The sequence below is a fragment of the Cyprinodon tularosa genome, unplaced genomic scaffold (assembly GCF_016077235.1).
Source record: "Cyprinodon tularosa strain WSP-4 unplaced genomic scaffold, ASM1607723v1 ctg30, whole genome shotgun sequence".
NCBI classification, from domain to species: domain Eukaryota; kingdom Metazoa; phylum Chordata; class Actinopteri; order Cyprinodontiformes; family Cyprinodontidae; genus Cyprinodon; species Cyprinodon tularosa.
The window spans coordinates 7469330-7613508 of record NW_024039008.1 but is presented as its reverse complement, the minus strand read 5'-3'; the positions used below and the strand labels follow the sequence as shown (position 1 = coordinate 7613508).

The following is a 144179-nucleotide window of genomic DNA, read 5'->3' as shown; positions in this document are numbered from 1 at the left end:
ATGATGTAAATGCTTCTGTCAGACTGCACAAAAAGGATCTAAATGGTTCCTATTAACACATAAAGAAACACCTGGGAGAGCCGCATATATTTGCCTCTGGGTAAAATTTTAATTTTTTGTTTGTTTTTGAAGGCTTATCATTGAGCGCCTGGTTACTGGGCTCCAGCTCCCAGGACTGTCAGACACAGGATGAAACGGCATCAGAGTGCCACCCGCCAGCGGGGGCCGACCACCTGTGCTAGAGCTAGTTTAAAGGAAAGGGAGGGGCTCTAGACAAGTTGATTCCAACCATTTTACCTAAGCATTTGGTTGTTGAAATCTCAGTTATAGTTAAGAAATGCACCTCTGTGTCTAAGTTTGATAGACAGACCTAGCTGGCTTCCACTCAATGTACATAAGAACTCAAATACAGCCAGAAAATACCACAAAATGGAAATGAAACATAAAAAAATCAAAAAGAAAACTTTTGGTTTCTTGCACCAAAAAGTGCAAAACTCTGACACATGTTAACTTAGTATTGTATCCGGATACATGGTTCGAATGTCGATACTTTTAGATTAGTAGTGTTTACAAGACAAATACAAACACATACAAAACCAGTCATAAGCACTATTTAAACACACAAAGCTCTCTATTTCAGATGAAGTTAGACATTAACACAATATTATGACAGTTATTAATCAGGAGGTTCTTTGTGTTTAAATTTTTCATTTTCTTGATTAATTTGTAGGAAAACAAAAACATTGATTTTCATCCCTGAGGAGATTAATTCAATCAGGTATTTCAAAATTCTCTTCTGGAGCCTAGGCGTAAGTTCAAGTGAAGAAACGATTACTATTCACCTCCGTCACGGGCCAATCAGCATCCATAGTTCATCATGAAAGGGACTCAACCCACATCTCATAGAAGCCGGCTAAAGTGCAGGCAGCTGTCTCGTTATGTCGGACTTCTATTCAGATGATTCTGTTTCAACCCACCTCCAGCCCCTCCTCCACCATCGTAGCTAAAGCTTCATCAGTGTCATTCCTCCCGGACTCTTACTGCATTCCCTGTCTCATCTCAACCGGTCCAGCAGAAGACTGCCATGTTGAGCCTGGTTCTGCCAGAGGTTTTTTCCCCAAAGGGGAGTTTTTCCTCTCCACTGTCGCATCATGCTTGCTAATCATGGACAGGTTAATGCAACCTGTGTTTTCCAAGCTGGACTTCCATTTTCCTGATCCCAGAGGAATTCTCCAGTATCAGCTCACACAGCCTGTCGGATTTCTTCCTACAGCTCAAGCACTACGTCTCGCCAGCCAGCAGTCATGGCCTGACCAACTTCATCCTCTCCACTCCGCCACCCGTTTCAGGCCTGGGGAGGGAAACATCCCTATTATTTACTCCTGTTTATGCATAACAAATTAAATTCTGCGCTGTTTCCTGCTGAGATCTGAGCGCCAAAGACTTAAGCAATCGTATCAATCAAACTCTTCTAATTGTCTTTTCTTTCCATGTGAGTTTTTCAGATTGAAATGATATCATTGTAGACAAAAATAGGGAAGAATAATTGTGACAAATCTTTTTTCAGACAGTAAAACAATTAATCAACCAGATTCATTATTAAGACAATGTAAATCCCTAGTTCAGTTTCTGACGGTGGACATAATCTTTTTCTTGTCTAGACAGATATTAAACAAAAATTATTGATAATAATACTGGCTCCAGTTTGCGCTGCTGGCTCTGTTTGCGCTGTCATCTCAAAACAAACCTACAGTATAAAGGATAACCGAAGAAATTTTAGCACTGTTAGTGTGTGTAAGATAAAACAGAATCTATGGAGCTAGATTGGGTGTCAATTTTCACAAATACAAATATGTGATTCATACATGCATAGTGCAAGATCACACATGCACAAAACAAGATTCACCAAAATAATTGTGGTCCATAAAAACTATAAATTAAATTACAAAATACCACTAGTCTTAATTTAATATGACCTAATTAAATCTCACCATCAGCATCAATCACACACGTTTCTGCCCAAACATTATTTTCTTTGTGTTGTGGGTCTTTGTAATTGGTTTGTTCTTTACCTCTAAAATCTCTCGGTATAAAATAAATATTTTGATGGAGATGAGAAATCAGCTTCCTGGTATGTCTATGTACCAATAATATGCATCCAATAATTTAAATAAAAATTGTTAGTTTTGGGGAATATATAAGAATTATGCTCTAATTTGTAGTTACCAATCTGTTGGTACCATATTTTAATTTGACAAACCGGATCTTCTCGTTCTTTTTCCTGTTTTGTGTGATCGCCTAACCTGACTCCGCCAGATGGATTTGCTCTGCATATCCATCTGGAAACCTTCCATTGAATTAATTTTAGGAAGGGGCGAAAATACTGGTTAGCTGTTTGGCCTATGTTGGTGATAGACGGACCAAATAAACCAATCAGATCAACAAAGCATATGACGTACTAACAGCCAGGCTACTCTTGTCGAAACCAGCCGGGAGAAGAGCAAAAACATCTTTTCCTCTGAGAAAAGCCTCCAGAGCAGTGTTTTGCTCTTCTTTCAGTGAAGAAATACTCTGTAATTCCGATAAAACTTGCTCGATAGCCACGCTAACGCTAGTTTCATCGGCTGAAGCCGCCATGTTCTTTAGCCTGAACTGTTGCGCTTGTCATTGCGTCACACCTCAACCCGCCTCAAAGCCAACGCTGATTGGACGTTCGTTTGGTGAACGGCTCCAAATTTTCTTTAACGGAGAGTCTCCAGACTGATTAGCGAGTTAAATCTTTGAAGCTCTGGTCTCACGAGGCTAGCGATCGCCCTCGCCGTGGAGCTAAAAAGAACTTGGCTCCTTATTTTGATGATGAAGGATGGAGAAGACATACGTAAATGGTGACGTTCAAAGGAGAATGTGGAACGCCTCTCACTGAATAAAATGAGTGCGCAAGTGTTCCGCACAATGTACCTGAATGGGGTGGAGCGGAGCGGGGCAGAGACACACAGGATGTGGCATCTGGGGGTCATCCCACGTGGATTACTTTTGTGTGATTGACTTATACAAGGGAGCTTTGTGATAGGTGGAAAACCATCCCCTGTTTAAAAAATGCATTTGTGTATCGAGACACGTCAGGAGCCTCAAAAATCCACACACAAATGCAGTGAAGTTTAAATACTTCTGGTACTTTTTAATATAATTTATAATAGTTTATGGACCAGAAATACTTTGGTGAATCTTGTCCTGTGCACGTATGAATCACATTTGTGTATTTGTGAAAATTGAAACCGATCTAGCTCCATAAGAGACAGCTGATCAGACGCCTGAACCATGTTCTTCTTCAGTCCATTTTATTGTCATCAAATTATAACATGAAAGTCAGACTTCTTCTATTTGGTGCTAGATATCAAAATGTCTTAAAAAAATAATGTTACTTTTTTTAGAGTACGTTTAATCATATGAAATAATTAATTTAACAAAACTAATTTTGCACAGTTCATTTCAAATAAAATCCTAGGTGAACATGTCAGTGGCTGAGCTCAGCAGCTTTCAAAAGCAGTCAGTGTGTGCGCTCCATGGGAATGGAGAAAAAAGATTGACAGAAAGACTGCCATACATTCTTTACATTCAGCATGTTGAAAGGACATTTGCTGAAAGGCTTTTGTCGTTGCCATCAGGGTTCCAACCTCGGTGGAAAGCTTTACAGAAAATAAAATGAAAATCTGCGCTATCTGTGGTTTTGAAATATTTAAGGCAATGGATTTAAACTTTCCAGAGGGTGAAAGAAAGAATGAAAGGTTTTTGTATTTTGAAGCTCCACTTACTGCGTACTTACATCCAGCAGGGTACCCAGCAGTGTTGAATAGGAGGGATTTAAATGGACCTTTACTGCTGAAGATTTTCAGATTATAACACTATTCTATCTGACATATATCTATCTCCCCATCTATATTCAGACTCAATTTCTAACACGAAAATCTTTCATGTATAAGAAAAAAAAGTATTTTGTACTTAAAAAAAAAAAAAAAAAGCTAAAACATCTTCTTCTGAATAAACAGTTGTTTGTTTATTAATCCCCGACTTTATATATATATATATATATATATATATATATATATATATATATATATATATATATATATATATATATATATATATATATATATATATGTGTATATATATATGTATGTGTTTATATATATATGTATATATATGTGTATATATATATATATATATATACATATATATATATATATATATATATATATATATATATATATATATATATATATATATATATATATATATATATATATATATATATATATATATACATATATGTATATATATATAGCAAATTTCCAAGAAGTCTAGCAGCACAATGTGCTTTTATGAGCAAACTAAACAACAAATGGAACAGGAAAAAAGACAGGATGTATAAGAAAAGAATAAACTAAAGCATCTATGCAAGGCTAGTTTCTTTAAACAGTATAACACAATTCATAAAAAAGAGAATTTAAAGAACTTTATATAAAATAAAAAAAGACAAGAAAAGCTGAATTAAAGCAAGTGAAGATTAAAACAAGATAAATGCAGGTAGTAGAGCAAGTTGAACAGTTATCTTTGTTAAAAAACACTGGTCGATTTAGGAGAATCTTTGGGCTATATATATTTTAGGTTTAAATCAGTCTAAATTTTCACAGATATAAGTATGTGATTCATGCATGCACAGGACACACTGCAAAAAATTGAAATCTAAAAGAGTCATTTTTGCTTAAATTAAGTGCATTTTCTCTTGATTTGAGGAGGTAATTGAGATAATTTGCCAATGGAACAAGACAATTTACATTTAAAATAAGAAAAAAACAATTGCTTTGTCTTATTTCTAGTGCATATTATCTAATTATCTTGTTTTACGAGTAGAAATACTCATTCCATTTGCAAATCATCTTATTTATCTCATTTTAATTTATCATGGAAATACTTTTAATTCTACTTACACTGTTTATTGTTAAATTAGAATTAAATTAGAAATTCGTTCTTTCAAATTAGTTAGTTTGCTTTGATTAATTTTTAGGACAAAACTAAATGTTTTGAAGTTTTATGTTTTATCTTTCATGTTGAAATCAGGCTCAGGTTTTTTTTATTTCCTTTTTTTCTTTTTAGATGTGTTGGTGAGTCAACAAGGAGCTGGAACGAGCCACAGCAGCGCCCCCTCTGGTCCCCAAGGCCTCAGGAAACACTTTGTGAGAGGCAAGCTAGACTGTGACAACCAGCAACCAGACCCAGACCGCCTTTTTCAGCGCTGCTTCATGGCCACCGTTACATCCATCAATGTGGAGAACCCTGCATAGGGAAAACATGATTATTGTTCAGCTCTTTATTTTGTATCTGCACCAATGTTTGGTTTCAAGAAACAAAAAATATATAATATGATTAGATCAGTTAGCAGGTGGAGAAACTTTTTCATGGCTCTATTTAATTGGGAAGTTGAAACTTAGATTTTGACAGGTAACCTTTAGCATCTCTAAGCTTTAAGAAAATCCTTATAAATTGTTCCGAAATATATGTTTTGATATAAAAAAGTTCATTTATCCAATGCAAACAATAAAAATCAGGAATTATACTTCTTAGTCTTTCAAAGCTATGTATGATGGAGAGAAAGCTAAGACTCCTAAGAGCAGAGAAGTGAGTTTTTTTTTTTCTGAGTACTAAAAATCACCTAATGCTTAGAAACCAAGGTGTTAATACTAATCCGATCTTCTTATTTATCTATTTATCTAAAGCAAAAGAACGTGAGCAAGGCAGCTGTTAATTCTGCTCTGTCCTGTAATAAGAAATCAATGTTCACTTTATAAAATATCTAGAAGCTGCCACCCTCCTTTGAGATCCGGATAGATGTAATGTCAGTCTATTAGCACATTCTGCTCATCGTTTTTCAACCCTCGTCATCGGTGGAGAGCAGAATTTGCTTCTTAGCACCCAGATTGATACGCCATTGATGTGATCTGCATATTTTAAGCTCAGTTTTACAAATGCATGAATAGTAATTTTTTTTTTTGTAAAGCCCTGCAGTCAAAGCAAACAAAAATTTGGAAACTGGAAAATGTTGAAATTAGTTTTATGCTCATCTAGGGATACATTTCATATTCATTTATACCCATTCAGAATTGCTAAAATCGAGCTTCTGGGATTGAGAACTAATGTTTTGGTCTTTGAACTGCCTAATTTAAATAAAAAATAAAAGCTACCGGGTAAGCTCATAAATAGCATGGTGAGATGCTAGAGTATGAAACAATATATGTTTCAAAGACAAAAAAATTGGATAGAAATGTATTCAGGTGGCAATCTCCCCTCTGTATACATGTTATAAATGTCAGGTCTTTGCCAGCAAATCTCCAATTTTTTACAGTGTTGGCCTGCAGCTCTTGTTACCAGGAGTCAGATTAAACCAACAGTGGCCTAAAGTCAGTCTATCCGTTTCCATAACATGAATCAAATGTCGGTATAACTGTTTGTCTCTACAATAGTAGGAAGATTGAGCCTCCATCACCGAATATCATCTGCCTAAATGTCTCACTTCCTGTCCTGGTCCAACAGCAGTCTTAATGACTGCATAGGCATTGGATATTAAATCCTGTTGCTTCAGATTCAGCTTTCTTGCAGTTCTTCAAAGCTGCACCCTTTCCACAGTTTGGGCAGAAACCTTCAAGTTCCAAGTTAATGAATTAATTAATAAACACGAAGGTTCTATATTTGAACTATGAAAACATGCAAGACCTTAAAACCTTTGCCCCAACGCCACCTTTGGTGGGAACAAGTGAGGAATGTCTCAATCAGCAAACTGATATGACAAGTCAGACTGATATCACTAAAATAAATCTTCATTTAGTCTGCTCCATCCTTTAGTCCGCTCCATCCTTTAGTCGGCTCCATCCTTTAGTCCGCTCCATCCTTTAGTCCGCTCCATCATTTAGTCTGCTCCGTCCTTTAGTCCGCTCCATCATTTAGTCTGCTCCATCCTTTAGTCCGCTCCATCATTTAGTCTGCTCCATCCTTTAGTCGGCTCCATCCTTTAGTCTGCTCCATCCTTTAGTCCGCTCCATCATTTAGTCCGCTCCATCCTTTAGTCTGCTCCATCATTTAGTCTACTCCATCCTTTAGTCTGCTCCATCCTTTAGTCCGCTCCATCATTTAGTCCGCTCCATCCTTTAGTCTGCTCCATCCTTTAGTCCGCTCCATCATTTAGTCCGCTCCATCCTTTAGTCCGCTCCATCCTTTAGTCCGCTCCATCCTTTAGTCCGCTACATCCTTTAGTCCGCTCCATCCTTTAGTCCGCTCCATCATTTAGTCCGCTCCATCCTTTAGTCTGCTCCATCCTTTAGTCGGCTCCATCCTTTAGTCCGCTCCATCATTTAGTCCGCTCCATCCTTTAGTCTGCTCCATCCTTTAGTCCGCTCCATCATTTAGTCCGCTCCATCCTTTAGTCCGCTCCATCCTTTAGTCCGCTCCATCCTTTAGTCCGCTCCATCATTTAGTCCGCTCCATCCTTTAGTCTGCTCCATCCTTTAGTCCGCTCCATCCTTTAGTCGGCTCCATCCTTTAGTCCGTTCCATCATTTAGTCCGCTCCATCCTTTAGTCCGCTCCATCCTTTAGTCGGCTCCATCCTTTAGTCCGCTCCATCATTTAGTCCGCTCCATCATTTAGTCTGCTCCATCCTTTAGTCCGCTCCATCCTTTAGTCCGCTCCATCCTTTAGTCTGCTCCATCATTTAGTCCACTCCATCATTTAGTCTGCTCCGTTATTTAGTCTGTACCGTCACATAGCCTGCTCCATCATTTAGTCCGCTCCATTATTTTAATCTGCTCCGTTATTTAGTCTGCTCTATCACATAGCTTGCTCCATCATTAAATCTGCTCATTATTTAGTCTGCTCTGTCGTCTGCCCAATCCTATAGTCCGCTCCACCACTTAGTCTGCTCCGTCATCCTTAAAAACATATTAAAACTACTTTATTCCTACTCATCACAGCATATATAGCAGCCATTGTTACAGGCAAAGAAAGTATAGGGTAGCTCTGCCCAACGTGCATCAGACCCACTTTTTTTGTACAAGCATAAAAAATGAAGCAGCACGCATGCTTTAGGTGTGAACGTAGCAGTAGCCTAATAAACTAGCCCCACCTGCCAGCGGCCAAAATCATTTTAGCCTGTGAGTGGTGTAGCCTCGATCAATGCCCCAGGCCCTAGAACTTGTTGGTCGATCACAACGCAGAGATGTGCTTTGAATTTCTTGATGCCAAGCGGGCAGGGATTTGAGGGCGTGACTACCGAGGTACATGACGCTGGAGAAAGCACAACAAGGAAGATGGTAACAACTATTAAACAGCTCTTGTTTGACTCGACTTTGGAATCAGTTTTGGGAGGATTAGACTTTGGGGTTTTCGTTGAAACGTGAGCAGGAAGAGGCTCTACGCTCATTTGTTTTTAAGAAGGACGTATTTGCCGTTATACCGATAGGCTGTTAGTTTACACTCCTCAAACCAGCTTTCTGTCGCGCTTCCTACGTCACAGTCAGTTGCGCTCATTGGTCAGAGCGTTGGCCAATGGGCACAGACATGGTTTGAAAAACAACGGGTTGTTCTCATCAACAATCTTCTGTTGTCTCATTCATCAGGGCCAGACTAAATTACACATTTTGATTCACATTTAGTCTGGTTTATCAGGCAATGACTCTATAGGTCCTTCAGAAAAAATTGCATGCAACTAGAGTCTGCTACTGCCTTTAAAACTGCAAATAAATGACTATTTACCCTTAGGTCTCCATGTTTATTTACTACCAAAAGTCATGTCCCATAGAATGATAAAAAAAAAAATTGTGAAAGAGTATCACAGAAACCCAATTTAATCAGGGACCTTTAAAGCTAAGCACACTGAGGATACCTGGAGCTGTACCCGCTGGCTGTATTCAGACCAGTTAACTACATGACTATAAATGGGGTGTTCTTTAAAGAAAGCCCTGCAGCAACTCTCTGATGTTGGTGAGAGAAAATACAAGGTTATTATAGCTGCCAAATATTAATCAGTTTGGTGTTGTGTAGTTTAAACTTTCTCTTGTTGCCGTTCTTTAAATAACATAACATTTTTATTGTTGTCTTTGTAGTTACATTTATGTTTGCTTCATTGTTTTTAGGCTGTTGAATGAATTATTATAAAATGTTTTCCAATAGAAGAGTATGGTTGAGTGAAATGGCTCAGTTCACTCTAAAGGGCTGGTTATTCTCCCACAGCAGTGTGTCGCAGTGAACTTGTTGCAGATATTTTTTATTTATGCCCAATTTTGAAGCGCGGTCTGCGCTATGTTGTCCAACGCCACGACGCAAGAGGGAAAAGCTGCGGGTCTAGATACGGCCGAGGCGGAGAGGAAGTGGAAAAACTCAAGGGGCAAGTTTGTGCGACAACAGAGTGGCGAAAAAGAGCGGGGATCCAGGTGGGAAAAGGGTCCCAGCGTTCTTGTGCACCTCGCTCTTCTAGCTGGTCCATCTTCACCAGTCGTTTTCCAAAATGGCGGTCATACAAACAAAACAAGCCAGTAAGGTACCAAACAGGAAATACTCAGTGTAGAGCGGATGTAGATTTGACCAATCAGAGGCCTCCTGTCTGCAGTCACCTGCAATTTTGGAGAGGTGTAGCAGAGTGTCTGTGGAGGGGGGGGCACATTTTCATTCACTATGACACACACACAGATGGCCTTGTTTCTGAGTACAAATCAGCCTTAAATCTGCTCGTAGTGGGAAAAGCTGAACATCTCTGCTGAAAACTTGGCCTTGGTTCTCTGTCCTTGGCTTTTGATCAAAGAATCTCTGGAGTCTGCTCCAGATCTCAGAAACTCTTCAGAAATTTTAAAGAAGCAGAAAGTATGTATTATCAAATGTGGGTAAATTGGGTGGTAAAACTGTTTTTAGCTGCTTATTGTATGAAAGGAAATAGCTTTCTGTGGCGTCATGTAGCTAAAAAATGCAGCATAGGCAACATGTGAAAACATGACCTGATAGCGAGGGGATTTTGTGGCATTAATACGTAAATAAATAAAACTCAAGGATGGACTTTGCTTAGTGAGCTTTTAATTTATTTATTTTTTTACTTTTCTGCTCTGACTGAAGACACTCTGTTGTTGCTTAACAGTCTTCTGAAGAGGATGCTCACTGTTTTCCATTATTTTCTTCATTTTATAAAGAACTAATCTTTGTGAAATCATCTCCAGAGGTTCTAGAAGAGTTCTTACAACAGAGCAGGCCTTCTTTATTACCTTGTTGAGGTTTTTAGGTCAATTCATCTGATGCTGTACCCCAGCAAATGATGGAAGAAGAGAATGGACTCTCCACAACACACTGATAAAAAATACTTAGCATCATATTTCAAACACTGAAGGACCTAAGCTTCGTTAGGAAGTAAAATCTGCTCTGTCCCTTCTTGTAGACCGTGGGCGTAGGTTTGCATAGGGACCATAGGGACATGTCCCTACCAAAATTTTGGACGGACCTATTTGTCCCTACCAATAATTGGATGTGAACATGTTTATAATTTACTATACAGCAGCCGCTTCTTTTCCTCTCGCAGCTTCTCTGCCTGATAGCTGCCTGCTCTTTCCTGTCCCTTTAACATAGCAGCGCATCTTATTTCAGAAGGAAAGTGGCTAGAGTGCTGATTAATAGGTATTTAGCTGTGCTTTTATTCTGTATGTTATACCTACTGGGTGCCTCTAAACACCAAAACTGCAACAGCTTTGAATTAAAGCCATTATTGAATACATAATTCATAAGAACTAACTCATAACCACCTTTCACACAATCATGGAACACAGAAGAGGAGCCACTGAGCTACAGATCCTTTCAAAGGCAGACGCAAAGTCATCAGTGTTACCTGCTACACAATGCACTAATCATTGAAATGATGGCAGTGAACTGTACATTTTTTTTCATTGCTGATCTGAGAGCTAAATTAGGACTTAAATATTTGCCTTTCTGAAAGAAAAAAAAACAAGAATTTTATACAGTTACTTTTTCCTCTTTTCTTTGTCAAGAAAAAAACATGTATGCTGTTCTCTGTCATGTTTATTGTATGTTTGTGTGCCTCTGAGTTTCCCTTCCACTAAAGGTTCCTAGAGGTTTGCCCTGTTTTCTTTATATTAAGTAAAAAAAAACAACAACAAAAAACAGAATTTGTGGTAAATGCCGTAAAAGACAAAAATGTTTTTTTTTTTTGTCTTGTTTCGTTTTTCTTGCTTGTTATGTTATATTATAAAGGTTTGAGTGTCAACCACTTTAGTCAGGGGGTCAAATATAAACTGTTCTGGAATGGTGGCTGGGTCCGCACCTCAGAGCCTTGGTCTAAGAAAGATGCCCGAAGAAATGTATAAAATAAAATCAGCGACTAGTGTAAAATAATACTTCGACACTGAATAGATCAAAACAAAAACTGCTAGGATTATTAAAAAAAGATTTTGCTGCTCCCAGAGGAAGTTTAAATGTCGCAGCTCTGAACAGACGAGCTCTACTATCAAACCGCCTCTTTCAGAAGTTATAGTTTTTTTTTTCTTGCTAAGCAGCTTTGACCTTTTTCGTCCCACTGTGTTGTATAGTCAGAATGTAACAGACCATGTGGCACATGAATATATCTGTTCCCCACTCTGATACCTGGTGGCTGTGGAGAAGGATGACGGTGAACCTCAGCCGTCTGGAACGCCACAGAAGTGGATTTTGAGATCTTTAATGAATGTGTTTATCTTTCAATACATGGAGTAAATGATTTTCCGTTATAACACATTTATGATCGAAATTTTAAAAACATATATTCCAGAAAATAATCTTTTGAAAAACATTTTTTGGCAACAACAATTAAAAACAAATTGATTTTTATTTTAAACTTTGTTTTTCTTTTTCTTTTTTTTACATTTTTGTTTTACAGATGTTATTTTCTGCAAATTTCTGTTTTGCCTTTCAAATTCACTTCTTGGGGCGGGCCTTCCTCTAGAGTGAGGAGTGAAGGCGCATTTCTATTGGTCCGTATAGTTAGCAACAACATTTTAATTGGTCCAGAGCTCAATAGTGATTATTGGTTTTGAAGTAAAGATGATGTTATATGTAAAAAGTAATTTGAAAAGAATGCAATTCATAAAACGTAATTTTAAAAGGGTGAACTTGGACAATAAACTTGAGAAAATAGGGTAAAAATAAAGTTTAATAAAAAAGTGAAAACACATTGAGAAAACGGCAAAGTTACTCTCAAAACCTTTTTTTTTTTTTTAAGATGTTTTTATGGTTTGCAAAAATAAACATTTGAAAAAAAATAATATGAAAAAAGATTTGATTTTATAAAGAGAATCTGAAATATAAGAAAAACCCTTTTCTTAATTAAAGTTTTTAAAAGTAAAATTTTTTTGATTTTATTAATTTATTTCTATATAATAAGAATTTACACAAATAAGGGAACAAAATTCAATCCATATCATGAAGCCCATGATGTTATTTATACAGGTGTTAATGTTTGATGTTATATTGTTTTATTCTTCGCTATCGTGCCTTTTGCTGTTATGTGTCTATTTTCCAATGTTATAAATGATCTGAGAACATTTCTGTGTGTCATTTCATGAAATCTTACGGTTCATGATCATTTTTACCTACTGAACAGCTTATTTACTGCATTGGAAAGAAGTAACAGCTTATTTTTTTGGCAAACCATAAAAGGAAGTTGAAAATGACAGACATTTACACACTTACGGCTATGTTATTCAAAGGTTTTATGAGTGTGATTTTTGCAGATTAAACAGTTTCTGGGTCTTTCTATCAGCTCCCTGTGTCTCTGCTGAGTTAGAACAGCATCTGTGGATGATGCAATTAGAGACAAACATGAAGCAAAGCAACATGAAGCAAAGCAAGTCATATTATCTTTTGTCTCAGAGCCTTCATAGCAGTAGTGCATGGAAGAAACACTGCTATAAAACATATGTGAGAGATACGTCAGAAAGCTGTTTAAATGGCACATATGAACCAAAAACCTCATTTTATCAGCAGTACCTGCCTTCATCCAGTATTGGTGCTGATTATAAATATGTCAAAAATAATTGTCCCACAGGTAATTATTTAACAAATTATTTAACTTTGGTTTAAACAAGCTCAGTTTCAGTCCATTTTAAAGGGCCTCTATCACGCATAATCAACATTTTGTGTTTTTAACCTTGTTGTAATGCTATTAACCTAAAGCAGGAACAAAACAGTTATCAAAAAAGTTCACACAGTAATCCACTGGACTTTGTTTCCAAGTTTGAAGACATTTCGATTCCCATTCAGGAAGCTTTTTCAGTTCAAACTCTCTGAATTACAGTTGAGTTCAAGGCTTTATAGAGTCGACCATAAAACTTGTTTTGGCTCAGAAAACATGCAAATTGAAACAGAAGAACGGATCCGCCCCTGAGGAAAGGGGAGTTGTTTGGGTTCTTTGTTAGCCTGTAATACCCGATATTGGTCTATGCATTTGAAAGGGGGGGTGTTAGGGGCAATTGTTGGCCTGGCTGACCAGGTGAGATGTTTTGGTCCATTGGATGGGGATGAGAGTTGAGATGAAGGAATCAGCTCTTTCTCTGGGTTGTAGGTTTTTGAAAGCTGAGTCCATCACCTCTATTTAAGGTTGGTTTTTCTCTCTTAACATAATACCTTCCTTCACACCCCTCTCAAACCACCTGTCCTCTTTGTCCATAATGTGAACATTCTGGTCCTCAAAAGAATGTCGTTTGTACATTTGGTGTAGATGTACATCCAGGTCTTGTCTGGAGGAGGAACTCTTCTTTGTTGGGCCATACATCTCTAGGTTTGGTTTCTCCAATACAAAGATCAGAGCATTTCTCACTGCATTGAACTGCATACACCACTCCAGGTACAAAACAGTATTTTATTTGATTCCTGCATCTGATTAATCTTCATGAGATCTGCTGTCTGAGCACTAACCCCTCCCTGACCTGTGAAAATGAACGGAGATTATCTTCTCACTCCTGGAAGCAGCTTCCTTAACCGCTGTGTCTGCTCTGCACAGGTGAGTAGTTATATTTAATCAGTTACATTTACTTAAGCAAATTGTTAATATGTACATCAGGAAAGGTTTTATCACAAGGACCAACCCCTGCTCTACTCAGTAGCTCAGCATTGTGCTGTGTAATACGGCAGCCCAGAGGTAAAAACGTGCAATAAACAACAAAGCGATCTGCCAAAAACATGGCTGCCGCAAACACTTAAACACACAATCACAAAAAAATGCAACAGAAAAAACCTGCAAACAAGAACCATTGCCCACCCCTTTTAATAAATTGCCGGTGATTCTTCTGAGAAGTTGCAAACTAACCACTTGGTTTTCTGTCCACCACAACAAAGGAAATTGTGGAGGGAGCAAGTCAGCACTGTTGGATTATTTATCCCTCTCAAGATCTCACGTGGTCTGCCTGCATCACTTCTGTTGTGAAGAAAAAAGTAAAAACACAACTGCTAATGCATTTTTCATGTCACTGAGGACGTTGATGTGTCCTTGAGGCTGCTGCTGGCATCATATAGATGTTTTTAGTTTATAAGATCATCATTCATAGTATTTTATAAACTGCACCTCATTGACAGAAATGCTTCTCTTAAGGGAGCGCAGAAGGTGCTACACTTCCTGCGCTGTCTGACCTTCATAACATCATCATGTCTATCTGACTGTGTTTTATCACAAAGTCACTTTATCCTCCAGATTTATATAATCTTCCTCTTCCAAAAAGAGTCATATAGCACGGCTTTTATCCAGAATATGATCTATTTGGAGGACAGCACTTCCATATTTTACAAAGCCTTTATAATATACCTGCAATCAGACATGGACTTTATGTAGCACCTTATGCTTCATTTTTGTTTTGTCTCAAGCATCTTATTTAGATTTTCTTTTACATGTTTTTATAGAGCTACAGTATAAGGTAACAACACAGGCATTGATTTGAAAAAAATTTCCAAATGGTAAAAATGTTAAATGGGTTGTACTTATCTATGTTCTTGTATCAAATATGCAAATAACATGTTTTCAATCATAAAAATGTATTTTATTATAACAAGACTGGGTCCAGTTGAACCCCAATGCTTATCTTGGCTTTCTGCAGAATCATCATCGGAGGAGAAATTTAATTGCATTACATTTACTACATTGTACAAAATGATGCAGAACGTTCTCCTTCTGTGTCTAACATTAAATCTTACTAAATGTTCACATTTTAGGTCATTTAGGTTGCCTAAATGATTTTTACACTGGAAAAACAACCTAGAAATAAGTAAAAAAGGTTCTTAAATTAAGTGTATTTACTCTTAATTTGAGTAGGTAAATAAGATAGTTTGCCAATGGAATGAGTATTTTTACTCTTGAAATAAGATTATTAAATAAAATGCACTTGAAATAAGACAATGCAACTGTGTTTTCTTATTTTAAGTGTAAATTGTCTTGTTCCATTGGCAAAATGTCTCTTTTACCTCCTCAATCCAAGAACAAATGCACCTGTTTTAAGAAAAATTGACTTACCGGTATCTAGATTTTGATTTTTTCCATTGTATTCCCTGTTTCCCAAATAGAGAGTTTTGATAGTAACAGTTTGCCAGAATTTTGCCTCATTCCACCTGACAAAGTAAAGTAATTTAAGTCAGGTCACTAGCCCTCCTTATAAACTCCCAATGACCTCAAGATTAAGGCTTAAAGATGGCCAGTCTATTTTTCTTAAAGTATACAGCTACTAATTTAACTCCTCCAGGCCAGTAGATGGCAGACTCGCCTGGTTCTTCTTCTTTGCCAGCTCGTTGATTCAACCCGCCAACCTGTAAAAGTTCATAATTCCAGGCTCCACAGTCTACGACTTTGAGGCTCCCTTAACTTTTGAAATCGGCAAATGCAGACTTTGCATATAAACTGCACACCCCTGACACTCAAAAGACACAATAAATAACTCACAAGAGGACCCAACAACCCTGCAGCAACACGGCTGTACCGTGCTGGGGACCGACTGACATTTTGGATGTACTAGCAAACAAAAAGCCACAACCCCATGACTTCTGAGCCCCTTTGCTTCCTTAAAGTTCAAATAGAAAAGAGTGCGTCTAGAGCAGTCATGTCTGATGGTAGATTATCCTTTTTTTTCTCTATGTGGCTGGGCTAAATCGTGCTAAATATGGTCCAAGTAATAAAAATCGAGAGAATTTTACAGTATGCTGGGCGCCTCCAGCAATCATTGAGTCCGATGAGAGCACAGCTGTGACATCAGTGTAGTCAAACGTCCTCAGGTAGGTGTTTAGAACCACTACTTCACGTATTGCTAAGTACTCTGAAAGGATCGTTAAAACGTCATGACAATGGTCTCTTGTACTGCTGCCAATTGTAGGAATGGCTTTGGATCGGGAAAAGAAATGTTTAATTATCAGAAGGACCTAGTTTAGCATCAAATTTCGATCAGGAAAGTAAATACATAAATACAGTCTACATTTGGCGATTTCAAAGGTTAAGGGTGCCTCAAAGTCATGAAGTTTTGAAACAAAAGGTAGATGGCTACCAGCTGGTCAGATGTCCACCACCTGTTTTGACTGACTTCCACTGTTTAAAGCATAAAAAGAAGCCCCTCACATAACTGGGATACTATAGCAGTAGTCTACATTTTCCCATGAGGTTATTGTTTTGTTTGATGCTGTGTTGTCCAGTTGAACAACGGCTGTCTCTGTGTGTGAAGCCACGTTATTTTAGTCCCCTGGCTGTACAGTTGTGCTATTGTTCTCAGGCTTTTAAGCCTCCCTCCTTTTTCCTCTAAATGTACTGATGGTTATTACAACCAACCGTTCAATTATAGTTTCATCATAAAATAAGACATGGCTCCACAGTTGGATTGTTTGACTGACTGTCACTTGGCTTTTTGTGTTAGTTGGGAAGTGATAGTCCCTTTCTCTTTGAGGTGGTCTTTCACACACATTGTATTTTTCGGCGGATAATGACACTCTAACCAACTTCAGCTAACATCTTCTCGGGTGTTTTTGCTACAGTTCTGGCGTTGACATGAATGTTTCACTCCAGAACATGATCATCTCTGGGTTTGATGGCTTGACAGTCCTGTTCTCATTATTCTGACATATAGTTATAAAAACAAGTGAAGCGGACAAAGACATGATGTAATCCGATGTGCTTTCACAGGTTACTAAAAAAAGTAAAAACATTAAGAAATAAAAACCATTATTAAATGTATTGGAAAAGGTTTTATAAAAGTAGCAATGAGCAAAATTACCAATTTAGAAAACTGCTGTTAAATAAATGATATAATCAAAATTTCATGATCTTGGCACCTTTAGGCTGGGTTGTTTATCTCATCTGCTTTGTTCCACCCTGCACTCATTGTCTCTTATCATATCCATCCGGGTCCCAGACTTTGTTGGCAGATTATTATAACTTCTAGCAAGACTAATTCTAGTGTTCCATGTGTTCAGTTCTGCCTGTTCCTGACCTGTTTCTGCACATGGACTTCTGAGTGTTGGTCGCCCCTGTTTTGTTGGAGAGGTGGAGTATATATGCAAAACTAGAAGGGAGCTAGGAGAAAGGATGCTGGCACAAGGGGGGAACAGGTAGTAACTCAGAAAACAGTAGTGCTTAAATATAAACAGAAAAAAATTTGGATGACAGTAAATGGGGAAAAAAAATCAATGACCTATAAAACACAGAATTACATAAATCAAAGTAACTTAAAGGAATAGTACACCCAAAACATGATTAGCCTTCATTTTCTACTCACACCCATGCTGAACAACACTCTGGAGTACTTTTTTGATATCTCAAATGCATCTGGAGATCTGGGAGGCTTCTTGCTGTCTGCTGACATTCAAATAATGGAGGTCTATGGCGCCCGAGGCAGAAAGGTCCATAAAAGTCCACAAAAAACGTGTCAATATTCCTCCATACTGCTCGTCCAATGTATTCCAAGTGTCCTGAGTGGGTAGCATCCATAATTTACTCGAAACGAAGTCATTTAGAATGTTTTTAGAGCATAAACAGTAGTGTATAGGATTTCCTAAAAGCGCGTTCACGAGTCTACGGAAACCGCGGCAGACCAAACCAGACGAAAGTGCGCATTCAGCGTCTGCTCTGCCGATAATGCAAGCGTAGAAGAAGAAATGTGCTGTTTACCTGTGCAAAGAAAGAAACAACGAAAGAAAAATGTCTAAGGACTTCAGTGTTGAGGAAGAGCATGAGTTCTTTGCCGAGCTGAATGCGCACTTTCATCTGGTTTGGTCTGCTGCGGTTTCCGTAGAGTCGTGAACGCGCTTTTAGGAAATCCTATACACTACTGTTTATGCTCTAAAAACATTCTAAATGACTTCCCACTGAGCCTGAACTAATAGTCTGTCTTCCTTCCAGTAACCTTCCAGTTCAGGCTGAGTAGAATTAAGAGCAACACTGCACCGTCCTTAATCTCTTCAATAAAACCTGTTAAACCTTTCCCCTGGTCTTTCTGAATTGGTTTCTTTGAATGTGGGTCCGAGCTTAAAATCATGACAAAAAAAGGTTTTCAGCACAGATGTTTCTTACTCTGTAGAAGATGCAGACCAGATAGTGAGTAATTTACAAAAGCACAAAGTGCCATACATACCTATGGACGCCAATGGAAAACCCTGTGTTTACTATAAATGAGAACATCACAGTTTTGCTTTGTGTAGGAAGCTCACATTTAGGTCACATAGAGAAAGGATTTACCTTTTGAGGTGCAGAGGTTTGTCCAAGCAAACACTGAATTGCTCATCAGAGCGAATGTTCCCAAAGCTATGGAACCACTTCAGGTCATTAAAAGCGTTGATAATGGACCCTATGCTGTGAGGACACTCTCAGGCTGGATAATAAATGGACCATTGTGAGGGGGTGGAGGGACCAAACCAACTGATTTATAGACTAAAGTGACTGTAAACAGGATTCCAGTTAGATGAGTTGCAACTTCAGTTTAAGCAAGATTTTTCTGATGCTGGTCAAACTTAGGAGTTTGAGATGTCCAAAGATGATCAACAGTTAATTCGTATGATGTGTGAATCTATGGAGCTGAAGAATGGACATTACAGCCTTTGTCTTCCAGTAAAAAGGCAGAGCTACACATGTCAAATAATAGATCAGTTGCTGAGCAATGTGCCCTGAATTTGAAGAAAGGTTTCTCCAAAGATGGCAGCGAATATAACAAATTGTTGGCATTCATGGACAACATGTTGGAGAAAGGCTATGCAGTGCAGGTCACCATTTAAATATCAAATAATTGTAAATCGAGGAGTCAGACATCCCATAAAGCAAAAACTACACATACTGTAATCTTTGGATGCAGAGCTAGTTTTGGAGGAACAGCTCAGACACAGTAGCTTCTCTGAAAACACCACTGTTCCGAGGTTGGAGCTCACAGCGGCTACAGTGGCAGTTAAGTTCTGATAAAAAATTAAAAGCCTATCTTGGCTTCTCTTCATTGGCTTCCTGTTAAATCCAGAATAGAATTTAAAATCCTCCTTCTCCCATATATGCCTTAAATGGCCAAGCTCCATCTGATATCAGAGATCTGATTGTACCTTATGTCCTTAACAGAGCACTTCAATCTCAATCTGCAGGTTTACTAGTGGTTCCTAGAATTTCTAAAAGTAGAATGGGAGGCAGATCTTTTAGTTATCAGGCTCCTCTCCTGTGGAACCAACTACCAGTTTTAGTCCGTGAGGCAGACACCCTGTCTACTTTTAAGGCTAGGCTTAAAACTTTCCTTTTTCATAAAGTTTATAGTTATGCTGCTATAGGCTTAGACTGCTGGAGGATACAGGGACCACTTTTAATCATTCTGCTTTATTCTATCTCTATTCTTTCATTCTGCAGTATTTGTTCAATCTCTAACGTTCTGCTCTCTCTTTTTCTCATCATAATAGCATCTTCTGGTCTGTTCCTGTTTGACTGTGACTCCATCCTGGTAGGAAATATCAGCTAAGCTGCTGCCATCAGCACCTCTAGATTATAGTTTGGTCCTGTTTCTCTCCTAGACATAGCTATGGGCTCAGCTTTTACTGGGATTAACTATGTTTTCTTCTCTTCATCCCTTTGACATGAAAACTGGCTCAGGGCTCCTCTGCTTAACTGTTTTTTTCCTAGACAGAGTCACCCATGGAGCCAGTTCACCGTTACCTTTTCTAAGCCAGAAAGTATAATTTAATTGTCTTTATTCTCATGAAACTCATAATTCTGGTGTTGCTTATGAGCCTGAGGATTTATGTGGGGGCAGCTATTGTGAGTCAGCAGCTCTGTAGGATGCAAACAGTTGGATACTTCAGAGTGACTCATGGGAGACTAGCTGACAGATAAATAAGGGTTGCTGCTGTATAAACGTTGTTTATTTAGTTCTCACAGGCTGAGCCACACAATAACTGCCCAACCCTTTTTAATGTTTTGTTACATTTTTAAGTAATATTTAGAAACCCTGCTAAATTTCTCGCTGTAAATAATAATAAATAATTGGACATGTTTGGCATGACTTTCACAGTAGGGATTACAGCAATATGCTGTGAAAGATACTCGCAGCATTTTCATGTAATTTCCTTTCTCTGATGTTATATGATGTTATTGTAAAAGCACAACTGTATGCTGTAACTTTACAGCTTCAATAACAAAGCAATTACAATGTTATTACATTACTGTGGAATTAGGGCTACCCAGCAAGAAGGTTCTGGGTTTGATTCCTGGGCCAGAGCCTTTCTGCATGGAGTTTGCATGTTCTCCCTGAGAATGCATGGGTTCTTTCCAGGTACTCCGGCTTCCTCCCAAAGTCCAAAAACATGACTGGTAGGTAAATTGGCTTCCCTAAATTGTCCTTAGGCATGAGTGTGTGCGTGAATGGTGGTTTATCCTGTTTGTCTGTGTTGCCCTGCAATGGACTGGCAACCTGTCCTCTCACCTGTAGGCAGCTGGAGATAGACACCAGCACCCCTTGCCACCCCAGCAGGGATAAGTGTTATGGAAAATGGATGAATACTGGTGAATTATAGCATTTTGCTATACATCATTACAGTAAGGCCCTATAGTTTGTATTTGTAAAGGTAATGTACGAGTTCACAGTAATTTACTGTGAATTTGGACCTGAAATTGTATCTTATACTAAAGTTGACCTAAATATTTACTTTGAAAGTAATGCAAATGAATACATCCATCAATCTCCGCCCACTTCATCCATGAGGCTACTATTTCTGGCAGGAACAGCCTGGACAGGACTCCAGTCTATCACAGGGCAACACAGAGACACGCAACCATGCACACAAACGCACTCACACCTAAGAACCATTTATAGAAGCCAATTAACCTAACAGTGACGTTAGGTCACAGCGAGCGGAAACCGAAGTACCCAGAGAGAATCCACGCATGCACAGGGAGAACATGCAGATTCAGTGCAGAACTACCCCGGGCCAGGAATTGAATCCAGGACCTTCTTGCTGCAAGGCAACAGAGCTTGTATTTATTACCAAATTAGCCTTCCATAGGGCACTCAGTGAAATAGTGTTATTGGAATCCAGGACAAGACCTTATCTCCTTTGTAACATTCATAAATACGGATATTTTGATGGCAAAAATGAATGTCAATCTAATAACAATAAACACCAACTTGCCCGAATATATAAAGAAAAATAACAAAAGTTCTTTTGCAAGAAATTCATGAAAAACACTCTGAGAGTGAAAGAAAAACTTCTTTTTTTGGTACAACATAACATTAGAGGCATTAATTCTGATACTGGTACTTAAATGTTTTTAGTTTATAAACCTAAATATAATTGGTAACTAGGCTTATTAACTTTTTAACTCAACTTTTCAATTAGCTTTTAACATTTTTTTCTTGACTTGCTAACTTTTTTTTTCTCCCAACTTAATTTACAGTACGTAATATATCATTCAGTGGCTCATCTAACTGGTCAAATGGCAAAATTAGATCTACATCCATGTACTGTAGCAGTATCTTTGCTGAATGACTGGATATAGATCTTTTCCTTCTAGACCTCACTGAGGGACGGTACATACAGTAAATGTTAAGGACTTCAATAATTCAACAAATACAACTACTTATTCATAAAAAGATATTAAAATGTAGAGGAATGTGCAGAAACTGGCAAATCAACCACCTGTGTCATTCAAATATTCAATCAGTCGTGTCACGATAACCAAAAGAGGACTGAATCGCTCCTGGACTCACTGTAAGTCCACACTGAAGTGCTGATTGGAAATATAGTGCAAAGTTGTCTTTAAAAAGTACCCAAAGAACTGAGCCTGAAATATACTGTTGCTGTAAAACTAAATGATGCCCACACAGTCAGTCAGTTTCCTCAAAGGGTTCATTGTTGCCTGATTCTTGTTCTTTGAGCCTTTTTCAGGTTTGATGCCCAGGAAGGGGAGTGGCAGCATAGTAGTTAGGGCATAGAGCTCAGGAATCCTGAGGTTCTGAGTTCGAGCCCCACTCCCACAGACTGCCACTATAGATCCCTCAACAAGACCTTTTACCCCCAATTGCTCCCCAGTTCCCCACAATGGCAGCCCAATGCTCCTAAAGGGGATGGGTTAAATGAAGATGTATATTTCCCCAATGTGAGATCAATAAAGTTCAAGCAATATTGATTGAGTTTTAAATAGACGTATGTATTTCAGGCAGCATTTATCAAAGTTTTACAAAATCAAAACCTATTAGACTTAAAAAAATAAACATCTTTTTTTTTCTTTTTTTTTGCAACTTTTTGCCAAATAATGACACCCGAGCCCAATTAGCTTTATTAGCATGAGCTAACACTTTGAAATCCAGTGTTTAGGTGCTGGAAGACTCAAGAGAGAAGAATCGAACTTGATAACTTTACTAAAATATGCAGCCAAACGCTTACATGTTCTGCAACACACTTTCACTCTGGCCTCTTCCTATACTATTGGCAAGTGATGTGAAAAAATTTTCAATGATATCAGGCAATTGTTAACATAATATATAAACTGTCATGAGATAAATGTTCATTATAAAGGTAACATTAATACTATTCTATCAAAATAACATTTGATAAGATACAGAAAGCCCATATTCTTATCTTCAGCTGCCACATTATACAGGTCAGATTAAATAATACTGCATATACTTCAGCGATAGTGTCAAGGTGTTACTTCATTGTATCTCTTATACTATATTTATTGGTTCTTTATACATCTCTCTGATGAAGCAAACCAAAGACGTTTTATCATCGTTTCCCTTTGATCTCCTCTTTCTTTCATGTTTTCTCCCTTTTCTTCTTTTTCCTTTCCTGTTATACTTACATTGCAGTGTCCATACATTCTGTAATACTTCCTGTATGAATTATAATAAAGCTATTTATATGCCTAAATTAAGCGGAACAATATCGCGAAAGCCTTTAAATAGCATTAGTTATTGCTTCAAAGAGTTATGCATGTTGCTTTCTCCATTCAGCCTGGAAGAGAAGAGGGAAAATGAAACCTTCCACTAAGCAGTCAAGTTCCATTATGTATTTATATACTATATTTCACTATAATAAAACCTTTGAAAGCTGTTGAATCCTTGCATTCTATGATATTGCAAACCTTGTTGTGATGTAATAGGGCTATCTGATTATGGGATTTTATTGTAAAAAAATAAATAAAAAAAAGAATGAAATGCTGTAAAACCCAAAGAGTTTTTACAGGTATTCATTAGGATTCTACAGGGGAACTCTATTACAGCAGGTTACTGTAAAATAATACTGTTAATTATTATGGAAAGCTGGTCATTTCTAACAGTAAAGATTAGTTCTGTGCTGATCCGTCCTTCTCAGCCTGTGGAAGTTAAACACACAGCTGCTGAAACACTCATTTCTCCATATAAATGACATGTTTAATCTACAGATTATACTGGTTTCAGTCTATTGAACAATCTCATAAATAGCTATTATTCAATTTCAAGCAGATGCACAGAAGAAATTATTTGCATTAACATAAAGACTCACATGATGAAACAAAAGATTTCTCTCTTAATTGAATGTCCTGGAAGCTTCGGTACAGTGGGTCGGTTGCTATGCTACGTTGGTAGTAAATTTGGTCTAAAAATGAAGAAAAATTAGATACTAGACAAATACTACAAATAGGACCACACCTTTTAATTATTGAAGGAATTGATTAATCTAATGGTTATTTTTTATTAATCAGTTATTTGAAATCATTTTTGTGTGTTTTGATATTTGTGGGGGGAATTGTTTGTTTTTTTCTTATATATTTTACACATTTGTTTATAAATCACAGGTAAATGGAAAATGTTCTCCTGGCCTTGACTACCAACCACGTCGTCTAACATTTACTGTTAAACTGTTATGATTCAAAATGACCTTTATGTCTCAGCATTATTTCTAGTTTCATAGTAGAGATACGATAATCTAGCAGCTTTGTTCCAAAAAAACAAAAGAACAAATCTCTTAAAATACAGAATATGTTTTAATTACATGTTATAACTTCCTATATACAGGCCCATTGACTGATTTCCAGAGTGTAGACGTCTGTGGTGATCGTTAGTGAACACGCCTTGATTTACATCTCATTATTTTCAGTCTTTTCAAAGGTACCATCATTTTTGTCCAGATCTGTTGCATGTTTTTTGCTTTTTCTTTTTTAAATCATTATCTTTTAGGACAGTTTTAAGCAATGTCTGACTTTTGGTTGTTAATATTCATAGGTTTTCTATTTATTTATTATTATTTTGTCAGATTGATGTAACTTCTGAGACTTTGTTGGTTTAAACGAAGGGTTAGCATGTGCTAAAGCAAAACGTGACTCAACCTGTGGAGGATTTTAGTGATAAGCTCCAAACAAGAAGAAAACTAAAGGTTTTTTGGCCTTGTTTAAGGCTAAATGCACTTTGATAAATAGGGAAACATGGCGCACTCATGTGTACAGTAAAGTATATGTTATCTAACCCTCTTTAGATCCCTTTGTTTTATCTTTTCAATGCTTTATCACCCTAAAGTGTTGTTCCCTTTTTGTTAAAAGCTGTTTATTTGTATGGATATTCAGAAAGCTTTGCAAATTACCCATCAGTTCTACATTATCAAAACCTATTAATGTGTGAACTCTAAATGCTGTCCTTTTTGTTCCTTTTAAAGACTACATGTCTCAGACCTTGAAGCTCTTACCATCACGCCAGTGCAGGAACATTGATTTTTCTTTATAGGTAAAAGACGGAGGTGAAAAATAATTGATTTCATTTTTTCTTAATTGCTTTAAGGCAAATTGGACAATTACTTTCCAGCTCAATTTGTGACCTGTTCAAAGGCCTCTATAATGTCTCTGCTGCAAACAGCAGATCCACAATTGAGCTCTGACTGGGTCAAAGACAAGAAAAGGTACAAACCAAGGTTTTTTGCAGCTGGACCCACTTAGGTTTTGTTGACATCCTTTTTCTCTAAATCTTTCCATGTGACTTTCTGCAGATATTTTCTCTGCTTTGTTCCAACTCCATGAACCCCTGCCCTAACCCTCATTCACATCACGAATCAGTGTTCCTTACAACAGAAACAGGCCAAGACCATCTGGTCTCAGCTTGTTCTGCTTTTGTTTCTTGCTTTTATTTTTCTTATATTTTATTATCTAACTCATGTTAAGCACTTTGAATTATCCATGTGCTGCATTGTGCTATACAAATACCTTGCTTTGGTCTTCTGTTGAGGTTTTCAAAAGCTGATTGAAATGTTCTTTAAAAACTCTGCCTCTTTAAACTCTAAACGAAAAGACTCAAATTATTTTGATTCAAAGGTAAAACATCTATCATCCAAATTAAAAAGAGTAAATGTCTTTACCATTTTTGATTAATAGAAAATATTATCTTAATTTTTTAGGAAATAGTTTTGCTTCATAAAATAGGCTTTATCTTTTAGACGGATGTGTCCTGACTCATTTTATTAATATAACTGATCAAATCCGTGATACAGTATTCTGAAATATGGAGGGCAAAGAGTGTAATTGAAACAGCAATCCAACTATTTCCAATTAAACTTTTAAACCAAAGGTCTTCAACGTTTTCCAGGCCAAAAAAACCCCAAACTGATGGTGACATGGAGCGAGGACCCCCAAAAATGTGTTATATTAAACTGCTCCTATAGTCCCTCTATTACATATAGAGTAATGTAACGAAAGTAATTTCGTTATTTAAGTAACGAATAATAAAGTAATCAATTATTAAAGTATTTCTGATTCTGATTCCTGGTTGATGGGACAGGTGTTGTGAATGAAACGGTGCCCAGCTTGAAAGAGCTCCTGTGTGTCGCTGAATGTTTGCATTGATGACTGAAAGACATCTTCTGCCTCCATTTATCTGTTTACTACAGTGTGTTGAATTCATGTTAATGTGGATTTAAAGACATTTCAATTAGTGGAAAAAATTGCAGGGGGGAATATAAAAAAAGTCTAATCAACCTAAACTTTCGCAACCATTGTCAGATGCTGCATTTTAAAGATATATTTTAAAATCCCATTTATAAAAGAAGATTTAAAAATCACAATTTATGAACCTGATTATATCTTTAATTATCAAAAGTGTAAAAAAGTTAATTCTGTTTTTTTTTTATTGTTTCCATTTTCTGTTTTACTTGTGCAAATCCCTTTCTGCAATTTCATTTTTCATTTACTTTACTTGCTTCATTTAAAATCTCCATAACCGAAGAATAGCTTATTTACAGCTCTATATTCATTTAATAGCTTAGTTTTAGTCCATTAATTGTTTAGCATAATTCTATGACTAGTTTAGCGGTGGCTTAAAAAGCTCAGCTACAGTTTAATAACTGCTTAGGAACAGTTTGGTAATCAATTATAAATGACTGAGAGCCACTTATTCAATTCACTTCAGATTATTTATATTGTGCCAATTCACAAGTCATCTTAAGGCCCTTTCCAGTTCACCAGATCATCCAGTCAAATTGATTCAAAGTTTTCTATCTAAGGAAAACCAGTTGATTGCATCCACTCATTGACTCAAAGGCAATCCTTCACACTAAGCATGCTTGTAGCGACAGTGGAGAGGAAAAACTCCCTTTTAACATGAAGGAACCTTCAGCAGATCCAGGCTCTGTGTAAGCGACCATCTGCTGAGGCCCACTAGGGTTCAAGGAGACAGAAGCAGAAATAAAAAACACAAATGTAAAAGACGAGCCAGTTCCCCTGCCAGAGGATGAAGAGAACACATACAGCAAGTCACAGTCAGAGAAACAGGACTACACTGAAAAACAGGCCAAGCTCCAGCATCTAGAAACAAAGGTATTGATGGCAGTAGCACAGCTGATATTTCTCTCCAGGATGGAGTCACAGCCAAACAGGAACAGACCAGATGAAGAGAGAACAGAACGTTGGAGATTGAACTAATAGATTCTGCAGAGTGGGAGAATAGTGATAGAATGAAGCAGAATGATGAAATGGGGATTCCTATGTCCTCCAGCAGTCTAAGCCTATAGCAGCAGAACTATAGAGATAGCTCAGGATAACCTGAGCCACTCTAACTATAAACTTTATCAAAAATGAAAGTTTTAAGCCTAGCCTTAAAAGTAGACAGGGTGTCTGACTCACGGACTAAAACTGGTAGTTGGTTCCACAGGAGAGGAGCCTGATAACTAAAAGATCTGCCTCCCATTCTACTTTTAGAAATTCTAGGAACCACTAGTAAACCTGCAGATTGAGAGCGAAGTGCTCTGTTAGGAACATAAGGAACAATCAGATCTCTGATATCAGATGGAGCTTGGCCATTTAAGGCTTTATATGTGAGAAGGAGGATTTTAAATTCTATTCTGGATTTAACAGGAAGCCAATGAAGAGAAGCCAGGATAGGCGAGATATGATCTCTCTTTTTAATTTTCATTAGAACTCTGGCTGCAGCATTTTGGATCAGCTGAAGGCTTTTAACTACAGCTTGTGGACTTCCTGATAGTAAAGAATTACAATAGTCCAGCCTTGAACTAACAAATGCATGGACTGATCTTATAGGTGGTTTATTACCAGTGATGGGACTAACGGCGTTGAAAGTAACGGCGTTACTAACGCCGTTACCTTGTTTTAGTAACGAGTAATCTAACTAATTACTTTGACTGTAACTATAACGCAGTTACCATTGCAGACACCCCGTTACTGCGCGTTACTCAGGTCGCACAATGAACCTTTTTTCATGATAAGACTCGTGCGCAGCTCCGTGAAACTGACACCCCACCCACGTCAAAAAACTCTGCAAATAGACTGAATGGTTAGTGCAACGTTAGTGAAGATTTGTGCAGAAAAAAATATTGTTTGTGCTACTTTTGTTTAAGAGATATTAAAGATTATTTTTAGGTCATCCAGAGGTGCGCGCCTTGTCATGAGAGAGGGGAGGATGAGATTGAATGATGTATAGTGAGATTCCGTCTGTCAGTTGGGTAGGCGGGTGTCTCCGCTGGTGGGTGTTAACGTACAGCACACACAGAGAGATGGAGAGTGAGGATGACTTCAGCAGCAAAACCGCGTTTTCCTGATAGAAATACCGGTGTTAGGTCGAGCTGCGTTTCCCCATCACATACGGTTTCCCCTGCATCTCCGCACAGCGCAGGCGGCACGATTCACCGCGCACGCGACAGGAAACGCGCATGCTCGCTAAAGGCGCGCAACAGTCGCCCTGTGCTCGCGCCACAGGAGAACTATGGAGAGCGTGAACGATCAAATGATAGCCTATATGGAGAAAGGAAGAAAAATGGATGGATGGATGGATGGATGGATGGATGGATGGATGGATGGATGGATGGATGGATGGATGGATACTCTGCTTTTTCAACCTACTGTATTTTTTATTTTAAACATTATTTGATGGCCTTTGTGGCAGGGATGGAGATCCATATTTTATGTCACACACAGAGTATAGATAGATAGATAGATAGATAGATAGATAGATAGATAGATAGATAGATAGATAGATAGATAGATAGATAGATAGATAGATAGATAGATAGATAGATAGATAGATAGATAGATAGATGTTGCAGTACACAGGATTTCAGAATTAGACATCCCCATTTATTAATTTCATATACTCACCAGATCTGAATGCCCTGTTAAAAAACTTCACATGGCGTTCCCCCCTGATGTCATTTACGTTGAGTTGCAATAAATGCAAAACTCTCTGCAGGTTCTTGTCTTCCACTCTATTCAGCTGGCTTTGGAAACACACGGTGAGAAGGTGGGGGCTGGGTGGTGAGGGTTACGGGGGCGAGAAACGCAAAAGTAACGCAATAGTTACTTTTACTAGTAACTAGTTACTTTTATTGTGAAGTAACTCAGTTAGTAACTCAGTTACTTTTTGGGAGAAGTAACTAGTAACTATAACTAATTACTTTTTCAAAGTAACGTGCCCAACACTGTTTATTACCAGCTTATGTCATGTGAGGTGAAGACATCCTTGTTCCCAGTGAAAAAATTATCAAAGTAATCATTGCGATTAAAGAGTAAAGCATTAATATCCCGCGCTATAACTAACTGTCTGGAGCAAACGAGGAAGTGATGCATCACCCCAGTGGCAGCAGAGCTTCCTCTTCAGCCGCAGCCGGGAGTCTAAAGCAGCAATGAGAGAAATGAAATGTGAAGCATTTTGATGCGCTTTTAGGAATCTCTGCTTACAACATATAATCAAACCACAATGACTTGTGATATGTCTGCAATGTGTATATGGTATTCTATATATATATATATATATATATATATATATATATATAAGCAGATAAAGGTTGTGTGGAAAGCAGAACTATGGCATATTAGATATGAAAGGCATCTATAAAAAGAAACGGTCACAAGTTGGAGGCATAATCCAGAAGGAATGTAATAGACTCTCTGCTATTAATTTATTATATATTAAATACTGTATGTGTGTTTATCATACAGATGATGAAAATGTCATGATCTGGCCTGTTTGCTCCTCCTTAATTAGTAATTCCTCTCACCTGTCGTTTTCTCTCCCTGCCTCAGTTATAATTTATGCCTCTCACCTGTTTCCTTTGGTTTATATTCAGTTCAGCCTGAGCATTCAGTGCCAGATCATTATTTGTCTTTCTGTTAGCCTGTCTGTTAGTTTTATTCCTTGGTTCATGTCCTGGGTCCTGGCAGAAAGTGGAAAGAGAGTTTTTGTGTTTGTCTCGTCTCCTGATCGTCCACTGTTCCTCCCCGCAGAGTCCTCTGGGTTTTTGGCTCTATATGTGGGGAGGTTCAGTTTTTATCAAAGTAAGCCTGGCTCCAGGGAGGAGACCAGTTTAAAGGTCCTGCATGAAGTTCTGGTTCCACATCCTGTCTTGGCTACCCTCTTCCACTGAGCCTGCTCAGCTGCACCTGATCCTGTCTGCTCCTGTGCGTGACCACCTGGTCACGCTTTCCGACCCTTTCAGACTCTGAGCCTGTCCCGGAGCTCTGTTATTGCCTGGAAGCCTGGATCCTGCCACCTGTTCTGTTCCTGCCTGATCTGTATCCCTGATCAGGATCGGCTTCCTACAACCCACCACCGCAGCTCAGCCGCATCACTTGGGAAAAAAAAGAAGAAAATTTGATCACAGACAGGTTGAAGAATTACGAGTTTCAAGGTTATAATAGGAATACATCACTAGAAAAAGAGTTAGGGAAATGAAAGGAATCTGGGGAGTAGAAGAAGCAGGGGTGTTGTAGGTCCCAGGATGAAGATTTTATCATTTTAAGGGCCAGTAGAGAAATACAAGCTTAGTAATCGCTTGAGGAAGATTTAGGTAAAAATTTAGAGAACTGTTAGAGGTTCCGTTATGAGCCAGAAGAAAAAGAAGATTCAAGACCGAGCAGAAGTGGATGTCCGGAAGAAAGACGATTGACCAGATCAAACCAGGAGTGATGCTTAGAAGAACTCACAGGAAAAAATTGTCCAACCACTGCAGGGCAGAGTGATTGATTATTCTGATGGTCAGGGTGTAAAGATAGATTTATTTTGACTTATTCTGATAGTGGTGAGACCAGAAAAGAGGAAGTTGATGTCCAGAGGAGAAGAGGTAACCAACCGGAGAAGCTGATGTCCTGAAGAATTTATATTTTTGGGAGCTAAATCATGCATCCTTTCATCCCTAACATCCAACTAGGAGCCATGAGGAAAGGGATTTTGAGGTTTTAACTTAAGAAATATATTGATTTTAATCTGCCTTTTTTTTTTTATTCCTGCTGATATTATGCTATTTATTTTTTCCAGATGCTTTGTAATAAAAAGATTGTTACATTTTAGCTCCATGGAGCGATAATTTTTATAATAGAATTCTATAAAGTTAGTTGAAAATGTATTTATCTTTTCTTTACATTTGCTCTTCATTAAAAAGTTTAATTTTCTCCCTCTGAGGTTAAGCATGGAGACAGACTCCCACTTTGCAGGTGTGTATATTGTAATGGCATCATGGTAATGCAGCCAAACAAACCTGCAGTGTCTGGTTGATGCTATCATGCAACTACTGTACTAAGATGTATCTAATAAAGTGGCCAGTCAGCTCATTTTAACTCTATGCTGTAAAGACTCCCATTTTTTTCCCCCCATTTGGCTACATTGCAGTGCAAGATGCCAAAAAGCAGTAGTGAAATCATTCGGATTAACTGACTGCCAGGAGTCTTAATGTTTCTGTGCAGATTACGCTAGGCCTGAAGAGGAGCTGGAAGCAACCGTTCATACAGTAGGTGAAGGCTTTGGATAAGCTTTAACTTTCCATATTTCTGACCTGCATATTAAGGAGCCAAACTTTTTCAACTCATTTCATTCTCATCACCATAAGTAAAGCGAGGGACAGGCATTTCCTCAGAAACTTCTCTGAATGCAAAGTGCAAATAGAAACACAAGCATTTCTTGGCTATCTTTGAGTGTGTTTATGTGTATGAGGTATTATTATACCTCTAGTGTAGAGGCAATGTTTTTTTAACATACCGGTATCCTATATTGTGGGAAATTTAACTGGTCCCTATATGATAAAATTATCTTCTTTAAATCCAACTATATATAAGCCATCCGGATTGTACATACTTTTATTTCTTATTTTCTTATTTCTTATTTTTATTTTGTGTTTCATTGTGTGCGATACAGGTACACTTGCACCTTAATCCTTATTATCTTGATATACTGCATATACCTGGATATACTGTATATACTGTATATATGCTTATTCTTAATGCACCTTTTTCCCTCCTTGTTTGCACCTTCTTTAACTTCTATACCAATATGTGACGAGTGAATTTCTCCACTGTGAGATCAATAAAGCTCATCTAATTTAATCTAATCTTAAATAGGGTTACATTTAGGTCCAGGGTGTGAATTTAGTTTAGGTTAGGGTTAGGTAGTAATGTTAGGGTCTGGGTCTGGTTTGGCCATAAATGAATGGGGGCCTATGAAATGTTCCCACAAATCATGAAACAGAGCTGTGTATGTGTGTGTGTGTGTGTCATCCCCCATAAATTAAATGACTGCAATGCAAAAATAACAAAATTAATTAAATAATTAAAAAAGAAACATTTTATAATTGTTGTGTTTATTATTTTTATGTGGATTTTTTACATCTGACCAGTTTTTAACTCTGAGAGTGTATAAATATATGCTGAGGCATCCACACCATCCAGGGTTCAGATCCTGAGTCTACAACCCAGGGTTCTTTTGGCCGTCCTGGAGGCCCCTAGAACCTTGGACCAAAGTGAAGAACAAATAAGGAGGCTTTTTTTTTTTTCAAATACAATTTATAAAGAAACTCTTCAATTTATTGTTTTGTATGCATTTAAATCCAACAACATATTAGCAATAATATTATTAACATTTTCTTAAGTCTTATCTTTTTAAAGATTAGGCTGCAAACTGCATGTTGTTATGTCATTTAACATAAATATAGGAACTAATTGAAGTGACTTCTTCTCATAGTTAGAAACAGATGTTTTTCTTTGTTTCAAACTTGAATTGGAAATAGATAATAGAATAGAATATTATATGTGCTTCAACATTTAAGTAAGTACATTTTTAAGCTCTTTGGGTTATAGGTTTTCCGTCTCCTGTTTTAGACTGTAGAACCACAGCATATGCTTGCCTTCTGTGCATATGAAGCAGGATTTCAGGTTTATCATCCTAAGAGCCTAAATTGATGGGAACTTGCCTTTTTTGCAGAACAAAAGACAAGTGGTGGCCTAGTGGGATTTCAGGTGGCAGCCCACTGCTCCCCAAGGGGATGGGTCAAATTCAGAAGGGAATTCTCCAGTGTGAGATCATTAGAGTCAAATAATAATAATAATAATAATAATAATAATAATAATAATAATAATAATAATAATAATATTATTATTATTATTATTATTATTATTATTATTATTATTATTATTATAAATTATATTCACAAAATGAAATTATAACTCAGCAGGTGAATTATTTGAAATTTAAAATAACATTTAGTTGTACTTCTAATGCCTAAATAAATTTTAATAAATTAAAATTGAAAAAAAAATCAACAACCTAAAAGAGACTATTATCATGAAAGACTGAGCTATTAATGGTGAATGAGCTGAAACTGTAGGGGGCGCTGCTGATCTGGTGCCTTCTTCTATTCCATGTAAAGAAGAAGAGGAGAAGTTCCTCCATGGAAACGGGGGACGCTAGTCTGCTGTCGGTGAGAGTAAATAGTGAAAGCAGGAATAAACGTGTGATAAACAGCTCAGACGGTTGTTGGGAACCAGGCGGAAGATGTGGAAGGTAACGGGTCGGAGTTCGGCTCTGGACCGAGCCCAGGCGCTGTTGTGCGCCAAGAGGAGCAGCAGAGGAGGAGACCCTCCGACCGCAACACAACCGGTTCACTGTCCTCTTTTAAACCTGGTAAAGATCCACATAGATATATGCATATTGGAGAGATTAGAGCTGCAAAGGGAGTGCTGATGAGATCTATAACACGAAGATCTGGGAAAGAGCTGAGACACCAGCCATGGTGTTAAATAACAACCTCATTCACTTTACACTTCTATGAAGGATTTTAGAAAGTAACACAGCTCTTAGAAAACTCCAGTTACAGACTGGAAAAGAAGATTCTAATATTTTCAACTTCCATTTTTAAATTGCGCCAATTCACAAAACAATAAAGCATTTTACAGAGACAGTTCAACCAGATCATACAGTCAGGTTGGTTCCAAGTGTTCTAAGAAAATACAGTTAATTGCATCTACTCATTAACTCCACAGCAATCCCTCCCACCAAGCATGCATGTAGCGATAGTGGAGAGGAAAACTCCCTTTGAACAGGAAGAAACCTCCAGCAGAACCAGACTCAGTGAGAGCGGCCATCTGCCGAGGCTGACTAGGGTTCAAGGAGACAGAAGCAGAGCTACAAAAAGAAGTATAGATACAAAATGTAACTGTCAACTGGCTCCAAAGGCGCCCTCGTCCAGGAAACACAAAGCCAGGCAGACAAAGTCCGAGCCAGCTCCCATGTCAGAGGATGAGAGAGAACACATACAGTTAGTCACAGTCAGAGAAACAGGAATACACTGAAAAACAGGCCAAGCTCCAACATCTATAAACAAAGGTGTTGATGGCAGCAGAACACATTATATTTCTCTCAGAGAGATCAAATAGTTAGAGGTTGAACTAACAGATTCTGCAGAATGGGAGAATAGAAATAGAATGAAGCAGAATGATGGAAAGGGGTCCCTATGTCCTCCAGCAGTCTAACCCTGTAGCAGCATAACTAGCTCAGGATAACTTAAGACACACTAACTATAAGCTTTATCAAAAGGAAACTTTTAAGCTTAGCCTTGCATGTATGTGTATATATATATATATATATATATATATATATATATATATATATATATATATATATATATATATATATATATATATACATAGTTATATAAGTAGATTAATCTATTAGTAAAATAATGGATAGGTGCAGGTCTAAAGAGATGCTGTTTAAACATTCAGTACTTCAGTGTGAAATAGACTGAGAGCATGGGGCACTAAGCTCTGAATGGAAGTAAATGTTTTAAGGAAAGTTATCCGCGCCACTATGTGTGTAATCAGATTGGAAATTAAAATTATAACTTGTAAAAATCCTCAACATAGTAATGTTGTATTGAAGACCTCCATGGAGGCTGACCTTTACCACCTAGAAAATGATAAAAGGAGTGCGCTCCAAGTTCTGCTGATGGTGTTGTTAGCAGGACAGCTTCAGCTGAATGAACGTGTTTGAAGATACAGAAAATGGAAGCCGCTGCTTTAAACTGGAGGTCATCTTAAAATGTTATTTGCAACTGCTTTGTGTCAGAGTGGAGCACATAAACACAGCCGTTGATGTTTTCCTTCTGTTCAGGGCGGCTCCTTCAAATCTCCATCTGATCATCCAAACATCCAGACTCTCATGTCTGACCTGAGTGAGCTGTCCATGGAGAGCTCTGCCTCTTCTGCTGAAGCTGCCAGAAACACTCAAGAGGACCCTGAGAGGAAGGGAGGTCCCACCAAGGTGATTCACTGTGACATCATCATTAATCACATTATGCTGAATCATATTTATATATGTATCAATTATTGAAATATATAGTATTAGCTGAAATATTTAGGAAAAAAATGAACCTGGGAGGAGCTCAGAGTGAAGTCGTTGCTCCTCCACGTCGAAAGGAGCCAGTTGAAGTTACTCAGGCATCTGATGCCTCCTCCACTTGCAAAAATCCTTAACGTCAACCCTGCTACTACTGTAGGATGCAGCGTCTCCCAGAAAGATCCTGGATTAAATCCTCTCATTTGTTGAGGCTCAGCACCGGGCTACAGAAGTTCAAAATTGGCTGCAGGATATCTATGAAAATTCAACATGGTGGATTCCCATGATTCCTGATGGTGCCTGACTACTCTGAGGAGACGTCACACAGAAGGAGGATCCCTGATTATGGGTCCTGAGAGACTCCTCATATCAGGGCTCTGAAGGAGAAGATAAGGAAGAAATTTATGCAATTATTTTTCAGTGAACCAGGCTTTAGGTGAGATACAGCAGAAAAGTGGCTCAGACCCACAAGAGCATAAAGTTCCATGATGCTGTGGGCCTGTACTGAAAACCCTGTTGGACAGCTCTCCATGATGGAGGCTGCAAATACAGCAATGCAGCTGTTTTCAGTTTGGTGAAAATAAAAATGTTTTCCCTTGGCAAGACACTTTAGTGTAGGAATCTGTAAAGTGAGAATATGAGAACTTTGACTGTTCAGACTGGCTCTTTGTATTTCCAGTCTGTTTACCACTGAACTGTGAATGTTCTGGTTCCTTCAGGATCTCAGGCCTCAGAGTTCACTGGGAGAAGGAAGCAGGTTCCTAAAGAAGGCTCCCAAACCAGCGACCAGCAGCCAGTCACCCGTCAGCAGGAACCAAAGCCAGCCGGTGGTAGAGTCAAGGTGAACCTCTGATCCTCTGACATCAGAGCAGCCATATTTCTCCTTCACCTCTGTACTGGAAAAAATAAAATATTAAGTTATAAGTTATTTTTTCCTAAAATAAGTGCATTTGTTCTTTGAGGAACAAATTGAGGAGGTAAAAGAGACATTTTGCTAATGGAAGAAGACAATTTTCATTTAAAATACTAAAAACATAATTGCATTGTCTTATTTCAAGTGCATAATATCTAATTATCTTATTTTAAGAGTAAAAATCTTCAGTCTATTTGCAGATCATCTCATTTACCTACTCAAATTAAGAGTAAATACACTTAATTTAGGACATTTTTACTTATTTCTAGATCGTTTTTGCAGTGTGTCTGTTAAACGTTTCTCTAGTCTGTCTAACATCCAGACAAATGAACGGATCTCTGTCGTCCTCTTTGTCCAGACGGGCGTCGTCTCAGGCTCCAGCCTGGCGTCGACTGGCTGAGATCGAAAGCCGTGTCCGGAACCGACAACAGGAGCTGCAGCAGGCCAAACGGGCCACGCAGGCAGCGGCCGTCCAGAACACCGAGGCCTCCGTGGAGCCGTCAGAAGACTCTGACTCCGAGCAGAGCCGCAAGGGAAAGCGCTTCCTCAAAAAGACGTCAGCAGCAACCGCTGAAGGAACGGACGCTGCTCCGCCTGCAGGCGTTGGCGACAGGTCCAGATCAGGAGGCGGTTCTGCTGAGATCCGTTCTGGAGGGTTGGAGAAGAAGCAGAGGAGAGAAGGGAGTGCAATAAATCTAGAGAGTGATGAAGAAGACATAAAGGAACTGCTAGGTGACTCTTTCCACAGACTTTCCTCAGGAGGAAGTCCACAAGTGGTGGGTTTGCTTTCTCTTCTTGCTTCCTTTTCAGGTCACCTGACCTTTAACCCCCTCTGATCTTAGCATCTTGAGCCTCTCAGTGACCTGTTCTTGGAATTCTTAACGCTGTTCTCTCCTCTCTTACAGACACTTAGCCATCCCGATAGGAGGGTGGGAAGCTCCGCCGCTGCCGGCCCTCCATCGTCCTCTAACACCGCACCGCCTCGCTCTCCTGCGTCTCCTTCACATCGCCGCTCCCCGTTTCGATTCACCGGCCAGGCCCAGGTCCAGTTCAGTCCCTCTGCGCTCTCCCCATCGCCTCCTCCCCCCGACCTCCCCACCTCCCACCCAGAGAGGCCGGGCTCCTCTCAGAGGCCTGGGAGTCGGCAGAGCTCCCACTCGTCCTCTGCTGAAGTGCTTTCTCTGGAGGAGTTGTTCCCGGTGGGACCTGACTCTGACCATCAGCACAGCATCCTGAGTTCCGTTTCTTCAGAAGGTGAGTGGGGGCCCCTCAGGGGGCCGCATGACCCTTTAATCATGGCTGCATGTTAAACCGTCACAGAGCTTTAACAGCCAATCAGCTGTTCCTCTATCAGAACCACTTGTTTATTCCTGATGATCTGAGCAAACAGCTATGATCTGATTCTCTTCACAGTGTCAGCCATAGTCCAACTGTCTATGGGGAGAATTTTGTACCATTATTGTGACAAAGAACACGTTTTGTGAATAGAAATTTGAAAAAATATGCTACCCAAAAATGAAGCTTTTAGAACCTTCTTTAAATATGAAAAAAAAGATTTTGAAGAAAACAGATTTTATGTTTTCATATGGCTTTCTTTTCTTTTTTTTCCCATACTTTCTTCCCAAAAAGAATCACGTTTTACTTCTTTATCTTTTCAGATTAAATTGTACAAATGGTATTGTTTTAAAATAGCACTTTCCAGATCACCTGCGCTTCATTTCTGGGGGCGGGCTTTCCTCTGGAGTGAGGAGCGGAGGTGCATTTCTATTGGTCGGCTGGACGTCGGGCTTGAAGTGAACAGAATGTGATCAGAGAAACACGATATCAGAAGAATGAAATTCAAAAATCTCAATCTGAAAAAGAGAAATGAGAAAAATGACATTGAAAATCGAAAATCTAGGAAAACAATTAAAAAAGTAAAGCAAAAAATATGTTTTTTCTTTTTATTTTTTTTATCTGAGGAAACAGCAAAGTTACTCTGGAAACCTTTTTCAAAGATTTCAAGAGTGTCCTGTTAAACTCTGTGAGGTGGACAGTGCCTGTACCTTCTGTAACGCAAAGGATTGTGGGTAACCATACAGCTCCTATTGGTGGCTAGGAACATCAGGAGCTTTGTCTGCTAGCTGCATTAGGAAGCATTCTGCTCCCTGTTCCTAGCTCCTTCCTAACCTCCAGCCTTATTCAGACGGCTCTTATTTTAGCGACAGTGGAACAAACATAGCCTCATGAGACCATCCCGATCTCGCGAGCTTTTAAGGTTTCACTCGCTAATCAGTCTGGAGACTCTCCGTTGAAGAAAATTTGGAGCCGTTCACCAAACGAACGTCCAATCAGCGTTGGCTTTGAGGCGGGTTGAAGTGTGACGCAACGAGAAGCGCGACAGTTCAGTCTAAAGAACATGGCGGCTTCAGCCGATGGAACTAGCGTTAGCGTGGCTATCGAGCAAGTTTTATCGGAATTACAGAGTATTTCTTCACTGAAAGAAGAGCAAAACACTGCTCTGGAGGCTTTTCTCAGAGGAAAAGATGTTTTTGCTCTTCTCCCGACTGGTTTCGGCAAGAGTAGCCTGGCTTGTTGTTGTGTTTTTGTCGTCGCTCTGTTAGTACGTCATACGCTTCGTTGATCTGATTGGTTTATTTGGCCCGTCTATCACCAACATGTCAGGAGTCAGGTTAGAAGCATGGCTTAACCCCCGGCTCACACCGACTCCGGTCTTACCGTTGCGGTGCGGTGGGTGCGGCGCCGCAGTGATTCCAAGTCATTAAAAAGACGTAAACCTCTCTCACCGGCTGCTGAGCTGTCCGGCTGCGGTTACCGAGACACTCCGGCGCTGCAGAAAATTCAGCAAGAAAGCTATCCTTGCGGCGTGCCGGAGCCCTCCGCAACAAGCTCTCGCAAATATCCTTATTTAGGCCGTGTTATCGCGTGAAGTTACGTGAACTCAAGTGAACTTCTGTTTAAATCTCCGGACCTGTTGCCGGAGCCGCAGAGCCGCACCGTAGTCAAAAGAGCGGTGTGAGAGGGGGTGTGCGGGAGTTGCGGTCTCCGTCGGCTCGGTAACCGCACCGGAGCCAGTGTGAGCAAGGGGTAAGCCCCATTGACATTGGCCTTTTGAAACCGTGCTGAAATCGGTCCAAGCACGGTAACCGAGATAACTGTTGAGTTGCTGTTGAATGGCACGCAGAACTGAACCGGACCGTGCCAGAAACAACCAAACCGCGCTAACATGGTACCAGTTCATCAGTAGGGCTCAGGGCGGTTCAGTTCTGGCTCGGTTCTCAGATAACGAATAGCGCATTAGCAGACCGCGTCCTCTCCTTACAGTCAGCCTCCATAATCATCAGGGTTTCTGCAGGTCATTAAAAATCATTAAAAGTCATTAAATTATTATTTTTTAAATTAATTGGCATCAAAATTCATTAAATGGGACTATCATGGCATTTAAAATCATGTATAAAAAAATGCACATTTTAACATAAGTGGCTGGAAAACGAGAAATTCGGGACATGGCTGCAGCCTGTCGATGGTAAAGATTACGAAGGACTAAGAGTAATGGGTACTTATTGATGGCATTAAAATTATTACTAAGAGCATTAAATTAGAGTTGCTCCTTCCTGTATAAACCCTGATCATGACATTTCAGAGATTCATTAAAATACTAGCTTCCCTCCTGTGCCAAATGATTTCCAGTGATGATTGTGCTTAGCAGTGTGATGAACCTAAACGTATGTTCTTATTTCCTGCGTCTGGAAACCCTGATTACACTATCGTTTATTGTATACACTTCCCAAAAGTCGACTCTGTCAAGGCAATTCACCAAAGGCTGCCTTCTTCTCCTGACTGTCCGCAAACAACTAAATATCACAATTATAACCAAACTTCCTGAATTGGCGCCGCCATGTTGGTTTGCTAGTTTACCTCTAGATAGCCGTAGTACCGTAGATCGTCACTAGGAGGCGAGGAACCGTGGCGTGCTAGCGTGTTGTGTAAACGGTCGTAAGGAACGGAACGCGGCACAGTTAACTGATCCAAGCTTGATCTGAACTCCTCACGGTTCGGTTTTCAGAGGGTGGTGTAAATGGGGCTTTTGTGTCCTTACTTATTTGGGTCAGTTGCCATAGTAACAGAATCAGAGGGAGCCAGCTTCATAAAACCCAAATGACAACAAACTCAACCAGACTTGGCCTGTTTTATGAAACAGCTGTCAGATTCCTAATGGTAAGAACATTCAGTCTATAATTTTTCTCCCTCAATGCGGAAACAAAAGCCATCAGATGACTGGTTGGAGCTAGCCTGACGTAGTCCTACTCAATTCTAGTCAGAATATGAGTCTGATGCTGCTCCATAGAGCTGTGATTATGGGGCGTGTTTCGAACGAACCAGGAAAAAAAATGCCTCTGCACTCAATTGGATAGACCTACAACCAATAAGAGCAACGGAGTGCGTGACGGATGTTAAGCGAGGCGTAGTTGTTGTCAACAAAAATCAAAGCGTGCAGTTGCACGCATAGAATAAGAAGATGAGCCTTGATCGCATTCCTCTGTTCCTCTTTTAAATTAATTTGCTGTCGATATCTTCTAGAACAGACCTGATAGCAGAATCTACACACCTCAACTCTCCAGCGGCAGCCATTGTTGTTGTCACCCAAGCGCGCTTTGGTCACGTGGTTGATTACGTTACTGTTGATCATCTGTCCATCATTGTATAAAGCCCGCCCTGACAATTTGATTGGCCCGCCATATATTGTGCAAGCATACTCGCGCTACTACTAAGCAATGCCAGACCGAACTTCCCGACCTCAAACGTTGTGGGCGGGACTAAGTTAGGAATGGCACCCAGGCTAGGTTGGAGCCTGAACCACTGTGAAAGTTTCTGAGGTATTACGTCTAGATACTAAAAACAGCAGGGAGATGAGGTCCAGTGTTAAAGCCTTAGAGTTGAGGAGAAGCCTGAAGCTTCCTCCATGTTGGTTCTGCAGATTTCCGGATCAATGTGAGGACACTGGATGAGCTCATCCCTGCATCTACAGGAGCTGCAACAGAGGAGCTGGAAAAACAGGTGAGAAATGAAAGAAGTGCAGTGAAATAAACTTTAATAAGATCAGTGTTTTCTTTCTCTGATGTTTTTAAATTCATTAAAATGTTGTTGCTGCTAAAACCGAACCACTGCAAGCTGGTTGACCCGGTTCCTGGATCACACGAGGAGGAAGAGGTGGTGCCGGACTATCAGAGCGACTTTGATTCTAGCGTCGGGCAGATCTCAGAGCACCTGGGAGATGATGATGATGATGAGAAGGAGGAAGCAGAGGTCAGAGAGGAGGTTTCCACGACCGAAAAATCTCACAGCAACCCAGATGACGATTGTTCCAGCGCTTCCTTTGAACCGAGTCGCTCCAGTGTCTCCTGGACTTCGGGTCGCAGTCAGAGGTCAGAGTCGCCGCGCAGCAGGCGGAGCTCCTCTCAGCGATCAACCAGGAGGAGCTACACAGACGCAGCCGTACAGACCCACCCCGATCCAACTGGTCAGTCAGCCGCACATCTGGACAGTCCTGTCATCAATCATTCAATCTTCTAACCCTGGTCCTTTGTTTCTCTGAAGGTGTGGCCCCTGTGGACCCCACAGTGAGCAGGATGTACCTGAAGCCCATTCCTGCTGTCAGTGCCGAGAGACTGGAAGGTAGGTCTGCTGCTTCTGGTCCACTACAGGGGAACTGAAAACCAATTAGGGGCTGATTTTGAACCAAACAAGTGTAAAAGTTCAACAAAATGTGAACATGATGGTGATTTATCACATTTACCTATAAGAAAGGAGCTCTCCTCCTGTGAGGACGGCTCCGTTGGATCTTCTAAACCGTCCTAAAACGTCCATCTCTGACAGCCTTCCTGGACCTAAAGTGGCGCTGTGTCTCCATCTGTCGACAGATTGCATGGATTGCAGGATGCTTTGCATGAGATTCAAAAGTCCTGTTATTAGCCGTTACCACGGGAACAGTAATATAGCATCCAGTAATACATGAATGAAGATCAATGTAGTATTCCTTCTATAAAGACTCCAAAAACTTTAAACATAAAAAAACTAATATTTCACTTTAAGTTAACTGTATTTATTGACCATAGAGACAGAGTTTATAAACTTCTAAAGAGAAGCTTGGTTATTATAAATAAAAATTTCTCCATTTTTACATTTTGCTTCATTCAATGCTTCAGACGTTCTGTAGACTTTAGGCCATATCCCCGTCCTGTTCAGCACAGTAGAACTCAGTATTCTTTCATTTTAGCAGCTTTGCTGATGAACCATCATGGCCTTCATCAAACCATCAGCCAATGAGGTCACACTCACCGTCATTATTCCTTCTATTAACAGAGTTCAAAGGGGGGAAATATGCATTAGCTTAGAGGAGCAAACAAACGTATTAGTTTATGATGATGAGTCCCAGATATGTTATCATAAATGTGTTTTGCAAAGCATCATATAACTTTCAAAGGCACCATTGTGAAGGAGAACAGCTGAGCTGCTGTTGAATTAATGAATCCTGGGAAAGTGATGAAGCGGCAGAATCTCTTATTTCCTCTCAACAACAGTGACATCATGTGGTCCTGCAACATTATCACCTTTGACTTGTAGTTTATGTATTTCTGTTGCCCATTAGAACATCCACAGGGAATATTATCAAGCTGTTTTCATTTCTGATTTACAGCCATCAGCCTGTTCAACCCGGCTGGATTCGCCCTCAACGAAACGCTGAAACAGCAGCTGGCCATGACCAGGCGGTTCATGGAGCGCAGCGATGAGCTCCACGCCGCCCTGCTGAGGAGCCTGGAGCCGCCTAACTACAGATACACCACGCTGGAGGAGACCATCCATGTAAGGCTAACACTCTCTTGGGGGTTTTTTTGTTCATCAACCGTCCAGCCTTTCTAGAAATGAAGATTAAGGTCAACTTCAAAGTTATGTTGTTAAATGAATTGAAGCAGTAAGGAGATAAAGCGCTAACACGGCACTGATGGGAGGGCGAAGCCATGAGGGGGATGCAGCTAACATGGAAGCCGGGCGTCCAGATCCAATAAAACCAACATGGAACTTTTTGACCCACCTAAGACCCCAAAATAATCCAGCAACAAACTGATGACCCCCTAATAAGACATGTTCACCTAATTAATTCATCTATATTCATTCCTACATATAAAGTAATTCTATATTTTTTAAATAGATTAATTCATCTTCATATTTAATACTTTTATGATTCTTTTTGTTTATTTATGTCATGGGGCATCTAATAATTGTGTGTTTCACAATGAAATGGTTCATTTCAATGGTTTAATGTGAAATGTACAATCTATTTACTTCATGGTACATTCATTTATTTCATGGGCCATTCATATTTATGTATGTATTTTTATGTCCACCACTGCAGCTCTGGAAGTTTGTTGTAATTTAGAGCTTTTTATCGTTTAAGTCTGAGTTTAATTCACTGATTCACTGCAGCAGGATAATCCAGCATCAGAAAGTAGAGATTAGTTCCAACTATTTGCATTTCCAGCTCTACAGCAAGGACTAAAGGCAAATGACCTGGTTAAGTTAACAAGATGAAGGAAACTAGGCTGCATTTTTAAATTTGTGGACCTGGATTATGGAACAGTGGATTATTCACCTCTGCTGTTCACAAAGAACAGGACTAAGAGAGAGAGCAAGGAAGAGTTGCACCAAAGTAATGGTAGAAATACAGCAGGTCAAAGGTTCATATTCAGCTCTGGGGCCTGTTTCAATAAGGAAGTTCAACCAACTCTGAGTTAAAACTTGAACTCTGAGTTGACTTATCCTGAGATTGGAAACTCTGAGTTTTGGGTTTCAGAACAGCTGAAATGAGTTAGTTCAATCAACTCTAAATTGACTGACTCTGAGTTAAGTGCGTGCACCACAACTATAAAAAGCCATTATCAATGGAGCACAGATATAACGAGTCACCATGGCAACAGCGTCAGACAAAAAAAGGTGTGCATATTTCTCACCAGCAGAACTGGATGTGCTTATGCAAGCATATGCAGAATTTGAACATGTATTTAAAAAAAAAGCAACACGGCTGCAGCGGCGAAGGAGAGAGAGTTAGCTTGGGTGAAAATAGCTGCTAGAGTCAATGCGTAAGTTTACATTTTAATTACTTTTATACAGTGTTGGGTGTAATGAATTAAGTTACTTAAGTCATATAAATACTGTAATTTAATTAAAGACTATAAAACAATAGTGGATTTAATATCAAATTTTAAAAAGTATATTTTGATTTGAACTTTCTCCCTCTAGTTACACACTTTGGTCAATTTAAGATTAATTCATGCAATTGAATATTGTTTATTTGAAAGCATTAGAAGTGCAGTTTCTTGTCTCTCCTTGTATTGTTCAAGTGGTTGAGGTTGATTTGGGATTTAGAAAGTAATTAATAAGTAAGTAAAACAAATTAGTAAGTAGACCAATACTTTCTAGAGACAGTAATTATTACATTAATCTAATTAGACTTGTTGAAGATAAAATTTGTAGTTAGTAATTAAGAACTATTTTAGAGTAACTTACCCAACTGTTATAATATCAGAGGTGAAACTGGAAGAACAGTATTTTATTAAACCTAATTTAGTTTTCATGGATAGGTGCAATCCTGCAGGCATCAAAAGAACATGGCGGCAGCTGAAAATGAAATATAAAAACATACTTCAAGCAGGTAAGCCTTGAGCACATCATGGGAGTAGAGTAGCTACCTGGCTTTACAAACAGGATCATCCATAAAAGGACATGCCATTTCATTCCCTTTGATGCGCTCTACGTGACTGAAATGTGTGCAATGAATACTGTATGTCCCCAAAGAATCAATGAGGTGTTTAAACACCACTTCCTCTTTAAAAAAGGGGAGGAGACCAAAATAAACTCTGGATTTTCTGAAGAAAACCTGCTCCCGACCAGGTTAGGTTCACAGAGTAAATTCCCATGGTAACTGACTCTGAGTATAAGTTACCTCTCTTTCAGAAACGGGCTTGACTTACTCTGCTTTCTCAGTTTTAACTTACCTCCCTTTCCGAAACAGAAAACCCAGAGTTTCCCTCATTTCAGGGTTAACAAACTCAGAGTTTTCACTTAACCTCCTTTCTGAAACAGGCCCCTGGTAGACTCATTCATTCATGTATGGAGTGAATTTTGTTGCATTTTTGCAATCCAGAAATAAAATTGGTAAACATTTTAATGAAAAGGTTTTGTGTGTAACAATGCAGCTTTCTTGTTTTTTTTTTATCTTTTTTTTTTTCTTCGAAATTCTGTATTTTGGATTGAGCTTCACATTCTCTTCACTTCTGGGGGCGGGACTTACCTCTGGAAAGCAACGCAAAGAAGCATTTCTATTTGTCTGCATAAATGTTAGCAACAACATTTTCTTGGTCAAGAGAGAGCATCAGTATAGGATTTAAAGTGGAGAGAACGTTATACTGTATGTAAAATGCAATTTGAAAAGAATTATATGCATAAAATTCAATCTATAAACATAAATTAACATAAACAACAAAAAATGAAATACAATTGTACAAAACAAACTTCCAAATTTTAATTTACATAATTTTTTTAAGTTTCTATTTCCAAAAAGCGTTCTTTGTGTTCAACTATACCAAAATTCACTCCATATTTATTTTAGTCTCAGTTTAGCGTTGCAAACTAAACCTCCTAAATACAGACTGTCCAAACAGCATCCATGATGAAACCTTATGTTTTCTTTTCCCACAGAATATTCGAGAGCACAGATATCACAAATGTAGAGTGGAGCAAACTTAGAGTCGGTCCTGCAGGAAGTGATGCGACACCACTGCTGCTCACCACTTCAGCCACAGACACAGGATGCCTAACAAGAGGAGAACATGGTGATAATGGTTGGATTTCAACAATTAAGAAGTGAACTGAAGGAAGAGAACTCTGCATCACAGCTCAGTTTAAGTTGGAAAATGACGTGAGGACCACTATGAGCAACATCAGATGTAGAGTTGTTCAGATTCTGATACCAGTATTGGAAATGTTTCCAATACTGCAGAAAACGGCGGCATCGTATCGGCGAGTGTTGGAGTCCAGGCAACGATCCCATACCATGTTATTTAAAAGAGCAACTGCTCTTAAAACATTTGCTCTGTGCTGCCACCTGCTGTTTTAGACGGTGAAGAACTGAACACCTGACACCTGTCCAAGACGGAGCTTGCTACTACTATTACTGATTTTTTTATACTGTTCTTTAAAAAAAAATAAATGGCTTAAACTATTATGCTATGCTATTTTTATTCCCGTTTCCATTTAAGGGTTTAACCTCAGACAGAACTTACCACAACAACAATCACAGTCATGCAGGCGTAGTAGGATTTTATTTATATATATTTATATTTATCTGTATCAGCAAGTACCAACAAATAGGCAGAGATGGGGGATCTGGAATCAATAAGTCATCTTTAAGTCATGTATTTATTTTACCCAGCCACGTAACCAGGTGAGTCCAATCTGCACAGGTTAATTCCCTCTGCAGGTTGGACTCACCTGGTTCAGTGGCTGGGTAGAACAAATACATGATATAGAGATGACTTGATGGCTCCACATCACTCATCTCTGCAAATAGGGCGTGATACCATTTTGAGGGGCCAAAAGTTAATTCAACTATTGTCACCCATTCCAGGTAGGCAATAAAATGTTCCACGGGATTCACTTTGTATTAGTGCAGCAGGTTGATAAAGCCATGATGGTGATTATTTTACATCCAAGTAGTATGCAGTTCTTCATATATACACACATCAATTTCAACAGATTGTATCAGCCAATACTGTAGTCAGGTATTAGGGCCAAAAAATGGCACCGGCGCAACACTGATATATATATATTTACTGGCATCAGTCGATACAGCACAAGCATTGGAATCATAGCGGGAGAGAAAAAGCAAAGAATGATCAGTGGACAGTGATGGGAGTAACGGCGTTAGTAACGCTGTTACCTTTTTTTAGTAACGAGTAATCTAACTAATTACTTTGACTGTAACTAGAACGCAGTTACCATTGCCGACACGCCGTTACTGCGCGTTACTCAGGTCGCACAATTAACCTTTTTTCATGATAGGACTCGTGCGCGCCTTGTCGTGAGAGAGGGAAGGATGAGAATGGCTGCTACGGGTGTTAACGTACAGCACACACAGAGAGATGGAGAGTGAGGATGACTCCAGCAGCAAAACAGCGTTTTCCAGATGGAAATACCGGTGTTACGTCGAGCTGCGTTTCCCCATCAGATTCGGTTTCCCCTGCATCTCCGCACAGTGCAGGCGGAACGATTCACCAAGCGACAGGAAACGCGCATGCTCGCTAAAGGCGCGCAACAGTCGCCCTGTGCTCATGCCACAGGAGAACTATGGAGAGCGTGAACGATCAAATGAAAGCCTATATAGAGAAAGGGAGAAATCTGGATGGATAGATAGATGTTGCAGTATCTATAACAACCCAAACAAACAGGATTTCAGAATTAGACATCCCAAGTTATTAATTTCATACTGATCTGAGCGCCCTGTTAAAAAACTTCACACCCATGAGTAGAGGTAATGCAGCCTGATGATATATACACCGCATCAGATACCGTTCCCCCCATGTTAAGAAGAGGGGAACGCTATCTCAGCGGTTTATAGGCCCATCAGATAGCGTTCCCCCCTGATGTCATTTACGTTGAGTTGCAATAAATTCAAAACTCTCTGCAGGTTCTTGTCTTTGTCGTCCGCTCTATTCAGCTGGCTTTGGAAACACGGCAAGAAGGTGGGGGCTGGGTGGTGAGGGTTACGGGGGCGAGAAACACAAAAGTAATGCAATAGTTACTTTTACTAGTAACTAGTTACTTTTATTGTAGAGTAACTCACTTTTTGGGAGAACTAGTAACTATAACTAATTACTTTTTCAAAGTAACGTGCCCAACACTGTCAGTGGATCATTATCTAGAACTAAAACTAATACGTTTGCAGTGATTTAATGAATTTAGCATTAATCGGTAAAAAAATGCGATCACCAAGTCTGGGAGCGGCCAGTCCCTGTCTTAAGGAACTAAATTTGAGGAAAAAAACTGTTTCTTGTATTGTCATTGTTGGTTGTAAAATCAATGATACAGAAAAAAAAGTTATTGGTCTAATTAATTTACAGTTTATGTTGGATTTTATTTTTGCGCTGCATAGATTTGGTGAGCTGGGAATGCGTGAGCAGTGTGCGATTGTGCAGGCGTGCACCTTGGAGCACGCAGCAGGAGGCTGAACACCTTTATTAACTGTAAATAAAAACACTTTGTAACGTAAGAAAATGTTTATTTAAAAAAAGAAGAGGTGTTCATTCAGTTACAGTGATTTATTTTTTACGGTCTGTTGCTGTGAGTTTGATGCATTCCAACAGAAGGTGCAGAATCTAAGACACTGAAGACAAAGGGAACAACAACCACGATCGTGAGGTTAAAGTTGAAGGCACGAATTCAGGCTTTAGAAGAGGTCATCAGTAGGGGTCATTGAAGGGGTAGAAAGGATGTCCTGCATCCCGGGGAACCCGCTTTCCTTCCACCTGGAGCATAGAAAAGCAAAGTTAGCGCTCGTCTTTCCACGGGTAAAACTCTCAGGCTGTGGCCCTGACCTCGGTTCTCACACACTGAATACAAACACTTTTAAGGACTTTCCAGAACCTGTTTTCTGAAATTCAAAGCCCATATGCAGCCGCTTTTGCCTCCTATCTGTAGCTACATTTACAGTGATGGGAATAAGTGTTACACGCAACCTTCCGCCTCATTCATAAAACTGTCAAATTTTGTCTTAATTCCTAATGCACATTTTTTGTTAGTCCAATAAACCTCAATTCAATAGTGAAATATTATTGTCCATCAGTTATTAGATATATAAACACCCAAATATGTAGAAATTAAAATAATTAAGATTAATAGGGGTGTTCAATGTAACAGAGAAACTCTACCAAATTCCATTATCAGCTAAATATATAAATCTGGAAATATAGAGATATTTCTTTAGAAAAAAATATTAATATAGTTTTAAATAAATACATTTAGAAATCAATCTCTAAATAAGTATTAACTAAATAAAAGAATACATTTCTTATTTGTTGATTTAATGGGGAAATTTATTCATATTTTACAATATTCATTAACAATGTATTGAACTCTGACTAAAATGTCTCTCCATAGAAATAAGCAGCTGCCCACTAACCTCGATCATGGGTACGATGTAACGCCAGCCTCTGTTTATTGCTGTGATGCTCTTCATTTCTTCTGCTTCGAGGGTAAAGTCAAACACCTGAAAGAGAAATAAAAGTTAAAATAACTTTCAGCTAAAAACAGAAGCACAGAAAGTCCTGAAAGTGTTAAACGTAGGGCCGACCTGGATGTTCTCCTTGATGCGGGACTCCGTCACGCTCTTGGGAATAGTTACCACTCCTCGCTGCGTCTGCCATCTGCAAACAGTTCAACACGGTGATTGAAGACAAAGAACTTGGAACATTTTAGGAAAATGTAAATGTCATTATTTTATTTGTATTAATTTACAGGAATGCAAGGAATGTTCTGATGTTTTAACTTCAAACAGGGAGAATAAATGATTCTCCCAGAAAAGGAAAAGTAAGTTTCCTTTCTGTAAGTTCCTTCTGCAATAAAACTGCACAAGGAACCATCATGCTTTATCATGTGTAAACATCTGGCCCCTCCTGACAATCTCTGGCCCCCCGGCACCAACTGGCCCCTCCTGTTACTCCTTTGAAGTCTGATAATAAAGGCTGGGGACAGAGACGTCCCAGCAGAGTTGACCACAGACATTCAGGGAGTGAAAATTCTCCACCTGTCTTCTCTTCTCTTCTGCAGAAAAGTAACTTTTGTGTTTGTGTTGGTCTTATTTCCAGGACAACATGGGGTTATTATTTAACCCTGTTACTATTTAACCTGACTCCGCCAGATGGATTTGCTCCGCATATCCATCTGGAAACCTTCCGTTGAAGTAATTTTGGGAAGGGGCGAAAATACTGGTTAGCTGATTGGCCTATGTTGGTGATAGACGGGCCAAATAAACCAATCAGATCAACGAAGCATATGACGTACTAACAGAGCGACGATGAAAACACAACCACAAGCCAGGCACAAGCCAATTGATAGATCAAACTCTTGCCGAAACCAGTGGGGAGAAGAGCAAAAACACCTTTGCTCTGAGAAAAGCCTCCAGAGCAGTTTTTTGCTCTTCTTTCAGTGAAGAAATACTCTGTAATTCCGATAAAACTTGCTCGATAGCCACGCTAACGCTAGTTTCATCGGCTGAAGCCGCCATGTTCTTTAGACTGAACTGTCGCGCTTCTCGTTGCGTCACACCTCAACCCGCCTCAAAGCCAACGCTGATTGGACGTTCGTTTGGTGAACGGCTCCAAATTTTCTTCAACGGAGAGTCTCCAGACTGATTAGCGAGTGAAACCTTGAAAGCTCGCGAGATCAGGATGGTCTCACGAGGCTAGTTATTATTTAACACACTAGACAAATTATCTAGATATAATAAAACTTTCTTGAATTAAGTGTATTTACCCTTAATTTGAATAGGTGAATGGGATTTTTTTCCAAAGGAATGAGCATTTTTACTCTTAAAATAATTAAATAATATGCAGTTGAAATAAGACAATGCAATAGTGTTTTCTTATTTTAAATCTAAATTGCATTCTTTCATTGGCAAAATGTGTCTTTTATCTCCTCAATTCAAGAACAAATGCACTTATTTTAAGAAAAAATGACTTATCTAGATTTAAAAATTTTTTCCATTACACTTCAGGCCACGTTTCTGTTTCAATACAAGTCTGGCTCATAATCTGAACTGGGGAAGATGGAGATGCATCTGAGTCTCTGGTAGCCCGAGGAGATCCGTGGGCCCCACAGATGGCAGGACAGGACAGTCATGCTATCAATGCTAGAAGGTTTGCTGTGGCTCAGATAAACCAACACATTTCTCTATCTGCATAAATGTATTTAAAAAAAACTGTGATTCTAGTAGCCACTAGTTTTATGCATTTACGCCACTAAACATCAACGGGTCGCCGGTGGTTTTAATGAGGTTAAATATAAAACACATCTGTGTTTACTTTAAATAAAATCACCTCAGGTTAGTGCAAAGCTGTATAAGTGATATTGTTGTGTTTCTAAGAAAGAAAAAACAGTCTCATTGGAATCCGCTTTTTTTTGTACACTAAATTTTAAACACTAAATTTTTATCTGGTGAAAATTCAGCTGCAAAAATTTTGACTGAAAAAGTGTTGACCTTTTGGTGAACTCAAGCCAACACAATCTACATTCGATACAGTCAGTTAGCTTCTAGCCAATGAAATGAGCTCATTTGGTCAGAAAAAAAAAAAAAAGATTGCCGCCAGCTGCTTGTTCCGGATCAAGCCGAGAGCCTTGGCAGTCAGGGGCTCCGCACCAGCTGTGAAAAACTCCTCATTCAGCTTCATTCGGGAACAAAGTTATCTCCAACTGTTGTGTCACATGACCAAATGAGATCATTTCATTGGCTAGAAGCTGACCGACTGCATCGAATGTAGATTGCGTTGGCTTGAGTTCAGCAGAACGGTCAGCACATTTGCAGTCAAATTTTTTGCACCTGTGTTTATACCAAATAAACGTTCAGCGTAAGGAATTCAATGTGTAAAAAAAATCAGTGTAAAATTCAGTGTACAAAAAAAGGTAGATTCTAATGAGACTGTTTTTCTTCCATATGTTTCATCCATACACTGAAGGCCAATCAGAAATACTGAATTGGACCGAGGGGCGTTAGATCAAAGCAGCATTCCTCTCAGAACATTGGACCCGGCGAACTCACCTCAGGATGATCTGAGCAGAAGACTTCTGATATTTCTCTGCCAGTGAGAGAATGGCGGGTTCCTGCAGCAGGATGGGCTCGTCTGGATGCTTCCAGGCCCGGTCGGGGGAACCCAGAGGGCTGTACGCCGTCATCACCAAACCCCGATCCCGACAGTGCGCCAGCAGATCTACCTGGGCCAGGTAAGGGTGGCTCTCTACCTGCCGGACCAAGTTACAGAGGTCACTTTAGCGGACAGCCTTTCACCCGTCCTCTTCACTCGCGCCACGTACCTGAAGGACGGTAGGTTTGATGCTGGCCACCGACAGGACGTCGTCGATCTGCCGGCTGTTGAAGTTGGACAGGCCGATGGATCGAACCAGGCCCTTCTCCACCAGCTTCTCCATGGCCGCCCAGGTCACCTTGTAGTCAGTGTCGTCGTACAGCAAGGTTCCGTCCTCCTTTCTGGGAAAAGGAACGTCGCCTCGTCTAGCAAACGGAGAGAAGGAGCGTTACATGATGCTAGTCTGCAAGGCTAGTCTGCAGCGCTAGTCTGCAGCGACGGTTGCTCTTACTGGAAGGCGTAGGGCCAGTGGATGAGGTAAAGGTCCAGGTACTCCAGCTTCAGGTCCTTCAGCGTCTTCAGAAGGGACGGCTCAACATCGTCAGGATGATGGCGGTTGTTCCACAGCTTGGAGGTGATAAAGACATCCTCTCGTCTCAGAGACTGAGGAAAACAGAAAGGAGCTTATAAAGGAGATTGCGTCGTGTAACTTTAAATCACGTAACAACAAAATGAATGACATAAAAACATAAAAGCTCATGGATTGTTCTGTGCTTTGGAACATTTATCTTCAGAAACCCAAACGGTAAGAACGGCAGCTGAGGGGAAAGGCTGTTTACCTTGTCTGGGCCGAGCATCTCCTGCAGAGCTTCTCCAATCTCCACCTCATTCCCATAGATGGCTGCGCAGTCGATGTGACGGTAACCAGCCTCCAGAGCCCAGATGACTGCTTGTTTCACCTGGAAATGAACATCGTCTGACTTAAACAGTCCTAAAGGTCTGAAAAATTAATAACAGGACGCAAACAAACTGCTGACTACTTTAAGACGGTTGAGATGACATCCTACTGAAGGCAGACTAGCTGCCAGCTTTGTCCACAAGGGGGCAGTCCAACCCAATTGTTAAGAAGATGAACCCAATCAGTCAGTAGGTGATTTTGTTTTATTCTCCAACAGATCAAATCCAGAGGCACACATATAAATCAATGTTATCATACTGACAGGCTTACATTTATTAATTCAATATTCAGGTTTTATCTGACAAAGTCATCAAATTTAGTGTAATTGGTAAATTTAATGTCCAAATGATGTCATCGGCTTTGCAGCAATCCCTCAGATATTTAAACTTTATTGTTTAGTTCAGTTTTTTTATAACATTCCAGAGGACAATGTTGATCAAAGATCATTGCTCCAAATTAGCTAAAAGTTTATTTGCCAGCAGTCATTGGAAATGGATGTTTATGGAGTGAACTTTGTTACAATATTTGGGAAAATTAAGAAAAAAGGAAAAATCCAGAACAATTTTTTTTAAATATCTTGTATAACCTTGTAGAAAAATGAAATCTGATAAAACAAAAATGTTTTAATGTATATTTTTACTTTGTTTTTTTTTCTAAACTCTGGATTGAGTTTCACAAATGTGATTCTCGTGAAAATGTCTTTCCCCTGAAGAGAGGAGCCTGATGCGAGCGTATGGATTAGACTTGTGAAGAACTTTGTGAAACACAGTTTGAAAAGTATGTACATTTATTTAACTTTAAAGATTAAAAAAAGGAATAACATTTTTACATATAAACTCTGTAAAAGTAAGTCTGAAAAAAGAAAAGAAAAAATAAATACCGTATTTTCACGACCATAAGGCGCACCGGACTAAAAGGCGCAGTCTCAGTTATGTGTGCCATTTCTGTATTTAACACACACATAAGGCGCACCGTACTATAGGGAGCGCCCCCTTCTTCTTCGCTGTCAGAGTCACTTTCCGTGCCGGGCGGCTCCTTGGAAATAATGCCGGCTTTTGCGAAAGCTCGAACAACAGTCCCAGCAGAAACGTTAGTCCAAGCATCTACAATCCATCCGCAAACGGTGGCGTAACTTGCCCGGCGCTGCCTTCCACTTTTAGTGAAACTGTGCTCTCCGTCTGTCATCCATCGCTCCCACGCCGCAGCCTTACTTTGAACGGCCGGTTCACACCGATGTCGAGCGGTTGAAGTTCCTTTGTCAGACCTCCCGGAATAACAGCAAGCACAGCGTTAATTTCTTTGACCTTTTTTTTCACATCGGCTGTGAGATGGGCACGCATGGAGTCACAAATTAACAGAGATGGTGATGCGTGGAAAAAACCACCTGGTCTCCTTACATACACCTCCCTCAGCCAAGCTTTCATCATCTCCTCGTCCATCCAGCCTTTTTCATTCGCCTTAATAACAACTCCAGCTGGAAAAGTCTCTTTAGGCAAAGTCTTTCTTTTAAAAATCACCATAGGCGTGGCAGCCAAGCACAACAGTAAACGACGCCTTTTCATACCCCGTTGTGTGTATCGCTACAGTGCTGGTCCCCTTCTTCTCCACGGTGTGATTCACCGGGATGTCGAAAGTGAGCGGCACCTCGTCCATGTTGGTGATGTGGCTTGGCTGGATGACTTTGTCAGCGATGTGTTTGCTGCAGAAAGAGTGGAAGCTCGCCAGCTTTTCATCATAATCCGCCGGACGTCGCTGAGCAACTGTAGTCCTGGTCCGGATGGAAAAATTGTTCTGTTCTTTTATACACAAGCCACGCCCACACTTCCCCCTTTAAGGTTCTCACATACTCATGGTGGTCTCAACAACGTCCGCAGATAGGGCGCACCGCACCATAGGGCGCACCCCACACTTTGAGGGGAAAAAAAAGACGTTTAGGTGCGCCTTATAGTCGTGAAAATACGGTAGAAGAAAAGAAAGTTGCTATTAAAACAGGGTTTATGCAGGAATGAGTGACTCTAATTTAATGCATATATATATATATACACTATATTGCCAAAAGTATTTGCTCACCTGCCTTGACTCACATATGAGCTTAAGTGACATCCCGTTCCTAATCCATAGGGTTCAATATGACGTCGGTCCACCCTTTGCAGCTAGAACAGCTTCAACTCTTCTGGGAAGGCTGTCCACAAGGTTTAGGAGTGTGTTTATGGGAATTTTTGACCATTCTTCCAGAAGCGCATTTGTGAGGTCGCACACTGATGTTGGACGAGAAGGCCTGGCTCTCAGTCTCCGCTCTAATTCATCCCAAAGGTGTTCTATCGGGTTGAGGTCAGGACTCTGTGCAGGCCAGTCAAGTTCATCCACACCAGACTCTGTCATCCATGTCTTTATGGACCTTGCTTTGTGCACTGGTGCACAGTCATGTTGGAAGAGGAAGGGGCCAGCTCCAAACTGTTCCCACAAAGTTGGGAGCATGGAATTGTCCAAAATGTCTTGGTATGCTGAAGCATTCAGAGTTCCTTTCACTGGAACTAAGGGGCCAAGCCCAGCTCCTGAAAAACAACCCCACACCATAATCCCCCCTCCACCAAACTTTACACTTGGCACAATGCAGTCAGACAAGTACCGTTCTCCTGGCAACCGCCAAACCCAGACCCGTCCATCAGATTGCCAGATGGAGAAGCGCGATTCGTCACTCCAGAGAACGCGTCTCCACTGCTCTAGAGTCCAGTGGCGGCGTGCTTTACACCACCGCATCCGACGCTTTGCATTGCACTTGGTGATGTATGGCTTGGATGCAGCTGCTCGACCATGGAAACCCATTCCATGAAGCTCTCTGCGCACTGTTCTTGAGCTAATCTGAAGGCCATATGAAGTTTGGAGGTCTGTAGTGATTGACTCTGCAGAAAGTTGGCGACCTCTTCGCACTATGCGCTTCAGCATCCGCTGACCCCGCTCCGTCAGTTTACGTGGCCTACCACTTCGTGGCTGAGTTGCTGTCGTTCCCAAACACTTCCATTTTCTTATAATACAGCTGACAGTTGACTGTGGAATATTTAGGAGCGAGGAAATTTCACGACTGGATTTGTTGCACAGGTGGCATCCTATCACAGTTCCACGCTGGAATTCACTGAGCTCCTGAGAGCGACCCATTCTTTCACAAATGTTTGTAAAAACAGTCTGCATGCCTAGGTGCTTGAATTTATACACCTGTGGCCATGGAAGTGATTGGAACACCTGATTCCAATAATTTGGATGGGTGAGCAAATACTTTTGGCAATATAGTGTATATTTTAGGGATGGAACGATTTATGAAAACCGCCCGAACCGTTCGGTTCGACTGTCTCGGTTCGGTTCGCGTGTGTTGCGTTCGGTTCATGCGCTGCTCCTTTTTCTCATAGGCGAAGCGTGTACACTCCAGAGCAGAAGGTGGCGGTACTGTGACCAAAACCAACCACCAGTAGTAAACAAGAAGAAGAAGAAGCGAAGCAGCGTAGCCGGGTGTAGCAGAAAAAAATCAGTCGTTTGGAGAATTGTGTGGGTATGGCGAGTGGGAAAGAACAGGATTTGGAAGACGCGCCAGCAGCACTTTATAGGTCTGCTGTATGGGAGCGCTTTGCATTTAGAGTGACCTACGATGACGGCGGAAAGAAAGTTGTGGATAAAAGTGTAACAGTGTGCAAGCATTGTGCAACACGTTTTGTTTATATTAACATCAACATGACCAACATGTCAGGCTAACCCCGAAGTCCCTCATACTCCGTCAGCGCTCCGCTCCGCCGTGCATCAGACTGCCTGCACAAAGCAAACCCTACAGCCTCCACTGTGGCTCCCATCCGCTCCGCTCTGAGTTCCTTGGAGATTGTACACTCACCGGCCACTTTATTAGGTACCCCATGGTAGTAACGGGTTGGACCCCCTTTTGCCTTCAGAACTGCCTCAATTCTTCGTGGCATAGATTCAACAAGGTGCTGGAAGCATTCCTCAGGGAGTTTGGTCCATATTGACATGATGGCATCAGACAGTTGCCGCAGATTTGTCGTCTGCGCATCCATGATGCGAATCTCCCGTTCCACCACATCCCAAAGATGCTCTATTGGATTGAGATCTGGTGACTGTGGAGGCCATTTGAGTACAGTGAACTCATTGTCATGTTCAAGAAACCAGTCTGAGATGATTCCAGCTTTATGACATGGCGCATTATCCTGCTGAAAGTAGCCATCAGAAGTTGGGTACATTGTGGTCATAAAGGGATGGACATGGTCAGCAACAATACTCAGGTAGGCTGTGGCGTTGCAACGATGCTCAATTGGTACCAAGGGGCCCAAAGAGTGCCAAGAAAATATTCCCCACACCATGACACCACCACCACCAGCCTGAACCGTTGATACAAGGCAGGATGGATCCATGCTTTCATGTTGTAGACGCCAAATTCTGACCCTACCATCCGAATGTCGCAGCAGAAATCGAGACTCATCAGACCAGGCAACGTTTTTCCAATCTTCTATTGTCCAATTTCCATGAGCTTGTGCAAATTGTAGCCTCAGTTTCCTGTTCTTAGCTGAAAGGAGTGGCACCCGGTGTGGTCTTCTGCTGCTGTAGCCCATCTGCCTCAAAGGTCGATGTACTGTGTGTTCAGAGATGCTCTTCTGCCCTCCTTGGTTGTAACGGGTGGTTATTTGAGTCACTGTTGCCCTTCTATCAGCTCGAACCAGTCTGACCATTCTCCTCTGACCTCTGGCATCAACAAGGCATTCTGGCCCACAGAACTGCAGCTCACTGGATGTTTTTTCTTTTTCGGACCATTCTCTGTAAACCCTAGAGATGGTTGTGCGTGAAAATCCCAGTAGATCAGCAGTTTCTGAAATTTTCAGACCAGCCCTTCTGGCACCAACAATCATGCCACGTTCAAAGTCACTCAAATCACCTTTCTTCCCCATACTGATGCTCGGTTTGAACTGCAGGAGATTGTCTTGACCATGTCTACATGCCTAAATGCACTGAGTTGCCGCCATGTGATTGGCTGCTTAGAAATTGTTAACGAGCAGTTGGACAGGTGTACCTAATAAAGTGGCCTGTGAGTGTAGAAGGCATGCGCGAGATGATTAAATTCAAAGCAGCAAAACATGAGGAAATGATCCATGGTTTCCACGAATCAGTAAAAATAATTACAATTCATAAATTTTTTTGGATTTTTTCATTCATTTCATTAATTTTTATGGGATTTCGGTGTAACAATCAACATATACCGAACCGAAAACCGTGAACCGAACCGTGGATTTTGTGAACCGTTCCACCCCTTTTATATATATATATATATATATATATATATATATATATATATATATATATATAAAAACACGGCAGCCATGTCAAGAATTATTTCTTTTCCAGCCACTTTTATTGAAATTTTCATTTTTTCCCATTCTCTAGCTTTATCTCCGCCTCACGCTTCTTTTCTAAACGTACAGCTTTACGATCAACCAGAAGCAGTTCCACGCAAACACGTGATATATCCGACGAAAATAAAGCATTTTAAATGCAACGATAAGCACATTTAATGAATTTTAATGCTAATTAAATTTAAAATAATAATAATTTAATTACTTTTAATGATTTTGAATGACCTGTGGAAACCCTCTAAAACCCTTTTTATTGATACATTTTGTAAAGTTTAATATATGGATGGCTTTTTTTTAAATAATTTCTATTTACACATGTTCTTTGCAACAATAATGGAAAGAAATTCCCTCCATAGACATTTTAGATCCGGATCCCTGAACACAGCACTATGGATGGATGATAAACGGAAGATAAACGTTCAGCCTTTACCTTTCCCGGCTCACTCTTCCAGGTCCCCAGTCCAATCAGGGGCATCTTCCGCCCAGTGTTGAGAACAGCAAAGTCATTCATGCCTCTCCAAAACGCCTTTAAGAGAAGAGAATGTTTAAATACCTGAAGGTTCAAAGAACAAAATTCATAAGTATGTTTATGGTCAGACCACACAGTGTGACCCGTTTTACAAATAATGTTTCATAGATTACATTCACTTCATTTCAAACGCGTCTTTACTCCTCACTCCAGAGGAAAATCCGCACCCAGAACTGAGGAGAATACGATCTGGATGATTAATTCATAAAACTCAATTTCAAGAAAATAAATTTGTTACATAAAATTAAAAAAAATAAAACTTTTGAAAATAAACTAATTTCTTTTTTATGGAAAAAAAGAAATTATTAAAAAGTTTTTCAAGGTTTCATTAGTGGATTTTATATTTCTTTTGTGAAATTTCTTTCCAAAACATTTTCCTTGCTTGCAACAATGCTACAAAATTCACTCCGTAACATTTCTGCTGCAAGCCAAAAAGTAAGCTCCTTCAATCCTGCTGATGCTGACCAAAGAAAGGAAAAAAAAAAGGTGCTGACAAGTGAAAAAAAGATGCTGACAAATGAAATCTAGTATCCTGTGCAACATGTGGCTGAATCCGGCCGGTCGCAGCAGAACCAAAAAAGGCATCAGGAGATAGATTAGAGGCATGTGTTCTTTCAGAGAGTAAAAATGGGCTAAAATGGCAAAATATACAGGAGTAAGGTTAGGATACCAGAGCAGCCTGCCCTTTGGAAATGAAACAATTGCAACTGGCCTTTAAAACATTTGATAATGTGGAAGTGGTGGGATATAAAAATATGTTTGATCCCCTTTCTAAACTGGAAGACAACGTTTGAGAGCTGGTCACGTAGCCTCCAGGGTTTAGAAGGCTTTTCATAACTATTTCTGTTCTTAAACGACACCATTACCTCTCTGGCCGCACTCAGTTCATTCAACTAAAATCCTTCATATCGATCCCCTCTTCAGTCACATCAGGGGGCCCCCAGGGTTCAGTCCTGAGGCCCCTCCTCTTCATCATCTAACTCCTTCCCCTTGGCAGTATCTTCCGCAAATTTAACATTAATTTCCACTGTTATGCTCATGACACCGAGCTCTCCCTCACTACTAAACCCTCATCCACCCTTCCGCCAACCTCCCTGACTGATTGCATCTGTGAAGTTAAAACCTGGTTCATCCAAAAGGTCCTTAAATTAAACGGCACTAAAACCGAGGTTCACTTCATTGGCACCAAATCCACCTTATCCTTAACTCCACCGTCTCACCGTACCCCCAGGTTAAGAGTCCTGGCGTCATCTTTGACAGCACTGCAAAAACAATCCAGAAATAAGTAAAAAATGGCTTAAATTAAGTATATTTAGCCTTAATTTGAGCAGGTAAATAAGATGATTTGCCAATGGAATGAGTATTTTCACTCTTAAAATAAGATAGTTAGATAATATTTACTTGAAATAAGACGATAAAATAGTTTTTTCTTATTTTAAAAGGAAATTGTCTTGTTCCATTGGCAAAGTGTCTTACTTATCTCCTCAAATCAAGGAAAAACACACTTATTTTAAGAAAAAATAACTTATTGAGATTTATATTTTTTGCAGTGAGTACACTATTTTGCAGTCTCGTAATTTTATTACATTATTATGGTAACAGAAGCCTGGCCGTCATAAAATTATGAGAATATACTCGTAAAATTACGAAAATATACCCAAAAAATTACGAGCATAAAGTCGTAAAATTACAAGAATATAGTCAAAATTACGAGCATAAAGTTGTAAAATTACGAGAATAAAGTCGTAAAATAATGAGAATAGTCATAAAATTACGAGAATAAAGTCGTAAAATTACGAGAAGTCATAAAATTACGAGACTAAAGTCGTAAAATTACGAGAACAAAGTCTTAAAATTGCGAGAAGTCGTAATATTACAATAATAAAGTTGTAAAATTATGAGAAGTTGTAAAATTACAAGAATAAAGTCATAAAATTATGAGAATAAAATGGTAAAATTACGAGAATAAAGTCGTAAAATTATGAGAAGTCGTAATATTGTGAGAATAAAGCCGTAAAATTACAAGAATAAAAAAGTTAAATTACGAGAATAAAGTCGCAAAATTATGAGAATAAAGTCGTACAGGTACGCGAATAAAATCGTGAAATTAGGAGAATAAAATCGTAAAATTACGAGAATAAAGTCGTAAAATTACAAGAATAAAGTCGTAAAATTACGAAAAGTCGTAAAATTACGAGAATATAGTCAAAATTACGAGCATAAAGTTGTAAAATTACGAGAATAAAGTCGTAAAATTACAAGAATAAAGTCGTAAAATTACGAGAAGTCATAAAATTACGAGACTAAAGTCGTAAAATTACGAGAAAAAAGTCTTAAAATTAAGAGAAGTCGTAATATTACAATAATAAAGTTGTAAAATTATGAGAAGTTGTAAAATTACAAGAATAAAGTCATAAAATTATGAGAATAAAATGGTAAAATTACGAGAATAAAGCCGTAAAATTACAAGAATAAAAAAGTTAAATTACGAGAATAAAATCGTAAAATTACGAGAATAAAGTCGTAAAATTACAAGAATAAAGTCGTAAAATTACGAAAAGTCGTAAAATTACGAGAATATAGTCAAAATTACGAGCATAAAGTTGTAAAATTACGAGAATAAAGTCGTAAAATTACGAGAAGTCATAAAATTACGAGACTAAAGTCGTAAAATTATGAGAATAAAGTCTTAAAATTACGAGAAGTCATAAAATTACGAGACTAAAGTCGTAAAATTATGAGAATAAAGTCTTAAAATTACGAGAAGTCGTAATATTACAATAATAGTCGTAAAATTATGAGAAGTTGTAAAATTACAAGTATACAGTCATGAAATTATGAGAAAAAAATTGTAAAATTACGAGAATAAAGTCGTAAAATTATGAGAAGTCGTAAAATTATGAGAAGTCGTAATATTATGAGAAGTCGTAATATTATGAGAAGTCGTAATATTATGAGAATAAAGCCGTAAAATTACGAGAATAAAATAGTAAAATAACGAGATTAAAGTCGCAAAATTACGAAAATAAAGTCGCAAAATTACGAGAATAAAGTCGCAAAATTACGAGAATAAAGTCGCAAAATTACGAGAATAAAGTCGCAAAATTATGAGAATAAAGTCGTAAAGTTACAAGAATAAAATCGTAAAATTATGAAAATAAAGTCGTAATATTAGAAGAATAAAGTCCTAAACCTATGAGAAACAAGTGGTATTTTATGACAACTCCTAAAAGAAGAACTTTTATTCCCTAAAATGAGGAATGTGGAGCATCATGTGAAGTTATTTTTTGGCTCTGGTTTGACCAATAATTAAATCTTTTAGCAGCAGCATCAAAGTGGGCAGGATGTCAAATTGGACTCAGGTTGCTGATTGGTGGAGCTGGTCGGCCATAATCTGCTGGTTGGAACTCAAAGCTTACTTTCTGAAACCGGTTGATGACTTCATTCTCGTAATATTACATATTTATTCTCGCAATGTTAGGACTTTATTCTCGAAATTAAAGAAAAAAATAATCTCTAGCCTTGCCCTGATGCTCCGTCGTTGTATGTATCCCTGTAGTCATGTACGAAAAAAAATTAAGGTAAAATCGCCATACGCCTCAAAAACAACAAAAAATAAGTAATTAGAATGTTGTTGTTTTTTGAATGACTAAATGAACATACACCTGTTAAGGTAGTTTAGACAATTTTTCGTACAAAACTAAAGGGGACGGACATAGGTATACTGGTCTGACAGAACGCCGCTCTGTCACGTGACTGCAAAATCTGCGAGCCAGGTGCGCGTGACCAAATGAGACATTATAGGTAGTAAATGTTTCTCCTGTAAGCTAATGCTAGCTAACTGCAAGTTGTTTATGTTTTTAAAAAATGCTCACATTGAATTGAGTTTCCAAATCCACCCTCTATGCCTCTATTGATTACAGCTATAATATAAAATGCAAACCAAGAGGCACCTCAGTAGCTAAAGGCAGCTAACCGGCTAATGGTTCCACCTACATAACCAGGATTATTAGCCGCATTTTGTTCAACATTAACGGCTAAAAATGAAACAGACCAGCAAAGTGAACGGATGTCCCACTCACCGTCCTAATGCCCCTATTGATAAAACGAGGTAACAGTTGGTTTATTACCAGACTCCTGCAGAGGAGCATGACTGCTGCCTGTCAGCAATAAAAATGATCAAACATAAACATGGCGGCGTTCCACTCACCGCAGAGCAGCTCTGCCTTCAACAACACAGGTCCTGTCCGCTGAGCTCCTCCACTGGAGAGCTGCTGCTGCCACTTTCTGATCAGAACAGCAGCAGGCAGCCTGATGCGGAGGATGCTTCCTTCTTCCGGGAGCCACGTCCTCCATTTCCGGACAAATTATCCTGACAACACTGGAAATTAAATGTGTACTGACCAAAACTAATTAGTGTATTTATAATGATAAAAAGATATATAAAAAAAAGTTAAATAACCATAGAAAAAATAAAAAAAAATGGCACATCTATCTACAGGTAAAAAAAATAGTGAGATTTAGGTAAAAAAAAAAAAAAATAACAATCAGAAACCAATATTTATTCCTGATCTGGATCAAACACAAGTCTGTTAGCAAAGATGGACATGAGCAACATTTACTAAGTGGATTCTAATTGAAAACCATCCTTTGACTGATTGATTCACTTTATTGATCTCACAGTGGAGAAATTTACCAGTTACCTGAGCTCAAATAGTCAAAAAAAAAATAAGATGCATGGGGTGGGGTACTATATATATATATATATATATATATATATATAATTTTCACGCTTGGATCAACGTTGTTTTTTTTGTCATATTGACAACTTGAAGTGCTTCACATTAGAGCCACTTCTATCCAGTCGAAGTACAAAACATTAACTTAATTATATGCTGACAAGTCAGTAGGTGGCAGTGAAATAATTAAACCCCAAACCCTCACATAATAAAACAATTTATCTTCTAATTTTTGTCACATTCTCCCCAAAACTATATATATATATATATATATATATATATATATATATATATATATATATATATATATATATATATATATATATATATATATATATATATATATATATATATATATATATACTTATTGCACTGGATATCAAATATAGAGAAACATCTTTTTGTGTACAGAAACCCCACATTCATATCTTCAGGTAACACAGAGTACATGTCAGACTTAATAATATTACTTTAGCGATAGTTTCAAGGTGTTGCTTTATTGTTTGTCTCGTACAATGTCTTTCGGTTGTGCTGTTCTTTTTTCATCTTGTTACAAGTGATGAAGCAGACTGAAAATGTTTTGTCATTATCTCCTTTCTATCTCTTCTTTCTTTCATCTTTTTTTTCTTTTTTTTTCTTTTTCTTCTTCTGTTTTTTCTGCTCTATTTACATTGCAGTGTCCATATAAACTGTAAAACTCCCTGCATAATTATAATAAAGCAATTTCTATGCATGAAACAACTTGTGAAAGTAAAATCTGTTGGGCTCTTTTTGGCATCAAGACAATTATTCTTATTGCCACATTGCCAGGACACTGTAAAAAAAAAGAAAAGAAACAGCTTATTGTACAGGGTATCGAATAGTAATAGCACATTATACTTTGCACAATTTATTGCAATTGTAATGTCGCATTGTAGAGTCTGGTTGCAGCAGGGATAAATGACCTGCAGTAGCACTCTTCTTTTTTACAAACACTTCCTCCACCGAGTTCAGATTGCAGCCTAAGACAGAATATGAAAAAAATAAAATAAATATATATATATATATATATATATATATATATATATATATATATATATATATATATATATGATATAATACATAAAAATGTATGATTGGCTATGCTTTGCAACAAACATACATCCTATCAGAATATTCTATCACTCTTGCCCTACTAAGAACAGTTAAATACACTGACCAATTTGTTTGTATTTAGCAAAAAAAAAACAAAAACGTAAAAATTATTTCAATATTCGGCGAGTTAAAGTTGATGAAATTTGATTCTGTGCCTGCTCAACAGATTACACTGAGTGGAGCTGTTGACCGCTCCAAAATGGCGCCACCAAGTCACATCTGAGCCCATAGGCGAAAGCGATCGATGCGACGTCTATTATGCATATAGAATGTCTATGGTTTGAGACACTGACTGGTGGAAGGAACTTGAAAGGGGAGTCGGTCGGATGTGGATGGTCGTTTGGTGCATGGCGCGTGTTTTGAAGCTGCTTATGGAGAAATGTCTTGGGCCGTGAGTAGTGAGGAAACAGGAAGCGATTCTTGTGGGATGGAAGAGGGAAATAGTGACAATGAAGGGTGGAAGATAGCAACATCAAAAAATGAGAAAAAGCGGAAAAAACAGAGATCAGTTCAAGGGGAATCTAGTTCAGAACAATCCAGTGATGATCATTCCATACATTCCACAGCACAACAAAATGAATTCAAAGTCATATTCAAAGTCGTTAATCAGGCAGACTCTTTTACAAATTGGAATCCGGTTCACTTAACAAAAACCATCAATAAACTTGTCGGAGAAGTCAGAGGTGCCAGAATTCTGTACAGTGGAGACCTGCTAATTAACTGCAGAGACAGCGCCCAGCAAGGCAAAGCAATACGGATCAACAAAATTGACGGGATAAGAGTTCAGTGCAGCCTAATGGAGAACAAAAAGATCAGCAGGGGAGTCATTGGAGGAGTTCCTCTAAAAATTTCTGAAAAAGAGATTCTGGAAAACATAAGCGGTGCAAAAGTAAAAGAAGTAAAACGGTTAAAAACAACAAGAAACGGAGAAAGATCTGACAGTTTATCAGTGCTAATTAAATTTGAGGAAGAGCAATTACCAAGCAAAGTATTCATCGGTTACATAAGCTATAATGTCAAAATCTACAATCCTCCACCATTGAGATGTTTCAAATGCCAAAAATTCGGTCACATTGCAGCAGTTTGTAAAGGGAAACAGAGGTGTGGAAGGTGTGCAGGAGAACACGAATATGGTAAATGTGGAAAAGAAGCTATAATAAAATGCTGTAATTGTGGTGGAGAACATACTGCTGCTTATCGCGGCTGTGAAGCAAGCAAAAGGTCTGAGGAAATTAAAAAAATGAAATTTGAGCTCGGAATAACCTACGCTGAAGCTGCAAAAAGGATCCCATCTCAGTCAGAAAAACCCAAACCTACAGTTCAACACACGGCAAATTCCAAACCTCTAGAGAATCAAAAAATTGATGAAGACTCACTTATTGTTAAAAAGACAAATTTTGTTCTTTTCATGGTAGAAGTAATTAATTGTACTGCACAGACAACAAAAAAAACGGAAAAAATCAAAATAATAGTGAAGGCTGCAGAAAAATATCTGGACATTAAAGATTTGAACTGGGAGATGGTTGGAAGTATGATGGGAGGACCGATGGGACCATCAGAAACTGGCAGAGTTAAGATGACCTAGAGTAAATTAAAAATTATATGGGCAAATGTGATTTAGTATTATGTTGGTTTAAGTTACACAGGTTTTTTTTTTTTTTTTTTTTTTTTTTTTTTTTTTTTTTTTTTTTTGGGGGGGGGGGGGGGTGAATCGTTTTCTGTTTTCTTGCTTTACTCCATATCAGTTGGTGGCGGTAATGCACAATTCACTAGTCTGCCAACCGCCATAAAACCCCATAAGAAGAAGAAGAAGACACTGACTGGTGTAGTTCAGCCCCTCGCCGGAAGGGAGCAGACTATCAGAATGCACAGTAACCGAAGCGCAGCAGTAACGGAAGTTATCAACGAAAGTATCAACAACCTGAATCTACAACTTCAGCGAAACTTCACTGCGACCTGAAACACTAGTTTTTCGGAAGATTTAAGCAAAATTTGTTCCCTTGAGGAGTTATCGGTCATTATGGAGGAAGTTATTCGCTGTGTTTCTGTCCTTAAAATCGGTGGCTAGTGGGGCTATTTGCAGTAGCTAAGTTGGCTAACTTTATGTCAGCTGACTCGTTTTGACAGCCAACCTTCTCCTAATATGCCCCCTAATTCCTCCGCGCTCAGGCCTGTGGATGTAGCCCCGCTGTGTGCTCGCTGGCCTTGACTCGTCCAGGTGCTTCTTAGTTTGTAGCACTTTAAAGGTGAACATAGATCTGGTCTCGCAATGCCCCCACAGCTGCTCCCACCTGTCAACTAGCTGCCTCCCCCTCCTCTCCCCTTCTTCTCCCTCCCATGGCTCACTGCGTCCCACCCAAGCCGAGCTCCAAGGCCCAGCCCACGGAAAGTGTCAGCGTGGACCAGAGCATGAGGCCGGTGCTGTTTGAGATCTTCGGTGAGATCTGGACCGTCCAGTGCCGGCTCGGTCAGGGAGTCTCGGCCTCTGTTTACCAGGTGAGCTCCGGCAGAGCCGCCACTGCGGCCGTCAAGGAGTTCCAGGCCGATTCCCAGGGAGGGGACTACGGCTACCACAAGGAGAGGGCTGTGCTGGAGGACATCCAGGGACATAAGAACATTGGTAACAGCCTTTGCTCTCTGCAAATGTTTCCAGTAATAAGTCACTTTTCTGCAGGACATGCCCCGTCCATGATTCTCTGTCCTACAGATCATTTATTCAAACTTCTTAAACTGATCATTAAAACCTAAACCCCATTTTCTCTTTGGGGGTTCACATAGTACCAGCTTTTGCTGCAGCAGCAGATGTTCTGGTACATTTCTACATCTAGAGAATTAAATTATTAGTTTTTTCTTATAAAAATGCTTCAGCTCAGTTAGTTCTGATAGGATGAATCTATAAGCAAGGCTTAGTAATATTTTAACAAGTGATCTCACAAATTAGTACATCCCAACTGTGTCATGTGGCTGGACCAAAAATATCTGCCCTGGTTTAAAAACAGTATCTAGAAGGCTTTTCTTCCCTTATTTATAAAATATGTTACTATCCTAGCTCAGGGGGTAGGAACAATGATGGGGAGACCGCACAAAAGAAAGGTTTAACCATTTATTAAAGTAAATAAACGTGTTAGTGTAGGTCAGTGGTGTATGTATTGTTGGGGTGCATGAGGTGTGTGAAAGTGTACATGGATCAAATTAAACTAAAACTGGAGCAGGAGGCCAGAGGAGTCCATGGAGCGCAGAGAGAGCAAGCCATGTTCTCTGGTCCAATTTATAGGAGGCCACTGCAGGTGTGATACTCTCAGGTCCGCCACCGACTTTCTGGAAGCACAAACCAGAGGAGCAGTCTCTCCACAATAAAGGCGGCCTTGGCTGTCACAAATGGAATAGAAGAGAATAGAAAATCCCTTTATTGTCCCACAATAGGGAAGTCCTGGTTTACAGCAGCAAAAAGGTTATAGAAAAAAATGGTCACACAAATATGGACCTTAGAGAAATGTATAAGAATGACATAATAGTGAAGAGTTAAAAGATAAACACATAAAATACTGTACTGTAAAGTGTTTTAACAATATAAACTGTGCACTTGGTAAATAAAGAACCAATATACAGCAATGTAAATTTTTACAGTAATGGATATTTGCAAATAGCAGCAACATCAGAGATGTGCAAAATGACAGCAGCATGTTATTTAACGTTCTAAGGTAGAAACTGTGCAAAATCAGCATGATATCAACAACTTATCGAGGATGTTGGGAACAGTGGTGGTTCTAGAGTCTTACAGCTGCTGGAAAGAAGGATCTGTGATAACGCTCCCTGTTGCATTTAGGGTGCAGCACTCTCTCAATGAAGGAGCTCTCCAGCATGGGAAACATTATCCAACAGAGATGTTAATTTAGTTTGGATCCTTTTGTTTCCTACCTCCTGCACTGAGTCCAGAGGGCATCCAATCACAGAGCTGGCCTTCCTGATCAGCTTATCCAGCTGATTTCTCTTAGGCTAAGTTCACACTGCAGGCCTTGATGCTCATTTCCGATTTTTTTGTGAAATCCGACTTGTATGTGACCTCCTGTGCGAACTGCAGTCATAAAACGTAAGTGTCCCGCATGCGTAGTAGAGGATGCAATGACGTTACAGGCCAGCGTGCTCTGTGTTTATGGAAGTAGACATGATGGGAGTGCCGGAGTGCATCTAGCAATCTTTTCTCAACACAAGATAGTTAAACATAAATACTGCTCCCTGCATCACCGTCTGCCATGTTTGTTGTTTTTCTTGCCGCTTCTTCATAGCAAGACCCAGAATAGTGACCTTTGTCGGGTATTATTGGAGTTCGGGTCGGATGAATGCGACCTGGCCGTTCAGATGCAGGTCGAATTTGAAAAGATCGGATTCAGGACCACATAGCCAAGTGGCCTGGGTCGCACTGGAAAAAATCGGATCTGTGTTATTCAGACACTCATGAAAAGATCAGATACAGGTTGCATATGGGCCAAAAAAATCTGATTTGGGTCACTTCAGGCTGCGGTGTGAACATAGCATTAGTTACAGATAAGCCACTGCTCCATAGAAATGGCGGATGCCACACAGAGTCATAGAAGGTCTTTAGGAGTGCCCCCTGCACTCCAGAAGACCTCAGTCTCCTCAGCAGAAAGAGTTTGCTCTGACTTTTCTTCTACAGAGCCTCAGTGTTGTGAGGCCAGTCCAGTTTGTTATTCAGATGAACACCTGGGTACTTATAAGAGTCTACTATTTCCCAGCTTTCTTGTCCCCTCAGCATCATGCTGCCTCCTCCATGTTTAATTGGATGATATATCTTCAGTGTCAGTTTTCCAATGCAAAGCTTAATTGCGTCTCCGCAGAAAAGTACGTTTTTGTTCTCATCTAAAGGAGCAGCTTCTTTCTTCTCTTTATGTTCTTCTCTTACGTCTTTTCTTGCAGTTTTCTTCCAGTGCTTTAATGCACGTCTCAAATCCTTCTCTGACTGGCGATGTTCCTGCCTGACCTCTTCAATTAGCTCTACAGTGATGCATCAGGTTTTTTTTCTGACGAGAGCTCTGCGAGATTCATTAGGTTTCTAAAAATGTCATCCCTGAGCCGTCTGCAGACAGGCTTTGATGATGCTGATTTTCTAGGAACTCACCAATTTGATTGAGATAAAATCATTTAAACGTGACTTTGTTTCCTTCTAAGCACAACTGATTGTCAATAGGATGAATTAGAAATGATTTTAATAGAAAAGGCCTTTTATTTCAACCATGTCGGGTTTGTGTTGGAAAATGCGTTGAATGCTTCTATACATTTTTTCTCTTGTCTCTCAGTTACGCTGTACGGCGTATTCACCAACCACAGCTGTGTGGGCGTCGCCACCCGCTGCCTCCTGCTGGAGCTCCTGGATGTGAGCGTGTCGGAGCTGCTGGTGAGACGCAGCAGCGGCGTCAAGGGTGGGAGGTAGGGATGCACGATGTTGTCTTTTTTGCTGATATCTGATACGTCGATATTCCAAAAACTGAAGTTCTGATTTCCGATAAAAGCTGATACCAATACAAACTAATATCAAAACATGCGAGTAACAAAATTTAAGCATAACTACTTTTACCATTGTAGAGAAATTAAAAAAAACTTCAGGAAAATACAAAATGTTAACATTTATTTTCAACACCGTCTCAAACAGCATTTTGGAACCTGCTCTTTCTGAGCTTAATCTGAAAAAGTGAATTCAAACCAGATATAAATCTATTTGCTTCATAAACAGAAAGAAATAGAACCTCTCCAGTAGAGCTAGATTACACAGAAATGAGTGTGAACAAAAATGTTTAAAAAAAGGAGCGGAAAAACACTTTAAAAAGCAAATGGAACATTAATGTGCAAAAGTCACAAATAATTACAATTGTAGAGGATAAGAACACAATTTCACTTCAGGAAAACGCAACATCCATCCGTCCGTCCATCCATCCATCCATCTACCCACCCTATCGTGGTGGAGTGTCCCAATGACCTTAAGGCCTGGTTATCCTCTCGCAGCAGTGTGTCACAGTGAGTTTGTCGCAGATATTTTTGATGTAGGCCCAATATTAAAGCGTGGTCTGCGATATGTTATTCCACGCCACAACGCAAACGGGACAATCATGAACAAACTGGGTCTAGATCCGGCCGAGGCGGTGAGGAAGTGGAGGCAAGTTTGTCCGACAACGGAGGGACATGAGGGCCAAAAAGAGCGGGGATCCAGGTGGAAAAAGGGTCCCAGCGTTCCCGCACACCTCCCTCTTATAGCTGGTCCATCCTCACCAGTCGTTTTCCACAATGGCTGTCATACAAAAAAAACAAGCCCATAAGGTACCAAACAGGAAATACTCATAGTGTAGAGCAGATGTAGATTGGACCAATCAGAGGCCTCCTGTCTGTGGCACTGTTTGCGGTCACCTACAGCTTGGGAGAGGTGCAGCAGAGTGTCTGCGGAAGGACGGGGGCAAATTTGTGTTCACTGCGACACTCACGCAGACGGCCTGGTTTCTCAATATAAATCAGCCTTTAGCTATGCTCTCTGAGGGCTTTATGCCCCTAGTAGGGTCACCCAAGGCAGAAAGGTCCTAGGTGAGGGAACAGACAAAGAGATGCATAAGGACCTCTTATGGTCAGTAACACAAATGGACCTAGTGTTCCCTGGTGGCTGGGCTTTTACCCATGGAGCCTCGGCGCACAGCCCAAAGAGGAAACATCACTACTCTTAGGGGGGGACAAAGGGGTCGGGTGCAATGTGTGACGGGTGGCAGTCAAGGGTGGGGAACTTGGCCCTCTGATCCTTGGCTAGAGAGCTGGCTCTTGGTATAAAACTCAAAATGTTACACTTATTTTCAGCATTGTACCTCTCCAGTACAGTACACTGGGAGGTAAGCGCCGCCGCTGATGACAGAATGTCCCAGTGAGGCGGTTCTACCCTGAAGGTTATCTTCATGTTTTCAATGGATTTATTTCTAGAAAAGCTTCATGATGATTTCAAAAGCATTTCTGTTATTTCATCCCATCATGCAAGCAAATAATGAATGAAATGAGTTCATGAAACAATGGATGTTTACTTAGGGGTGTAAATCACATCCATCATGGCAATTCGATTAAGTATCGATTTCCTGGCCCAACGATTCGATTATTTTCGATACTCAAGAATACATCACGATACGATTCGATTAGATTAATTGGTTAATTTTTTTATTTTATTTTTTTTTTTACCTTAAAGGCTAGACAATGTTTCAAATTTGAAATAAATCAATGAAAGCTGTAATATCGTTGCATTTTTTTGAGAAACTACAGCAAATAACAGAAGTAGAAAAGTTGCCCCCCACCTATTCCTATTAAAACCTCATTCACTGAAAAATAATAATACCCCTGCGTTATAGATTCTGAAAGGCTTTGCATCAAAAAAATACTGCACAGAATCAGTGCAATGAGTGCAATGCAATACCTCGGCTCCAGACGTCCCGTCCCCTCCGCAGACGCTCCGCTGCTCCTCTCCCAAATTGTAGCTGACCGCAGACAGGAGGTCGGCTTGTTTTGTTTTTATGACCGAAATTGCAGAAAACAACTCGTGAAGTTTGACCCGCTAGAAGAGCGAGGTGCGCGAGAACGCTGGGATCATTTTTCCACCTGTATCTCCGCTCTTTTTGGCCCTCATGTCCCTCCGTCGTCGGACTAAACTCGCCCCCACTTCCTCGCCGCCTCGGCCGTATCTAGACCCACAGCGTGTAGCGCAGACCACGCTTCAATATTGAGCATAAATCAAAAATGTCTGTGTCAAGCTCACTGCAACACACTGCTGTAAGAGTATAACCAGGAAGCGAAGTAGGAGGGCAAAATAGGTTCAGCGCCACCGCAGCACGGGAGGGAGAATTACGCCCAGGAGCAAATGGATAAAAATAGACCGGAGGAAAAAAAAAACATGAATCGATTCTCTTGCGGACGTATCGATGCATCGGATCATTGGCTGTTGGATCGATGCATCGATACAAAACGATTATTATTTACACCCCTAATGTTTACACAGTTTTTAGTTTATCGTAGTTTTAAATAAAATCTACATAAATATGTCCTCTGGGGTTTTGGATCAGGTCCCAGAAGGGCCACTCCATGTGGCTGGTGCAGCACTGTGCCAGAGACATCCTGGAGGCTCTCGCCTTCCTCCACAGGGAAGGTTACGTCCACGCCGACCTCAAACCGCGCAACATCCTGTGGAGCGCCGACGACGAGTGCTTCAAGTTGATCGACTTCGGCTTGAGCTTCAAGCAGGGAAACCAGGTTGGCAGTTATGTTGGAAATGGAACATGGGCCGGAAGACGTTTGGGTTCATTCAAATTCTCTCTTCCTTTGTCAGGATGTGAAGTACATCCAGACAGACGGGTACCGAGCCCCGGAGGCGGAGCTCCAGAACAGTCTGGCCCAGGCAGGGATGGAGGGAGACTCTGGCTGCACGGCTGCCATCGACCTCTGGAGCCTGGGCGTCATCCTGCTGGAGATGTTCTCTGGAATCAAGCTGAAGGACACGGTCCGCTCCCAGGAGTGGAAGGTACTGATGCAGAACCCAATTCGACCCGGTTTGTTGATAACCCCGATGCGTTCAGATCTCACCTCCTCTGTTTCTGCCCTGCAGGACAACAGCGTCGCCATCGTCAACCACATCTTTGCGAGTAACGGCGCCACATGCCCCGCCATCCCAGTTTACCACCTCAGAGACCTTATCAAAAGGTAAGCCTGGTCTTCTAGCCGCTGCCTCTGTCCTTTCATACCGTCTGCAGTGAACTCTGTGTGTCCAGCATGTTACTCAACAATCCAAAGCAAAGATGCACCGCTGAAGCTGCCCTGCTGAGCCCCTTCTTCAGCATCCCCTTCGGTAGGTGGAGACCTTTAACACGTCTGCAGTTCCCTCCCTGTTCTTTTAACCTGTGAGCGCCTGTGTGTTTCAGCACCACACATCGAGGATCTGGTTCTGCTGCCTTCACCGGTTCTGCGTCTGCTCAACTTGATCGATGACAGCCACCTGCACAACGAGGAAGAGTATGAAGGTAGCGTGTTTTCATGCTTCATGAGCTTAAAGGAAAACATCTGCAGTAAGAAGTTGGTTCCACAGCAGAAATGGACTATAGAGATTATAAGTTGTGTTTGGTGGGAGTGGAGGCTCCCACTGTGGAGCTGGCAGCTGTCATTCAGAAAGAGAGAGACAAATCTGAGAGCTGCAGAGCATTTATTAAACTTTACCATTGAAAGACTGTGGAAGAAAAACAGTCTCATTGGAATCTGCCTCTATTTCGTACACAGAATCTTAAACACTGAATTTTCTTAGCTCTAAATTTTAACCACAGACAGGGTTCCCGCGGGTCCTTAAAAAGTCTTAAAGCTACAGTGTGTAATAATTACAGGGATATAAAGTCAGAAATTTAATATATTATACATAACTATGTTATTTATCATCACCTATGAGCTCAGCCTTTTAACCATAATATTTGCGTTGCCTTAGAATTCGTTATTTATAATTACATAGGAGCGGGTCTCGCAGCCATGGAGGCAGACATCTTTGCGCTACGGCAGCGCAGAGCCAACAAACTAGAGATCGCCCATTACGCTCGAAAATAACTACAGCAAGTTGAGAGAGATGAACTGAGACGGTACTGAACAGTAGATGGCAGTATTATGCCTGAGAAGCGTTTAGTCTGCCTGAAACCAAAGAAGAAGAAGAAGCAGGTATACTGCGCTTCAGTAACAAGAAAGGTGAACAAGGCGGCAGGCGTGAGTGACTTTGCAAACTGTTTGGCACTGTGTGGCCAAACATCAGACGAATGGAGGATCATGCCTACTCTGTATCACAACGAAAAGCGGCGGACACCGAACCCCCGTCATCTAAGGAGCGGAAACACGACGAGAATAAACGCAAGCGTGACAAGAAACGACAAAAAACACGGATCAACATTGGCACGGCATTTACACGATGGAAGTCACTGATGGAGGAAAAAGGTTTTCAAAGGGACGCTCAAGTTGCCAGTTTTCTCTTGGACAGGTAATTAATCCTACACACACAATTGTCTAATATCACTGCAGTTTTTGGAGTACAGGATGCTCAGACCTGTCTAAAACAATAACATGCTGCGTGATGATGCTGTTACTCTCCAGTATACTTATTCAGCAACGTCCCTGACGTTTCACAGGTAATGATTCAGTAATTTTCTGTAAAATAATTTTCTGGATATATACCTCGGTTACTTCTCTCCGGCTCCTTTGGAGATCTTCAAGCCTTTCCTCCTCTGCTCTCACCCCGCTGGCACCCCTCCCTCGCCTGGCCCTAGCTGCACACCCACCAAGGCCTCTCTGCCCTCGCCCTCTCCCTCACCTTGTAACCCCCGTGCCACAAACATGACTTGGACTCTGTAAACAGGGAATATATATTCTTCCAGTGAACACAATCTCGCTGTTAAACTAATGACTACAATTACTTCGTCTGTTTATATCACCATGCAAAGCAGCTCACCAAAACGTCACAACGACGTAGAAAAAATAACGGGTATATTTATTATCTTAAGTCTACATGAAATCTATACCCTACACAGACTAATGAAATACTATCTGTAAAATTATCTATGTAAACAAACCTCATCACTTGAGAAGGTAGGTGATGCGGACGTTGTGGAAGACATTTTGTCCCGTAACGCTCGCCGTACTGTAAAACTAAGGCCTTAATTGGTATTAAAATGTCTTAAATCAGTCTTTCGTAGGTCTTAATTTTTAAAACATCATAAATAGGATTTTATATTTTATATATTTTTATTACGATTTATTTTTGTAATCTAAATAAAACGTTAAAATTGACAATTTCTTTTTTTTTTTTATAAAAAAAAAAATGGCTCGCCATTATTGGTTCCGTCCCGATAGCGGAACCAAGAAAAGCGTTGTTGCTGCCGGGACATTTGGGAGATGCTGCATTTACTTTTTGTCTGGAAAATATGAGCAAGTATAAATGTAACCAAAATTGTCTCCAGCCAAGAGTTTTCTCCACGGCTAAAACCAGGGAACATACATGAGGCTCAGTGGATTTTGTGCAAGAAGCGATTCAAGCTCAGAACGATGGGAATTAAGGCAGTGGAGTCGCACATGCGAAGCGCGAAACACAAAGCGTCAAAATGGAGTTACCGAGAAACAGCCGGTATTTCTCAGTTTAGTTCCACCCTTGTCTCTGCAACGCCTCCACTTATCACCAAATCAAACATACTAAGAAAACAATACAAAGAAAAATAGCTGCAAAAAAGACTTAGCACTGGTTATGTTGTGGCTTTAAAACTGATTTGTTTTGTTCCCTGCTAAAACAAAGTTTGTGAATTCAGTTAAATAATTGTTAAAATATATCTGTCATTTGTGTGTTTTTAGCTTTCTTCCTGTATGGGAAGTTTTTCAACATTTGAAACATTAGTGCAGTGGTTTATGTTAAAATAAACCTTTGGGTTAAGTTGTCGCAAGCAGGTTTTTCTTGTGTTTCTTGTGAATTTGGTCTTAAATTTTTATTTCAAGTGGCATTAAAAAGTCTTAAAAAGTCTTGAATTTAACTTGCCTTATGCTGTAGGAACCCTTCACGGAATATTTTTACATGTTGAATTTTACATATTCAACTGTTGTGTCATGTGATCAAATGAGCTAATTTCATTGGCTAGAAGCTGCTCAAGAGCATGAAGTGTAGATTGCTTTGTGTTGACCAGATAGGTCAACACATTTGCATTTTGAAAATTTTTTTTTTTTTTTTTTTGCAGGTGAATTTTTACCAGATAAAAATTCAGTGTAAGGAATTAAATGTGTAAAAAATTCAGCGTTTAAAAAAAGGCAGATTCCAATGAGACTGTTTTTCTTCCATAAAAGACTGTTTAAAGTGACACTGAAGCATCTTTCAGTCGTTGTAATGACTAAGTTAAGTTAATTAAGTTAAACACCAGATTTTGGGCTAAATCAATGTAACATATTTTGTGTATAAAGCCAGGCATACACTGTACGATTTTTTTGCCCTTTTCGGGCCGACTCTCCAGTCGTGTGAGAATTTTTCAATCAACTTTCAGCCTGATCGTTCATGGTGTAGTGTACAGGGGGTAACGAGGGGCGATCAGCCTCTCAGGATCACCTCCCGATCAGGAATCGTAAGGTTGGGAGAAAATCAAACTTGTTTGAAATTCAGTCGGCCGTCGTGGGAAAATCTCTCAATGGGCAAACAAGGATTCTTCTTTCTCTGATGAAAACACAGAAGCATGGCGGGAGTGCGAGTGAATAAAGTTCTTTCTGTAAAATTGACAGACCGTAGAAACCATGTTTGCTCAACCGTGTCATCTCCAAATACATCATCTCCTTTTCTTTTTAGCGGTTTAAGCACAAAATTGCACAAATTCCCAAGGCATATTCCTGTTCTACTCGTTTGGCTTCCGGATAAACGAGTCCCAAGTAGCGCGATCTCACTGCGGAGCTGAGTACCACATGGTTTTTAGTTGTACAGTGTTAGCAGGTAGATCGCATCAGAGCATTGAGCCACACAGTGTGAGAACAAACATCGTGAGCTCACACTGTATGAGGAAACCCTGCAGTAGAAGGAGGAAGAGTAATCCACAGATTACTCTTCCTCCCTCTACCTGCCGGGGTCATAATGTTTTGACCTCAATGTTTTATTGTTTTTAAGGTTATCTTAGCAAATTAGATTAATTTAAAGTAGGAAAACAGTTTATTACCAGAGTAAATGGAAAAAGAAGCTGAACACCTAAGCAGTTTTGTGTGTTTTTCCCAGACATACTGGAGGACATGAAGGAGGAGTGCCAGAAGTACGGCTCTGTGGTTTCTCTGCTCATTCCTAAGGAGAACCCTGGAAAAGGGCAGGTAAGAGCATTTCCTGCCCGTTCAGTGAGACTCCAGAAAGCATTTTATCAGAGTTTATACATTAGGATACATTTAGAATTAAACAGTGAGCTGAGAACACACAGTGCCAAAAAGTAGGTATGCTGCGTATGCAACACATAGGGGCTCTGCACATAACCCCCTCTAGAAACGTGATTTTCTAGTTAGCATCTTCTATATTTAACAGTATAAAACTGGTTTACTGGTTGGCGATTTTCTTTATTCGGACCCCGCTGATTTTTACCCCTGCTTTAAATCCTCCCCCTCTTCCAGGTGTTTGTTGAGTATGCGAACTCCAGCGACTCCAAAGAAGCTCAGCGGCTGCTGACGGGGCGCACCTTCGACGGGCGCTTCGTGGTGGCCACCTTCTACCCGCTGAGCGCCTACAGAAGAGGTTACCTCTACCAGACGGTGCAGTGAAGATCATTTCAGACCACTGGGGGGGGGGGGGGGGGGGGGGGGATGTTTCCACCTCTTGAAGCTGATCATAATGCCTCCTCTGTAGGATTATAATAGTGATTCTACTTAAACTGAGACTATTTAACGTTGGAGACGACATATTTGCTGCTGAAATTCTAGTCATCTGTGTTCAGCTTTCCTGTGGTTTAGCAACCAGCTGCAACGCTTCCAGGCCGCGTGGCTGACGTTTCACTGAAGCAAAAAGAGAGCCGACCGTCTGCTTGAAGCGTGTATCCATCAGCAGAGCGGCGAGGAGCCTCCAGAGGGAGGAGCATGTTGAAAACGCTCCTTTGAAGTGTTTCTATGTGTTTTCAGACGCTTTTTATCATCAAACTATAATCCTGAGAAGGAAGCATGTCGCCTCTCTGGAGGCTGTTTATTTCAGCTGTTTGTAGCAGATGATTCTGCTGCCCCCCTCTGGCTGCTTTGAGGAAGTGGCTCTTCCGTCAGGATTAGCAGTAGAACAAGCCTGCTGCTGCTGCTGCTGCTTATCTTAGCAGACCACAGCCTGTTCTGTAGCTCCTCATTGACTGTGCTTCCACTCATGAAAGCATGGCTTCATGTTTTTATTGTAGCTCTGAATGAGATTTCAGGTCCCTTCCTGAATTGTTGCTTCCTCCACTGTCTGGGGAGAAGAAAGGCTTTGATTTCTCTGTTTCTGATGTGGATGGATATAGAAAGTAGAGGATTTTTTTTATTTTATTCCCTCTGGTCTACCTTCTATTCAACCTTCTATCCGACCTCCCTTTTCCTCCTTCAGTCACCTTCGTATCCTTGCTACCTTCCTCCTGTCCTTCCTTTGTTTGTTTCCTCCTTAAATCAGATGCGGACCTAAAATAGATATTTCTAGATTCATTATTATCAGACTTTTTTGTTGGGATTTTTTTTTTTTTGTGTGTGTTGATGCTGCTCCAGTTCAGCTGAGTTTCTGTTGGTGGTTCAGGTTCAGGTTCTGCTGAAGTGGCTGTGAGGAGAAACCTGAACGATGGTTTGGGTTTAACTGTCTAAGCCACAGCGCTGTTGAGTGGAGAACTAAACACCATAGAAGGTGATAAAAGGAGAGTTATTTTTTTGTTTTAGTGTTTGTTCACCTTGATTAGTCTGGATAAAATGAAGCTGGGTAGCTTCTTTTTTTTTTGCAGCGTTTCTGACTTCCTGAGTTCTTCATGTTTCAGTTCTACTTTGTGATAGGTTTCCATGGTGATCACCAGCCTCTTTAACCTTTAAGCTGCTGCTTTGGCAACAGGAAATAAAGTTTGTTTGTCCCTATTAGAAACTTCAGTTTCTAATAGAATTAAATTGAAGAACTGAAAAAAAAAATCCCTACAAATGATGAGAAGCAGCTTTGGAGTCGGCAGACTCTGCTCTCTGATCTGTAAACTTTCATCCCCTCTGCTCCAGAAGACGTTCTCTAATCTGCCTAGCAACAAGCCTCGGTTTATTTTAATCTGTTTGGAAATAATCAGATTGATCTTCCTTCATCAGTTTGTCTACATATTTCTATCTGCTGGGAAGGTTTACGAAGGAACATGAAGGTGATGCGAAGAAAATCCAGCATGGAGTTTAAACTGGGCGTCAGGCAGGCGCCGCTGGATGGCTTTTTCTAATAGATTTCTGATCAAATAGGAGAAGGAAAGCTGCCCACCGTTTAGATGCTAACAGATGAGCAGAAACTTGTAATCAGTCAAAGAGAGGAACCTGGAAATGGAAAGGAGAATTTCCATTAAGTTTACAGGCTGGAGGCGACGCTTGTTCTGCTTTCTTTGTTGTGTTGCTCCTTTATCTCATTTTCCCTGCTTGGTTTAACCTCGATGGTTCGTTAATGAGTGAGAAAAATGCTCAGGTTTAAGCGAACAGGCATCCAAAGTGAAGTGCTGCTTCTTTTAGCAGTGATTCTTTGCCGACGTTTAGACCTGAATGTTTAGGTTTTAGATGCACAACATGCAAAAGAGAGTAAAAATATCTCAGAAATATACATTTATAATATAAATCAACATTTTCTTTAAATGGCCTTTTTGCTTCTGAAAGATAAATAGTTGAGGCAAAATTATTGCCTTAAGCAATACAGATATAAAAATGCAAACACACCCATTCAGAGATTTTTAGAGAACATTAAACACTGGAACTGGAAAACTTTTTTAAATATCCCAGATAAATCATCAACAAAAAACAAACGTTAAATGAAACGGACATTTAGTCTGTACAGAAAAGAAAAAATTAAATTCAATAAAACTGAACAAGTTCATAGTCAGGTGTAAATAAACTTACCAGGACTGAAACAATCATAGGAAATGTGTAAACACTGCATTTAAAATGAAAAAAAAAAAGAACCTCTCAAGTAACACACTTTTATTTTTCAGTTTGCTTTAATTCGGTATAAAATCTTCTGTAAGACTGTTGCATCTGAGAAAAACACAAAGCTCTGCGTTGATATAGATGTTTCTTGTAGTAAGCAGCCTCCGACTTCTTCTCTTCAGCCATGGGGCTCTCTGAGGCCGGCAGCGAGGCCATGCTACCGGATGCTATTGCTAACTCCTCACTACATAGAGAGGGGGGACAGATGCTGAGGCACCTGAAGAGAAGGAAAATAACCAACTGTTTGAAGAGAAATTGAGTAAATATTATGGGATAAGTAGATTAATTGCTTTTTGCAACTGACTTACTTTAAATACATCCGGCCGATGCGTCTGTCTGTAGTCTAAATACTTTGCTTTCTGGTAGATAAATCTTATTCTCCTTCACTCAGCAACAACATCCCCACTAAGAGGGGCGCTGACTTGGACATGCTGAAATAAATGTGATCAAACTGCTGCTTTATTAATCAAAAGAGCAGAATGAATGGAATAGAAAACAGGCTGCAGGTAGGAAAGGAAAGGAGCCACCAACCCGAATGACTTCATTGGTTCAGTTAAAAATAAATACTGCATCATCTAGATGGCGAAACTTAGAGAATGTATTTCTGTCTGTTTACTGAAGCTTTAAAGGAAAGACGTCACATCTTGCACTAAGAGTCCAACCAGTTCATTCTGGTTTGCTTATTTTGCCGTTTTAGTTCCGCCAGATCCAGGTTAGTCTGATAAACAGTATCCTGGTTTGATTTCATCATTAATGGTTCATGTTTACTCTGAGGAGCAGCTCTAGAACTTCAGAGCTGGTTAGAAGTGACACTCAGTAAAAGCATAAAAGTGACTGAAAAAAAGTGCTATTTATTTGTAACATTCATGTAGTAACACTGCACTCCTATAAGATATATATATATATAGATGGATATTTTTTTAGCTGGTTTGTAGATGTGTTTAATGGCTTTAACTCTCACTCTGAGTTTGAGATTTTAGTGAAAAAATGTGAACCCAAACCTGCCTTTTCATCTTTTTCTGCATAAACAGGAAACATGCTTTAAGGTCAGGTCCCTCCTTTGAACAAACCAAAGTGACGTAACCAGTGAGGGTTTAGACGCTCAGCTGTAGGACAGAAAGATTAACTCGTCTCAAACACTAAAGGGACGATCACAGCAGACTGGGAGGCAGCGAAGTTTTTACAGTGGTGCGTCCAGCGTTGGTTGATTCACATTTCAACATCCTGTCGCAAAAGATCAGCTGGTATGGCAAGCTGTTTAACATTTATTCAGAAAGTTTAACTATCTGGATTTACTTTCCTTAACTTTAAAAATAAAAACTGTTGAGGTCATCTAAAAAAACTTTATGGTAACCGTTTGAGTAAATGTACCTCAATTTTATTAGTAAAGTATATCTAATTTCAGTATCTAACAAACCAAGAAAAACTACTCAAACTTAGTCATTTCAATACAGATAAAACTCAGGCTGGTGTTAAACTCGACCTCCATGTTGGAAGGCAGCCGTGTGGCACACTGCGCCATCATCAGGCTGTTACCCTGCTCTTTGAACAGTTTGGAATGTGATTGACTATCCGTCTGAAACAAGATCGCTGACTTTTCAAACAGGGAAAAATAATCTGCCATCTTTAGAGATTTATTATGATGTTTAATTAACAGTTTGATTTAAAGGTATACTATGCAACCGGTGTTGATTTTCCAGCGAGGCTCCCCCCAGAGGGCGAAAGTAAAAGTGCACTGTCGTAAATATGCTCAGCTGTTCTCCTGGTTTCTCCGTCAAGCCAGGTGTGGTTGTTTTGAGCTTAGCAGACAGGTGAACGCAACGAATCACCATGTCTACTGTGGTAAGTGACTATTTTGTTCCAATTTTCGAGTTTGAAAATTCTCGCTGGTTCCGCCATGATAACTGCACAAATATCGCCACTGCGCTAGCAACGAGCATGCCTTTCACTGGGAGCGTGTAGCAGTTCTCGTCATAAAGCAAAACCGACTCTCGCGACGCACGAGACTTCTGAGCCTGTGGGTGCGGGCCGAGGGCTCCTGCAATTGCAAGTACGGTATTTCCCCTCCAGACCACCAGGGCGGCCGAGAAAACCTTTGTTCGACCTGAAATTACTCATTTAATCATCCAAAACGTTATGGAACACATTAATTAACTAAAAAAAGTTGCATAGTATGCCTTTAAGGAACACGTAACAAGCATCATCTCCAGGCACCTTATAGAGGAAATAGATTGGTTCAAAGGTTTTATCAAAGAGAACCAGCAGATTGGATCCAGTCATTGAATAGAAAGCAAGGCAGTTACTTCCTGATACGTGTTCTCATTGCTTTGTTTAAAATCTTTGCCTACATTTATTTTATTTTTAGAGATTTTTTTGCGTTTAATTAGCTACTGTGAACTGAAAGGTAGCATTTACCCATTATAATCTAGCTAGTTTGCTACCTAATATGTAATTTTGAAATAATGATTTTCATGGATTATATTTACCATCCAACAAAATCATTGCTTAGAGGGTAGATATCTATAACATCATTCTGACACGTCAAAACTGCAGTTTTCTAGTTTTGATGTAGTGAATTTATATTGCAGATATGGTGATAAATATCAAGTCTAAGATTATATATAATAATACAGCCATATGACTGCATAAACAGCTGGCTTCACCACGTAATCAAATAGGAGTGTTCAGTCGAATGTTCAGTCGCTCCTGAACGCGCCTCTACGGAGACAAAACGTGCTGCGTTCAAAGATCTGCACTGATTCAGGGATGCATCTGAAAATGTGACTTTATGACAGATGGTTGGTTTTAGAGAGGCAGTATTTTCTAGAAAAGAACAAAAAAAAAAATTATCATGTTTAAGGACATGGCTTTTATGTTCCTGAATGATCCACATCGCAGGCGTTGGACGCCCTCAGGTGTTAAATTTGCACAGAAACTCTAATCCTCAGATAAAAAGTCTCTCATTAAATCAGACCAACCTGAGATGTGGAGTGTGGGGCTGCTTGGGACATCTAGTGGCTGAAATGTTGTACTGCAACAAATGCTGACTGTTTCCCACCTGGAAACATGCAAAAACTTGATGAGTTTGTACTTCTTGGCCTATGATAGAAATGATGCTCCATCTATTATGTGTTGAAGAGAACTTGGTAAGGATTACTTTGACCCAGTTTAAAGGGTAATGATCTTCGTGTCTCTAGCTGCCAACGTGAGGTGAAGATGATCCATTCATGCCTTAAAGTGTTTGATTTTAGCACAGCTTTGCCTCATTTGAAGATTTGAAGTAAGGGTGTTTTAGTATCCAACTCAGCTCTCGGTTTCTCTCTTTCTATGCATTTGTTTGGATTAATAATGTTAGTATCCAGCTTTTAAAAGAGAAAAAAGATTAAAAGCAGTTGTGCTGCGATAGTCAGCGCTTTTTTGTAACTGTTTGTATATAAAGGCAAGAACACAGAGTCGACTTGGTGTCTGAAGTGGGATCTGAGATCAGATTATAACGTCAAACTCTTCCATCAAACACCCGTTTAGTGAGATTGAGTTTCCCTTCCATGTGTTTCCTACACAGGAAACTAAGAGCACAGGTGCTGGTTCCAGATGGAAAGCATGTAGGCTTAATCTTGTCCATTAAAGACTCACTTCTCTTTACATTGTCTACGTTTAGATATGTGATATCCCAACAGAACGTAGTGCATACCTGCAAAGAAGAGAATTCATTTGTAGAATGTGCTTTTCTTCTGGCCTGCAGCTGTAATCATTGAGAATGAGCCTCTTTGCACACATAAAGACTGAAATGTCCACCTTTCATCTCCACAAGACACAAGCTCGGTCCGACTGGGTGGAGGATGTCTGTCTGTGAATCGCAGCTTCCACAGTTGCTACGGGCTGGTTCAAACGGCTAAATAATCGCATCGATTTCTGCCCAGAGTTCTGATATGAGGAGCTTCTAAGGACCCATAATCTGGGATCATCCTGCTGTGTGTGGTGTCCTGGTCAGGCAGGAATCAGGGGAATCCACCATGTTGGATTGTCTTAGCTATCCTGCAGCCTAGAGCATAAAAAAATGCTGGAGTTTGAAATTCTGAACTTCTGTAGATCAACAAATGAAAAGATCTGATCCGAGATCTGATCCAGGATCTGATCCGAGATCTGATTTAGGATCTGATTTAGGATCTGATCCAAGATCTGATCCAGGATCTGGTCCAAGATCTGATCCGAGTTCTGATCCAAGATTTGATTTAGGATTTGATCCAGGATCTGATCCGAGATCAGATTTAGGATCTGACCCAGGATCTGATCAAATATCTGATTTAGTATTTGATCCAGGATCTAATCCAGGATCTGATCAAAGATCTGATTTAGGATTTGATCCAAGATCTGATCCGAGTTCTGATCCGAGATTTGATTTAGGATTTGATCCAAGATCTGATCCGGGATCTAATGCGGGATCTCATCCAAGATCTGATTTAGGATCTGATCCAGGATCTGATCCGAGATCTGATTTAGGATCTGATCCAGGATCTGATCCAAGATCTGATTTAGGATCTGATCCAGGATCTGATCAAATATCTGATTTAGGATTTGATCCAGGATCTAATCCAGGATCTGATCAAAGATCTGATTTAGGATTTGATCCAAGATCTGATCCGAGTTCTGATCCAAGATTTGATTTAGGATTTGATCCAAGATCTGATCCGGGATCTAATGCGGGATCCTATCCAAGATCTGATTTAGGATTTGATCCAAGATCTGATCCGGGATCTAATGCGGGATCTCATCCAAGATCTGATTTAGGATTTGATCCAGGATCTGAACCAAGATCTGATCCGGGATCGCTCTAAACCAGGCCAGCTGCTTCCCTCTGTGAACAACTTGGTTTGTGTTTGTTGGAGCAGAGCTGCAAAGCTTCTATTTGTGACCTCCACATCCAGTCAATAACTGGAACAGGATATGAATCTCAGACACATTAAATGTCTCTTGGATTGTTTTCATCTTTTGTCTCTCTTGATTGATTGATTCGCTTTTTAAAAATGGGGAAGAAAATCTCAGAGGCTGCTTGTTGATTCAGCTGCAGGTGAAGAAGGGCAGACGGACACCAAAGCGACGTTCTCACGTCAGCTGGAACGTTCAGAGGATTTGGGATTGGTTCTTAATGAACGTCTGCTTCTACAGCCACCTTAGGGTCATGATTTGCACGGATATCATTTCCCATTTCCTGCCTTAACCAGTTTGTTTTGAATCCAACCCTCTGACCTCGTTTCTTCTAAATAGTTTGGAGGAAAAAGTAGCTCAGCTCTTAGAATCAACACAGTCAATCCAAATCCAATTGGATCAAACCAAAGCATTGCACATTATTGTTACTGTTAGCAACTTGAGTTGTCTGATAAAATCATGAGACAATCTGTAGAACAATTGTGGCCTTTTGGGATGGAAGTCTTCCTGTCAGGATGGTTTTGAAGAAGAAAAGTAGGGATGTCTTGGTTCTTGAGTGGAAACTGGTTTTATTTCTGTTTTTCCTGAAGCTCCTCTGAAGCATCACACAGGTGGCGGAGTTCGATCCTTTAAGTTTTTGAACCAAACGTGAAGCACAATGGCTGATTCATGTGAAGCTGAGTTATTCTCCATCTGTGACACTCATGCTGTTTGAGAAAATCCTAATAAAACTCTGAACTTTCACCTCTTTGTGCTTCTTTATTTCATCCCCGAAGTTTTGAACAGTTTCCAGCCTGAATCTTCTCCCTAGGATCTCATGAAGTTCTTCATTGTGAGAAATGGAAAACATAAAAAGCATTTCTAGACATTTGGATGATCCAGAGAATCCAAAAGGTCTACAGGCTCGGCTCTTTAGCTCTATCTCTCCTTCCAGTACATCTGAAGCTGCTACAGGTTGATGAAATGTCTGTAATGTTCAAACAGACTGCAATCCTCCTTCTCTTCCATCCTGACTAGTCTGCCAGTTCCTGCTGCTAACACCCATCCCATTAGCCTCGTGAGACCATCCTGATCTCGCGAGCTTTCAAGATTTCACTCGCAGATCAGTCTGGAGACTCTCCGTTGAAGAAAATTTGGAGCCGTTCACCAAACGAACGTCCAATCAGCATTGGCTTTGAGGCGGGTTGAGGTGTGACGCAACGAGAAGCGCGACAGTTCAGTCTAAAGAACATGGCGGCTTCAGCCGATGAAACTAGCGTTAGCGTGGCTATCAAGCAAGTTTTATCGGAATTACAGAGTATCTCTTCACTGAAAGAAGAGCAAAACACTGCTCTGGAGGCTTTTCTCAGAGGAAAAGATGTTTTTGCTCTTCTCCCGACTGGTTTCGGCAAGAGTTTGATCTATCAATTGGCTCCTCTTCGTCGTCGCTCTGTTACGTCATATGCTTCGTTGATCTGATTGGTTTATTTGGCCCGTCTATCACCAACATAGGCCAATCAGCTAACCAGTATTTTCGCCCCTTCCCAAAATTACTTCTACGGAAGGTTTCCAGATGGATATGCGGAACAAATCCATCTGGCGGAGTCAGGTTACCATTCCATAGCATGCTGCTGCCACCACTGTCAAGTGTTTCAGTAACTGCGCCCCACACTTGAAAGGGGTGGACATGACTTTAAGAGTGTTGCTGGATGTACTCAGACAGAGCCGTAGAGACTTTTTCCATTCTTATTCCCCCATTTAGTGGTCAGTCTTACCAACAGTCAGGTAAAAACCTTAGGACAGAAAGACCGTTAGGATGGTTAGTGAACACATAAATGGCATCAGAATAATTGAACCATTCTAATCTGCATGATTACATGACAGAGTTTTACAAAATGTACACCAATATTGCACCTTGCACAAACATTTAACCATAAATACCAAACAATATAACCCCATAAAACACAACATGGATACACATTTCCCAAATTACTTACACCACTGCAGCCATTTCAAATCAAATGAGGAGGACTCCAATCAAACTCCAAGCAAATTAGACATACTAAATTAAACACAGCAGCAGCAGTAAGATCCTATATAAAAGTCAGATTGCTTACTGGCTGCCTCTTCAGTTTTTTGACACGGGTCCTCAATGGCCAATTTGTGCTTCTGACTCAGCCTCTGCAACAGTCAAATCTGTCTCTGTGCACACCTCACAAAACTCCTGGCTACATGTTGGACGGTCACAAATCCGCACAGACCTCAAGCGGAAGTGCGCAGACAAAAAGCAGCTGTGATTGGTTCTTGGTATGGCTTTCCGGCTCTCTGTGTGGTCGTCCTCGATTCGGTGTAAAATCTGAGAACAACTACAATGGACAACTATGACGATAGGTTACTCGAGACCGACGGTGCAGAAGCTCGTACTCATACTCGTACTCGTCGTCTCCCGCTTTATCCGGAACTGGGTCGCGGGGGCAGCAGACTAAGCAGAGACTCCCAGACTTCCCTCTCCGCAGACACCTCCTCCAGCTCTGTTGGGGGAAGCCCTAGGCGCTCCCAGGCCAGCCGAGAGACATAGTCTCTCCAGCATGTCCTGGGCCGTCCCCTGGGCCTCCTCCCGGTGGGACATGCCTGGAACACCTCCCGAGGGAGGCGTCCAGGGGGCATCCGAAGAAGATGTCCGAGCCACCTCAACTGACTCCTCTCGATGTGGAGGAGAACCGGCTCTACACTGAGCCTCTCCCGAATGACCGAGCTCCTCACCCTATCTCTAAGGGAGAGCCCAGCCACCCTGCGGAGAAAGCTCATTTCAGCCGCTTGTATCCGGGATCTTGTTCTTTCGGTCATGATCCAAATTTCATGACCATAGGTGAGGGTAGGAACGTAGACCGACCGGTAAATTGAGAGCTTTGCCTTTTCGCTCAGCTCTCTCTTCACCAGGGCAGACCGGTGCAGCGTCCGCATTATTGCAGCAGCCGCACCGATCCGTCTATCGATCTCCCGCTCCATTCTTCCCTCACTCGTGAACAGGACCCCAAGATACTTGAACTCCTCCACTTGAGGCAAGGAAGCATACCAGTTAAACTTTTTCGTGACCAGACCCAAGTGACATTTGCAGAAGTCTAATCTGCCCTTTACACAACTTGCATGAATTAGCAGCTGCCTTCCTAGGTGTCATTTATGCCTGCACTAGTGTCAGGCAAAGCACTTCAGGTGTGCACACCAATAGCCCCGCCCTGGGCTGCCACCAATTAGCAGGTCAGTGCAACAACCACCGTGCTTCATTGCAGCAGTGGTACGGTCCTCAACCACTATTCAGTCTCTGCTTCCTCAGACCAGAGAACTCTGTTTCTCCTGATCTGAGCTCCATGATAAGTGGATCTGGCTATGATTGCTGGATTGCTGCAGAGATGTGGAAGGTTCTTCCCACAGAGGAGCGCTGAGCTCTGATACAGCTGGTGTTATGAGGACCAACCATCTTCACACAAGGTTGAGGCCCCTGGGGTCACTGGACCTTCAAAGCAGCAGAAAAGTTTCTGGATCCTTCACTAGGTTCGTGTCTGAAGACAATCCAGTCTCAGAGGAATAGAGACGGTTCCTCTGACTTGTTCACCGACACCCACTGTAGGACCTTGCATAGGAAGGTAGGAGCCTTTGTTGGTCAGGACCAGTCTGCTGAATTTACCTCAGGATCCACTGAATACAGGAGCAGGCAGCTCCAGTGCAAGAGGACGACTGCAGGATGAATCGCTGCTCCGGTTACTAACCAAACTGCTGCAGTGGATTTGATTCACCAAGAGGAACGGGGAGAAACAGACCTGTAGTTCAGTTCTTATACTATTTTGTTCCAATTTGAAATATTTTCTGGCTTGAAGATGTAATTTATCCTAAAATAAAAATCCATTACAATAAAAACTAAAGCCAGTCAAAGGGGACAGTGGTGCAAGACCACATGATGTCACTAACATCTGCTGGTTAATCTAAACTTATTGCCCATTGATGCAACAACATCAGCAAACTTACTATGCATATACAATGGCTTCTGACTGATGGTTAATGTGACTCGGAGGCTGCAAAATGTCCCAAAAGGCAACATTTAAAAAGCTCATGTTTCTATGGACCCTGAATTAAGTTGGATCAAAGAAAATAAGGTTTTATACAAAAGTTTAATGTTTCTGGTGTTTAGAATAAGAGGTAAATATAAAATAAAGATAATCTAACAGATATTATGTCATTGTACATTCATGATTCAGTAACAGATTATATATTTGATTTATTTGAGATTAAATGAATTTTTAAGTTGATTAAAAAATAACTTTTTTCAAGTGTTAAGATCTCCCACTTAGCAGATGGAAACTGATCCCAGAAAGACTGAAGCTAAAAGTGTATCTCCATTTTTTAAAGCATAGATCAGACTGTAACAATTAAAATAATGAAATAGGTCCAAGAGGCCAATCAGTTATAGTGTGTGCGCCAAAGCATATCATCATAAACGCTGCAAAAACGATCTAGAACACTGCAAAAAATCTAAATCTAGATAAGTAATTTTTTCTTAAAATACGTTGTTTGTTCTTGAATTGAGGAAGTAAAAGAGACATCTTGCCAATGGAACAAGAGAATTTACACTTAAAATAAGAAAACACAATTGCATTGTCTTATTTCAAGTGTATGTTATCGAATTATCTTATTTTAAGAGTAAAATTACTCATTCCATTGGCAATATATCTCATTTACCTACTCAAATTAAGGGTGAATACACTTAATTTAAGAAATTTTTACTTAATTCTAAATCGTTTTTGCAGTGAAATAATTAAAAATTTCTTGAATTGAGTCTATTTACCCTGAATTTGAGCAGGTAAATAAGACTTAGACAGATTTTATTTGTCTTTTTTTTTTACACAAGTGTAAATACAAAAAATTAATTTCGTTTGGAAAGAGCTTTCTGGACAATTTCTAACAGTTCTAATGTTTTTTTAATTTTTTTTATTAGATACTTTTTTTAAGAAAAAATGACTTATCTAGATTTATATTTTTTCCAGTGTAGCACACTGGAAACACAATCCAGAAATAAGTAAAAAAATTTCTTAAATTAGGTGTATTTACTCTTAATTAGAATAGGCAAATGAGATAGTTTGCCAGTGGAATGAGTATTTTTACTCTTAAAATAGGATAATTTGATAACATACACTTGAAATAAGACAATGGAATTGCGTTTTCTTATTTTAAATCTAAATTGTCTTGTTCCATTTGCAAACAGTCTCTTTTACCTCCTCAATCTAAGAATAAAAGCACTTATCTTAAGAAAAAAATGACTTATCTAGATTTTTATTTTTTCCAGTGTAGCACACTGGAAACACAATCCAGAAATAAGTAAAAATGTCTTAAATTAAATCTACACAAGTGTAAAAACAAAAAGAAATTTCGTTTGGAAAGAGCTCTCTGGACAATTTCTAACAGTTCTAATGTTTTTTTTATTTTTTTTATTAGATACTTTTTTTTAAGAAAAAATGACTTATCTAGATTTATATTTTTTCCAGTGTAGCACACTGGAAACACAATCCAGAAATAAGTAAAAAAATGTCTTAAATTAAGTGTATTTACTCCTAATTAGAATAGGTATATGAGATAGTTTGCCAGTGGAATGAGTATTTTTACTCTTAAAATAGGATAGTTCGATAAAATACACTTGAAATAAGACAATGGAATTGCGTTTTCTTATTTTAAATCTAAATTTTCTTGTTCCATTGGCAAAATGTCTCATTTACCTCCTCAATCCAAGAATAAATGCACTTAATTTAAGAAATAATGACTTATCTAGATTTCAATTTGGGCAACCGTGTAAAACCGTCCATGAATGGCTGAAATGTGTTCAGGATCTCCATATTCCAGGTGATTATCTAATTATTGAATCCAGGGGAGGATCTAGGATTCTAGGAGATCAGGGCCTTAGCCCCGAGGGTGAAGATGAGAGAGTAGACTTTCTTCTAAATCCCGTTCTAATGTAAAATATGACAGATTACTGGATTAAAGAAATTTCTACTATACTACATGCTATCACACATAACAATTCCCCCTCGATTACATGGGAAGAAATGAATTCACCTGCAAGTCTTTAACTGTGTTTATCCCTCTCTTCATCAACAGCAAACTCTGTGGATTTGGTCACATTTGATCATTATTTGCCAAAGTTATCAGAGGGAAATCATATATTTTAGCCACCTGATAGAATCCGTTTCCCCACAACATGGGAAAAAAATAAACAAATCCAGTGAAACTGTCATTATTTTTCATATATCATGTTTAAAACATTTATTATTTTATATTTTTAAATCCAAAATAGTTGTTGGATTATCTTTATTTAATGTATTTTTATTCTCAATTCCAAATGTCTGCAATAGCATTGCTCCAGACATTTGGAATTAAGAAACATCTTCAAACTTGGAAAACAATGCCCAGTGGTTTTGGTTTGAACTTTTTTTTTTGGAATATTTATGAATTGTTAGATAAACATTTAAACAGAAAATATATTTCATAAAGATAATCAAAAGGGGAACGGATTCTATCAGGGGGCTAAAATATACGATTCCCCCCTCATAACTTTGGCAAATAATTATCAAATGTCACTAAATCCAGAGGATTTGTTGTTGATGAAGAGGAATAAACACAGTTAAAAATGTGCAGGTAAATTAATTTCTTCCCATGTTATGGAGGAGGAACAGATATTTCAGGCAGCTGAAACATCAAGTCTCTCCTCCTCCCATATCTTTGGGAAGTAAAAGGCATCTGTTTCCAGATTCTCAAAAATTGTTTGTGTGATATCATGTAGTATACTAGGAATGTCCTTAATCCAGTAATCTGTCATATTTTACATTAGAACGGGATAAATCAGAAAGTCTACACTCTCATCTTTTCAGGAATATTTGTGTCCTGCTATCAGCCAGTTTCCATCCTCTGATATCAGCAATGAAAAATGATTAATACTCACTACTGTTGGAAAACTGTTTGGTGACTGACTTTTAAAATAACACAAAATAGCTTTAAAGCACCTCGTCTATTTATTTATTTTACAATTTTGTAAACAACAGCTGCTGATTAAACTGGATGTTGCAACCGTGACATGATTATAGCTGATTTTAGCGAGAAATCGATCAGACGCGTCGTGAAAATGGTCCCATCCGCCATGTCCGTCTCTCTGGCTTCAATGCGATTCCCGAAATAAGGGGAACAGAATTTCATACACCACCGGGACAAACAACGTCTGGAAGTCAGTCAGAGCTTCACATCCCTGGAACATCAGTCTGTTTAGCAACAGCCATTGGTGAGAACTTCTTCTTCTGCACGGGAATGCTACGGGCTGCTTTCCTGCCTTTGCTGCCACCATCTGATGAAATCCAGTACTGCACATTTTACTCAGATCAGCTCAGAAGCGAGATCCGGGGCTCTAGGGGAAACATCCGGGGCTGCAGTCCAAGTAGCCGCCCCCTAGATCCGCCACTGATTGAATCAGCTGTGTTAGAGCAGCAAACATCTCAGGGCTCCTGAGGACTGGAGGTGTTGGCCCCTGGTTAAAGCTGCAGAAATGATCAGGATGGACCTCAGCTCAGAGTGGAGCTGTGGTTACTTATATTAATGTGATTTAATTAGTTTCCATATTTTAATTTACAACAAAAAGCTTCACTATAATTTGTTCATTTAGGTGTTATTAGGAGGGAATAGATTATTTTAGTAACGTCTTGGATACGGCTATAAAATAACGTGATGTGGCAGAAGTGCAGTGCTGTGAATACTTCTGGATGTTTCCCACTTTGGGATCTGCTCAGAAAATCTCCAAATGATGGAGAAGAAACCAAAGAAAACTGCTGTAAATTATTTTATTTGTATCCAGGAAATTAGACTTTAGTTTGTGAGCCTGATAATCCTCAGTCGCTCGGATTCTCTGGTTGTTTCTTTCTTCATGGAACAGATAAAGGAGAAGGTAAGTCTCTGGTTGGACGCTCCTGTGTAGGAAAAAGAAAACATGAGGAGAAAGTTCTTTTTACATAAGATTAGATCAGACGCACATATAGATTTCCTAATTCCTTCACATCGCTCCACACACCTCAGCAGATTTCACCCGGAGTCTGATAGAGCAACACAGGAAGTGCGAAACATTTAAAAAGAGAAAGGATGGATGAGTTGATCCTTTATCAGCCGCTGAGTTCTGCTCAGCAGAAGCTACTTTATTAAGGAACACCAGTTGGTTGCTTTTCATCATGTGGGGCCCAAAATGGGGTCCAAGGTCCATTTACAGCCCTTTTTTTAAGGCTCTTTACCAGCATTAAAGAATGGAAGATACGGTTCTGTATCTGCCAGTTCTGTTTTTTTTTTTTTTTTATTTAATAATAAAATCTTTGTCCGTCCGTTTATGAGATTTGGCTAAAAGTAAAAATGAGTCTGATCCATATATGATTCTTGTTGAGGATCATTTAAAAATAAAATTTAGCCCAAAGATAATCTGAATATTTTAGATCATATGATTGTTTTTTACTGATCCCTTTTCTACAGGAATCATCTTTCTGTGCTTTATTCATTTAAATATTGAATGCCTCTGTTACCATTGAGTAGTTTAAAAAAAAAAAAAACATCTGTGGCCCCCTGAGGACTTTAAACAAGACATGATTGACCCAGGGGTGGATTTAGGAAATTTGGGGCCCTAGGCAAAGACAGGCAGGGGGCCCTCTGAATTGAGAAGACAACACATAAAACAGATCCATTATACACATACAGAAATTAAAATAGAATAGACATCCATTATTTGTTCTAGGTTGTGTCCCTCTCTTCTTGTCCCTTTTCTTCTTGTTTTCCTCTCTATGTTTTGTACTCAGCTGAATTTTCATGCTGTCTCTAAAGGAATGAAAGATTTTTTCCAAGCACTAAGCTCACTTAGCTGATTGCTCCTTCCTGTGTTTCCAAAAAGGCGACGGCAAAAGTAAATAACCCTGTCCTTCTTTTCACTGTAGACACACTTAATATTATAAGCTTTCTAATAGCATGTTAACAAAATGATTTTTATCAAAAACATAATGTGCACAAATAAGGAATAGTTGTATGTACATTATGTATATATGGTGTTTTCTATAAACCCAATAAAAGAAATCAAAGTTTGTGTTTAAAAATGGAAAACAGAATGCTGTAACTCACGCTGTGCATGAGGCCAGGTAGGCCCTGTGTGACCCCATGTTGCTGCCTCCTCCTGCTCCGCCTCCAGGCGATGCCCACAGTCATCATGGAAAGGACCAGCAGGGCGGCCAAACACGCTCCCACAGCTGTTACTGCAGTGAGCTTACCGGCTGCTTCCTGCGGGGCTGATTGGTCTGCTGCTCTCATCAGAGGGCCGACGCCAGGGGCCGCAGACTTGGGCAGAGGCTGGGGAGCCAGTAGTCCGGAAACATCTAAGGGAGGATAGAAAACAAGGACTGGAGATTAGTTTGATGAAGACAAAACTACATTCTCACCTAACAACATCTCATTCTGGGTTATAGAAAGATTAAAATTTCAAATCAGAATCAGGAATCTGGTGTTGAGGATCAAACGTCAATGATGTAAGCAGGAGCGGCTCCCCCTGACATCACTTCCCTGCAACAGAGTTTACTTAAGCAGCCAACTCCATTCAAACGATCACTGCCCTGCGGCTCTCGAGCCTCGACAAGGGAGAAACGAGTCAGCTTTCAGCTAAGGCTACATCGTAGCCACCAAAACCTATCCAGAGAATAGTCTGTGCTTGCTGGTCGACTCAGACTGCTCCCTGCCTACAGTTCAGACGAGTTGAACATAGTGTTTTGTTTTTCCTGCGTTTCTAACAAGATTGAATGCAGTGTAATGCAGCTGTGTAAAAAAATCGATTTAATCGATTTTGAATCGATTCATTTACATTTTTGCAGAATCAATGTCAATAAATATAGCCAATAGGTTGACTGAAGACATTAACAAATGGGGGCTGACCAGCAAACATCCTGTAGTTACAGACAACGCTGCAAATATGGTGCAGTGGAGATAATGCAGCTCATGCACGTCTGCCGTGTCCCCGCTGTGTCACGACTGCTTGCTTAAATGAGGCTTCACTTTTTCAATTTCACAGACAAGTTTGCATTTATGAGACAATTTTGTTCACTTCTCAAGCTTAAACTGTCTGATTTACTTGTTTGCACTTTGTGTTTAATGTGACAGGAAAAAAATAAATACATGAGTATTCTGAAACACAGTTGAACCACTTTCATTGTCGTAAAAACAGATCGAATCGAAATTAATCGATTTAGAACGGTATGAATCAAAATTGAATCGATTCAGGACTTTGGCTAAAATACCCAGCCCTAGTGTTAAGTGTTAAGTTCGTTTGCTGTGCATTTATGTATGACTCAATTCTTATGGCTAGCCAATGATGCTACAAGCTTGAAAAAATGGCTTTTTGATGAAAACAATTACTTCTTCATACTAATAAATGTATTTATTAGGCCTTAAAATGAAGGGCTGAACATTTTACTGAAACTTAGAGCCTAATGTTCCACCTTCAGACACTTTGTAAGTCACCCCACCTTCCAGGCTGAGAAGGAAGAAGGAGTCATCTCCTTTGATGAAGCTCCTGCTCATCAGTCGGCTGTGTGTGATGAAGGTGCTGGTCCCGTAGCCGGGGCCTCGGTAATAAGAGCCGCCGTCTGATGCTGTCACCTTAGAGCCCACCTTCCTGGGGTCGTCCCAGTAGAACTCAGTACCTGGAACCAACAGGAGACTCGCTGTCACTGCAGCTTGATGGTCATAGATCAGGTCTGCCCCCACCTCAGCGCTCGCATACCGTCGGACGACATCTTGTTGGGGTCAGTGGTCACCATACGGTGCATGTTCATCTGCTGTCTGATGTCAGACTGCTGATCCATCAGGGCCATGGTTGCCTGTTGCCATGGACACGGCCACTTCAGGTTGTGATCATTGGGGCCTGAGGTCAGGTGGAGGTAGGTGGCCATGTAGCCGGGACGGCTGCTCTGGCCGTTCAGGTACACGCACAGCTGGAAAACAACACAGAGGTACGGAGATGAACGGCTTCACAGACGGGGAGAAAAAATTTTCACACCTCTAAGAAGAATTTAATAGTTTTTTCTAAATTATATTTGTCGTCATTTCTTCCAGACAATAAACCGAATGAATGGGCCACCATGTCGTACAAAAGACGTAAAGAAACGCAGCAATCAGCACAAAACGTCTCAAAAATCTAAACTACAAAGCTGCTTTTCCACTGATTTAATAGAGACGCTTTACTGTGTAAACATTTTAAACCACTATTAGACTTTCCATACAATAAAACAACAAACAGATGATGTATGTTTGTCTTTTTGCGCCTCAGCGTTTCACAATATCTGGAAACACAATGGAATCAATAACTGATCCATATTAGGCTTCTTTTGAAAATATTTTTTATTAATATGGCTGATCTATAGAGCGGCTAGCGTTTGAAAAAAATGTTTTTTCTGTTTATAGTTTGACTAACATTTAAATAAGTTTGGTGTTTAAATAGATGTAAACTGCATCATTTAAGGGGGGGGTTCAGCTCCCACAGTGATGATTTTGTCAGTATTACATAAATCCTGCACTTCTTTGTGCCAAAGGACAATTTTCCAGACTTTTTTTTTTTTACTTCCTGTCATCTCAGTTTTCCAACGCAAAGGGAAGCTTTGAAATCCAAAGGTTAAAGCATCTTTTTGAAACTTTAAAGTCTTAAAAGTGTCTAAAAACTGTCCTGCTTTCATTATCTGATTTCCATCAAATGGGAGCAGGAGCTGCAAGGAGTTTGATATTTATTATGTAAAAAACAGACCTGATAGGTGTAACTTTGTTAGAAATGTCTTCATCACCTTTTAATTTTCCAACAATTTAATGTTTAATTTTGGCTTTTTTTCAACATTAAAAAATCAAAACCAAACAAAGAGCATGTCTAAAATGGCCCGGTGTTCTGTCAGATGAGCATACCCCATCAGAGCTAGCCTCGTGAGACCATCCTAATCTCGCGAGCTTTCAAGGTTTCACTCGCATATCACTCTGGAGACTCTCCGTTGAAGAAAATTTGGAGCCGTTCACCAAACCATCGTCCAATCAGCGTTGGCTTTGAGGCGGGTTGAGGTGTGACGCAACGAGAAGCGCGTTAGTTCAGTCTAAAGAACATGGCGGCTTCAGCCGATGAAACTAGCGTTAGCGTGGCTATTGAGAAAGTTTTATCGGAATTACAGAGTATTTCTTCACTGAAAGAAGAGCAAAACGCTGCTCTGGAGGCTTTTCTCAGAGGAAAAGATGTTTTTGCTCTTCTCCCGACTGGTTTCGGCAAGAGTAGCCTGGCTGTTAGTACGTCATATGCTTTGTTGATCTGATTGGTTTATTTGGCCCATCTATCACCAACATAGCTAACCAGTATTTTCGCCACTTCCCAAAATTATTTCAACGGAAGGTTTCCAGATGGATATGCGGAGCAAATCCATCTGGCGGAGTCAGGTTACATCGGACCAGCATACCCATAGTCGATACGCATGTGCAAAACGTCAGATTTGCATTTATCCCATTAGTTTTGTATGAAAAATACACTTTAAACTACCTTGACGGATGTGTAGCGTTTAGTCATGTACAAGAAATAAATTTAAGGTCAGATCACCATATGCTTCAAAAAACACCAAAAAGTAAGTAATTAAATTAAATTGACCCGGAATGCTGCTTCGAAGCCCTTACATCATTGTTTCCCTCACTATGAACAATGAAGTATAAGTCAACTTTTCTGATAATAAGCAGGTAAGTGAAACAGTTTTGCAATAGAATGAGTTGATTTATATTTAACATAAGTAAAAAAAAAAACTTCTTTATCTTATTCAAGGTGCATAATATCAAATTATTCTATTGTAAGGCCAAAAATGCCCATTCCACTGCAAGAGCTAGTAGGTCAATTTAGGGTTAATTCATATATTTTAAGAAAGTTTACCATTATTTAGATCTGATTCGCTGTGCTGTACTTTAAAAGAAGATTGTAAAAAGATCCGACCAAAATGGTCAAACTAGAAAGTAATTACAGTTGACTGCATTTATTTTTTTGTTCTGTATTTTTTCAGCTGTAGATAACTCCACCGGCCGGTCTTTAAACTGGGAATAAACTGTCCGATTTTTTTTGCCCTTTTCGGGCAGATTTTTCAGTTGTGCGCGGATTTTTTTCGATCGGGCCAAGTTTCAGCCTCATCTTGTTGTATACGGGGGCAATCAGCCTCTCGCGACCACCTCCCGAACAGGAACCGTAAGGTCGGGGGAAAATCAAACATGTTTGAAATTCAGTCGGCCGTCATGAGGTCTTTGTGGACAAATCCTGCTGTTGAAGCAGAGCTACGAGCCGATTTACCAGAACTTTAAGCACTGCGCACGTGCAAACAAGGTAGTTCTTCTTCTTCCAGATTGACGAGTCCGACCAGCGCCATCTCACGGCACCGAGTCTGACAGGTGGTTTTTAGACATACATTGTGAGCAGGTAGATCGCATCCGAGCGTCAGGTCACACAGTGTCAGAACATGCATCATGAGCTGTGAACTTTTAAATCCTGCAGTTTCATCATACAGTTTGAGCTGTAGCTGCGTGCAATTATTAAAAATATCGCACAGTGTATGCCCGGCTTTACACAGACAGATGTAAAGTTCTGGTCTGACTCGGGTTTGGAAGGGGATTTAATCTGTCCGTTACCTGGAAGGAGTAACCGGATGGCGACAGGAAGGGGGGGCTGTACAGCTTGCTCCCCGGTGGTGTGGTGGCCAGCAGGTGGGTCATGTTACGGATGTGCCAGACGTGCTGAGGACATTTAGCGGATGACAGGTTGATATCATCCACAGAGAAACCTCCCTTTGAAGGACCTTCACCCCTCACCCCCTCAAAAACCACCCGGGCCTTTCGGGTCACGTTCAGGTCGACGTTGATCAGCTCCCAGGAGCCCATGTCACCTCCTGGGAAGAAAAGATTAAAATCATTCAAGATGTTTTTTCTACATTAGTCATTCTTCTTTATAAAAGCACCCGATGAAAAAGAAAGAAAAAACAATGTAGGACTCAGTTCCTTGAGGCCCACATTTTTAAACCCTACTGTCAGATTAAAAAGGGATTATTTCTCACCTGAGATGCTCTTGAATAGCTTGAGTTTACCGCTGGGGTTGGCCGAGTCAAACTCTTTGACCCAGATATTCAGAACATCATCAGCTGCTCCTGTGTTGTGGAGGAAGAACTGCAGACACTGAGCTCCAGCTTTAGGGTGAAGCCAGCGACTCTCCAGGGAAGCGCTCTGACCCGGTCCAATGGATTCTGTGCTGAGATGCATGAAGTAGCCTTTCCCTGTGCAGGAAGAGCCAGAGAGGTTCTCTTAGGGCTTCCTTTGCTTTTTGTTTTTAAGAAATATTTAAAAACTAAACAATTTGACATTTGCATGATTTCCTCAAATTGAAATCATGGGCGTAGGTTTGCATAGGGACCATAGGGACATGTCCCTACCAAAATTTTGGAAGGACCTATTTGTCCCTACCAATAATTGGATGTGAACAACATGTTTATAATTTACTATACAGCAGCCGCTTCTTTTCCTCTCGCAGCTTGTCTGCCTGGTAGCTGCAGCTGCCTGCTCTTTCCTGTCCCTTTCACATAGCAGCGCATCAATTGTGCTGTGCGGTTTAACTCTCTGATTATTCTGCCTTAAGTTCCGCCTTCTCTCTTTCTGATTGCGTGTTTTTTAGTCTGTATGTGCGCGAGCGCGGGTGCTTGGAGCGCGAAAAAAAAGGAAGCTAAAATAAATTAATATTGGGCTACGAAACTAGTCCGAATTAAAAAATATATTATCTACGCTAAAACAGGCGAAAGCTTCTAATTGGAATTCTGTAAAGAAGCAGGAGAGAGTTTTTTGATTTGTGGAACTTGAAAAATGTAAGTTAACAACGTTAGGATTTCTTTTATTTTATCTTTTAATCAGATAGCCAAAGGCTCCTTAAAGAAGATCTTTTATGAAATTAAACCAGGTGAAACAGAAACGTTTTAACGTTTCCTTTGGAGGAGTTCTGGATGGAGAATATTGACAGACAAAAACTATTTTTTTTACTTCTTAAATGCAAAATGTTTACATATATTTTACAATCTTGGTATAATTCCTGCTCTAAGTGGGTCGCTCTGTCGGCTAAAGGCACATTTTAGTGGCCCTATACTCCAGTTTACGATTAATCAATTACTGTACATAGTTCACGATTATTTAAATAATTTGTTAATATGATTAATTGTTTCAGCCATAGATAAAATACATGAAATTAGCTACACAGAGTAACTACAGCCCAGATGTACAACTTCTAATATTAATACTTTAAATGCTCAGTGTCAGTTCCTCTTCTAGTTCCAGTGCACATGTAAATACAATACATTTATTTGCTGTCCCTTAAATGTATTATTTTGCATGATCCAGAGAGAGCATATTAGATTAAAAAAAATAAGAGTGGGGTTTACCTCTGCACAATTCTCTATCTTCAGAAGAAAACACAGGATAAATCCACATATTATAGACTATATTTGGTTAAACAGACACCGTCTTAGTCGCAGATAAATTTAAATTCAATCCTTTTCAAAGTGGAAAAAGTCCTAATTCCACATTCATCAGAGCCAGTTATGCTTTAAATATTGATAAACAGCATCTAGTGCATGTAGTGCTTATAAGATTTGTATTAATGTAGCAAGAAATGCTGCTGTTCTCTTTAAACAAAATGAGCCCTGAAGCTCACATTAAGCATAAAAAAGAGCATGCATATTTTTGCAAAGGACCAATGAAACTGAAGAACAGTGTCCCGACCAAAGTTGAAATCAAACCTACGCCCTTGATTGAAATGCTTTGAAGGTTCTCTTTTCATGCTTTGGCCTCATTCTATCTTTGATTATCTAGAGCAGGTTAGCAGAGATTAACTGATGCTTGGATTCATTTAAACTGCAGCTGGTGTAACAGATGACAGATCACCACATTTTACTCATTTATTTTTTTCTGAAAACTACAGTAGAAAGAGAAAGATGTGAAAACTCTGCTCTCATTTGGTACTTTATCAAAAGTGGGGTTTCAAATTATTTCCTTATCAGGTTCTTCTTTTTATTAGTTTTTTCCCTGTTTTCTTTTTTTTATTATTTTCAGTTTGACATCCCTTTTTCAGTTCCAAAAATAGCTCTTTTCAGTTTCGATTGTTTTGTTTGTACGGAGCCCCTAAAGGGACATGGAGGGGAAAAAAATAAACTTTTGCGAGATCCCACAATACTTTTGCGAGATCGCGCAAAAAATAAGCTTTTGTGAGGTCCCGCAATACTTTTGCGAGATCTCGCAAAAAATAAGCTTTTGCAAGATCCCGCAATACTTTTGCGAGATCTCGTAAAAAATAAGCTTTTGCAAGATCCCGCAATACTTTTGCGAGATCTCGTAAAAAATAAGCTTTTGCAAGATCCCGCAATACTTTTGCGAGGTCTCGCAAAAAATAAGCTTTTGCAAGATCCCGCAATACTTTTGCGAGATCTCGCAAAAAATAAGCTTTTGCAAGATCCCGCAATACTTTTGCGAGATCTCGCAAAAAATAAGCTTTTGCAAGATCCCGCAATACTTTTGCGAGATCTCGCAAAAAATAAGCTTTTGCAAGATCCCGCAATACTTTTGCGAGATCTCGCAAAAAATAAGCTTTTGCAAGATCCCGCAATACTTTTGCGAGATCTCGCAAAAAATAAGCTTTTGCAAGATCCCGCAATACTTTTGCGAGATCTAGCAAAAAATAAGCTTTTGCAAGATCCCGCAATACTTTTGCGAGATCTCGTAAAAAATAAGCTTTTGCAAGATCCCGCAATACTTTTGCGAGATCTCGCAAAAAATAAGCTTTTGCAAGATCCCGCAATACTTTTGCGAGATCTCGCAAAAAATAAGCTTTTGCAAGATCCCGCAATACTTTTGCGAGATCTAGCAAAAAATAAGCTTTTGCAAGATCCCGCAATACTTTTGCGAGATCTCGTAAAAAATAAGCTTTTGCGAGATCCCGCGATACTTTTGCGAAATCTCGCAAAACGTTTTGCCATGTCAGCTAACCGGAAGTAAAACAGACACAAAACAGAGGAGGTGCAAAGTGTACTGCTATGGGAAGGATAATACGCCCATGTGTCAGCTATAACGATGGAGGATGATTTGGAGAGGTTCTTAATTTCTAGAGAAGTCCCAAAACACAACATTACATGAATGAAGAGAGACAAGGTCAGTATGCAATGCTACGGAGCCCCTAAAAAGACATGGAGGGAAAAAATAAACTTTTGCGAGATATTTCAAAAAATAAACTTTTGCGAGATCTCGCAAAACTATTGCGGGATCTCGCAAAAGTTCTTTTTTTCCCCTCCATGTCCCTTTAGAGGCTCTGTATGTTTGTTTAAAATCTTTTGTTTCTCTGCTTTCAAAATAAAATAAAACATTTTGACAAATGTTTTTGTTACTCTAATGTAGCTCCATATTTATACGGCAAACACGTTCCCTGATGCTTGAGTCTGATTGGTCCAGGTTACAAAGGACTGAGGGTGGTGTTATTCTTGCTCCACTTCTGTTTTATAATGTTTATCTTGGAAAATCTGCAGCAGAACAATCTTACACCTGTCTGCACTTTGTTCTCATAAATAACCCAGCCCGTTATTTATGTGTTTTTGTTTCAGAGGTTTGATGCAAAGAGGAAACATGAACAAATAGCATAAGACACACAGATTAGCTTCCACTCATTTCTTAACCAACACTCCTATGATGATGAGATGAGGATCACCTTTGCATTGTCCCATGTTGGTGAAGTCGTTCTGAGGGCCTCCAATTGCAGAGCTGCGCCGTTCCCACGTGGCTTTGCTGGATCCCTGAATCATCCCACAAATGTTCTCCTCCTCGAAGTCACAGCTGTCCACAAAGGTGGAGGATTTAGCTACAGAGAAGAAACAGCAGCTACATCAATGCACTGCAGATTAATCTATGGAGTTATCTCCCATGGTTTTATAGAAACCTCAATCTCTTTGTAGGGTTCTACTGTATTACTGGAAAGTAATTTGCTTCCCTTTCTTACCTTAATTCATTCTATTGGTTGATTTATCTGAGATGTAACTTACTTATCTGCATATTTTCAATATTCTGAGGTCATCGCCATCCAGGATTTTAAAGAACTTTTACCTCCATCCTTATTCTATCCATTCGCAGTGGATTATTTTATTTTATTCAATTCAATTCAGTTTATTTCTATAGCACCAATTCACAACACATATCATCTCAAGGCGCTTTGCAGTTCAACCAGATCATCCAGTCAGATTGATTCAAAGTTTTCTATCTAAGGAAAACCAGTTGATTGCATCGACTCAAAGGCAATCTCTCACACTAAGCATGCTTGGAGCGACAGTGGAGAGGAAAAACTCCCTTTTAAAAGGAAGAAACCTTACAGCAGAAACAGGCTCAGTGTGAGCGGCCATCTGCATCATGATGATAATCCAATTCCGTATATTTATATAGAACCAATTAATAACAAATGCCTTCTTAAGGCACTTTACAGAGAAACGTATTATTCAGTTAGTCCCATTGCATGATGCGTCCTTGTCATTCTGTGCAAGTAGTTCTTTTTATCTTACTGACTATAAAACCTTTCACCAGAAGTAAAATGCATGAAAAAAAAATATTTTAGCTCCTATGTATGTTTTAATGTGTACATTTTGGTTTACAGCCTTCATTTTGAAGAGAAGATTATGCACCTATTAATGTACCTAAACAGCTATTTTGTGCAAATATATTTTAAGAAGGGTAAACAAGCAAACAAACAACCCAAGGTTATTTTTCAATGACAGTCATTCAGATTGAACAACAGTTTAACATCAGTCAATAACAGAAAACGTGTTATGTAATTGACTGAATGAGGGGAACCTTTGATCTGGAGGCCGTAACCTCGACACAAAGGAGGCGGAAATCTCCTTGCTTCTGATCTTCCTCAACAACAAAACTAAAATCAGAGATATATTTGTGTCCAAAGGACAAAGAGTGAAACTGAACAGAACAGAGGGTGGGGTGGGGGGAGTGGAGGGCGCTGCAGAGACCTGCTTAACTGAGCATGAGAGACGCTAATCTCGTAAATGAAGTGGGATTGAGTAGCTATTGTCATCTCTGGTTTCTGCATGCTAGTGTTGCAGCTAAAATATTCACAGCTTCCTGACAGCTGATATATTAAAGCCTGAGATTATCGCTGTATGTCAGGAACAGGTTGCATGAAAAAATAAAACGCTTCTTTTCTAATTGGAATTGCCCCAGTTTTTCATTTAGCTTTAATATAAAAACAGAAACCTGACCTTTTTCCCTTTAATACAATTATTATTAGCTGCAGCTGTGCCCCACAGATGAGTCCAGACTCACTGCAGTTATAGAGGAGGCGGAGCTTGGTTAGGTCGCTGGCGCTGAATCCCATCCTCTGACCAATCACATCCATGAACTGTGGGATCTTGGTGACGATGGTGGGCTCAGAGTCGATGTTAAAGGACGTCTTGCTGTAGTGCATCACGGAGCCGTAGTCATATGGAACGCCTAAAGCGCTGGACACACTGTCGTCATACGTGTTGAAATTGTGCTCCTTACCTGGAGGACAGTCAAATGTCAGGAGTTTAAGTATCTAGTACAGGAATAACTATAGGAATAATTATAATCTGTTACTTTAAACAGAATTCAACACTGAAATAAAATTTGTTTTTTATGCATCCATGCTATACAATGACTTTTTGAATGAGAAAATAAAAAAAATATTTTTTAAAATTTTTCCATTTTAAAATCTAAAGTGTTTTTTTGAAGTAGAGAACAACAATCATTTAGTTTGCTATATGGACAATTACCTGATTCACATATTTTATGTTTTTTTCTTTTTTCTGTCTTAACGAGAGCAGTGGGCTTTAGGCTGCCCTGCAAGGCTTTAAACCTGGGTTTGAATGGAGACTAAGCCATTCTCAAGCACATATCAAGGTGTTCATTTTGTAGCCACGTGAGACCATCCTGATCTCGCGAGCTTTCAATGTTTCACTCGCAATCAGTCTGGAGACTCTCCGTTAAAGAAAATTTGGAGCCGTTCACCAAACGAACGTCCAATCAACGTTGGCTTTGAGGCGGGTTGAGGTGTGATGCAACGAGAAGCGCGACAGTTCAGTCTAAAGAACATGGCGGCTTCAGCCTATCGAGCAAGTTTTATCGGAATTACAGAGTATTTCTTCACTGAAAGAAGAGCAAAACGCTGCTCTGGAGGCTTTTCTCAGAGGAAAAGATGTTTTTGCTCTTCTCCCGACTGGTTTGCAAGAGTAGCCTGGCTTGTGGTTGTGTTTTCGTCGTCGCTCTGTTAGTACGTCATATGCTTCGTTGATCTGATTGGTTTATTTGGCCCGTCTATCACCAACATAGGCCAATCAGCTAACCAGTATTTTCTCCCCTTCCCAAAATTACTTCAACGGAAGGTTTCCAGATGGATATGCGGAGCAAATCCATCTGGCGGAGTCGGGTTACTCATTTTGAGCCTGGATCCAGTTTTATTGTTGATTCTGTTCATGGTGGAGAATCCTGCTTCACAGCAGCAGGTTGAGCCAAACATCCTCTAAATGTGCAGGGTCATCTTTGAGCACGCCATTTCACTTTTCTTTCACCAGTTCACCGCAGTTCTTCCAGCAGTCCACACTTTCTCTGCTCTCTTTTTCTCATCGTCTTCTCCTTCTTTCCCATCGCCCGGCTTGCCACAGGTTTGCCTGCTGTGTCTAAAAGTAGCAGCAGCAGCAACCCAGACTGACAGCTCATTGGCTCATTTGGATCACGTGCAGCCTGGAGCCAGACGCACTGGAGGGCTTTACCGTATTAACAGGAGAAGCAGCACAAGTGAATTTAGACACTGTTCTCGAAAAAGATGCGGTAATTTATAAATGTTTTAAATCAGGTTGGGTCCGTACCTAATCCGTGACCTCTGATCTAGTATATAGAAAGAGCCCCTGACTTGCTGTTCAAGGAAAAAATCCTATGTGCTGTTCCTTAGTTTAGTGATATAAAGAAATGACCTAAACTCTGACGAATGAGGATTTACACTCAGACCTTGGTTTTTATGTTAAAGACTAATTCTGGCCTAATGCCTGAACGCCTGAACACGCCTCGTTTCTGTGAAAGTTTCCAGTCTGAAAAATCCACTTGGAGAAACAAAACATGCTGAATCAGGATGCTGGTGGAGATTCTCAGTCATCCAGGTCATAGTCATTCCAAAAAATTTAAGTTAAAAAACAAATAATTGTTTTCCAATGGGAAGCGAAACGTCTTGAAACTTGGAAAACAAAATCCAGTGGTTTGGTTTTTAACTTTTTGGACTGATTTAGGATGTTACCGGATTCAATTTGATCCCAGATGATATCGACGTAGTCGTCGCGGTCTGCTCGGGATTGCTCATGCCAGAAACCCAGAGCATGTAGGAACTCGTGCTCCACCGTGCCCAGTCGGTCACAGTTATTACCAATGGACAGCTGCTGCTTTCCAACACGCCGGTTTCCTACTGAGGAGTAGCATCTTAAGACAAAAACAAACAAAAAACTTTCAATGAACTAACTGGAACCTCTCAGAAGAAGAGATAAAATCAGTAGCATTTGTCACAGAGTAAAAGCAATGATTTATTTTGACTGCACAGATTATATCAATAGTTTATCAGAATTATTTAACGCTGATCTCCCCAACTAAGCATCAAAAACTAATAATCTGTTATGATTTATTAAGTTTCTGCAACGTTAACAGGAAACAACTATTACAGATGGAAATCAGGATTACATGCAGCAGAGCAGGATTTTTCCTGCCTTTACAGGAACAACTATTTTAAGTATGATTCAAAACTATCTAGGAATGTTTAATCTATAAAAAGATCTATTTTATAGAGTTGAAGATTCAATGAATTCAATTCAGTTTTAACTACTAAAAGAATTCCAGCCACTGATAAGTCTGGAGCATAATGGAGTGAAATTTGAAAAATACCGAAACAGAACTTTCAAAACATTATAGTCAAAAAATAACTTTACTGTTTTATGAGATTTTGTTATTTCAAATTAAGAGTTTTTTTTCTCATTTATTTATTAAATTATGTCGTTTTGACTTATTTCAAATGTATTCAAAAACATTTTTTAAGAATTGTGTTTTTCAAATAAATTTTTTGCAGACTGAGTTTTACAAATTGCATTTTTAACTATTTGTTTTTTGCAGATCACATTCTCTTCATTTCAAGCCCAATCCAAACACTCGCTCTTGCCCAATTTAAATGCTTTTGCTAACATAGAAAATACATTTGCAAGAAAATTATCCAAAAAACCAAAAATTAAGGAAAACAGTAACAAAACATCAAAACATTTTGACAAAGGTAATTTCTTGACTGCTTTTATTTTTCCAATTAGCATTTTCAAAATCTATCTTTTATTACCATTTCCAAAATAATGTTTATCACTTGAAACAATAATGGAACAATATTTACTCCATAGAAGTATAGCCTACTAAACTGATTAATATTGCATATTGTACAAATTCTCAGTACTGCTGTGACTTTGGGATTCACCAGTGTTGATAAGATTCAACCTTTTTAGCCACATTAGTAGTAGACACAGTGGCAGCATGGAGGTAAATGGAGATTTTCAGTCGTTGGTTCTAATCAATGTCAAAATGTGTATGATAGGTATTAATGCGTGGAGCATGGTGGCCGACCTGATGTTTCAAACACAGCGCCCTGAACTTCAGGGCGTCTGGTTTGGGATTTTCCTAGTAAAAAAAAAGCCACGTTTTTCTCACCCGCTGCCTTTAAACACAGATATGTAGTTTTCCTCTCCTTTCCATGGTGTAAAGTCAATGCAGGTCTTTAGTCTGTACTGATCGAACGCCTTCAGAATGACACCCTTTGCATTAATATCTTTTGTTAAAAAGAGAAGAGAAAGTAAAGCCAATTAAACAACCTAGTGAAGTGAGTTTGTTGTGGAATTTCATGGCTTGTAAGATTATTTATTTCTTACCCAGACTGTCCTCCAGGTAGTAGGGTATGGTTGTTGGCCAGCGATACTCGTCACCGATGATGGAGTTTCTGCTCAGGAACTTAAAAAACAAAATAGGAAAACTGTTACTGTAGAACTAGTAAAGATAGATAGATAGATAGATAGATAGATAGATAGATAGATAGATAGATAGATAGATAGATAGATAGATAGATAGATAGATAGATAGATAGATAGATAGATAGATAGATAGATAGATAGATAGATAGATAGATAGATAGATAGATAGATAGATAGATAGATAGATATACACACTGAATTAAAAATTGAATTGGAAACATTGAGCGGTTGAAGGGAAGGAGAATATATACGGGGAGGAGAAAACTGTTTTTCTACGTGTCTAGTAGAAAGCAAGTGTACAGATAAGGGGGTGGAAGGACAGTAGGGGGCGACAGAGAGCGACAGGGAGGTAAACCAGGACTTAAAGCTAATTTAGATTAAACTGAGATAACAACGGGAAAAACAAGACTAAAATTATATGATAACTAAAATACTATTGATAAGCATAATCTAGAGATAACAATGAGCATTAAAGAGGAAAAGGCCTGATATAGGCTAATGAAAATCACAGGGCATCAACATAAAACAATAATTTGAAAACTACAAGGAAAGTTTAACTATACTATAAATTAAAACAAGATAAGTCTAACTGAAAAGCACAAAGAACAAACCCTGAACAAAAACAAAAATCCAAAACAGCAGACATCAAGTAATCTTGATTCATATTATTGTTAGAGCCCTACTTGTTTTTATCAGAAAATTTTAGTTTAGCAAATTGGTGTGGATCAAAGATACAGTGATTTAAAAAAATCTGTTGTATGAAACAAGATCATTTCATGACTCACTTCACCTTCCTCGATATCCCCCTCAAGAAGGTCCAGGCCAGTGGCTGGAAAGGATAGTTGGTAACGATAAAGGTACGAGCACAAACTTGGCAAAGGAAATCCGTTTGACCAGAAATAATCCCAAACAAACCTTTGTTGATGTCAAAGATGTCCAAGTCTTGGCCCTGATCAACATCTGTTTCTGCAGAAGGGGAACAAGTCAGCATATTGGAATGTGGGCACATAGAAATCATCTAACATGCTACTAAACATGGAGAAATAAACAGCATTTTTTAAAGATTATTTTAGGCTCTACTGGCCTTTATTGTATTATTCTTGAATGTAGAAAGACAGGACATGGGAAAGAGTGGGAAAACATGCAGCAAAGGTCAACAGGCAGGGACTTGAAGCTGTGATGGATGCATCGAGGACCAAACCCCCTCTGTTCCACCACTCCACTCCCTATAATCTATCACCTTTAAAGCATGTGTTTTACTTTTGATGCACTGTAGTTCTGAAAAGGGACAGTATATGGAAATCAAAGGTGTGGAAATCATTGTATTCTGCTGCATGATGAGGTGCTACATCATTTTGTCCTCATAGCGTTGTCATGACAAAATTATATATTACAATTATCACTCAAACTAATAAATAAATGCCAGTTAAAATTTGTAAAGATGTTTGGTTATCTAAAAGTTTATTCTTGCTGTCATGATTCTACATTTTTGTTTCAGTTTAATTTGTCTTTTAGAGTTTAAACTTTCACTTTGATTCACGTTTTTCTGTGTTTTCCAGTTTTATTTCATTCCCATTTTGTGGTGTTTTCTGGTTGTATTTGAGTTCTTATGTATTACTTGATTGCCCTCTGTTGCCCTCTTGTGTGTCTCCTTTCCCTTAGCTCCCTTCTAGGTTCCTCTGTTCACACCTGCTCCCAATGTGCTGATTAGCCTGGTCTTTGTTTCTGTCTCCCATATATACACCTCCTGTTCAGTCACTGTTTGCTGGTTCCTCGTCATTTCTTTGCTCTTCATGTCTGTTTTCCTGGATTTAGGTATTTTGTTTGTAGAATTTTGCTTCTGTTCCCCATTTGGATATTAAACTTGCAAGAAACCACTTCAGTTTCGGCATTTGGGTCCTCTTCCAACCTCTACCAAACCTCACACTTGCTAGTACAATTATATTTTTTGCATCCTCAGATGTAAGTTTTACTGGCAAAACTGTAATTTGGGATATCTATATTTACAGTTCTGATTAGTAGGAATGTAGTTTTGACCAGGAATAACCTTTTTTATAGTTCTACAAATGGAGCCAAAGAGAGGACAGCGCTTCTAATAAATCTCAATATGGCCTGCCAAAATGGAAATCAATAACAGACCAGGACAACTGGACACAGCTACACATGAAAGAGTACAGACCTTTGGAATTGCTATATCTGGAATATGAGAGATATATGGTGGTGCACACAGTTGAAAAAACAAATCACACTCATTTATTGCAACAATATACTATTTTGTGGCTAAGTAATACTAATTTATGTGCAGAAAATATAAAACTGTGTCTAAAAAACATATAATATGCGAACAAAGAACTAATCTAAGGTATATCAACATACTTTGTGGCCACAACATGTCTGATGTGCAGCGGCACCAGATTTGTTATACATTAAAGTTACTCACAGTTACAATATGAGCATTTTTTTTTTCTTAAGAACATCTAGGGGTTCCGTCTAACGCTCCTCGCGCAGATTTTCAGATTCAAAGAGTGGATTTAACCTCTGTACTCATGCATGTTCCTCACTGTCCAGCACTGATTACATTTTCCTTCACAAACACCCACCGACTGGCCCATCATGATCACTGAAGATGCAGGCAGAGGAGAAGGAGAAGAGAAAACCCCTAATATGTTATTGTAAAAATATAAATAATGACAGAATGACTTGGAGTTGAAGTGGCTTCTAGATCATCCACTGTAGCTCAGTCTCATCAAGTGGTCAGTTTATTTCCAGCCTTAGGGGCGCTTTCGGCGCACAGGGCTTGATTTGCCGCATCTTTTCGCATGATCAGGCGACTGATTTGTATCCATTTGCTTCTATTACTTTTTTATTGTCATAATTTGAAACTTCTGTGGTTTATATTCTGAGCATTAGATCTGTCATCTCTATGGAGGACCAACTCTGCCATATTTAAAAATAAATACAGAAATAAATAAATGCTCAATAAATATATAAGCATACAATTAATTGCCAACAAAAATACAGAAATTAAATTATACAGTGAGACATAACTGTATATAACTCTTTTAATTAGCTTCTTTATTTATTTGCCTTTGTAATATTTACCTTATTTATTTTTTTGTCCTTTGTATTTCAGCCTTCCCTTTTAACATGAGAGCAGGCAGAAATGTAAAAAACAATACAAAGGACAACAAAATAAATAAGGTAAATATTACAAAGGCAAATAAATACAGAAGCTAATTAAGAGTTATATACATTTATGTCTCGCTGTATAATTTAATTTCTACTTACATTTATTTGTTGATAGTGTTTTTGTTGGCAATTAATTGTATGCTTATATATTTACTGAGCATTTATTTATTTCTGTATTAATTTTTAAATATGGCAGAGTTGGTCCTCCATATATCTCAGCCTCTGCCCTAATTTTTAATCTGTTACTCGAATGCGCAATACGCATCGCTGTGCGTATTTACGCATGCTGAAGGGTGACTCCAAAGCTGTTCAAATGCTTTGTGTTTATTCTTTCTATGGATTTATATGGATTAAATACTGCTGCCAGAGTGCAGGCAGCTCTGAAGAGTCTCAGCTATGAATATAGACTTTCATTGGTCTGCACTGACCTTAGTAACAATATATATTTATTGTGAAAAGCGAGTGTTGACTGTAATATGAGATGTGAAATTAATCCAATAATTAAACTCAATCTGAAAAAAAAAAAAAAATCTAAAATTTGTAGAATAAATAATAAAAAAAAAAATGTATTATCATTAATGAAAACATTTTTACTCATTGAAAATACAGCTTGTAACTTAAGTGTGGCCACTTCTCATGTCAGGTCATTTTTAACACAGTTTTAACCTGTGAGTAAAAAATGAAACCTAAAGAAACTCAAGGTTTAGTAAAAGAAAAGGCTTTGAAATCAGGTTTCAGGGAAGTTTCAGTTTAGAGCATTAGTAGCTCTTTAGTTTTCGTACCTGTTTCATCTGACAGTTTTGCTGCAGTCTGTGAAGTAAAATAAAAAAGACCCAAAAAGCTCTTAGAAAGCTGCATTTAACTCCTCTGAAGGAATCATGTCCATGATTTGAAATGCACACAGTACTTACCAGACCCACAGAGAACAGCAGAATCATCCACCTGAACATCATGGCTCCAACTGCAGACTCATTTACACCCTAAAGCCGCTGCTCTTTTTCTTTCAACAGCAGAACAAAGTGTTGATGATGCGCCATCTAATCAATTTATGAGTCAAGGTCGGAGAGATTGTGGTTATTTGCCTAGCTAATTATTACCTCTAACCATTTCACTCTTTAATGCCAATCTGATAAAGCTGAAGTAAAGCCAAGGTAGATGGGGACAGGAGTGAGAAAAATAACATCCTACAGAAGGATAAAAGGGAATGGCTGATAGGTAAAGCTCGACTGTGATGAATGTCAGCATAACAAACTATTCAGGCATTGCTTTGGTGTAGAATGCTCTGCAGAGATTTACTTTCTCTTTCCAAATTAAAAACAGTTCACAGTTTTGGGGAGAATGTGAAAAAAATGAGAAGATAAATTGTTTTATTCTGTGAGGGAATGGGGTTTAATTATTTCACTGCCACCTACTGACTTGACAGCATATAATTAAGTTAATGTTTTGTACTTCGACTGGATGGAGGTGGCTCTAATGTGAAGCACTTCAAGTTGTCAATATGACAAAAAAACAACATTGATCCAAGCGTGAAAATTCTATATATATATATATATATATATATATATTAGTGCTGTCAAAATTATCGCGTTATTAACGCGTTAACGCGAGGCCATTTTAACGACGATAATTTTTTTAACGTGAGATTAACGCTATGTGGTTTTATGGTACAATTTTCCAAGTACATCCCGCTGCAGCCTGCGGGAAGGCGGGGCTATTTCCCCCAGTCTATGCATTTCTCATAGGCTTCGAGAGCGGAGCTCCTCAAGGGAAAAAGACGCTCATACACTGGGTGACGCTAGTGCCTTTTCTTTAAGCCCCACCACCAACAAACAAGTTGAGTGTCTGGTAACTAGTAGCAACCTGAAATACGCTGAGAAAACAGATTACTGAGGTGAAATGGAATCTGCTACGGCACTCTTGTTGTCTGTGTACGCCACAGGTCAGTATCGCGTGTGTGTGTGTGTGGGTGCTTGTGTGTGTGTTCTCTTTTTTGTTAAGAGTCTGAAAAGTAACTTTCTAGAGCATAGACTACCTCCATCTAGTGATGTCGGTCTATTGATTTTGATGTATTGATTGAAAATTGTTCATTATTATCTTGGTTAATTAACATCTGTTAAGGAAGAAAATATTCTAAAATAGTTAACTTTGGAAAAAGGTTGGCTTTTCATTCTTCCTTTCCCCAGGTCCACCCGGCGAGCTGCGTGTGGTCACTATGAAAATCAGCAAGGCGTGTTGACGTCACAGAATTACAGAGTTTAATCCAATATAAGACAATGCATACACTTAGAAATAAGACAATGCACAAACCTACACCAGAAACTGCAGAACAACAGAGACATACATTCCATTACCTGACATAAATGGAGAGAAGGAAATAAAGCAAAGATGTACAAAGACATCTTTGGAGAGTTGCAAGGGCAAATCTGATCTGTAACTTCTATGTATAAAGTTTTATCCTCTTGTATTTAATTTATTCAAATAAGGCTGGCCCTTGGTCCTCCAACCAGAAGCCATCTCTGACACTGCCTAGAGCATTACCTAATTTACTGCAAACATCTGGGGTCATTTGCTTCTTTGTTTTAACAAGAAAAAGCGGAAAGCTTGTCCTGGCATCTAGAATTCTTAGGGTCATAAAACACAAGATAAGCTTTCACAGACAGCTTGTGGAATGCGGGGGGCCTTTTTCCTGATTCAGTTTCACACCATCCCTGGTTGTTTATTCTGGAAGACTTTTGACCTTCTGTAAACCAAGCAGAAATCTCTCCTGCAGGCTTAAATAATGTTCGCCCCCAGGAGATACTAATTTTATGGTCTGATGCTCTAAATACTTACCCCTCAATAGCCTAGTTTTAAATCATTAACACAACCTTGTTCAACATTAACAAATATGTTCAAGTGAGAGTTTTTACACATGCCATAAGATTAACTGTATTAAAGACTAAAAATAATCATTTTTCTTTAACACATCTAATGTTAACTCTACTGCATTTTATAGCAGTAGGGTAAAATGCTTGTCTTTGTTCAAAAGACTGTATCAACTGTAAAGACTGTCTTTTACATCAGCCTGTTTTCAGGGCCTTTTTTTTGCCTACATATTTGTTATTTTTTGCTACATGCCTCCCCATCTTCTTGCCATATGTTTCTATGGCATAAATCAGTATCTGTGACCTGTTTTCATTTAAAAAAAAGAACATTGGCACAAACCTAGCCTGTATGTATTTTTTTGTATGTCATCGAGAGTATTTAAATGATTTTCAATCAGGAAAAAAATGTGCGATTAAAATGCGATTAATCGCGAGTTAACTTAGGCATTGATGCGATTAATCGCGATTAAAAAAATTTAATCGATTGACAGCACTAATATATATATATATATATATATATGATTCTCAGAGTCATCCAATAGAAGGAGCCTCTATCTGCCTTCTAGGGATCCAAATGTCCAAATGTCTAGTTCTAATGGCACCTAAAAAACCTCTTCACTGTATTGCTAACCTCTTCCAAGTCAACTTTAATCAGTTGTTTTATTTCTTTACTTCTGTGTGAAGGCACCTTTAGAGCAGGGGTCTTCAACCTTTTCCAGGCCAAGGACCCCTAAACTGACGGTGAGATGGAGCGGGGACCCCTTAATTGTATATATTGTATACAATTGTGTAATCAAACCGATCCTATAGTCACTGTATGACCTATTGAGACATGTAACGAAAGTAATTTCGCCCTGGGATTATTAGATTATTAGAATATTTCTGATTCGGATGTGCATTGATAACTGAAAGACATCTTCTGCCTAAATTTATCTGTTCAATACAGTGTGTTGAATTCATGGTAATGTGTATTTAAAGACATATTATTTATTGGGAAAAAAAAAATTGCACAGGGGGAATATAAAAAAAAAAAGTCTAATCAACAAAACTTTTGCTACCCCCATGCAGTACCTCCGTGGACCACCTAGGGGTCACGGACCCCCTGTTGAAGACCTCCGCTTTAGAGTAACCTGACTCCGCCAGATGGGTTTGCTCCGCATATCCATCTGGAAACCTTCCGTTGAAGTAATTTTGGGAAGGGGCGAAAATACTGGTTAGCTGATTGGCCTATGTTGGTGATAGACGGGCCAAATAAACCAATCAGATCAACGAAGCATATGACGTACTAACAGCCAGGCTACTCTTGCCGAAACCAGTCAGGAGAAGAGCAAAAACATCTTTTCCTCCGAGAAAAGCCTCCAGAGCAGTGTTTTGCTCTTCTTTCAGTGAAGAAATACTCTGTAATTCCGATAAAACTTGCTCGATAGCCACGCTAACGCTAGTTTCATCGGCTGAAGCCGCCATGTTCTTTAGACTGAACTGTCGCGCTTCTCGTTGCGTCACACCTCAACCCGCCTCAAAGCCAACGCTGATTGGACATTCGTTCGGTGAACGGCTCCAAATTTTCTTCAACGGAGAGTCTCCAGACTGATTAGCGAGTGAAATCTTGAAAGCTCGTGAGATCAGGATGGTCTCACAAGGCTACCTTTAGAGGGGAACTCCTTAATTCAGAGATGATGATTTACCTCCACATACAAACAAAACACCTCATCAGGCCGACCACAGGGATGGTGAGTGACTGGCCACCCTGCAGCTATGCCTCTTTGCACATCCACTTAGAAAACAAGTGGAAATAGTTCTGTTTTTAGTATTGATTGATTGACTAAGGCATCTTTACTGTAAATATACACTTTGCTGTATTTGCTTTGGTTTAGACATTTACTTGAATACCTACTAAAGGTCCCACTAGGTGTAATGATTCTGCCCGTAGTGGACCTCTGTTTAAGTTTCTTTTTAAGTATTTAGTTACAGTTTGATTGTCAATCTGTGTCATTGGTTCCTTTTCCATGTTGTGATATATTAAAGTGTTGTATTTTTTAAATTACCCTCTGCTTGCTCCCTATCAGTTAATTAGTCCTTGCATTGTTTATATTCCCCATATATACACCAGTTTCTTCAGTTGATCATTGCTAGATCCTCATCATCTGGTTTATTCCTATCTAGAGTCTCATAGGTTTTTGGTTCTTGAGTTTCCTTAATGATCAGTTCTAGACTTTTTATTTTGTATTTTTATTCTTGCCTGCCTTCTTCTATTCTGTATTAGGATCCAACAATTACATCCACCAATCCTGACACTAGGTGTACCTTCCACAGTGACAGTACATGAATTAGCAATGTGTGAAAAAGACTAATTTTAATTACTGACACCAATAATTTCCCATGCTTAAAGGTGCAATAAAAAGATGGCGTTATGTATCCTCTGATCCACTGAACTAAAGACAAATAAAGACATGTTAGTAATGTAATTTAAAATTGAGTCAAAGTTAATGAGCTGCAGCCATGATTGCTTTCTGCAATTATAAAGTACTTTTCAAATGAACTCAATTAAAACCTACTGTTTGTGAACCACAAAAAAAAAACAGGAACACATTTTTGATGTTTTGAAATAGACTTTGTTCTGCATAGATGTCATCCATCAGTCAGCTGTCTTCTACCGTCCCTTTTTTCTTTGATCACTGAGTCGGACGGAGCGATCAAACCTTTAAATTAGTCCTTGAGCTCCGATCTGAAACCCGCCGCCTCGTAGGCTTCACCTTTTGATGCGGCTGAGTCTCTCACACATGACGGAGAGGTACTGGGTTAGCTTCACCATGGCGATGATCACAGATCCTCCAATCAAAGAGAAGGTTGGCCAAAATAAAGAGTGAAAGACAGCGATTCGACCATAAATCTGTGTCATGATGGCGCTCCCTGTCTTCTCTGTCGGGTTGACGTAACACTGGACTGTATGCTGAGACCTGAGTCGCTGGGAAATGTTCTGAACTATAGCGTGTGTCGCAGCGTAGTTCTTGTGGCACTTTGGAATGTAGAAACACTAAAAAAGCAAACAAAGAGAAAAAAATCATTGGATTCAGTCGGATAAATGAAATTTCCGTATGTTTTCAATGTATCATTCTACTGTATATCCTTGACTAATGCTTAAATATTATGGTAATACTGTCAGGATTTGGTTTTAAGGTTTTTGTGAGGACCCAAAAGCAGAAGCTGAGAGGCAGGGGTGAGATCTTTGAAGGTTTAAGGATGACAGGCAGCCAAACAGGAATCCAAAAAAATCCAACTTAAAAATGTTAATCAAAACAGGAATCCAAAAAACCAGCATAAGAATTAAACACAAACCAGAACCACAGAGACATCAGGGGAAAACAATCATGAGGAGCCAGGGTAGGATGAAGTAAGACGAGGGACTGCAGAGGGAGTGTATTTATGGCTGACTGAACAAAGGCAGGACTAACGAGCTGATAAGGAGCAGGTGTGACTAGAGCTGATGAGGAAGCCAAGGGAAAAGAAAACACAAGGGGGCAACAGAGGACAAAGAAAAACCTACGAAACTGAAATTAATCCAGACACCAATAAAGCTAGAAAACAAGTAAAAACCTGGATGAACTTGAAACTTAGAGGAAAATAACAGAACCAAGATCGTTACAAATACAAAAAAGGCCTCAGGCTACGAAAACAAACCCATAATCACCATGTTGTAAAGCCACTGTGCCACCAGGCACCCTGACTTTCCAACAGTTACTCATACTGCAAAGCTAACAGGGCTGCGCAATTAGTCCGAATCAAACTTTCAGAACTTACTGGATAGAAAGGAAAATATAATAATGATGGTTCATATATGGTTAGATTTAGGGAAATAATTTAGGACATTGTTCTGTTTTCTTGTTGCTGGTTCATCACAGCAGTTACTTCCTGACACTTGCGCAACTAAGAAATTACAGTAACATGTTAAATTATGTTTTCTTAAAAGATATAAAGTGAAGATGGTTTTTACTGTGCGCCTTATATCTCAAGTTAAATGGTAGAATCACAGTCGGTCATTTTAAAGAAGGTTATCGAGATACAGAAAATTAACAATTGAAACTCGATGTTTACGCTATAGTCAAATGAAATAAATCCAGCAGTTTTTGTTCAATCAACCAAAATCCGGGCTACAGAGACAACACTTTAAAGTAATATGTCTGTTGTTGATTTCAAACTCCACACCTGCAGCGTCTGCAGTTGCTTACCTCAGGGTTGCCACTCTGTGTCTCCTCGTTGTGCAGCAATCTCACCAGCCTTCCTGAGGAGTTTAGGCTGACATAGACTTGGAGACACGGGTAACGGGAACGCTTCCAGCAGTCTACCCCACAGCTGTATGAGCAGTTTACATCCCATACTATGGTGGAGTTCACTATGGTGCAGCTATCCTCTTCTGTCCACACACTGAGGAGACCAGGGCAGTCATTTTTAACATGCATTTCACGTGCATTAACGTGCATTTCAAAAGTATTCATGTACCTTGAAGAAGAAATTAATTTCCATATAACCAAGCACCCTCGAAACATTATTAAACAAGCTATTCATACGTGAAAAACCTGCGGAAAACTAATCCTTAAGGTTGTCAGAGAGAGTCATCTTTAAGATTTTTTTACTTTTAGACAGTAAGCATGTAGGAGATGATGTCCTGGACAGGTGAGATGAATTTGCTGGGCTAGATGCTAAAACTTATGTGTGATGGAAAGCTCACAGACTCTGGAACACATCACCCCAATAGTAATGCAAGGGAAATTTTTTTGTTTCTTTCAAGCAGTGCGCTTGTGCTCAGAGAAGGTTGCAAATACCTGGTTTGATCCCCCCAGCCTGCACTCTGGTTCTCTGAGCGAGACCCTTAACCCCACACTGCTCCAAGGGTGCCACACAATGGCAGCCCACTGCTCCCCAAGGAGATGGGTTGAATGCAGAGAGTTGTTTTTTCCATTGTGAGATCAATAAAGTTCAATTTCTATTCTTTATAACAGGGACAGGATTGCTGCAGAGATAAATGGCAGCAATTATAGAGCAATCACTTTAGATCAGGGGTGTGAAATACATTTTTTAGCACTTCGGCATAAACAAGTCTTTAAACTGTCTGGTTGCAATCAATTCAATTCAGTTTATTTCTATAGCGCCAATTCCCAACAAAGGTCATTTCAAGGCACTTTACAGTTCACCAGATCATCCAGTCAGATTGATTCAAAGGTTTCTGTCTAAGGAAAACCTTTTGATTGCATCGAATCATTGACTCATATGCGATCCCTAACACTAAGCATGCTTGAAGCGACAGTGGAGAGGAAAAGGGTTAGGAAGAAACCTCCAGCAGAACCAGGCTCAGTGTGAGCGGCCATCTGCTGAGGCCCACTGGGGTTCAAGGAGACAGAAGCAGAGATACAAAAAGGAGCTGTTGCTTTTTACAATTGCACTTTTATCACTTTTATCACTATTTCCTTTACAAAGAAAACACTACTCTGGTATAATACCTTTATTTCCATTTATCTTCCAGTTTTAGCCACTTATTTGAAAACAAGATGCTATGGAGCTAAATTTGAGCCATAAACCTCAGTCAATCTTCATTTAATTTTTAAATAAACAAAATGTAAAGGGAAAAATAAATATTTCAAAATTGAAAATTTACTTAAAAACTGAAAAAATAAGAAGACATTTCTAGTCCCAACGATTCCTGAATGTTTTTCCAGGCAAACTAACCTATCAGTCATCACTCCACACCCCATGTCATCTAAGTCCCGCCCCTATTCTCAGGAAATCCTTCAAAATATTCAAGTTTCATTCCATATTCTCAGGAAATCCTTCAAAATATTCAAGTTTCATTCCATATTCTCAGGAAATCCTTCAAAATATTCAATTTTCATTCCATATTCTCAGGAAATCCTTCAAAATATTAAATTTTCATTCAATATTCTCAGGAAATCCTTCAAAATATTCAAATTTCGTTCAATATATTCTTGTCAGTATATATGATAATATGATAATAATTTCCTAAACGGCATGCCATATGTGTGTGTGTATATATATATATATATATATATATATATATATATATATATATATATATATATATATATATATATATATATATATATATATAATATGATTTAAAATGAACTTTACTTTTAAATAAAATTCTAAACTAATGAGCTATTTGCTCTTTAGTTACTTAAGTAGAAGTATAGATCCTGCTATTTTTTCTTACCTGTCAGTGTAAGACCGCAGTATGGTGATACCGAGGACAAAGTACATCATTAGAGAGAAAATCACCATGCTGAGGCCCAACAGGATGGCTCTGTCCTCGCCTGCCCTCAGAGCCGTCACTGTCCTCCGTCTGTCCAGGACCTCATAGTCCCGAATCCTCTGATAAATAGAACTGAACAGGATCAAAACACTTTAATGGTATGTATATATATATATATATATATATATATATATATATATATATATATATATATATATATATATATATATATATATATATATATATATATATATATATATATATATGAATTAAACGATCAAGCTGCAAAGAAAGCTGATTTCTGAATAAATGTCTTACTTCCTTTCAGTCTGTCTGTCTGTGGCTTTAGGTCCCACCCATAGAAACATTGCTTCAGGGGACTTTGAAAACTGAAGTCTGCAGCTGGAAGAGCTGATCCACCTCCAATAAAAAACACAGAAACATGTGAAAGAACCTGGATAGAAACTTATTTTATCTGCCTTTTTCTCTGTAATTAGAAAGGCTGTGACAATTTTGCCAGAATAGAGTCAAACCTAAATCATACGGTGACAGTTACATAATTTCTTCAATATTTAAGTCAATAATTCATATGACTGTTTTACTCTTTAAAGGGCCCTTAAAATAAATAATTACTTTACCTTATGTTTATGTGCATGAAATAAAGTTCTCATTATAATAATTTCTGAAAACATAATATTTGAATAATATTTAATTATTTAATGAGTCAATTGAATGTATTTTTTTATATTTCTTGATACATTTAATTGTTTAATTGTATATGCTACATTATAGTTTTCATATTTAAATCCTGTAACCAAATAATTAAATGTTATATCTTCTTATTTCATGGTATTTAAGAATTCAATAACTCAGTGGTCACCTCATAGTGATTGTAAAAAACACCTCACTTTGGGAAGCGCTGCTCTAACAGTCTGCCTGTTTGCCTGCCTCCTTCACAGCTGTTCCAAATCCCCATAATACCACAGCTGCATTTTACGACATTCTCCACTCCTACCTCAGTACTTTATATAACCTCACAGGATACCATCGCTGGATTCTTCTGTCATAATAGTGTTAAATTAATCTTTTTATCTGCCGTAGTTCCCTGACCTGCTCTCCTTTGGGTCCATGATAAGTTACCCTGGACAATATAAAAGAACCATTGTTTTCACATTTTATAAAAGAAACAGTCTCATAAGAATTCAAGTTTTTAGACACTGAATTTATAATCCAAAATTTTTAACCTGTGCAGTTGTCTAGTTGATTTTTTTTTGCTTTATTTATTTTTTTACTTCGGTTTAGCGAGCAAACATTCCACCTGGACAAATTCTACTGCAGATATTCGTAAATAAAATAATTAAAATGATAAAATGTGTAGACCTGATGACTTAACCCTTTGAAGCCTGATCCAAGAATAAAACAAAACAGAAAAATTACTTTTTTTTGGTTTGAATTCCGTATTTGCCCTTTTAACAAAATATGTAAAAAGAAAAAACAGAAATAAATTTTTGACATTAATAATTTATTACTATGCGATAAGTCAAGATTATTTTTTGTGTAGTCTTCTACTGGCTATTATCAGGTATATCTGATTGTGTACAATAGGATTTTCAGCAAAGTTTTTACCATTAAATTATGCAAAAGGTGTCAGACGCAAAACATTTCAGAAACCGTATGTATCAAATACGATACATTTGGCATTAAAAGGGTTAAAGTTGGCTTTTAGCCAATCAAATTATTCCATCCATGCATTTGCTGCCTTCAAATATTAGAATATCATCCCAGCAGGGTTTCACCAAAGGTCCTCTTTTTTTTTAAATTATTTTTAAACTGATGTAGTTTGGCTGCCATGGAACTCAAGTTTTAAGTAAAAACATAAAATTTCACGGGAACATTTCCTGTGTCCTTGTGACGCCGGAAATTAACCAAGTAGTTGACAAATCATAACCAATTCTTATTATACTGGTTAGAGTCAATCGCAGTTTAATAATTGTTTTTTTAATGCTTTCTGAGAATCAGGTGCACAGCACAGTTAATAAGATCCTCGTCATATTAAATTCTCAAGATGGTGGCTCCACAAGGCTTGAAAAAATGTACAAATTATCTGCAAAATACGCTGATGTTTTAAGTCGGATTTTGCTCTTATTGGATTTTTTTTAACCCACCCACAAATAGGTCATATTGTTACAAAATGTACATAAAAATGCTTCAAAAACAATATTTTATTTTCATGCAATATTTTTCTTCTACTCAACTGTTAAAATTTTAGACATTAATAATATTAGATACTGATACTGATTTGGAGAGCCTCTTATGTTCTGTATTTGTTGTCAGTAGTTGAGACTCATTTTCACCAAACAGATCTGGATCCAGTGAATAGAGGGTCAGTTTGTGTCATAATGGACATAAATAAAAACATTTAAAAACATCTTTATTAATAGAAGAACTTTTCAAAGCTCAGCTTTTCTCCTTCACTTTGTTTCCGGCGCCTCGCCTTAAGTTGTAAACCAGTCCGTCAGTATTTGATTAAACATTTTCTGATGAGTTTATTGGCTACTGTGGTTCATGCTTAAAATGACCTGAGCGTCTGAGTTGTCCACAGCACATACCCGTCACTCGTTTAGAGTTAAGGATCAGTGCAGAAATGGAAACCATCCTGTCATGTGAAAGCTGACATTTTGAAGGTCAGTATTAAAAAAGAACACTTATATAACTCCAAATGTAGGGTGTCGTTTCATTACTGGTTTCAGGGCTGCATTTGAAATGAAACCAGATTTCTTTCTTCCTGATTTAAGGTAATTAGGAAAGAAACAAAGTGGAGGATTTCCAGAGCAAAGCAGGCTAGAGAGAGTTTGGCTGGATGCCTGCATTTGCAGAGGCCTTGTTCCCTGCCTCAACCATGCCAGGTTCTGACCCCCACCCAAAAGACTTTTACTTCTCCTCTTTCCTCCCCCTTTCCTGGCTGTCTACTGTCACATAAAGGCCAATAGTGCCCAAAAAATCTGGAAAAAAAGGCACAAGTAGGAAGCTCCTGTAAAATTGAGCATTTGTGATGTGAATTAAAAGTAAACAGACCCATGGATGAATTAGAGATGACACCCTTCAAAATCATCATAATCCATGAAAAACCATCCTGGTTTTTCCATGTGTGACTTCTTTGGTGGATGAAAGAAACCGTTTCTCTAAAAGCAAGTCTAGAGGACTAATCAAACTATACATAAAAGATTTCCCATTGAGTGTGACTATTGAAGTGGTAAAGCAGCATCCTGTTAAACAAAAATTGTTGGTTTGATTCCAGCTTTGTCCTGCTGCAGGTCTATGTCACTTTCAGGACAGAAACTTAATTATAAGTTTGGTACCGATCAGAAGGGCGGAGTTACTGTTTACCTAGCAGATGGTCTTGTATGTGGCTTGAAGGAAAGAGTATTTGATTGTACAAAGCAAATTGGAAAGAATGCAATTAGTCTAACTCAGTCTGTTAAAAAAATAATATTTTCATATATATATATTTACATATATATATATATATATATATATATATATATATATATATATATATATATATATATATATATGTATGTAAATACTTTTTTTATTTAAAAGAATTAAACAATGAAATCAACAAAATAATTTTAATATAAAACACTGTAAAAAAAAAAAAAATATATATATATATATATATATATATATATATATTAGTGCTGTCAATCGATTAAATTTTTTTAATCGCGATTAATCGCATCAATGCCTAAGTTAACTCGCGATAAATCGCATTTCAATCACACATTTTTTTTCTGATTGAAAGTCATTTAAATACTCTCGATGACATACAAAAAATACATACAGGCTAGGTTTGTGCCAATGTTCTTTTTTTTTATGAAAACAGGTCACAGACACTGATTTATGCCATAGAAACATATGGCAAGAAGATGGGGAGGCATGTAGCAAAAAATAACAAATATGTAGCCAAAAAAAGCCCCTGAAAACAGGCTGATGTAAAAGACAGTCTTTACAGTTAATACAGTCTTTTGAACAAAGACAAGCATTTTACCCTACTGCTATAAAATGCAGTAGAGTTAACATTAGATGTTAATTAACCAAGATAATAATGAACAATTTTCAATCAATACATCAAAATCAATAGACCGACATCACTAGATGGAGGTAGTCTATGCTCTAGAAAGTTACTTTTCAGCCTCTTAACAAAAATGAGAACACACACACCCACACATACACACACACACACACACGATACCGACCTGTGGCGTACACAGACAGCAAGAGTGCCGTAGCAGATTCCATTTCACCTCAGTAATCTGTTTTCTCAGCGTATTTCAGGTTGCTACTAGTTACCAGACACTCAACTTGTTTGTTGGTGGTGGGGCTTAAAGAAAAGGCACTAGCGTCACCCAGTGTATGAGCGTCTTTTTCCCTTCAGGAGCTCCGCTCTCGAAGCCTATGAGAAATGCATAGACTGGGGGAAAATAGCCCCGCCTTCCCGCAGGCTGCAGCGGGATGTACTTGGAAAATTGTACCATAAAACCACATAGCGTTAATCTCACGTTAAAAAAATGATCGCCATTAAAATGGCCTTGCGTTAACGCGATAATAACGCGATAATTTTGACAGCACTGATATATATATATATATATATACCGTATTTTCACGACCATAAGGCGCACCGGACTAAAAGGCGCACTCTCAGTTATGTGTCCCATTTCTGTATTTAACACACACATAAGGCGCACCGGACTATAGGGCGCATTTTTTATATACAGGTGCATGTCCTCTACTACCTTTAAATAGCTCTACTGCGTATTTAAAAATACAGCGGGAGCAAAACTGAGTATGACTGTGCTTTATTCATGTATTTATTACAAAGTATTAATCAAACCTGGCAGCTGGCCGTGAGACAGACACATCGCAGATGACACAGCGCTGTGGTCACTCCTAAATTAACTTAAAATCCTGAAACCTGCCGACAGAATATGTTCGCTTTTATTACCGGTATCCTGGTGCCTGCAGCTAAAATTATTTAGATGAAAAACACCTGCCAGCAGCCGCGGTGAACGAAAGGATTTCTCCTGTCGGCGCACCGCTGGTATGTGGGGGTCTGAGCGCCTCCGACAGAAATAGATAATCTGGATGAACTGACTGCAATTATTAAGTTTTCAGGTGGACTTTCTCACTTAAAAACATATTAAAACTACTTTATTCCCACTGATCACAGCAAATAGCTGCAAGATTTAGATTATTTAGATGAAAAAACACCTGCCAGCCACCGCGCTGAAGAGGAGGAGACGCTGCTGTTGAATTAAGCTTTCAGGTAGAAAAATAGAGCGGGAGCAAACCTGAGTATGATTGTGCTTTATTCATGTATTTATTACAAAGTATTAATCAAACCCATCAAAGTCATCATCCTCTGTTATCCTCAGCATTCCTCTGAATAAAACAGCTGCGCTAAATCAGACATGCCAGTTTCCCCTTCTTCGCTGTCAGAGTCACTTTCCGTGCAGCGCAGCTCCTCAGAAATAATGCCGGCTTTTGCAAAAGCTTGAACAACAGAGCCAGCAGACACAGTCCATCTACAATCCATCCGCAAACTGTGGCGTAACTTGCCCGGCGCTGCCTTCCCATTATCCTGAAACTGTGGTCTCCGTCTGTCATCCATCGCTCCCACGCCGCTCGCAGCCTTACTGTGAACGGGCGCTTCACACCGATGTCGAGCGGTGGAAGTTCCTTTGTCAGACCCCCGGGATAACGGCGAGCACAGCGTTCATTTGATTCATCTTTTTTTCACATCGGCTGTGAGATGGGCACGCAGCGATGGTGATGCGTGGAAAAAACCACCTAGTCTTCTCACATACACCTGTCTCAGCCACGCATCCACCGAGCCTTTTCATTTGCGTTAATATCATATGTCATCAGAGCGCTGTCTGTCTCGCTGTCAGCTCCCAGATCAGCTTCTCTGATTGGTTGATGCGGCGCGTCCAGCAGCAAAACTTCAATTTTTCCATGTCGAGCAGCAGCAGCGCGTTGGCGGCGCGTCAGATGCTTAAACGCTCCCGACGTGCTGCACCAAAACGCGGTGCAGGACCTTTTGCTGCACCTATATGCGCGTCAACCATTGACTTTGCATGTAAACTCGCTGCTTCTGCTGCACCTGCTGGGTCCGGTTCACACCGATGTCGAGCGGTTGAACAGCGAGCACAGGGTTAATTTGTTTCCCCATGTTTTTCACATCAGCTGTGAGATGGGCACGCATGGAGTTACATATTAACAGCGATGGCGAGGAGTGGAAAAAAAACACCTGGTCTCCTTACATTCAGCCACTCTTTCATCATCTCCTCAATGAGGTGGTCTCAAAAGTCGCAGTTACAACACACATAGGGCGCACCGCACCATAGGGCGCACCGCACATTTTGAGGGGAAAAAAAGACGTTTAAGTGCGCCTTATAGTCGTGAAAATACGGTATATATATATATATATATATATATATATATATATAGTACTATCAATAAAACACAGGAGAACACAGGACAGATACTCTCCAAACCTTGTGGCCTTTGATTAATCTACTGCTGACAGAAGCAACAGGGTATTTCTATGTAAGTTTGCGGCCGAATATTTTTTTTGGGAGAGTGTAAGGCCAATTTCCTTATAAGATGCTACTTTGTGCGGGCTTATGGGTAATTGCGTTTTGGGAGTTAGGTCTGAATTGAGTTAAGGTTAGTTTTAGGCTTAGGTATACACTGGTTATGGGTAGAGTTAAGCCGGGCATATACCATACGATTTTTTTTGCCCTTTTCGGGCCGATTCTTCAGTCGTGCAAGAATTTTTTCGATTAGGCCGACTTTCAGCCTCATCATGGTGCGTTCTGCGCCGTGTAATAAACAGGAGGTAACGAGGAGCAATTAGCCTCTCACGACCACCTCCCGAGGAATTGTAAAGGTCGGGAGTACATCAAACATGTTTAGAAATCAGTCGGCCATCTTAAGGTCGCAGCAGAGGGTCGCACCGCACAGTGTGCGAACATGCATTGTGAACTGTGAACTTTTAAAGCTGTAGCTGCGTGCAACAATTGAAAATATCACACAGTGTATGCCCGGTTTAAGGGTGAGAATCTGCCATAGATATAAATGGGGAATGAATGGAAATCAAAGCACAGTCCCTGTGAAGGATAGCCAGAAATAACATATGCATGCGTGTGTGGGTGTACCTGTCTAGCCCTCAGAGTGAGGACCATTTTTCCAATTTCACCCTCAGATTGAGGACAAGTTGTTGCAAAGTGAGGACATTTTTGCTGGTCCTCACAAGCCATTTTTCTTAATGGTTAGGTTTAGGGCTAAGGTGTCAATTGGGTTAGGGTTAGGGTGAGGTAGGCATTGGTGATGGTTACGTTTAGAGTTAGGGCATAGAAAGGGTTAAAAATGAGTGAAAATTAATGGGAGTCAACTCATGGTCCTCTACATATAGCAGAACAAGTATACGTGTTTGTGGGTGTGTGTGTGTGAATCGCATCAAGCAGTGATTGTGTGACATGCCATTCAGCAGGACAATTGTTTCACCAAAGCAATCCAAAAGCTATTTAGGGTGAAGAGGTGGAAAAACATAAAAGGAAAAGCTGGAGAACGGAAATAAATCTAAGAGAGAAAACATGAACATGGCTAGAGAAGAAGCAGACAGAACTTAGTAAAGAAATCCTTCCAATCCTGGTTCTTCATTAAATACCAAACAACTGCTGGGTGCAGCTTACAGATGATTTGAAATCTTTAGTTTATAAGTTAGAGAAATATCCCAGTTAAAATACTGGTTTCTACAGTCATTTCCAGCTGGTTGGTTTGATTTGCCACTTTCTGTCCAAGGTGTCATGGAAAAATTATTTCATGTCATGATCTACAAAGTATTTCAAGTGGTGTAAACGAGTCATGAGCTCACGCAGTCCTACACACAACCCAGTGTCTTATATTTCTTTGATATGATCGAACAGAACTTACCTAACTTCTGTAGGCAGACGGACCCAGATCAGCTGCAGTGTTTGGGCATTGTTCTCCCAGCAATGCACCCGCCACCCTATCCTGACCTGACCTTACTCTTGCTAAGCCTGTCCATCATTTTCATACACTTATCGTCTGTCACTCCTACTGGAGTAAATCCTACCTAACGGGTCTTGAACCCTGGGAAAACAAAGTGTAATCGATCCACGTTTTACTGGTTTTCTTGAGGCGGGTTATTGAAAGTGAGATAACACCAGTGTCACCAGCATCCGTCAGATGTGGGAGGTATGTGGGCTGGGAGAGAGTGTGGAGTAAAAAGAGAAGGGAAGGACTGTAGGAATGATATCTGGGTTCAGAGCGTGACTGGGATTAGATCAGGCATCAGCTGTGACGTCCTGTCCAGACAAAACCAGGTTTCAGTGTATCCCACAAGCTTCTTGGTCAGATAGGAGGTGTTGCCCTAAAGAAGTAGATTATATTTGAGATATGCATCCCCAAAGTCAGTTCTCGAGGGCCTCTGTCCAGCAGGTTTTAGAGGTTTCTCTGCTCCAGCACAGCTGATTTTCATTCATAGTTGATTAAAAGGCTTTTGCTGAACTGCAATAATCAGAATCAGCTGTGCTAAAGCAGGGAAACCTTTAAAACCTGCAGGACAGCGACCCTCAAGGACAGACAGGCCTTCTGCTAAAACGGGACAGTTTTAAGCCACACTCTGCACCTTCTCCAGTTGAGTTTTTAGAAGCTATTCAACTCATTATGGATTTAACACCAACACATGTTTCTCCTCTATGATGACAGTGTGGACTGCCTAGTTTTTAGTTAACACATCCACCTCTTTTGTGTCTTTTACGTCCGTTGATTACATTTCATCCTTACACTCAAACTTTTCTGTGTGGGAAAAAAAAAAAAGTATTTAGCTCTGCCTTACATAGCCTGAGTCTTCTCATATTTGCAATAGTAATGAATAAATTGACGGATTCCGTCTGACCACAGTCCATATGGAATATATTTTAGTCATAATGCTGTGATTGTGAAAGTGTGTGCAGCAGTTAAGCTCTACTCTAGGGGAAAAAGCAAGCTGGAGAAGGAGGATAGATGATTTGTTAATGGAAGATAAAGCTTAAAAAGTGGAGGAGTTCACAGTAATTTTCTAGTAAAAACTAGTTCATTTTCTCATTATCGCCATAACAAGATGATTGGTGTGTGATAAAACTGATCACATCCTTCAATACCACAACGTTAATTCTGTAAATAATCCTGTGTTTAACTTTCAAGTAACGAGACGACATTGTTGGTTTAATGATTTGCTTCCACTTCTGATTCATAAGCAATAGGCCTATACTTCTGGTGACGTAGCACCCGGTGTTACGCCTGTAACAGGTAGAGGAAGCAGTAATCCTCAACATGATTCCAGATTAAAGATTCTCATAAGAAAAACAAAAACAGATTTGTTTCAACTGTATTCCATGCAATCCAATCTAGTTAATATTTATGTTTGAAATGTTGAATTGTGATGGAATATGTAGCCCATCTCATTCAATGTTTGAACAGTTGGTAGATCTAAAGTTAGCACACAGCTTCAGTTGCTTCAGCTAGTAACTACTGATCAGGCCCCAAATCTAGGTGTAGTGCTGGATTCAGACTTGAACCTCCAAAAGCATTTAAAGAATAATGTCTCAGCATGATCTGGAAAAACTAATCCATGCGTTTATTTTTAGTCGAATTGATTACTGCAACAGTGTTTTCAAAGGTCTGCCTAAAAAGTGGATCAGACAGCTGCAGCTAATCCAGAACGCTGCTGCCCGTGTCCTCACTAAGACTAAGAAAGTAGAGCACATCACCCCAGTTCTAAAGTCCTTCCACTGGCTCCCTGTATCTCAGAGAATAGACTTTAAAATACTTCTGTTAGTCTATAAATCTCTGAATGGCTTAGCACCTAAATACATCACAGACTTGCTATCAGTGTATCAACCCTCCAGACCACTCAGGTCTTCTGGCTCCAGCCTGCTCTGCATACCTAGAACCAGAACTAAACATGGAGAAGCAGCATTTAGTTCCTATGCTCCACTTATCTGGAACAAACTTTTAGGAAACTGTAAAAGTGCGGAAAACCTGAGTTCCTTTAAATCAAGACTAAAAACACATTTGTTTATGATTGGCTTCCACTGTTCTAGTTAAACAGTTCAACTTAAACATCATTAGTTCAACTTTTTTATTTTCTTTAGTCCAACTTTTTTGTTTCTGCATTTTTTATTTTATATTATATACATTTTTTCTTCCTACTTGCTTTGATTCTGTTTTATTTTTCTATATTTTAATCATGTAAAGCACTTTGCATTGTCTTTTTACTGAATTGTGCTATACAAATAAATTTGCCTTGCCTTGCCTTACATAAATTGGTTATAATTTATGGATATTCGAGCTTTTGATGACTCGTCTCATTCTGCTCTGACCTCACATCATCGAGGCTATTTTATCTGCACACCTTTCTTTGGACAGATCGTTGTGTGCATAAATCAGATCAACAGTTTCTGAAATACTCATGCCAAACAACCATGCCTCTCTCAAAGCACTTCAATCATCTTTCTTACTTTACTGCGTGATTGTCTGAGTTGCAATTTGTCTGAACAAGAAACTGAACAGGTGTTATTATCAGGTGGCCAATGGTTTTATATCAACATAATCTAATATTTCCAAATGCACATACATCTGGGAGCTATGAAGGTCATAAATCTTATTCCTTTTAATAAACTATATTTATATGATCAAATCTACTTGCTCAAGATCCTCCACGCTGTCCCTTACTTCATCCTTGATGCTTAAATAAATACCTACCTCATCAACGCATGCTGGCCTCTGAGCAGGTCATAAGATGCTTGGCACTGACGCAATGACTGCTTCTCTTCCTGGAAGGCAGCACTGACAGGTGGTGTGGTGCTGGCAGCGCTGTTCAGATAGTTGGGCTTGCTGGCATACATGCAAGCCTCTACATAGTTATCATCGCTCACATAACTCCATGTTTTGAAGTCTTTCGGTCGCCTAATAAATAACATCTTCACCCTAACATCATGGCTCGTTTTTTTTTAGAATGTTATAAGCTTGTGTTTGGGAGAAGACTACGGAGCCCCTAAAGGGACATGGAGGGGAAAAAAAGGACTTTTGCCATGTCTCCTTCCGCGGCGGAGGGAGACATGGCTGTTGTTGGGCTCGCTGTCTGAATGACGGCGCGCACTGATACGAACAGAGAGAAAATAGGACCAATTGATAACGACGTGTGACTTTTTCCACTACAATGTTTTTGGGATGCGAAAATATCACTCTTTTGGACACATAATGTTTTGGGAAGAGAAAAGTTTTATTTCGCTGTTCCTAAAAACCTGCAGGACTACTTTCGGCTTGACCAAAACTGGACGATAACTCTGCTCACAGGACGCTGCCAGGGGTAAGTCAGTGTGATTGCATGCCCCTGGTGATCGGGATGCCATACAGATTCATGTCAAAAATACCGAACTATCCCTTTAATTTTTTGCAAGATCTCGCAAAAGTTTTGCGGGATCTCACAAAACTTTATTTTTTCCCTCCATGTCCCTTGAGGGGCTCCGTAGAAGACCGATTTATGTACAACAAAAATGTTTAACTTGCTCTGACATACTTCAAATGTCTTATGCTGTTTTCAAACCGGGTGCTTTCTGGGCGTCAGAACGTCTGGTCTACATGCAAAGTCTACGGGGGACAGTGTTGAGGGGAGGGTTAGAGGTGATTTCGAGGGTTGGGAGCGGCGCATCCAAGCATTCTGGTATGTGAGCGTTTAAAACTGCTAAAAAGATGCACCAAAGAACATCATTTACATTATTTATTTAATCTTTAGTGCACAATTTCATCAAAGGAAAATTATCCTCACATGAAAAAGTGAAATATACCTTAACTTTAAACTTTACATTAAAAATCATCCTCTCAAAATAATAACCTAACTTTCCCCTCCATGCAGCACCCCTGTGTCGAAGCATCGCAGCGTTCGACGCTGGAGTTCAGTAAGTTGAACTTTTGCGGCTGAAAGAAAAGCTGATCCAGGATTTTCCTGGGTGAGGCAGTCATCGCCTATGCAGGCATTCTGCATATTTAAAATCAATAAATATCTAGGAAATTAAACTCCAAAGGTTAAAATAAAAAGCTGGAGGAATGTATTGTTATGTAGAACGAACAGAGAGCCAAATCTGATCATTTTTGGTGTAATAAAAATTTTTTTTAATGAACTATGGAGAAACCGTGTATAAATACACAAATTAACTAGAAATGTTAAAACCTGCAGATGAAAAATATTCAATTGTATATTCTGGTACTTGCAGTTTTTTACCACAAATCTTAAAAACTCTATATTCACTTCCAGCCCTCCGGTATGCTGGAAGTCAGGCACTCCGAACAAGAACTGCATATTTTAGTAAAATCATAATCCTGATGAACTGATGAACAGAGGATGTTTGGAGGTGGATTTTCTGGCTTAAAACATGTCTAAACTATATTTCCAACTCATAAAGTAAATGAAGCAAAGCTGCTCTCTAGCTGGAAGCTACAGAACAGAGCAGATAAACATCCAAAGCGTCGAAGCGTCAAATCGACTTGACCAGAATCTGACCCAGCGTCCATATTTGACGCCCAGAACTCCTTCGGTGTGAACGCAGCTTTAGAGGTGTTCAGGAAGGCAGATGACTTACTTTACCTTGCAGCTTTCATAATATAGATCTAAAGTTAGATTAAAAACATTAAAGCTACAGTGTGTAATTTTCAGCGGCATCTAACGTCCAGACTGCAGACCGCAGCAACATGAACATCCCCCCCCCACCGCTTCTCCCCCCCAACAGTACGGCGAGCGTTACGGGACAAAATGTCTTCCACGACGTCTGCATCACCTACCTTCTCAAGTGATGAGGTTTGTTTACATAGATAATTTTACAGATAGTATTTCATTAGTCTGTGTAGGGTATAGATTTCATGCAGACTTAAGATAATAAATATACCCGTTATTTTTTCTACATCGTTGTGACGTTTTGGCGATCTCGCAATCCCTAGTTTGTTGGCTCTGCGCTGCCGTAACGCAAAGATGTCTGCCTCTATGGCTGCGAGACCCGCTCCTATGTAATTATAAATAACGAATTCTAAGGCAACGCAAATATTAAGGTTAACAGGCTGAGCTCGTAGATGATGATAAATAACATAGTTATGTATAATATATTACATTTCTGACTGTATATCCCTGTAATTATTACACACTGTAGCTTTAAGTCCCATCATTCAATAATAAATGTAATGGCAAAACTTGCCATGATAGGACTTTACTACACTGTTCTAATTTAATGTGATTTGTGCTCAACAAGTCTTACATTTATTTCACCCTCAGTTTGATGCAATTCATTAAAATAGCAAGTTTAATACTTGCTTGACATATTGAGTTTTTGGATTTTATTAAAACTCTGTTAGATCTTTCTCATAAACTTTCACAGAGAGAAGAAGAGATTTTTTATATTTTATTTATAGTTGAGGATCTAATGAAATAGTTAAAGAAGTCTTATGGTCCTTGTTATGGAGTCAATTTTATTCCATTATTTTTAGCGAGCAAAAAAAACAAAATTTTTTAACTTTGAAAACTAATGAAATCCAGAAATTAAACTTAGACAAAAGTTTTGAGTGTTCTTACAGTAGATTTTTTTTATTTTGGATATTTATTTAAAGGAGAAGTCATATTCAGAATTTAAACTTCTGAAAGTACTTTAAACATGAAATTATTACATACAGTTCAATGAATGATACGTTTTTATTAATTTTCATTCCAATGTGCTTTACTGGAGACATCCATGTTTGTCAAAAAACACTACTGTTGATCAAGTCCCAGTGCTGTATCTGGTGTTTGTCACAACGCCCTATTATCCAAGTCATCTTGAAAACATTCTTCTTGGAAATGTTGAAGGTGCATAATATCCAGTTATCTGATTCAAAGGGGAAAACACTTGTTCTTCAGATCATAATCAGGATTACCTGCTCAAATAAAGGGAAAATTTTAAGGAATTTGTTATTTTTTTAGATTAGTTTTTGCAGTGCATCTCCATACATTAAACTCCACTAGCAAAGATATGTTTACCTCCCAGAAACCCATAATCTCCATAAAGTAGGAATGAAATTTTAATTAGTGGAGTGGTGGGGTAGTGGTTAGAGCAGTGCGCTTGACCCTTAACCTCACATTGCTCCCCGGCGCCACACAATGGCAGCCCACTGCTCCCCAAAGGGATGGGTCAAATGAATGAAGACAGTGAATTTCTCCATTGTGAGAGAAATATTTCTATTCTAATCAAATGTGAATAAAATCTATTCCTTACGTATACGTATATATCTTTTTTTAGTTATCAAAATAAAATAAAAAAGATAACTTCAGGATGTTCTATTTGTATTTCTATTGTGGTAAAGAAAAAAAGATAAATAAGATAATTTTTCTAACAAAAAAATCCACTGTACTTTGTTTCCAAGTTTGAAGACGTTTCTCTTCCCATCCAGGAAGGTTTTTCAATTCAAAATATCAGGAATAGCGTTGAGTTCGAGGGTTTTTCTACAGTAGCCCATCAGAATATTGTGTTTTTATTGAAAAATCCTCCAAGATGGGAAGTGAAATGTCTTCAAACTTGGAAACTAAGTCCAGTGGATTGTTTCATAACTTTTTTGGACTGAATATGACCTGGATGACTGAGAATCTCCACCAGCATAAATAAGATAACTTCTAAGGAAAGCTTACACAGTCTCAATGTGGTTATTTGAAAATGTAAATGAGTTGGAAAATTAAAAATAGAAAGTAGGAGCGGAGGAAGTGAAGGACAGTGAGCTTTAGATTCTCTTCTCTTTCATCTCTTGTTATCTTGTCTAGAATGAGTGATAGTAGAGCAGTAGGAGCAGCTGGTGCTAACAGTCCAGATCAGACTTAGTGTCTGCTTACAGCGATGCAGCTTTAATGAAATAATCCAGATTGGTGACGAGTCATGCTAGCACATGTAATCAAATTAGCTGGGGAGTTTCATAATAGTAGTACTATTTCTATATTCTGTTATCAAATTATTTTTAGTTTACACAACAAAATGACATAAAAAAAAAACCAAAAGCTTGAATTATGAAAATTAACGTATCATATATTGTATAATTATTGGTTTAACTCGCCAGGATCAACAGGGACAAAGCTATATGCCCAGAAACAGATAAAGAATAACATCTAGTCAAATTAATAAACAGTCAAACTTCAATAAATGCAAATGAATAACCTAAATATATTAATTAAACTCAAAGAATCAGGGACTACATCAGTCTTTTTTTAGCACGTCTACCAGCATTATTCATTTGTTTATTTTCATTTATTTATTCATTTATTGAACGAAAACAGCATAATAAAACCTGTGCAGGTGACAACTGAGATCATGACTGAAAGAAAAGGAGCAGAAAGAAGTAAAAAACTTACATCTGCTGCTCTTTTCAATAAAGAAATACTTATTCAACTATGATAATTACAACCAAAAAAAAAACAACAACAACAAAACACAACATGTTCACCAATACACAGAAAACAAGCAAAATGAATAAATAAATATAACAAATTATACATCAGCCTATCTACTGTCATACCAACTCATCAAAATTGCCTTCAAGTTTCTATAAACGCAGAATAAGTTTCAGCTGCTTTAAATCACTAATAAGCTTGTTCCACAAATCAACACCTTTAAACCCTATAATGCCAAATGTATCATATTTGATACATACGGTTTCTGAAATGTTTTGCGTCTGACACCTTTTGCATAATTTAATGGTGAAAACTTTGATCAAAATCCTATTGTACACAATCAGACACACCTGATAACAGCCAGTAGAAGACTACACAAAAAATAATCTTGACTTATCGCATAGTAATAAATTATTAATATAAAAAATGTATTCCTGTTTTTTCTTTTTACATATTTTGTTAAAAGGGCAAATAAGGAATTCAGACCAAAAAAAAGTAATTTCCTGTTTTGTTTTATTCTTGGATCGGGCTTTAAAAGGTTAAAAGAAATACATCTTTTTAACATTGCTGTTCTGTACCTCGATTTAAAAAAACAATATCTATTCCTTTCAAGTTAAACTCACTTTTTCTTTTAGAAAATCTGTTTGTACGGTGGCCCTGAAGTGCAAACTGCAACTACAAATCTAAAAGTGCAATTACATTAAGGAAATCACAACTACATAAAGCAAAGCGCAACTACATTAAGGAAAACAATTACATTAACTTACCGGAAAAGGTAGGTACCAGTGGGAAACAGGAGACATTGCTGATTTGACGACGGCGCCGTTTGACCCTTGAACCGGAAGTTGCGTCGTCTGAACAGTCCAGCTTCTTTTAATTGTGTCTTCAGTGTACGCAAACTAACTGAAATTTCGTGATTAGTCTTGAGCATATCCAGTATCACCTCGTACGTATGTCCTGATTCAAAATATTCCTGGATAACGGCAGCTATGTTTGGGGCGCCGACAATATCCATGTTTTCAAAAGCCGCAGCAGGCAGAATGACTTCCGGTTCAAGGGTCAAACGGCGCCGTCGTCCAATCAGCGATGTCTCATGTTTCCCACTGGTACCTACCTTTTCCGGTAGGTTAATGTAATTGTGTTTTTCTTAATGTAGTTGCGCTTTGCTTTATGTAGTTTTGTTTTCCTTAATGTAGTTGCGCTTTTAGATTTGTAGTTGCAGTTTGCACTTCAGGGCCACCGTAGGTTTTGAAAATTGTTTGGTAGAACTTTTTATGTGCCTTAATCATGAATTTTTAAATATCAACTCATTAAGTTTTAATGTACTCAACTTGATATATATCTGATTTTTGTGTTCTCTGTATCCATTTCCACTTATTACATATAGGACCAATATCTAACATATGTTAAAAAGCAGTTAACAACCATCCTGCCCTCAATTATTAACCTCTTAACATCCACCTCATTTTGGAAAATCGCCTATTTTGCATCCCCAAAATGGAAAAGCAAAAAACTTAGGAACTGTAAGCCCAAATTACATTATTTGAAAGCTAACCTTCTAGCTTCTGAATATATACACAAAAACTGGGTGAGTAAAACTAATAGGAAAATATTAGGTCTTCTTTAAACAGCAGTTATAAAGACATGCTTGCAACTATATAACAGTTAAAGATGGTAAAGGTTTAAACATTCAATTAAAGACTCACAATTTCAATCATGCAGGTATAAAAGAAAACATGTGACAGCTCAAAGAGTTTGAAAAGGCGAAGAATAAAAATGGAGCAGACAGAATATAAAAAAAAACTTACTGTGAGTCCAACCCTTGCTGCAGAGGATGGCGTTTCTCTGAAGCTTGTTGTCCCAGTTGCAGTTGTTGACGTTTTTGTCAGCTGGTTGGAGACGGAGAGGACTGGCAACACTCAGGTCCACAGGATGGACTGGAATCCCATTAGCAAACAGATGAAGAATGGGAGGAAGTGGAGGTTTTTCTTACGTCCGGGATGGGAAGACCACGGCTGCACATACTTCCAATGCAATAAATGAAGGCTAACATCTAACATTTTTGTTTTGTTCAAATCATTAAGCGATTTGACGATGCGCTGTGGACTGAATGTCCTCAAACTGAAAAACGTCCCACTCTGGTTCAGGTTCTAAAGACAAAGAAGGTGGAAAAAGGAAAATGTTTTTGAAAAATGTGCTAAAAAAGAATGATTAGGTTTGGAGTGTGGTTTTTAGTGTTTCTTTATACATTTCTATGCCAACATAAAAGATTTGTATTCTAACCAATAGGCTCATTGGACCAAAGCCTGGTATTAACCTAATAGACCTCATTTTTTTGGTGTATATTGTGAGTGAGATTATGGTTAAGGTTTGATTTAGTAATACACTGGTAGTGGTGAGATTTAGAGTAGAAATGGAAGTTTATACAAAATAATAGTAGTGCAAACGAACTGTGTATGATGGGGTGGTGGTTGTTTTTAAAGGAAATTAGAAAACACCATCACTCAACGCGGTTTGCATGAAAGGAGCTGGGAATGACACCTCGTCTTATCTAACTCTGCTCAGGCTGCAGCAAAAATGTTATGCTTGGCGAGGAAAGTAACAAGAACTGAGCACTAAAATGGGAGAAACTATTTCCTCTGTTACCTTTAGCATGCGGCTTTGTCAATTTGTACCTTTTGCTTTGGTTAGTTGGTACCTGATTCATTTAGGTAACAAATAGAGGAGTTTCATTTTCTCCATGTGTCACTTTATAACCAACAGATTAATTTATACCCGTTCTTGCAAATTGATTGCTAATCTTATCATATGCAAAGCACTCATGTTTTATCAGCAGATAGGATTTTATGATTCCAACTAATAATACATGCCAAGAGGCTATGAAGAATAATTGGCATAATGGGGTCATAATCTGAACCAGACTGAACCAGGAAACTCAAGGATTAAATCCTGTTTGATTAAACCATAATAAATAGTAGTATAGTGTACTACAATGTGCTTTAAATATGATTTGTATAAGTTTCAGTTAAGCATTCTTATAACCAATTGTCTCAATAATTGCTGCCAAAATAGAGTTAGAAATAGAATAATAATGTTGTGTAACCATATCAGTAGAAAATTGATTTTAGAAGAGATTAAATGGAAAGGAATTGTGTGAAATATGTACAACTACTCAAAGGGGCTAATTCACCAGCCTTTAGCTACACACTTAACAAAAACAGTGCACCGCTTAGAGTCAGAGTAAACTAAAAATTATCAAACATGCAAATAGAATATATCTTACTCCAATTACCAATGCCTTTAATACCCATGATGCCTTATGAAATAGGAGTTTATGTGATAAAGCTTAATGTTTAGGTCCTATCTTTGTCTTCAGGAGACATTCCAGTTCATTTTAATGTGAATTAACACCTGGATGAAAAACGAAGAGCGCTAATCTAGAACCAAACCAAAAAAGGACCAAGAAAAAAACAAATAAATTATCATTTAAAAAAAAAAAAGAAAAATAATTCAGTCAACCCGATTTGGAAAACTGTTTCCCTCAATGGAAAAAGAAAATGTAAATGAGTTCTAAAGTAGATAAGGCTGATAAAAAAAAAAAAAAAAAAAAAATTTAAATGAATTAAAACTCATTGCATATGAACAAATGCAACATGTAGATTGAAGGCTGTCATAAACACAGGTCTGACATTTTTATTTTGGCTTAGCACGTCTAAAAGCCTGTTTAATATTTATAAAAATGAAGCTACCAGTTCAAACACCTGTATTTTTTGGTGTTCTAAATTGCATTTTATAATTAGGGCAATGTCATAAAAAGCAGTTATGAGACTCACCACATGGTGTCAGCAAAGCTGACCTGATAGATAACCATGACTGCAGTGTCACACATGACTCTACAGGGGTCACTGTGGAGCTATGAATTCAGAGTTAGGTGCTGGTGTCTGTAGGAGGTGATATTTCCACACAACCTCTATAGTTCAGCTTCTGACATGCACTGTTTTGGAACAGGGTTCACACAGGCTTAGCTTGGCACTCTATTTTCGAACTCCACCCTAACATATCCGAGTGGACTTGGTGACTCCACCTCACAGAGCTCCTGCTGTGACGGCTAATATGTGTGTGTTTCTCTCACTGTGTTTGATCCCAGAGAGGAAGACAAGGCAGAGCAGAGCTAAGGCGCTAAAAGGAATGTAGGTCAAAGGCTAGATAGACGGACGGAGGAGGTGAAGGTAATGTAGATAGAGTTGAAACAAGAAAGGACAAAGAAGAATACAATCTACCTCCCAGAATCCCATGTTAGGGTCACAAACAGACCAGCGGAGATATAAGTAGCCAAAGAATCGGTCAAATGATTACTTTCTGAGTGTCTGCATGTGTGTGGATGGATTATTTTGCTGCTCCATCTTTTCTTCCGGATAGAGGTGACCTACATAATCGGAAAACTCTTGGAGATAAAAGTGAGAAAAAGCTCTCGGCCTGTGTAGATCTGTTCGTGTTGATGTGCGGGGGAGGGTGGTGCTGGGGTTATGGTAAATGTTGCATCAGATGAAAGTGATCAAAACCATGGTGCTGCTGCTCACTGCCTCATTCTCAAACATTGCCATGGCAACCACTGAGTAAGACTAAGATGATAAAACCAGGCCCTGACTGTCCAGCGTATATGTGTCTTCATATTTTCTTTTTGCCCAGCACTGTTGGACACTAAATCATTGAATTATAGAAAAATGCTATAAACAAACACGGAGCAGTAGTGTTACTTCTTAGAGATATGCTTTGCTTGTATGGAGCAATAAAACAGAAAACTGAGCCTGTTCTTTGGGTTTTCTACACCATGAGCCTTAGGATGTTTGGTGAAAGTGTTAATGACTTTACGCAAAAAGCTAAAAAAAAATCAAATAAAAAACATGTATTTTTTTCCGAACATATCATGCATGCAGATTTAATACCATGAAGCAGCTCCTTCTCTGCATTCTCTTGCCTTTTATGCACCGCTTGATTTTCCCCTGTTCGCAGTTGGACCCATTTCTGTGTGCTTTTGTCAACTTGTGTCTCTCTGAGGGAGGAGCCAACCTGATAAAATAGACCGTCAGTGATTTTTCTACTTTTCAGGAAGTCGTCCCACTTGAGTGTTGAGTACTCTTTACTTCTTGGCTAAAGCTAGTATAGTTAACAGTAACAAAAAATTAAAAAATAAATTAACGGGACAGCCCAACCTCAGCCTCAACCAAAGGTACTAGGGCAGATCTCATCTTCCCCAGAAGCCTTGCCACCGCCAAGTTCTTTCACCGCTTTGGTTACCTCAGCCTTGGTGATGAACGGATCTCACTCGGATCTTCTCTCCCAACAGAAGTTGCATCTACCAGGTTAAGGAGATCCTGAAAGTATTCCTTCCACCGTCGGACGATGGATCAACAGCTCCCCACTCCCACTAACAACACTAACCACTGCTTCACCCTCCAGAATCGTAGGGTGTGACGATAGATAGATACATCTCCCGGTTTTTACCTTTGCAAACTACTGGGCAGCGACATATTGACTTACAATACCTACTTGCTGACCTAGGAAGCCAGCCAGGGTCAGTAGGAGTCTTTCTTCAGCTTGACAGCATCCCTAAAGGGCTGGTTATTCTCCCGCAGCAGTGCAGCGGAGCTTATCACAGATATTTTTGATTTATGCCCAATTTTGAAGCGTGGTCTGCGCTATGCTATTACACACTGCAACGCAGGAGGGACAATCACGAACTAGCTGTGTTACTAGATACAACCAAGGCGGTGAGGAAGTTGTGGCAACTTTGTGTGACAACAATGGGACATGAAGGCGAAAACGAGCGTCCTCGCGCACCTTCATGAGTAATTTTTCACAATAGCGGTGATACAAACAAAACAAGCCAGTAAGGTACCAAACAGGAAATACGCATAGTGTAGAGCGGATGTAGATTTGACCAATCAGAGGCCTCCTGTCTGCAGCACTGTGTGTGGTCGCCTACAATTTCGGAGAGCTGCAAGAGATTGTCTGCGGAAGGGGGGGAGGGGCATATCTGTGTTAACTGCGAGGACGCAGACAACCTGCTTTCTGAGTATAAATCAGCCTTTACTACCACACTGGAAAAAAAATCGAAATCTAGATAAGTTGATTTTTCTTAAAATAAGTGTATTTATTCTTGGATTTAGTAGGTAAAAGAGAGATTTTGCCAATGGAACAAGACAATTTACACTTACAATAAGAAAACACAATTGCATTGTCTTATTTCAGTTGCATTTTATCTAATTTTCTTATTTTAAGAGCAAAAATACTCATTCCATTGGCAAACTATCTCATTTACCTACTTAAATTAAGCATAAATACACTTGATTTAAGACATTTCTACTTATTTTTAGATCCTTTTTCCAGTGTTTCCACCACTAGGTTTCTGCTGAGACAGTCACCGCAGACGCTTTCTATTGACAGCAGAGGCAGAGAACACGGTTATCCCCTACCTCCCCCTGAATCTGGGAAAGTGCTCCCAGAGAAGGGATTGGGATACGTCTCTGCCCGAGTTCTCCACAAGACATTCCCAGCAAACCCTGAGTAGTCGGATCCAGGCCCACCTCTGCCTTCTCTGTAGGCCACTTCAGAGTAGAAGAGAATTCAGCCTCCAACGGGGAGATGGGTTCCAGAGTCTGGGTTATGTGTGCAGGCAAGCATAAATGTTTCTAGCTGGTATTTTTCCTCCCCTTGCACAAGCTCCTTTCCCCCCCAAAAGATGTGACGTTCCACATCCCCAGAGTAAGTTTAAGCATCCATGGATCAGGTCCACAGATCCCTCATGGTTCCCACTGCAGGTGGTGGACCCACTGGGCGATTACCTGATGTCACTCCTTCTGGCTTGGCCAGCCGATGCATCCAAGTTGCAACTTGACCACCAGGCGCTTGTTGTCAAACCCAAACCGGGGCCTGGATCCTGGGTAAGATCCCTGCTCCACCACACCAGGTTATCAAATGCCTTTATTTTGCCGGCGTTTTTAAACCCTTGAAGTAGCTTCTTGCGTTAAGTTGAGGGTACTAAGCCATGATCTATAGGATATAACACTTCTGATGCTGCTCCTATAAAAAATAGAAAGTATTATATAAACTAATTCATAAGTGCAAGCTTAGAATGAAACCAAAATAACCTCACATCTCTCATAGTTTTCTTTCCATAATCTGTTCTCTTTAGGCCCTTGTTGTCAGTCAGGAGGGAAACCAAGGTTAAAAATGCTGTGTTTCATGGAGCCGTAGTAGTTTAACAAAACAAAGGCCGAAGAAAAGCAGATTTTATTGCTCCTGTCAGCTAAGAGAAG

The 144179-nt window shown here is 39.4% G+C and overlaps 6 protein-coding genes across 8 annotated transcripts in view; 3 read left to right on the top strand and 3 right to left on the bottom strand.

Annotated features, from left to right (window-relative positions):
* Nucleotides 1–8141, top strand: part of LOC119787653 (protein shisa-like-2A) — a 19157-nt gene extending 11016 nt beyond the window's left edge. Inside the window, exon 3 of the mRNA XM_038291631.1 lies at nucleotides 5155–8141. Within this exon, the coding sequence (XP_038147559.1) occupies nucleotides 5155–5342 (188 nt within the window). The 3' untranslated portion in view covers nucleotides 5343–8141. The remainder of the gene's footprint in view (nucleotides 1–5154) is intronic.
* Nucleotides 8142–33758: 25617 nt separating this feature from the next.
* cunh19orf44 (chromosome unknown C19orf44 homolog) lies at nucleotides 33759–43480 on the top strand. Of its 2 annotated transcripts, XM_038291729.1 has the most exons (10): nucleotides 33759–33888; nucleotides 35404–35556; nucleotides 36351–36472; nucleotides 36903–37320; nucleotides 37450–37798; nucleotides 41523–41602; nucleotides 41717–41951; nucleotides 41982–42065; nucleotides 42143–42220; nucleotides 43242–43480. In XM_038291729.1, the coding sequence occupies exons 1-10, from the start codon at nucleotides 33790–33792 to the stop codon at nucleotides 43463–43465; spliced, it is 1842 nt and encodes a 613-aa protein (XP_038147657.1). In that variant the 5' UTR covers nucleotides 33759–33789; the 3' UTR covers nucleotides 43466–43480. The 2 variants fall into 2 exon arrangements, with proteins under 2 accessions (XP_038147657.1, XP_038147656.1); XM_038291728.1 differs by having other exon boundaries at nucleotides 41717–42065.
* Nucleotides 43481–48857: 5377 nt separating this feature from the next.
* On the bottom strand, nucleotides 48858–63714 carry akr1a1b (aldo-keto reductase family 1, member A1b (aldehyde reductase)). Of its 2 annotated transcripts, none has more exons than XM_038291555.1 (9): nucleotides 63558–63714; nucleotides 59249–59344; nucleotides 53295–53414; nucleotides 52967–53118; nucleotides 52685–52880; nucleotides 52413–52612; nucleotides 49950–50022; nucleotides 49779–49865; nucleotides 48858–49125 (listed from the first exon to the last, which is right to left on the bottom strand). In XM_038291555.1, exons 2-9 carry the CDS (start codon nucleotides 59327–59329, stop codon nucleotides 49060–49062), a joined length of 975 nt encoding a protein of 324 aa, XP_038147483.1. In that variant the 5' UTR covers nucleotides 59330–59344; nucleotides 63558–63714; the 3' UTR covers nucleotides 48858–49059. The 2 variants fall into 2 exon arrangements, with proteins under 2 accessions (XP_038147483.1, XP_038147482.1); XM_038291554.1 differs by lacking the exon at nucleotides 63558–63714 and adding an exon at nucleotides 63430–63551.
* Nucleotides 63715–67260: 3546 nt separating this feature from the next.
* On the top strand, nucleotides 67261–78563 carry uhmk1 (U2AF homology motif (UHM) kinase 1). Its single transcript, XM_038291561.1, has 9 exons — nucleotides 67261–67840; nucleotides 70536–70665; nucleotides 73317–73503; nucleotides 73580–73771; nucleotides 73856–73950; nucleotides 74019–74095; nucleotides 74169–74267; nucleotides 78008–78096; nucleotides 78388–78563. The coding sequence occupies exons 1-9, from the start codon at nucleotides 67558–67560 to the stop codon at nucleotides 78532–78534; spliced, it is 1299 nt and encodes a 432-aa protein (XP_038147489.1). The 5' UTR covers nucleotides 67261–67557; the 3' UTR covers nucleotides 78535–78563.
* A 16480-nt stretch (nucleotides 78564–95043) lies between these two features.
* On the bottom strand, nucleotides 95044–113560 carry mep1b (meprin A, beta; the record flags this gene model as incomplete). Its single annotated transcript, XM_038291651.1, has 14 exons — nucleotides 113117–113560; nucleotides 112988–113015; nucleotides 109932–109982; nucleotides 109802–109845; nucleotides 108918–108996; nucleotides 108700–108817; nucleotides 107264–107442; nucleotides 105280–105498; nucleotides 103667–103816; nucleotides 99990–100205; nucleotides 99568–99824; nucleotides 96662–96872; nucleotides 96405–96581; nucleotides 95044–95264 (listed from the first exon to the last, which is right to left on the bottom strand). Coding segments are annotated over exons 1-14 (1992 nt in total), but the record flags the coding sequence as incomplete, so codon positions are not given.
* Nucleotides 113561–117658: 4098 nt separating this feature from the next.
* LOC119787724 (calcium-activated potassium channel subunit beta-2-like) lies at nucleotides 117659–129631 on the bottom strand. Its single transcript, XM_038291753.1, has 5 exons — nucleotides 129333–129631; nucleotides 121653–121754; nucleotides 121296–121466; nucleotides 119296–119491; nucleotides 117659–118103 (listed from the first exon to the last, which is right to left on the bottom strand). The coding sequence occupies exons 2-5, from the start codon at nucleotides 121700–121702 to the stop codon at nucleotides 117819–117821; spliced, it is 702 nt and encodes a 233-aa protein (XP_038147681.1). The 5' UTR covers nucleotides 121703–121754; nucleotides 129333–129631; the 3' UTR covers nucleotides 117659–117818.
* Nucleotides 129632–144179: the final 14548 nt, after the last annotated feature.

Excerpts from the sequence above, each read along its gene's own strand:
- LOC119787724 (XM_038291753.1), bottom strand. The coding sequence starts at position 121,702 with ATGTTTCTATGGGTGGGACCTAAAGCCACAGACAGACAGACTGAAAGG. Across the intron at positions 121,467-121,652 it reads GACAGACAGACTGAAAGGAA|TTCTATTTATCAGAGGATTC; the intron begins GTAAGACATTTA and ends GATCCTGTTCAG. Across the intron at positions 118,104-119,295 it reads CACAGAGTGGCAACCCTGAG|TGTTTCTACATTCCAAAGTG; the intron begins GTAAGCAACTGC and ends TTGCTTTTTTAG.
- cunh19orf44 (XM_038291728.1), top strand. The coding sequence starts at position 33,790 with ATGTGGAAGGTAACGGGTCGGAGTTCGGCTCTGGACCGAGCCCAGGCG. Across the intron at positions 41,603-41,716 it reads CAGAGGAGCTGGAAAAACAG|CTGGTTGACCCGGTTCCTGG; the intron begins GTGAGAAATGAA and ends AACCACTGCAAG. Across the intron at positions 42,221-43,241 it reads CAGTGCCGAGAGACTGGAAG|CCATCAGCCTGTTCAACCCG; the intron begins GTAGGTCTGCTG and ends TCTGATTTACAG.
- uhmk1 (XM_038291561.1), top strand. The coding sequence starts at position 67,558 with ATGGCTCACTGCGTCCCACCCAAGCCGAGCTCCAAGGCCCAGCCCACG. Across the intron at positions 73,772-73,855 it reads TCCGCTCCCAGGAGTGGAAG|GACAACAGCGTCGCCATCGT; the intron begins GTACTGATGCAG and ends TCTGCCCTGCAG. Across the intron at positions 74,096-74,168 it reads CTTCTTCAGCATCCCCTTCG|CACCACACATCGAGGATCTG; the intron begins GTAGGTGGAGAC and ends TGTGTGTTTCAG.
- akr1a1b (XM_038291554.1), bottom strand. The coding sequence starts at position 63,498 with ATGCTCCTCTGCAGGAGTCTGGTAATAAACCAACTGTTACCTCGTTTT. Across the intron at positions 53,415-59,248 it reads GGAAGAGTGAGCCGGGAAAG|GTGAAACAAGCAGTCATCTG; the intron begins GTAAAGGCTGAA and ends GTTCATTTCCAG. Across the intron at positions 50,023-52,412 it reads TCTGCTCAGATCATCCTGAG|ATGGCAGACGCAGCGAGGAG; the intron begins GTGAGTTCGCCG and ends AACTGTTTGCAG.